The 125167-nt window shown below is 48.8% G+C and overlaps 4 protein-coding genes across 7 annotated transcripts in view; 2 read left to right on the top strand and 2 right to left on the bottom strand.

The window, feature by feature from the left end:
- Nucleotides 1-6342: 6342 nt before the first annotated feature.
- On the bottom strand, nucleotides 6343-66488 carry LOC149340507 (uncharacterized). Of its 2 annotated transcripts, none has more exons than XM_089551275.1 (8): nucleotides 66243-66488; nucleotides 31110-31318; nucleotides 13504-13639; nucleotides 12197-12330; nucleotides 11161-11362; nucleotides 10861-10994; nucleotides 9703-9973; nucleotides 6343-8420 (listed from the first exon to the last, which is right to left on the bottom strand). In XM_089551275.1, the coding sequence occupies exons 2-8, from the start codon at nucleotides 31281-31283 to the stop codon at nucleotides 8329-8331; spliced, it is 1143 nt and encodes a 380-aa protein (XP_089407401.1). In that variant the 5' UTR covers nucleotides 31284-31318; nucleotides 66243-66488; the 3' UTR covers nucleotides 6343-8328. The 2 variants fall into 2 exon arrangements, with proteins under 2 accessions (XP_089407401.1, XP_089407400.1); XM_089551274.1 differs by lacking the exon at nucleotides 66243-66488 and adding an exon at nucleotides 52514-52736.
- A 4048-nt stretch (nucleotides 66489-70536) lies between these two features.
- On the top strand, nucleotides 70537-75846 carry LOC149340506 (uncharacterized). The gene is made up of 2 exons (XM_089551273.1): nucleotides 70537-71866; nucleotides 75658-75846. Exons 1-2 carry the CDS (start codon nucleotides 70772-70774, stop codon nucleotides 75787-75789), a joined length of 1227 nt encoding a protein of 408 aa, XP_089407399.1. The 5' UTR covers nucleotides 70537-70771; the 3' UTR covers nucleotides 75790-75846.
- Nucleotides 75847-78029: 2183 nt separating this feature from the next.
- Nucleotides 78030-81971, bottom strand: LOC149340505 (uncharacterized). Its single transcript, XM_089551272.1, has 3 exons — nucleotides 81153-81971; nucleotides 80301-80497; nucleotides 78030-79254 (listed from the first exon to the last, which is right to left on the bottom strand). Exons 1-3 carry the CDS (start codon nucleotides 81310-81312, stop codon nucleotides 78787-78789), a joined length of 825 nt encoding a protein of 274 aa, XP_089407398.1. The 5' UTR covers nucleotides 81313-81971; the 3' UTR covers nucleotides 78030-78786.
- Nucleotides 81972-119415: 37444 nt separating this feature from the next.
- The window catches only part of LOC149340504 (uncharacterized), a 20096-nt gene continuing 14344 nt past the window's right edge, over nucleotides 119416-125167 (top strand). For 2 of the 3 annotated variants that reach the window (XM_089551271.1, XM_089551269.1), the window contains exons 1-3: nucleotides 119416-120325; nucleotides 122957-123321; nucleotides 125076-125167. The exon at nucleotides 125076-125167 is cut by the window's right edge and continues 173 nt beyond it. In XM_089551271.1, coding sequence (XP_089407397.1) covers nucleotides 120218-120325; nucleotides 122957-123321; nucleotides 125076-125167 — 565 coding nt within the window. In that variant the 5' untranslated portion in view covers nucleotides 119416-120217. The remainder of the gene's footprint in view (nucleotides 120326-122956; nucleotides 123322-125075) is intronic. The other variant, XM_089551270.1, reaches the window with a different exon arrangement.

Here is a 125167-nt window from a genome sequence, read left to right as displayed (position 1 = left end):
AGCGCAGAAAGCCTCGAACACGCACGAATTATGGAAAACAACATTTAAATTACCAAATTCCGGTGCTTCTAAATAAACTTCCAGATGATGTCGACCTCAACAAATCGATTAAGAAAAAAACGTTCAAAACAATGGTTATCGAGAAAGAAATTCGCTACCAGTGACTTCTCTCTTTAAGCCATATGTAGCGTTTGTTTGTAAAACAGTGCTCTTTTACTGTGTGTTGGATGTCGCCTTTTTCTGTTTTTTTCCTCCTTTTCACATGTACATATGTTCGCCACAATGATTGACCTTTGCATTTGTGTTGATATGTTTTTTTTCCCTCGTTCTGTCACATCTACGACAAGAAATCTGTTTTATATATTTGTGTGCAGTGATATGTACTAGATCCTCTATGACATAGAACTGTGTAGAGTGTAACTACAAATTTGTGTGCTGTTTTCTTAAATTTCTTTTGTAATGTTGTCGAAACTGTATGCAGAGGGAGGGCCTCGTCAGGCTAGTAGCCTTTAGCTCTCCCTTCGCTTTTTCCTTGTATTGGAAAGAAACCAATAAACAAACAAACAAACAAACAAACAAACAAACAAACAAACCTCCTTGTCACGGTCATCACGATGCAGTTGATCGCGCACATTTGCAGTGTGTCACTTTTTTTTTGAAGCTTTGGCTCTGGTTACGTGAAACACTCTCTATATTACGCGCAGCGTGCCTATCACGGAGCCTAATGTTGTGGGCATGGTTGTGTACCCTGTCACAAAGCCCGTACAGTGTTGTGGTTGCTAGAGTTGGCGTCACGGTTTGTTCATGCCTTTGAAGAGTTCTTTGAGTGCCGACCGTAAATAGCGATCAACTCCAGCTTCCGAAAGATTTTAATGAACATCGACTGTAATTGGTATTGCTGACACTAATTTGAAGTACAAAAGCCTTGAGCTCAAGTAAAACATTCTCCCGTGGATCCCGATTCGGATCAAGAGCCATTATTGCAGAGTGAGAAAGGGACGGGGGGCGGGGGACGTTCTCGAAAGGATGCCAAACCAGTTCTGAGGGATTTGTTGTTTATCTGTGCAGCGTGGGTAGACATTCCAGCGAGAAGTCACGGAGCTGATGAAGAAAATAAAGTTGGATAGGCTGACGACATATTGTCCGGTTCGCTATTCTATATAGATTAAGCGAGCATCAGTGAAGTGAAGGCGTATAGCCCACGTCCGTAATGTCAGTGTTAAGAAAAATCGGGTAATATAGTCAGTGTAATGGTTTACAACGAAACTTGTTTTTAAAAAATTGGACTGGATTCAATTACCTGTACCACATGGAAATTTGCTGCGAACAAGAGCTGTACTAACGCACTATGAGAGGAGGAACCTCGCTGCTGTGCGAGATTGCCGTCGTAATTGCTTAGACCTTTTCTTTGCACTGTTCGCCTCAAAAACACATCTTGAGTACCCGGTACACTGGCAGTAACATCGGAATTTTTCATTGATAGAGCGAAATTCGGTGCTCAAGGTAAGCCTCTGCATTTCCTCATGTTCGTGCCCTTCAAAAATTACTGATCCTTGCTCGAGTCGTCTGCTCGATGTTTCAACGACGCAGCCATCACTGTTCTGCGGGCGGCTAAAATAACCCCTAGGGAAGGGAAATAAATTTTTTTTGCGTGAAGACTCGCTTTGAAACGCCCGGTCCAAATGGCTCCCCTCTGCTCGCATCTCGTCAAGCGTAAGTGCATAATGCCGCAGCTTCGTCTGCCGCAGTCAGATTTCAAGTGCAATGGAACCATCATTCGAGCGAGTCTCGACCTTGAAGAAGCCGGAAAGTGTCCCTACTACACATGCAAGTCGGACGCACAATAGTAAAGAAAGACAAAAAAGCTTTCTTGAACTTTAGGCGTAGGACTTCCGGAGTGCGTAGAGACTGGCTCGAAGCCAAATAAAAGGCTGCTATGTTTTTTCTCGTCTTTCTCGCAATTTATTCTCTTCGTTGTATTCGTTTCCTTTTATTTTTGGCAAGGCTCGGTCGCATCAAACTAAAGTGAGTGTCCCAGAAGACGAGAGCTTTACAAGACAGCTAGTGGTGCACCACTTTTCTTCGTTTTGCCGGCCTCTGCACCTCCATTGCGTTACACGGGGCTTGTCGCGCGAGAAATCTACTCTCTTGTATTGTCTACGCACCAACTCTAACTACACGCCAGTAGGATGCACGAGATTTACCGTGCCAGCACCTCATCTCTGTGCGTCAGTTGGGCTCTCGTGGCCGATGTGTATCATTTACTTTTTGTGTATCGTTTACTTTTTGTGTGCCCACTTTTTGGTAACGGGCTTGATGCACTAGCCCTTTGCAACCCGAGGAAAACGTACGTTCCGTTAGACGACATCGGCCGAGTCGCTTACGCTGAAGGTTCGCGAACTGAGCGGCAAGCAGTGGCAGACACATTCAGAGTTTCTAGAGGACACTGGCCTTATGGGACAGCGGTAGAGACACCTTCATTCAATTAACTGGCTCATGCAGAGCAGTTGACGGCAGACCACTGTGAGGCTGATCCCGCCTGTACATAAACACCATCGCTACCGTGAAATACACTCTGAACGGCACAGTCAGCGGGCATAGGTAGCCGCCGCGCTTGCTTGGAAGTTGCATTCTGAAGAAAAGGTGCTGCGCACATAATAGAGCGTGGAACGTAGCAGGCACGAGAACGCCTAGTACTGTTCTCCGTTGGTGTGTGGTCTCGACATTCGGGATGATATCTACCACCGAATGAACGCTAACGCATACTGTTACATATTGCGTACTCTACAGGGTGTCCTTACCACTCTATAACTTTATTTATGAAGGAAGCTTACAGTGGCCGAAACCAAGGAGCATACGGAATGTTTCTCTTTTTTAAAATAATTTGTAGTCTTAATCAATGAAAAATAATAGAGTAATTATTTTATCGGTAAAATGTAATTGATTAGAAAGCAGGAGGGAAAACCAATTAGCAATCTGTTATTTCAAGATCATGGTTGGTAGGTACATAACTTTCTCACGCACGCACGCGCACATATGCACACAAAAATACTGGACATTTGCCCTTGTGGTAATGCGATTTTCAGTGGCAGCAGAGTTGGAGCGAAATACCGATGTCGGCAAAGTGCACATATGGCTATGACACCCGCTTTGATGATGATGTGAAGCGCAAACGGTGCAGACTTCTTGTGACTGATACTGCGTGCCTCCCACGCAGTGAGAGTAATAACGTAGGCGCTGACGATAACATGATAGAGCGTAAAAATTTATTGCCAGGCTTTTGCATAATTGCCCTTAAGCGGTAGTGGCTCGCGCCTGGAATTTCGGCAGCGATCAGCCCTATAGCGAGAAGCAACACCACCCGGAACATTCATGTGCGCAACAATTTTGAAATGCTCGAACCAAGTTTCACTCTGTTTGAAGGGAGTCATTTCATAGCGAAACCTTGTCTTAAAACCGGGTATACCTTTTCCAATATTATTCTTAACTCCCTCTTCATCGCTGAAATTTGCGCGCTCCAGACGGCCATATTCCATAGTAGGCAAACATTGCTTTGGAAGGACGAAAAATTAAGGTGCAAATGGAAAAGATGTAATTGAGTACATAGGAGAGATATATATAGCGAAAAGCTCTGAGGGCAACAACCAACGCTTCGCGCGAAGTATCACGCCCTTTAAGCGGAAAAATGTTTGCAGGAGATACACGGCAGCGTTCTAATCACGCGGCCTTAGCATCCGAAACAGCAATATGACGGGTTCGAAAAAATAATTTAAAAATGAATAAGAAATGAAATGAACTCGGCGCTGGTGCTTCTAGTTTCTTTGATGGCCACCACGTCGCCCGTGGCTTTGAACATTCAGGATAGCGCGCTAACATCATCCGTGACGTAATAAAGAAATTAAGAAAACGACCAAGTAGCCTCGCATTGGAGAGTTGTAGGCCGCTAGGCGCAGCAGCATTGACTGGGCGCTGTCCCGAGTCCGTGATAATGGTGTGAATGGTGTAATCACGTGATTCTCTTGAGTGGCAAAGCTAGCACCATTTTTCATAGCAGCCGCCGTGGCAGTAATCTGGTCATTCACGTTTGTTTGCAGCGAACTTTGGGTAATCCTAAAGAAGTGCGTCGCTTATTATATATATATACTTCGAGCTAAAAGAGAAGCTTGGGTGAGTTGGCAATGCATTGGGTAGAAACAGCGAATTGAGACTGGGACGAAGGAAGACACATAATAACGAGTGCTTGTTCTTGAGAGAAAAGTACACAACAGCTGTACCTTACCGGTACTCACCTATGGGGCAGAAACGTGGAGGCTAACAAAGAGGGTTCAGCTTAAGTTAAGGACAACGCAGCGAGCTCTGGAAAGAAAAATCATAGGTATAATGTTAAGAGACCGGAAGCGGGCAGATTGGGTGAGGCAACAGACGCGGGCTAAAGACAAACTAGTCGAAATCGAGAGGAATAAATGTGCTTAGGCAGGGCCTGTAATAACTGCTGGTCTCCAAGTGTGGATTCCAAGAGAAGGCAAGCGTAGCAAGGGCGGCAGAAAGTTAGGTGGGCGGATGAGATTAAGAAGTTTGCGGGGATGCGGTGGCCGCAACTGGCACAGGACAGGGTTAACTGGAGAGACATGGGAGAGGCCTTTGCCCTGCAGTGGGTGTAGTCAGGCTGATAATGATGATGACCATGGCGGTGCTTGTCCTTGTGTGCCTCCCTTCATCTCAGTCTCAATTCGCGCTGTTTCTACTCAGTTTTCATTTTTCGCTTCTCTGTCACAGGACGACTAACGTCGAGAGCAATAGTACAGTGCTCGAAGAGTGAAGAAACCGCAGCCTAGTGTTAGCAGCACAAAATGGCTATTCCTTTCACGTTGGTAAATACCTCCCAATCAAGTCTGTGCAAGAAAACTGCGCAGTGCGTTGCAAAACTCTTGCGGTCGCTCTCGTTATCCTGAATCTTTTGCCTTCGCCTCTAAACTCAGACTGGCGCAGAATGCAGGGTGCACCAATACCGGCGGCAACAATATTAGTAAGGTAACATTTCTGCCAGCATCGGTCACAGGCGAAAAAGCAGCCAAGCGAGCTGCGCACCAACCATCGTCAACCGCCGTAAACATACCGAGAACATTATCTTGCACCCGATGATATCACTTCGCGGCGCTGGCGGCAGTCCAAGCCACATTTCCGTCGTTCGTGTTAAATCTTTGGGCGCCTGTACACTACCCCATGTAGCGAACTTCTGATGGCACTTCGTTCCACCCAACAAAAAGCGTCGCACATCGGCAAAGGCACGTCGACCAATAGAGCCAGCTGCCTGCTCATGTGGTGCTCTCTTTGCTCACCAAGATCGCTGCTGCTAATGCTGCCACGAAGTTCATTCGTGAGCAGGGAGGGCCGTGAATCGTGAATATCCTGGGACTCTAAACAGGCCCTCGATACCTAAATGTTGCACTGCGCCACGGATGGCAGTGTCTGAAATACGAAGCTCGCCTCTCAATGCCATTAGAAACAGCCACCGAACGCGGTTCGCTGACAACGTCGCTGTTTTACGTGTTCATTCCGAACTGGAGAGTGAGCGCAGCGGGTGGGCTTCGCATGCTTGCGTGTGAGTTCATCTTAGCTCCGAAAGCCTCGCGATTTTGTCATTTCACATCTGCATTGCCTGGACTCTGCCGTACAGCTTCGTCTTACGCCTGAATTTCCGCGACTTCGGAAAACCTTTCAGTTCTAGTTGAAGTCACAGGTATCTTCCCACATTCTGGCCCCGAAAACATGTTGCCTGAGGGGACACTTCGCGCCTAGAAGCCCCGGAATCAATCCGCTGCATTAATATGTGCGTATAACGCTAAAATTTCACGCTAGGAACTGTGCTGATCATACCTAACTTCGTTGTGCGCTTCGCTTCAGCCGGTGGCATTCTGTGCACGCAAGGTACGACGTTTTGTCTTCGGTTACTGACTTTAATACGTGAAGTTCCATATTTCGGTGCATGAGCGCACGTTGTTGTTACGGTCGCTGTGTCTTGACAATACTATACTCAAGAGTACCGAAAGCTAGTTTATGTAGGTGGCGGTAGTGATTAGACACACATTGAATATATGGCACGCGGGCCACATGCAGTGGCAACCGGTGTCTTCCGCACGTCTTACCCAATGGGAAACGCAGTAGCCAATAAACGAGCTAAACTATACAAGGGAAGCATTCGCATTCTGAAAAGTATACGAATGATCTCAGCCAGGGGATGACACTTTTACAGTGCGGTATGTCGGCTGCACCTAAAAGCCGTAGAGAAACGAAGCGAACCGAAAGAAATGACAAGATTGTGGTACATCTTTATTGTTGCCTTCGCTTTTGCAAGCAGTTCATGCGTATGTGCCCTATTTCCACGCTAGTATTCACAGCGGCTATAACCATATCAGTAAGACTGGAATATGTGAGAGGTGCAATGCAGTTCTGAATAAGGGCAGACAGCTAGAGACTTCCATATTCCGTAGCAACCCAAACAAGCGTCTGGCGGTTTAGCACTGTTAAGACACGAAATATTGTGAGAAAGCATGGTCTTTTGCAGGTAGACACAACTGCTACGTACGTGAAATCGCGATTGTGGTGGCCACTGACCCAGGGAGCTAGTTATGCGCCCTGCCTTTCCTCAAAATCAACGAAGTCTAAACCTTCCGCTGGTTTTGAGAAACGGCAATGCGCATGAAGGCCTCAATCTGTAGGTGGACGCCAGCGACTGCTCACAAGGAAATCGAGGTCTACTGCAAAGTGAGCCAGTTGCACTGGTTACTCGGAGGCTTCACGCACATACACGGAGGCACACCGCTGAAATCCGGGGAGTGCGGCTAGAAATTCTTTCACACTAAAAATGGACAGCCACGTTGCCTTCAGTCTGGAACTTACAACTGTGGATAGTTCGCTATGCTTTGGAAGGACCGTACAACAAAAAACACCACTGATAGCCGCCTTCCATGCAGGCTCGTCGCTGTCTGCACATCTGCCAGCAGTTGTATGCTCGCTCACGGGGTGGTATGCTGTCAATTACACTGCTTTTGGACGGGAAATGTGAAGTGCACCGTGAGCGTGCGCTCGGTGTTTGTGACCTGGACATCGTGTTCGTGACACTCGCTGGAGGGCGCAGTCGTCTAAAATAACAGGAGCTGGCTGAAAAAGAACGCCCAGTATAGTCACAGGCTCGGCCGACACTTCAACCACGCCGTGGGGGAAGAGTGAAAGAGGCGCAGTAGCAGAGGGTTCGGGATCAATGCTGACTACCTGGGGTAGGTCAATGTGCAGTCTCATCGCACATTACACAGCTGTATTTCGCAGTTCGGCTCCATCGAAGAGGCGGATAGCGCAGTCTCCTGGAAGTGCTTTCGACGTATACTCCGCTGCGCCTGCCAGTGTAGACGCGCTAACGGTGTTGAAAAGTGATGCATGTATAATTCTTTTGTGTTTCCTTTTTTATTTTGCAATAAACATGTAAGGTTTTCATTTGAACGACCTACATTAGAGTACATCACCGTGACGTGAAGTGGTTGTAGCACATTGTGCAGACTGCACGGAAACGTATCCATGTGAAGCATAACGTACCCTTTTTAGCAATTTGGGGGCTTGCCGATCTCCATTTCTCTCGATACGAGAAGCGCTGTTCGAGTTTCGACATCAGCAGTGATTGTCGTTAGGCGTTCAAAGGACCGGCTTCAAAAAACACGAGTCGGCAATACCTGCTTCCATTCATTTGGTGCTGGCGCATGTTATATTGTGTTCAGAAACAGCGCATTCCACCTGTTCTCTACTCCTTAGTTCTGTAACTTTGACATATCCCATATTGTACGGCTGTTGCAAACACCGACAGCAGAACTGACGGATCGTAATAAAAATTTTATATTGAAAATCTGGGATTGAATGTGCTGCAGAAGACTTTCCGGATACCGCTACCATAATTCGAAATCAAAGCGAACCTTCTATTTGTGAAGGACATATTACTAGTGTCCGAGCAAGAAGTATATAGAGCATCTAGAATACAGCAATCAGAAGCTTCCGTGTGCAATTCTGTACCTTTGGGTGACTCTGTACACAATACAACAGAGATGGAGCACTGGTGATATTTTGTGCCGTGGGCAATCTTTCATAGGGCATGCAGCCAAGGCACTGAGCTATGTACACCGTATCTGTGCTGTGGCCCAAAGCGACGTTTTAAATTCGCCCATTTCGCGACACGGCCACCTTGTGGTCATCAGGTGGTCACGGACCATGCGCTTCATGGATGGAAGGACACATGATGTGTCGACAGCACTGTTCACTTCCCAATCACAGCTGCTTCAGTCATCATCGAACGCACGCCACGACGAACGCCATCGTCCAGCCCTGCACAAGCACTGCTGCGGAGGTCAGTCGATGTGAGCCACTGCTGTCCGGAACTGCAAGGAAAACGGAAAATAGTGATTCAGGCTGGAATTGCAGCCAGCAGGGGCTGAGAAATATATGGGTACGATATAAGATGGCGTGTGAGATGTGCCTGCTATTCCACCAGTGGGTGTGATACGTGTATGTAGATCACTGCATTTTTTGGAACGTTGGGCGCTGCACTGAATAACGACGTTACGTGACGCAATTTCTGCAGGTTGAATTCAGACTGGCGAGCGATTTTCACGGAACTGAGGTATGCATGCGTAGCTCTTACGCTGTCCTGTGCATTACGCTTCTGCTTCTGTGTTCCGAACGCTTTTGTCCGTTGTGTACAGCGTGGCGTAGTAGCGGAGACCTGGCCGCGATGTTTGCCGCTGCAGTCTCGCCAACGCGTCGTGTACGTATTGCTCCGCGTATGCACCGTCGTTCAAGAACTTCGCAGTAACGTTAATTCTTCAACAAGGCGTGTGTGGAGGCATCGAAGCACAGTGTAGTGCAGTACCGCTGGATGTACGGAGCAAGGAGATGTCGCGTGCATAGGTACGCGAAGAAACGGGAAGTCCTTAAAAACCGGTCACACTGGAGGGTTCACGTAACCTTTGCACGTGCAGTGTACTACAGTAAAAACAACAACAAAAAAAAATCGATTAGTAAAGGAATGCCGCAGTAACCGTCACACTCTTAGCGATCTCGCAAGCTTGAAGTCTTCTTCACGCATCTAAGTTTTCGTGTGCCGCAGCTGAATTTTTACACCTATAGGCCTTATCTCGCGATCTCCCCTTTGTGTCCCTATTGTGCTCAGCCAGAAACAATTTCTCACTTCCTTCTCTTTTTTCGCCGCTTCACTTCGTTAAGGAAGCGACTGCTAGAAGTACCATTCCAGAAACTGTGTTTACACCTGTCCTCTGCAGTTGTTCTATCGATTGGCGCTTCTATACTTGGAAGTAGCAATGGAAATGCTTGCACCGCCATTCAAAATTCTCTTCTGCAATCAGAGCGTCTTCCATCACAATTTTTCGTTATTCCCCTCGTATTTATCTATTTCGGCCTTCTTTTCTTTTGTTGTTTATCTCTCACAAATTCAATCTTTACCACCCTCATTCATCTCTGTCACTGAATCGGTCTTTCACTGCTCAGCTTCCACCCTAACATTGTCTCTGACCCAGCGGCGCTAATGTAAGTGGAAGACATGCGCTCGAGCGTTCGTGTTAAGCGTACTGCCGGCTGTACACTACGTTATGCCTGTAGATGCGTCCGCTGTTCGCACACGTAAGTTGCGCAGTACGGGAGTACCTGTTCCGTACTGTTCAGAGACATGGAGCCCCGACGAACGGTGGCTACTGCCGAGCATGAATTCTTTCCGGGAGTCCCCGTCCAGAGCTGCTGAGGATGATGTGGCAGGGGGACCCCTTGTGGCGTTCTGGAGTGTGGCCGTGCACTTGATGCGCATCTCGTCGTTGACGAAGTGGCTCGGCCGCACTGTGAACCGGAGGCCCAGCGACGTCACGTGGCGGCCAGACTCCGACCGTTGCGGCGGGTAGTGCACCAGGTACCGGTTGGACACCTGCGTCGTCGCGTTGGCACTGTGTCATCTTGCAGTCACGAGAATCTTCACTTCACCGAACTACGGTGGATCCCTGCGCTGGCGTCCTCGCGAACAATTATCATGAAGCACTTCTGAAAGGTTCGCGGGGCTGTTTTGTTCTTCGTGATGCGCTGCCTTCGTTCCCAACAAGCACTGGATGGGTAAAGGACATCGTATCGAAGCATCACTGCAGGTCGGGAGTGAGACCGAAGAACCGAAGAGCTATCTTATTGTGCTCACAAGGTGGTGGAAAGCAAGAGACAGCTGAGCGAAGCCGCAGGGCTGCGAATGTTAGACAAGATACGTCGATTGCTGTATATAGGGCGGCTTTCTTTTCGACGACACCGGTAACAAGACATACGTATGCGTCGCGACCTGCACGGTTCTGTTCGGAGTAGAAACGATGTAAATTCCACACTCCGAGACCGTGACCACCGATCCGATTTAAGACCATGTTCGGACCTCCCTGGTGTCTGTGAGGTGACGCGCTGTGCGCAACAGTTGCGCTTAGCGATAGAGAGCGTTAAACACAGCGTAACAGCTGCGTTTTTCGTGGAATACCACAGTTAAATGTGTTACGCTGCGCGTGCAGGTTTCGTGAAGACCAAGTCTGTCTCAAACACATTCAGCCCTGAAGCGGTCTGGAACAGTACTTTCGTGTGAGACGGACGCTCGTAAACTGACCATTTTTCTGAAATCCCCTCTTTCTAGGCGGCAGCACAGCCCCCACATCTAGGTCGTTGACGGCCATTACGTACGCATAGCATGCATGCCAGCGCAGTCTTCCTTCGGTATCCATTTGAACTTTCGTACCTGACAGTGCCAAAACAATAATAGTACGCCGAAAGTAATCGGACGCAGGTTACCTCCTTGTCGTTCAAATGCCAATGCAGGTCGACCCGACGTCTGTGGCGCGCATAGGTGCAGGTCACATTCACCAAGTCTCCCACGTGGTAGCTCGTCTGGCCACCCGTGATCGATGGTTTGTCGTCGTCTGCACCTGCAACCGCAGTTGCAGTAAGCGCATGCACGAGGTCATCCTACGAGGCTGCAATATTAACCGTCGACATAGCTTTTGTTATGCCTGTACGCATGGGGTCAGCAATTCCGAATCTCACATATAGCACGCAGCAGATACAGTGGGTCAGGGTTTTTCGGGCACCTACCAGTATTCTTCGCATCTTGCGCTGCTACGATCTCCTCGCTGGACAGTGAGTATGCTCCGGACACGGTGGCCGTGCACTTCAGCTTCATGATGCCGTAGGTGAAGTGGTGAGGCCGGGCCGTGAAGGTCAATCCCAAGGACGAGTGGTACAGCAGAACTTGATCACTGAAGACTGGGTACATCCTCTCGTAGTCCGGAGGGACCTGGAAACCAGAGTAACGACAGAGGAGATAATGAAGCGTGAATCGCGCGTGCTGTCGGAAGTGCACTTCCTTTTTTTTAATATCTGTTATAGGCAGTATATTGTCACGTAGTGGTGACTGCCGTACGGCGAACAGAAAAACAGCAAGAATGTCTTAGAAATGAAACTCTTTATTCGGGCTGACTTGCACCCGCAAAGAACTGAATCACTAGGCGGCGGCGTAGCAACAAGCGTGCTCGGCGGTCGTCGAACAGAATGCCCGCCGCTGTCGGCCGTGCTCTTTTTAAAGCCGACAGCGAATCTTCGACATAAAGCTTTAGAAGTTACTAGAACATTCCGGCACAAACTAGAGTCGGCTCCGTCCGGATGCGATCCATCGAGATAATTCTAGGCGCGTCTTGCGTCACAAACGAAGCGATAAAGCGGCGTGCCGGCAGCCTTGAAGCATGAACAAATAAACACAACAAACAAATGCTACACAGATTCGCGGCAATATTCGCGATATCCTTCGTATGAAGACATCTGCTAGTGCCAGTAATCATGCGTAGTACCAGCGAACTGCGCAATGGCACGAAATGTAAACAGAACGGAAATGTGATCATAATAAACCTCGTGATAGTGACAACTGCGTTGAACATGACCAGCTATAATACGGAACTTCAGAAACAACCAGTCTGCATTCCACACTGCTCAAAATTCGAACATAGCCGGAAGTAACGGCAGTTAGTGGGCAGCGGATTTCTGAAGAACTAATGACTGGCTGCGTAAGCGCCCCCCACACGCACACACACCTCCCTAGTTGAACCTGATACTAGTGTGAAAGACCAGTACCGACCTGGTCTCCGTTGATGGACCAGGTCAGCACTGCTGGTGGCTTCGTTGCCGCGGCGTAGCAGGTCACGTTCACTAAATCTCCGATTCTGTAGTGGGGCTTCGTTCCCCGGATCTCCGGCCCTTCTTTCGGCAGCACTGCGATGGATGACAGGAGAGGAATCAATGCACAGACGTCGCCTTTTTGGGAAGGCGATAGAAATAGTGGTTCTTGCACGACGTTTCCAACCTTACAGCGTGTATACGTTAGACGGTATAGACACCACAAATGCACAAAGAACTTTCCCAAAAAGGAAAAAGATTATCCATTTGATGTCTAACAGAGCAGTGTTAAAATGCGCGTTTCAATTGTATTATCTTAGGCAGCAACAGACGAACGATCATCGTTTTTTCTCCACAAAAATTCGGTCACTGGGCTCGTGCTTCGCGGCTGAATTTAAGAGCTGCTGCGCAATACGCAATGGGCTCATGACAGGACGGAGAACAGTGACAGCACTGACGTACTGTCCTCTTTTCCAAAACTAGGATGCAATGTACCGAATTTCGTACATTAAGCACACATGACTGGCACTTGTCGCTGCTCCTAAGACATACACAGTAGCACGCTCCATGAAACTACATAGAGAGTACTAGGCACCGATGCTTGGGATTCGTGACGACTTCGGAGTTTGGTTTCAGGTTGCTGTATACCCTCATGGTCACTCCTCTCGGTCAAACGCGAGCGTACATACAAGCGCGTTATCTCGCACATCATGCTCTCTGTTGTTACAGAGGTATGACCTGCCGGGAAACGCGGATGCTGTTGTACCCGTCTGCCACCACCTGCACCTATCGGAGCACCTTCATTCTCGAGAAAGTACTGGCCTTGCACCGGTTTATTATCTCACATAACACGAAGTGTTTGTTACGATGCTGGTTGGTGTCCGCAGTGCCAATGGAATTCTATTGCGTTGTTGAAGACTACGCAACTCCATGCGCACTCATTCGCTAGCGTGTGCAGTCTCCTTCAGAAATATACACCTCACGTGTAGCGCGCGGCACACAAAAGTGTGAGGACGGGAGTTCCCCGCACATAAATAAGTTTTGGTGCGCTGGCGCTGAAAGACTGTCGTCACAACATGGCAAAGACTATAGGCTCTATGATTTGAACAAAGGCTGCACATTGCATTCCACGCGGCTTTCCCCCGTTATTTACAAGCGTGCATTTAACCCTGTTATCGCCGTGCAAAAAGAATTGACGAAACGTTCCTCTGGTTTCTCACAGCAGGCGGCTCCTCATTCACCCCATCAGACGTTCGGTCGGTCACTCACCGTACACCTTAAGCTCTTTCTCCGACCGCACTGTTTGAAAGGAAGGAGCATCGGCGGACACCTCGCATGCGTACTGGCCCTCCGATCTCAGGTCCGTCTTCTTCAGGTACAGGTTGCCCACCGAGCTCCGGCTGGCCTGCATGCAAATGAGGAATCGTGCTGAGGCAGTTACTGGACATTGTACGCATGCAGACATGGTAGAACGACTGGTTAATAGTAAGGCTGGAGAGGAGTAGAAATTCAGTCAGGTTAATTCACTCTTACAGTTGTGTCACCCCTTTCAACACCGTAGGGTTGCACAAGTCTACTTTTGCAATGACTTTTACTGCTAACGCTAGAATGAAGCTTCGGCGCTGTTCAGTCAATATTTTCGGTCCGGTTTAGGAGCTTATGTGTATAACATACAGTGGGGGAAAAAAAAACACGGCACTTAAGTCTGCTTACGTGCTGTGAGGGCGAAAGCATCATGTGTCATCGTGAACGTTTGACCTCGACGTACGCCGCTACTAAGAAATGGAACGAAGACACGCCTCCGAACGCTGATTTCACAAAACGCTGAATCCGCAAAGACCCGAGTGAAACACTTGTATACTCAGTTGGAAAAATTTTAGCGAGCTAACCTCCAACCTAAGGAAAGAGAAATCGTATGGCACCACCCACAGCAGTGTACAATGAACGGTAAACACGAAAGTTAGATTTTGAGGAATGGAAATGGCGCAGTAACTGTCACACCTCGGTGGACATCTGAACCGCGCCTTAAGGGAAGGGGTAAAGCACCTGGGAAGACATACAGTTGAAGGTGCATACGTCGTCGGTTCGAATCCCTGTCGCCAGCTAGCCTTCAACTTGACTATAGCACATGTAAGCTATATGCAAAGAGAAATCATATGACTCACCCGGAACGCTGTACGACAAACGGTTGCTCGTAATTTTGGTACGAATCTAGTCGGCGTGCGGCCTTCGGTGACATCGTTGGTTTGTTGGTTGGTTGGCCTCAAATAAAATGGCACATACCCACTACGGGGGAGTGGCCAAGACACAGGCGGTGAACTGCCGGCGTCTTGGCCACTCCCGCTTAGTGACATCGTTCTTGCGCCTCCATCGTGACCCTCCTTTCTTCTCCTCTTCCCGTTCCCCAGTGCAGAGTAGCAGGCCAGATATTTATTTTTCTGGCCAACCTCTCTGCCTTTCCCGTCTATAAACCCTCTCTCTCTCTCTCTCTCTCTCTCTCTCTCTCTGTCCCTCTCACTTATTTCCCTTTGAAGGTTGCAGCCAATGTTTGACGCATCAAAGTCTTTGCAAGGGCCGTTGTATACTACTTCCGGGCAACGCGGACATTCAACACGGTCTTTCACTTCATGACAAAGCCGTTGTTCCAACTTGCTAGATGGCAATGCGCACCCCGTATTTGTAGAAAATTTGCGCCAGAGCCTCGCTTGTACCCTGTGAGTAACGCTCACTTGCGCGCTTATGCTGTTTGAAGCACCAGGGCAGTGCAGGGTGCAGAGAGCGGGGTTGTTCGTTTTGCAGGAGCATCGCTTGTGAGGCCAATGCGAACTTTCTCCAGCTTCGAAGAGCGCAGCGTGGGCTGGAACACGAACAGGCTCCTCGAATATCCCGACGGACCATTTATGACCAACGGGATCGGCAGAGCTGACATCCCAGTGCTTCCCCGCGAGTCTAGGCTTGCAGTGAATGAGTAACCCTTCCAGCGATTTCCTCGTCCATCGTAAACTGAACTGCGGGTTCAAATGAATTCAGATCGTCCAGAAACGGCCTGGTGCCCTTGCGGTGAAGTGCTCTGAAACAATCGTCCACACCACAGAAACAGCTTAGGATGAATATGAAACTATTCCAGAACGATGTTGGCTCAGATTACGGACACCAACGCAACCACAGTCGTGCTTTAGAGGGACTTAAGTTTTTCGCGGAAAATACAAGCGGGCCGGCTTCAGTCACAAGGATCGGACATTTCGCATGCAGGTCGGAGATACCCGCACAGACAGTACCATTCAGTGATAGGCTGCTGGCTTAGCTCTTGTAGAAGCTATGTTTGTTTGCGGAACGTCGTAACGTTCCGCTACAGAGGCACATATCAGGAAGTCACAGAATCGTAATGTTTCGTTAGTGGCTCTCACTATCCTAGCCTAGGCCACGGGGCGTGCAAAACAATGCAAGAATGAAGAGCGGAGTTCCCAAACACTCGGTATTTGCGGCCAACTATACTGACAGTGCGACGGGCGTACACAAAGGACCGTCTACAGAGGCGCACTGACGATCTGTGCGCTTTCACTTCCCGCGCGGCGGACAATGCTTGCGACTCCTGCTCTTTGCTGCCGTTGATCGTCTTCCGCAGACATAGAGAGCGGCGAGGTGTGAGCTTTGGACCCGTGCCACCGGGGACAAAAGGAAGGCTGCGCCAACGATCCGAGCGCCGGGACGCCGAGCGCGCCGAGCCGAAACCCGCATCTCGCTGGAGGAGCGAGCGCCTGATGAGCGCCGCAGTCGCCCGCCTCGGCCAGTCATCACGCGCCTGCCATGGTAAGCGGGAAGAGCATAACGTACTAATGATGCAGGTGTTTCACGCTCACAGCGTCAAAGCAATGGGATGCCGTTCGTTTCTTCCCTTCATGGCTGTCGCCGTTTTCATATTTTTGACGATTGCTCTATGGTGCTTCATAGCAGCAGACTATGCAGTGCACAGAATGTACGAAGCTTTATGCGGACTTCCGGACCGGTAGACATGAGTGCTGGGACTACATGAATTATTTATTCACGTTTTCGTCACTGGCATGGAGAGCTGCTCACTACTACTCTCTGCTATCGGATGCGCATGATCGTGCCATGGCAAATGCCTTCTGTCAACATAAGACAGTTTTCATCAGATGATAATGACGTTTTATTTTATTTTTCGGAAGTGTAGCTGTTCCAAACGTGCGCCAAGAACGCGGTGAATGAGAAAGTCTTCAATACGTGATATATTAATGAATCCGCCCTGCCTCCAGTGTACTCATAGGAGTACTGTGAAGCACGCGATAAAGGAACGCGTGTGATATACAGGGTGTTTCACCTAAGACTTTCTGCAATTTTTAAAAATAAGCTTTTTGAATTAGATCCGCGCTTTTTCTCGCATAGCATTGCCAGTGGTGTAGTACATCATAATTTAACTAAGACGTGCTAACTAGCAGGCTTGTTAACCAATATTTAATAGTTAACTTTTAAACTATTACCGTTGGGCTCCTTAATTATTGAGAGGCATGCAGCCCACCGTAAGTAATGTCCATATCCGTTTTTAGAATTTCGAGAACGCGATTATCCTCGGCGCTGTGGCCCAACAAATTTAGCCTACATCGCGCCAAAATACATGCGGTTTGAGAAGCTTGCAGGCAAAGCAACCTCTCCAGTGAACCTAACTCGTCGAAATAGCCAAAATTTGTTGGGCCACAGCGCCGAGGATAATCGCGTTCTCGAAATTCTAAAAACGGATATGGACATTACTTACGGTGGGCTACATGCCTCTCAATAATTAAGGAGCCCAACGGTAATAGTTTAAAAGTTAACTATTAAATATTTGTTAACAAGCCTGCTAGTTAGCACGTCTTAGCTGCATTATGATGTACTACACCACTGACAATGCTGTGCCAGAAAAAGCGCGCATCTAATTCAAATAGCTTATTTTTAAAAATTGCAGAAATTCTTAGGTGAAACACCCTGTATGAGCAAGGGGATGATACGACGAGCCGAGCTGTACATGTGTCGTGCTCCGGATCCAATGCAACAGGCTTCTCTGTCAGAGCTAACATGCTGAAGTATAGCATATCATATACAAAGTTCCTGATGCGCGCATTGGCTTCTCCGGTGTCTGCCGTTTGTTTGAGGCCTTACCGATTATGTTACCGTGAGGTTGTCAAGCGTTAAAGGGACAGTGAGGAGAGCTCTACTGATACATTTTTAAAGCAAAATCCGATAGTTCGGCATTTCATGGCATTGTTGCCACTTGGCCGGCAGCGAAAGATGCATTTATTTCTAAGAAATTTGGATTCGAAGTTGAAAAACTTTTTCCCGCCGCTCTGATTCAAACCTGGGATTCTCTTATGACGACACAGGACTAAGTGACGTGAAACATGACGTGCACATGACGCAACGCAGACTCCGTGATTTCTGGCGGCCAGCAGTGCGGCCTAGCATCAGCCGAAAAGAAAGCTACCGCCGGCCGCACGTTGAAGGCATCTATCGGCCGTCGCTACCGTCGCTTCGTTTACGTTTGCACCGGCGTTTTGCCAGCGTTACGATGGATCCCGTTCTCGAAGTCGCCAACGAAGTTCTCGCAAATAGACACCTTTAGCATACCGTGTACCTTGTTACCGTTAGCGGGATACCGGGAGCCCGGCTATCGCCGGTGAGCAGGCGCTGATTGGTCCCGATGCTGGAGGCCCTCGCGTAGCTGCTGGGTACGTGGCGCCATCTGGCGACTCAAGGAGATTTGCGCATGGATTGGCGCTTTGCGCCTCAGTGATTCGTAGCTTGTCGTATCCCAGTGTCGCTAGAACTATTGGTTCTAGCAACACTGTTTTGTCCTATGACGTCATCCCGCTTGTACTTGCGAGTTTCGTCTGTGGCGGCGATACCTGTATTTTGGTTCTAAGAGCTTTGTTGTCAGTTTGAGTGGTGTTTTTGTAATCAGGAGCTGGTATTCTGTCGATACAGGCCAACTTCAATTTCTCCTCAGTGTCCCTTTAACGCTGCATATGATACTATGCTTGTAGTGTGAGCAGAATGCAGTAAAGTAAAATGAGCTGTATTTCCGCGTTAGTCCGAGGTCTCTGAACAGAACAGGGACAGGCAGAGAGGATGCTGCCTGCACATGAGTACCCGCTGTCCTCCGCGTTCCAGTCTTTGCCAGCTTGCCTTATATGGTGCTCTTACGACGGAAATTAGGAAGGCTGTCGTGCCTCATTATTAGAAACTTTCTGCCACTCCTCGAATCGAAAATCCAGGAAAGCAGCACCGTACCACCCACTCTTCGACGCACGTCATTCAGAGCACGGCAGCCTTGCATCATATTCATTGTTCAGCGTTGACGTCATTGAGTTGCCGGTTATCATATATGCCATGGTCGCCCCTAAAATTTCTTTGATACAGGTAACTGTGCAAAAGTCCTTGAACTCTTCGTCGTAACACATCAGCTACGAAGCAGGATGCGTTACCGTGGCGTGGCCACATAAACTCCTTCGTGATTGCTTGTGAACATTAGTTTGCGTTGTCAAGAATACATGAATTCACCCCCCCCCCCCCCCCCTTTCACAGCGTATGCTACGCATTCTTGTATACCACCACGTGGATTCTCCGTTCGACTAGTCGTATTGGACTCGTCGTATTGCATGGCCATGGTGAAACGCTAACATATGTAAGCTGTAGTGTTACCGGCGAAGTGAAGCGCTGCGCTCTCATTCGTACAAAAAGGAGCTGTAGTATTCGCACCCACCGCAATCCTCCCGTTCATGCTCGGCATATCTGAATAGAGGCCGCACCCTGCGCAGACATATGAAGATTCTGGCATTTTTCTGCGACGCTATCCGAGCGCTGCTGAATTCTGTCCACGCGCCTTTTGCCCGGCAGTCTTTGTTGTGACGCGTTTTTCAAACAGCCATGCAGAACACGGAAATAGCCGCGTGTTTTGCTGTTTCACGGACAGGAAGAAAAACGCCGCCAGTACAGTAAGCAAGCCCATACAGGATAGCACGAATAGCGGAAGGAGCAGTCGAAAATGTCGGCAGTACAAAGAGAGAGCCTGGAGATTAAGCCGGAAGTCGCCCTGAAACCCGCGCCTCAATGGCCCCTCTTCCACGTGCGACGTTTTCGAAACATCGCTAGGTGATGCAGGACACAGGGGAGGCCGCCAAGCCATTGAAAACGTGACTTTGAAGTGTTTGCGGCCGACGGAAAGACAATGGGCACTCAAAACGCGACAACAAAGAAGCGCGGAACTATCTCCATAAAATCCGGCTTACGGATCCCTGTGCATGGCCGTGCTGTGTTCGGTTTCAGGGACAGATATCAGCGGCACTTCAAAATTCGTTGTTTTGGTGCCCTATGGACTGGGGGCCTCCAGTAAGACCGACAGAATGTGTTATGAGGCGAGAAGGATTGTTCCCTTGCCCCATCACTCTGTGTGCTTCGTCTCGTGGGAGCGTACACGATGTTAAGTGGAAGTTGCAAATGTAGAAATACGCTTCCTCGCCATACAAACGAACTGAAACAACATAGGAGGACAGCTTTGTATGGAAGGGCTGTGCTTTCTCCAGTATGCGAAGCGATGCACGTCCTTCTCCGCAAACGGTGCATGTTTTTGCAGAGAAAGGAACAATACGATTCGCTCGACACTCCACGCATGTCCCGATGCGCGTATCTGTAATAACGCTGGTCTGCGAATTCCCCTCGGAAATGAACATCATTCGACCGTGATGCATTTGGGAAAGCGGATGCCGTTCCTAAATCCGTTTCTGTGACACGGACGCGAAGGAAGCACATACTTTGTGTCAACCTTTATGCTACAGGCATATACTGGTTTTAGTGCACTACAGTACTGAAGCATGCGTATTCATCCCCTACATAGCTAACGGCAAAATAGTGCTTGAGAATCATTCAGGACTGCAGTCCTAACGTCAAGCACTGCTTTCGGTACCTCCCGGTAATGTCCCGGCAGTCATGACTCATGGGCACTGTGTTTATACAGCGGGTATTGTGGTCATGATGCCGAGCACTAACACGAGCAGATTATTCTTATTGCGTTTAAATGTGCGTTCAAGTATTCCGCCGGCTAATTAGAGAATGTATTAGCGTTGGAAGACGCAAAACCGCATGAACGTAAAAACTCTACTCGCGCCCAGCTGCATATATTACATATACCACAACAGAAGTATCCTTGCCTGGACGCGTGTGTGTGCATTTTCCGGTTTCGTATTGGCCAGGCGCTCCCTTTCGTCCGCGTAGCGTCTGGTCATAGAATCCCGAGACACCCAACTGCTGTTACCGCGTTAGCAGCTGCTTCTCTGCAGAACTTTTTCCAATGCATGCCAGTCGCATGATGGTACCTTTGATGACTTTGATGATGACTTTGATGGTACCGCATCTTCGGAGTGCATTAAAAAAATGCCGTTTTGTAGCGGCAAAAAAAAAAACTATATCGGAAACAAAAAATCAGGGGGCACTTTGACTGTCTAAAGTGGGTAGAGGCGGAAGCGTTTTCCGCACCACCTTCGCTGTTTCTGTGGCACTGGTGGCGTCACATATAATTGAGTACTAATTACTAAGTGATGACAAATCACTAATTAATGGTTCATTACTGATTAATGCGTGAATACTAATTAACTTTTAATTATTGACGCTTAAGCTTCGCCTTTAGGAGTGGAACGCGACAGCGCGTTGTAGTGCTGCCAGGGAGTCCACGGAACGCGATGCCGTTCGGCGCGATGCCTTGCCCTTTGAACGCAACGCTTTTTGAGGAAAGGAAATGGCGCAGTAATTCTCTGTCATCTCGGTGGACACCTGAACCGCACCGTAGAGGAAGGGAGGAAGTGGGAGTGAAAGAAGATAGATAAAGAGGAGCCGTAATGAAGAAAATGAAAATTGTATTTGAGGAAAGGAAATTACGCAGTAACTGTCTCACAAAATTCAGGGGGGGCACTTTTTTGACCTAAAGTGTGGTCACTGATGTGTGGTTAAGATGTTAAGCTTCGCCCCTAAGAGTGGAACGCGACAGCGTCTTGCAACGCTGCCAGGGAGTCTACAGAACGCCATCGCCCATTCGGTTCTACGCCTCGCTCGTCGGTAAATTGGTTTTTGAGGAAAGGAAATGTATCTGTCTCTCCTTTGTCGGTGGACACCTAAACCTCGCCGGAAGGGAATGGAGGAGGATGAGAGTGAGTGAAGACACCGTATTCACTAGACGCGCCTTTGTTCATTCCAAACCGTCGAGCTGGCATGGCGGAGTGGATAGCATGCTCGGCTCTCACGCCGAAGACCGGGGTTCGATTCCCGAGCTCGACCAATTTCTTAATCGGTTTTATTTATTTATATGGCCTGACTAGTAAAGCTAATTAGGCTAATTGGGTATTTAAGCAATTAACTAAGCTCAGTCCCACTTACTTGGAGCATCACTATACGATCCCCTCAATTGGTTGCATGGTTACTAGCCAAAGTATAATTGGCCCCGTTTGAAATTCGCGCACTGTGACGTCACGACCGTTTCCACCAATTGAAAAGCGTGACATTTTCTGTCGACAACTGCTGCTTACAACGATGAGACATTAAAGGCTTCCGCCTTAAAACTTCAGTTCTCCGGCTACAAGCCAGATGCGCATCGTGCCTGTAAGCAACGCGGAAGTAGCGGAAGGCTCCGAAGTCGAGCGGCGAAGGCGTCATCTGCGGGCAACATGGCGGGCAATGAGCGCAGGTCCGCGTCTTCATTTCTTCGCAGCGCGTTAGAAAGTTCTCCCTCGCGGGACAAAAGAAAACTACATCGGAAACAAAACTTTGGTTCCTGGCCTACAAACTACATCTGCAGCGTGCTCATTAGCAACGCAGAAGGTTCTGAAATCGGGCATGAAATTATCGTTAGCCGGCTAACGATGCTCAATGGGCGCGGTAGGGAAAGAGTTAAACAGATCAAGCAAATAACACCGCCCTGCGCTAGACTAGCCTACAGACAGCAGCCGTAAGAAGTAGCGGGAAGTACAACCACTGTCCGGGAATGCGGATTTTACAGAACGCTGACAAAGTGATGTGTGTTGTGGATGGAAATCGTGCTGATGGTAAGAGTGCACATATAAACCTGACACTGCAATCGCAGACCTGACTCTTCGAGATAATCGCAGTGCTTATGCAATGTTAATGACGAGGACGTAATAATTGCAGTTCGCTGCGATATGGTATGACGTAGGTTGTTTTCCGTGATGTGCCAGGGTATTCGCGGAGTTGAGGTGAATATAAGGAGGGCACGAAGGAACTGCACAGAGAGACAGCTGAATAGCTGAACGCCGCAACAGGACGAGTGTACAGATCCCTCCAGTATGGAAGGGAATAACCGGTTTGCAGAAATAAAAAAAAGAAAAGAAATTCTTCGTTAATTCTCTGATGAAGTTCAAAATGAATTTGTATATTTTGCGCGAAGACGAAAACTACTTCGAAAACAGTGAGAACGAACTGCTCTTGCAGCACATAATTATTGAGTTATCATTCATTAAATACTCAAACTTTCTCCCCTGTCATATGGAAGGGACCTGTACAAGCGCATGTTACACACGTATGACGAGAAAAAGTTGCTGTGGCTGCCTTTTCATGTTTCGCCATACGTCCTATGAAAGGAACAATATACTGCCGAGTACTGCACTTGTGACAACCTGCGCAGAATTTCTTGTGTAAACGATATACAGGGTGTTTCACCTAAGACTTTGCGCCATTTTTAAAAATAGGCGTTTTGAGTTAGAAGATCCCTTTTTTCCGCTTTTGCCGAAGGTATTCCTGTTCCATGGGTCGTTACAGTAGTAGTAATGACATGTGACCTTGTGCAGCTACAGCTGATCATTCCGACAATTGTACTGTATCCGGTATGTCACTTCCGGGGAACATCTATACAGTTGCGTGTCGGTTATATCCATCTCTGAGGTGAATGTGGAAAGGGCAACCGCAAATCGAATACGCGTAGAATTCGGTTGGAACCATGCGGGAGGGTAACGGAGCGATCGAAGTTCGTGATATACGCCACATGGAAATGAACTTCTGTGGACAACCAAAACTACAAGGGTGCCTAGTTCGGGCTACGTCTGTAAAGCATCGGCTCGCTGTATTTACGCCATATTTGAATACAGAACCCAGGGCATCCGCAACCACTTTGTTCATTTCAAAATACCCTTCGCAGGGCGAAGAACTTACCAAGCGAAGACACCGACCGTTAAGACGGACGATAGCTTCTTCACGAGGCTGCAGTGTCGGAGCCTGAAAACCGCGGCTGCTACAACTGGACGACGTGAGGAAGCACGGTAAGCGCTGCTAGGAAAAGAAGAGCCGCAAGCGAGTGCGACGTGCCACGGCAGCTTCCTTTGCACCCGACGAGAGTGCCGGCCTCGCAAGCAACGAATAAATAGGGAGGCAGTCGTTCTAGGTTTCGTACTTCTTTCCACATGCCTGGTTCGTGAAATGTTATACAGTGTGACGTTGACACCGTCGTTGTTCGAGAGTAGCGGCCCTGCTTATTATAGCGCCGTTCACATTGACGTTCGGCGTCATAGCTCCACCTCCTTCAATACATAGTTGTCTGAGGTCGTCATGCGTGATTAGAATTACACATATTATCATGGCGGGAGCCTTATATGGCCCATCACCAACGAAACCCGGTGTCATTGTTGGTGTCATGAACAGTGCTGCACAAAACCCCGAATGACGTCATCAGGGAAGAAAAAAAATTATTTCCGAAGGTGCGGGGAATTTATCGAAGAACCTTCAGATTACAAGGCAAGCACTCAATCTACTGGTCACGGAACCGTGTTACTTCTAGGCAAATAAGAGTGGATGTAGTGTATGCGTTGCCTTACGACTATATGCTAATGAGTAGGTGTGTCACTACGAAAGAAGGGAAAAAAAAGAACGCCAGTGAAACTGTTCATGGTTTCGCCTTCAAGGTATAAATAGTCTGAAGTGCCGTCCGTAATTTTTCCCAGTTATTGAAGAAGTGTTCCCGCAAATGCAGCAGCTGTACTTCGAGGTGTCTACAGACACCGCAGGAATGAAACAGCAGCCGTGAACTGAACTTGCGAGAGCAACGGAGGAACAGAGTTATGCGCTTCGTGAAACATGCAACGGCAGTGGTGGCGCACCTTCCTCCTATCAGGGACATCTTCCTAGTGACATATGTTCGCCTTCGATCCGAACAGCACTGTATGTACATAGGCGAAGTTGCATGACTGCAGCACAGAATTCCCACTATAGTCGAACCCGCATATATGTAGAACTCGAAGCGGATCGCGAAACATTTCGGTATAACGGTAATTCGATGTATATAAAATCACAACAGATGAACTGAGTTGGAACAAGCAAAGAACATATCGTACCCACGCTAGTGGCGTGCCGTCCGCCGGTATGTTGACATCGCACGTCGCGCTAGGCGTTGCCAGCCTAACCTGCTTCGCATATGATCTGCAGCGGATGGTGTTTGGTAACTAAGCCCCGCCTGTGCAGGATGTATAATCACTACGAATAGAAAGCTCTAATTAAAATGAAGTTGCAGCTGGTTTCCGTATCGCTTTCGGCAGCGAAGCGCGCGAAGCACACCAGGCTATTACCGCCGAGATGATTTGGATACTTACGTACACTTTGCCGCAAGATAATGATGAGGTGTGAAAAATGAGTGAAGGGACAGGGACTTGCAGGTACGCGGCGCGTCCTTCGATATATCGAATGACAGGTGCATTCGGAGTTCGATATACAACGTAACTTTCCTATGCTTTCGGCACCGGTTTTGATGAACGTAATGTGTGCGCTTGATATAGGCCGTAATTCGAAATGTTCGGGCTTGAATGCTGTACCATACATCTGCGTGCGGCAGCGTCATACGTACTGCGTTGCACTAGCATATCCAGCAACCTGCGACGATCAGGATCAGTGGAAGTCCGGAATATGTTGCAACAGGTGTTCTTCACAGTGTCTCTCCTGTCGTCGGCATGCTCCACTGTTCACAATTTTCGTTCCATACATCTATTCCTTAACTGCCTGCAGATGCAGTACGTCGGCATGCGCCAAGCTTTTCCGTTCCCTTCGGTGATCTGGTTCAGAAGCGAACATATTACGAGCTGTAACGGCGAAGCAGGAGGACCCCCGGCGCCTGCCACCGGCTTCAAGAGGGACGGTTACTGACACGTAGTGTCAAGACGTGAGCAAAAATTTTCCTCGATTTTTTGACATTCTTCTACACTTCTATACTCACAGTTGCAAGCTGCTTTACTGCCTACGCAACTCTTTGCCATCGCTTCAATAGACGAGCCCGCCGATTCGGCGTTCGGGTGCCGCTGCCGATGGTGCGCTTCTATATCATTTCGATGGAAGCGGCGTCCTGCTGCTTGCCCGCGAAACAGTCTCTTCCACCGCAGTGTTCGCGGCCTGGCATGATTAGTGTCGATCCTGCTAGCCGTAACAGGAAGCATTACACTAACCCACGAAGGCTCCCGTTCCGTGTCGCATTACGCTAACGCCATGGCTCTTAAAGAAGACGAATTTGCTTAGCTTGTCACTCCAACAGCGTTGAGAGCTTATCATCAAGATTATCAATAAGCTACAGTCGTTCAGAAGGAGGAGCGCGCCGTTTTTCCGGTCACAAAGAGCGCGTGTTACCACCCAGCCTAATCCAAACGGGCGAGGTCTTGTTCAAAAGGCACCATTGTATAACAGCGCTGTTATCCTCCAATGCCCTCTCAGGTTTTCTCGAGGAAGCACACATACATGCGATCATCGGAACATCTGTGCACACTGTTCCGCAGGCAGGAATATACACTCGTTATGGGCCACAGCACGCCGTGGCCTAAAAAGATACGAGAGTTAATCGAATACTGCACGGCTTTACGGAGTTTTCCGTGTGCGCTCATGCGCTACGCCGGAACCGTCTTGGCTGCCTTGTTGCGTTTTCTTACAGTGGCTGCGATATGCTCAGCGAACGCCGATTTCTCTGTTCTCCCACTCTCAGGCAGGTAAAGAACTGTGGCAAGACGGTTCTGCGACTGCATCTTGTTGACAGTAGCGTTGGACGCAATAGCGGTGACCTCGCTTCAACGGCGAAGCACAGCGTGCTAGGGAAATGAGGCTGACACTAATGACCACAAGTTCCTTCCACCGTGGTGTGCGATCTTGTGGCAGCGTCCATTATGGCTAATGGGCTAAAACGAATGCTCAACGGAAGGCACGCGTATCATCTGTTCCAATTTCTGCGAGGTAGTTTGTATCTGCTAGCCGATGGAATGAAAATCGACTATGTAAACGGGAGTCACTGAAGTCATTCACTTCATTTACTTCATCCGGTTCATTTACTTTTGCTATCAGTGCCTCATTTTTGAGACAGACAACAAAAACACTATAGTACTTCCAGGCTTTGGGTTTGGCTGTGAGCACAATACTTCACGTGTGCATTTTCTTGTCTTCTTGTGTTTCCATTCGCATTTTTTTTTCCTTTCAAGCCATTATAAAAGCTTGCATGATGGTTGTTTTCCTCAAGATGATAAAGACAGCTGTCGGAACAAATGCACTGCATTTCTGGAACAAATAAAAAGCACGCCGGCCAATCCCTGCTGCGCCTGCGTTACTCCCATAAGGGAATACCTTGCTGGATTTCATGCAGTAAGATGTTCTTTTTTGTTCCTCTGCTACCAGAACTCCAATAAAGACATATGTATTCGTCTCCTATTACTTTCTATTCTTCTTCTTATCCTTCCGAGCTCCCTCCGAACACACAGCTTCGCCTCCCTCCCGTGGGGCAATGCAAGAATATTACATATCCCCACTTTTGCGCATCATTACCGTAAAAACTGCCAAAGAAAGTATGCAGTTATCTATGCTGCATCCGTTGTCCAATACAAGTTTTTAAATGGGCTCATTTCATATCGTACTGCAAATATTTTTCAACGCCCTTTTCATCTCCTGGTACTCCCGGCGGGTCAAAACTCCAACTTCATCTCGTTCTTGTACCACCCTTCAAAACAGTGTTAACGTTCAGAGAAGCAGCTCAATAGTGAAGAAGGATGCAAACAATGCAACTGATTGATTCAATTCCTGATTTTGAATCTCATGGTGAGGGTAATCGGAGGACTACTGAGAAAACCTGTATTAAGACGACTGAGCAGATTAAAGAGCGTAGAATCACATTCCTTGAGTGAGTGAAGAGCGGCTCAAGTACCGATGTCTTCCGGAGAAATCTCGCGAGTACCGTCACGGCAAGTCGAACGGAAACTAATCGAACATGTACGTCTTGGATCTACCGCACCTCCCAATGGCCGTTGGCAAGTTGCGCTCCCCGAGACGAACTAAGCCTAATCTAGCGAGCGAGCCGCGTTGAAGAGGAAAAAGTAGTTGCGACATACCTCCTCTTGGGTAAGTAATGTTCGTTTCGCAGCCATGTTCATTGGCTGGTCATTGGGAATGCTTATGGAAGTTCAACATGACCTTTCGAGCCGATGACTACAGTCGGATACAAGTAAAAAAGGAAGATGAAGCCGATGTAATACAGACAGTAGCGATCCAGATAATGCGATAACTACTTTTAAGTGAACGCATTTGGAAGTACGAGCTAGTATGGCGGTTGTCTTTTCGTATCTGCTAAATCAGTGCAATGCTCAATGCGTTTCCTTATTATCTCTGTACCAACATCGGAATGGTGCTATTTGCTTTAACGTATTGTTTTCAGTAATACCCTTTGTGAAAACCACGCCGGCCACTCCTTGGCCTCAGCATTTGCGGGCCATGCTTCGGGAATTCACTGATGCCTATTGTAAAAAAACTGTCCTTACAGCCTACGACTTCAAAAGTAAATTCACGTCACACCAGCCTGACAGCAAGTCCTGGATATTAGTTGGACCCCTCGCAAAATAGCCTGCGTTATCCTTACGAAGGGAATCCATATCCGCGGGCATATGCCTCTCGATCCTCGCTCTATGGACTAACAAAATAAAATGAAAGGCAAATCACGGTAACAGGCCACTTACGGCCCATTTTTGCATATTCCAAACGTATTATGTGTCATTAGTACCTTTAACCAGCATTGTTTCTCCGAGTGTCATAAGATGATGTGACGATTACATGACGCACAATCTCCCATCCTAGAGGAGGCGGACACCATTCGACTATTCGCGCATAGACCAACGTTACCGACTCACCACCGCACAAAAAGCCCCATCGAGAGGAGGCGGCATACTGGCGCCAAATCCAAACTAAAACTTTCTCCCATCTTGCGCCTTAATCACCCAATTTATCCCACACGCTACACCCAAATTGCCGTTTTTATGAAGCACATCCAACCCTCTACCGTTCCACATAAGAATGCCCCAATCCTCTCCCAGTGCACCCAATACCCAACCCCTCCCTGTGGGAAGCCGTGCTGTCTAGCGCAGCCCTGGACGACTAGCGTTACCTGATCGCCCGGGTCACCCACGTATACCTACGGCATAAGGGTCCCTAGACTAAGGGCTCCGCTCTCTGGGGGCCTCCCCTACAACCTCTGCTCATAATAAAAGTTTTTTTTCTCTCTCTCCTTTTCTAAACACGCGCTCGCTACCACACACGCTGACTAGAAAACCAACGCTGTATCCTTTTAACGAACAAGGCTCACCCGTGAAGCGTAAGGCCAATCAAAAACCATGCGTAGAGGCTGAAGACAGAACAGTCTTACGACGGCGCAATGCGAAGCGAAGTAATTTAGGTGTCACAGCCGCGCCGTATATTAGTAGCATAATGGGATGCCTTTGAAGAGCGCAATGTTTCGGAAGTGTCCTTTTGACACTGCAAGCTTTAAACGACGACGCGGAAACAGGCTCAGTGGACGCTCTTGACTGGGGTGGTCGGACGTCCTGGAATAGAAAAGATTTTCTCCTGTATACGTTGAGCTTCGCGCGTTTCACATTGTCTTCACGGTCATCACCGCAAGAACGAAACTGCGCAACGATGACTGTTAGGCCTCGTCTCGCCGAAAACGACGCCTCGGAGGCCGCCCTCTTGGCATCGTGCCAGAATGCACGAACATTGCACTTGCGAGAAAAGTTTCCAGCCGTTACTTTCTTCCCGTTTACCCATTTCCTCTCGCGTGATCTACAACGCTCGGTGCAGTTGTCCCAAGGACAACAGTCGTATACGAAGTGGCCTTACTGTCTCGCTGTATTGCGGTAGTGCTGGGTCTGGTTGTGTTCGGGGCAGCGCCCTTACTTTTAATGAAGTTGGGAGGCAGCGTAGGGGCGACAATGCACGTCTAGAAGCATATTTGCTTCCGCCGTATTTTTATGTTAACTTTCTTTCCCTTTGTTTTGTAGGGAATAAACAGATGGCGACACAGATGGAACTCGGAAGACTGGAGTTTTCCTCTCGAAGTGCGAACTGCCGTGTTTGGGGCGGAATTTCCAAGAGAGAATCATGGACACGCAGTTATGACTTAATGCGGTGGTGCTGCTGGCAGGCGCTCGTTTCTAGACGTTTATGCGCAGATGTGATTCGGAAATGCGGTGGTATATTGTGATCCAACGCTATATTGGTCGACTCGTTGCCACATCCGGCCACTGAATTCCACTCATCCGGGCACTGAAACGAGAGCATCTGGGCACCGTACGAGATTTAACGAGACTCTGTAAGACAGAGGGCCGCTCTTCCGCGCCGTCCCCAAGGATGGCGCTGCGGTCCCACTCACGCATGTACAAGACCGGCCGCTGGGCTTTCAGCTCATGAAGGATCCCCCTTTGGCAGGCAGATGTATACACGCTCCGGATGAGTGGAATTCAGTGCCCGGATGTTGGCTCTCGGGCTCGGCATGACGTCACCACACTGCTGACAACGGGAGCTAAAAGCATTGCATGCTTAAAACATCCGCATACTACCGGTGGAATTCGAGCCCACGACCTCCGAGGTTCTGCGGAGGTTGTGGGTTCGGATCCCACCGGCGGCATTTGGTTGTCTTTTCTTCTAATTTTTAATCAATTGCCCTTGAGGTAAAAAATTATTACATGCTAATTTCTCATTGATCAACGCCACAAATGATAAAAATTGGAGGGGACACTGAAGCTCCGCCTTGAGGGTATGACTGAATAGCGTAGTGGGTTAATTCCCATATATGCTGAAGGTCATCCTCTACTTTACAATGATAGACCCCTGGCAGTCCTCATACCACGCCTGGTGCAGCCGTGCAGCGGTTAAGCGATCCGCCACTGCCCTGCGATGGCAGGTGCTCCCATCGGTGGGCCTTGTGCGGCCTCAGGCTGCTCTACCCGAGCGACCAATCATTAATTTAACTGCCACCTGCCACGGTGGGCAGGTTGGGATGGCGCTGCAAAAGGGTTGTTCCGGAATATGTTCTTACAGGTATTCGTGGCTCTCGACTTTCGCTTGCCTCCAACGCCTCCAGCTCGCATGGACTGCAGAGTCTTGATTTCGAACTCGATGTCAAAGCTTTGTTGAGAATGGCGGGATTTTGCGTGAAACCCTCATTTACGTCTTTGTTTCGCAACTCTGTCGACATTGGCAGTTTCATTCGGCTGCCTGCCATGCAAAAGCACTCAGAGAGGTCGTATATTTATATTATTTTGCCGGTTGTGCTATTTACGCAATGGGGACAAGGAACTGGATATCGTACTACTAAACGAATAGTATAGTGCTTATCAAAGCTTAGAGGAAACAGACAAAAAAGATGGCGAACGCAGACGCCACCACTTTCAGATCACTGCGTCCTCTCCTACTGTTCTGACTGAATCTACTCGAATTATCGTTGTCCTGTCATATTTGTTCTAATATGCGCGCCGCGATTTTCACTTGCATATACCTAAAGAACACAGAGACGTGAAAAAAAAAAAGTAACTAGGCGGGCAACTCACGTCTACGTAGACGCCCGACAGCTTGTACGCCTGTCCTGGCGGCTCCTCGTTGGGCAGGTAGCGGAAGAACTCCCGGTTGTTCTTGTACCACTTGACGGAGTACAGCTCGTCCGACTCGAGGTCGAAGGAACAGTTGAGCCAGACCGGGTCGCCCCTGATCACCACGCCGGGCATGTCGAGCCGGACCAGCCGCAGGCCCTCGCTCACGGCTGCGAATACGTGAGATTATACATTGAAGAAACATCATCAGCAAGGTAACAGAACAAGAAATCAAAAACATTCGCGGTAGAGAACAGTGCGTCAGCGGGAAATACAAGTCAGGTCATGAAATAGTGCGTCATAACAAGGAAACAAACATATTGCAAAACAATAAAATATTTAGGGCAATCCCCCAGGGTGGAGTAGATTTTATAATAAGGGAGTAATTACTCATTGGCATCCACCCGAGCGCAGCCATACGGCTACAAGGGAAAGCTATACAGCTTCCTCAGAAACTTCGTAATTAAAGAAAAATTCGTCCTGGTTCGGGGTTCGAACCCACGACAACCGCTTCACCGGAGCAGTCACTCTGCCAGCTGAGCTAACCGGGACGGCAAGCTTATGGTATGCTTTGTAACCGTATGGCTGCGCTTGGGTGGATGCCAATGAGTAACTCCCTTGTTTCCATTTAAGTGTCATCGCATTTTTTAGCAATAAAGTTTGCCTTCAAGTGAGAAAGCCAGACGTTATAACTTTGTGGGAATAATTTGCCTTGAATTCATCATCAACTATGCAAACTAGCGGTATACCTGCACTACGTCGTTTATTTGACACATGGAAGAACGAAAACAACATATATTTGCACTCAACGAAAAACCCGTGACGGATTCTGAAGCCTTCGGAGCAGAAGCATTTCGCGGTGTAGTAATACTAGTGTTGGCGAACGTCAAAAAAACCGGCGACTCATGTTACTACTAAAGTGATTAACTAAATTTTGATAGTTAACTTTGTAACTCTTGCCGATAGCGGCCGCCCGCTTCCAATTAGAAATTTGTAGACCGGCCGTTAGTAATAGCCATATCAGTTTTTAGAATTCGGAAAGCGGACACCGCTTGTAGTATATGTGCCGTCTTTGGCAAACGTAACCGGGCAATGAAGATTTGTTTCTTAGCCGCGTAGCGAAGCACTTATGGCAGCCCTGAAGCTATGAATCTGTGTAAAGTAAGGCGAACCTTGACCTCACGTTCGTCACCCTTCGGTCCATAGGGGTTCCGTAATGTCACCGCTATACGGTTGAGAAGCAAAAACCTGTTGCTCGGTTACTTTTGGCAGAAGGGGTACATGAGTCATTTGTACAATCTGGTTGTCAAAGACTCGGCAGCCCTTCGTCCCACATTATCTTGCAGTCGATGGGTCTTGCCAGCAATTCAGGACCGGAGCTAAAACACAAGCAGGGACAGCCGCTTAAGCTGCAGTGTTAGGCCCCTGCTCTGGTCTCATCGTGGCGTTCCAGGTTATATTAACGCGAGCTTTCACTACATTTACTTTCGTATGGACGCGACAACGACGCTACTCGGAAGAAATTGTTATACAGAGACCGCACGACGTTCATAAATTATTCATGTACTATCGATGGCTCTTGTTCCTATTGCTTAACTCAAAAGCACACTCTTAAGTGGGAAAGAAAATAGAAGCTAGTTTTTTTTTTATTATTTTGCTTTACATTGCCCTCGGTCAACTCTAGGCTACATGCTTCTAAGCAAAGCCTCGAATAGATGTTTCCGCGCTCCAATTCTCTTTGCCTTCCTGTGTTCCTTTTTCGTCCCGACGAATCTGTCTTTTCTCCTGTATTCCAGTTTCCCTTGGGCCGAGCAGCGGCAGTGACAGCAACATCACTCACACCACGGACAGTACTGGCGGTCAATAAATAACAACGACCGCTTGAGGGGATTTTTATTCGCGGTCGCATTAGTTCCGAGGGAATGCACACCTGAAAAGGCAGCCATTGAGCCAGCTCCTCAGCGAACGACTCTGGTAGCGAAGAAGCAATCGAAAAAACAACGATCGTAGGAGGCACCAAAATAAAGCAGCGCGCCATTGAGTAAATTAACGGATCAGTCATTGCTTATTCAGCACGGCGGTGGTGAATATCTATCGACAGCGTCCATTAGAGGCAAGACCACCCGCCGTTCTGAAAGGTCCCGAGAAGCAGGAGCCTGTGACTGTGCGAGTAACGGTAACTGCAACTCACGGACGAGTTGTGTTGCGCAATATGAGGGTCGATACAGGAGCAATCATCGCAGCTTTTCGTTTTCTCGTTACCCTGTGAATTTTTCGTTTTCTCGTTAGCGTGTAAAAAAACGAAAAATTCACAGGGACACCTAATTCCATTGTGTGTTTAGAACCTATAGATGCCTTTTTGCCGGAAGTGACGACCCTTTTTTCTGGTGACGTCACTTCATCCCACCCAATGGGAATGCTCCCATGTGGTAGCGTCATTTCCCTCTATCCAATCAGCCAATGGGCATGATCCGGTGTGGTGACGTCTATTCCCTGCAGCCAATCAACAAATCTGAGGCTTTTAATGCTATCGCATTAATAAAACAATGTATTTCAAATGTGAGGGATTGTGCTGTCTTTTTTGCTCACTTTGGATTGTGCAAACGCTATATGCCGGGCTGCTAAAGGTTCGGGTATGTCTAGCCTTACCATGGCACTGAGACACACCGACTGATTGTCGATCGCGCTCGAGATGTGTCTCGACACAGATTTATCTGATCAGTGTCCTATGACAACGAGGAAAAATGATGCAGTATATAGGAGCAGGAAATTGGATCCCTGAGAATACTGTAAGCCGTCCAAATCGCCTATAGTGATATAGCGATCACCAAGTACTGAGACTATCGTGCGTACCACTGTGCATGCACTATGCTGGTTTCGAAAAGCTAGTGCATATACTCCGGCTGGTTCAGAATAAGAGTAAAAAGAGGATATGTTGCAGGCAGTCCCGAAAAGTCGCTCACGAACTTGCGTGCACGATGGCTTTCAAGGTTCATGTAAAGTAGGTACTCGCTGAGATCACTGACGACGTTTCTCAATTTGTTCATTCCAGCAGACATAGTACAGTGTCTACTGTATGGGCAGCGCCTAAACGCTAAAACGCCTGACGCGGCCTGTGCTCCTCCGTAATTTAGCGTTGCGTATGTGCAAGATATAAGGTAACAAACCATCAATAATGACATTAGATATGCATAGGAAGATGTGAAGAAAATTAATTTGAGTGCACCAAAACTCATGTTCGAACTAAATATAATAAAAATATATTGCGAAATATCGCAGAAAGAGAAACGAGTGTTGTCTATTGTAAAAAATGTATTCAGTTTATATAACTTTCAATTGTCATAACTTCCACCCCAGCGAGGGAACCGGTGTTTCCCCCTTACACGCAATATTTACACTTCAGGTGTTACAATGTCTCAGTTTTGAAGAATCTTCACTCCTTAGTGCGTTCTAACCCAATTCCTTCTTAATCTTCTGTAGTGGCGCGTAAGGGCCGTGAACGATAGGATGCCACGATAAAGTTACTTTGGCAAGCAACGCAGCATCGAGGCACTCTAGTTCAAAATGAAGCGATTAAGTCGACGAAGGCGCACGCAGCATCTGGAATAAAGCAGTTTGCGTGCAGCTGTCATGAAAGCCACACCTTCTTCCACACAAGAAATGCTTTTAGCTCCCATTCTCGGTAAACTAAGACGAATACCATCCACAAACCGAACGTCTCAACACGCTCCGTCCTCTCCTACCTGGGATACACATCCTCACCTCCACCACCTGATACTACTGTGCTCTCGCTGTGAGGGCGTGAGCACTCTTTAAAGTACCTCCTGTCACGTGAAATATGGACCTGACTGGCCATTCGAAGTGTCTTGAACTAAGCAAATTCTTAGTTACTCAATGCAAGCCTGAGGTGGACCACGAGGCCGAATAGAAAGGCGCACGGGAGGGACAACATGAAACCAAGCATAACCCAAACACTGCGAAAGCTTCCATGCGAATGGTGTCCAGGAGATAAAAAAAAGAAAAACTTGGCACTGATATAGCACCGAGAGGGATTCAAACGAGCGAGGGCGCAAAAACAGCACCCGCTTGCGCTGCGTGTTCTAACTGCTAGCATCTCGTGCCATGTGTTTGAAATCGTTGTGTTCGCAATCGTTCTTACGTGCATTATAAACGCCTCAAATGTTTTCAAAGGCCGCTTAACGTATGAGGTTTCCAGAAAAAAAAAATTAATTCATTTCCTCCAAAGTAAAATTCCTCTTGCTGTTACACACATGAAGACAAGAGCTATGCAATGAGCCAAAATATTTGTAATCTCATCAGTTGTCATTGTGTAATAGTGGAATGAGCAAGCACGACGGTTTTTGTATGAGCACTTTCTGAGATAAAATAAAGCAGTAAGGAAACAAATAGTACGGTTTTACTCACTGTGGTTCATTGCACAGTTAGATATACAAGAGAAAAGTTTAACAACTTTCAATGAAAAATTTTGCAGAGGGATAAAGTTACGACTGCTCGGGTAAGAAGGAATGTCAAAACAGGGAATTTCGAGAAAAACGAGATAGAAGATTAGGAATCGCCACGAATGCCATAAATTAATGTCCAGCACAGGTAAAATCACTGTAATCGTAGTTCAGCTCCACCTCAGTCTTGATTTTTGCTTGATTTTGGTCGTGTGGCAACTCATCTTTCGTTGTTTCTGTGGAAACAGTAGACCCAAAGGAATATTTCCAGATACGCTCTTGGTCACTTGTGTGGCAAGCTTTGTGTGTGCGGGCCAGGATTGATTCCAGTGTGCTTCAAAGGTCTAGCGTACCTCTGTTACCTATGTTTAAATGACATACGCCATACAAACCAAACTTCAGTGTTGGCATCCTGACGTAACGATAGATTGCGTTTCAAACGCCTCGCTTCGCTTGTGCAAACATTTTATTTATTAAAGACGAACAAAACTAGAGATCGAAGGTAAGCAAAAGATATCATAAGTCCAAACTGAGAGATGAACCAGAACAAATAACTAATAATACAAAAACAGGCTTTATTTGGCTGAAAAACTTCTAGTTTCGGTTTAGCGAAATGATCAGGGGGTTGCAACTTTGGCTCTGCCTTTTTTACGGTGTTAGTTAGAAACATAATTTTTGTCGTAGTTCATTCAGAAATGAATCGGCATTTTGATTAAACCAAGTTTGAAAAATTGGGTTTTATCAAAAATATTGCTTTGTTTTTATGTGGTTTAACGTCCGGAAGCGATTCAGGCTATGAGGGACGGCGTAGTGGAGGGCTCCGGACTGACATCGCTCAGTGCACGGCCCTCTGGCCTTTAGCCTCCGTCGAAATGCGACCGCCGCGGCCGAGACCGAACCCGCGTCCTTCAGATCAGCAGCCGAGCACCATAACCACTGAGCCACCGCGGCGGCTTCCGTTTTAAGAGAGGCACATCCAACAGCGAAAGGAGCGAGAGACACTGAGCTCACTCCCCAGCAGTAATAATAATAACAAAAAAAAAAACCGGCCGAACACGGCAGCCCGTAAACAGTCAACAGCGGAGAAGGAAGCCGATCGTGCTGTCCATTTAATAAAAGCGGCAGATAACAGAGGCTCCTTAAGCCGCAAAAGTAGCCAGGGAGACCACGCATGATGCTGCCGCCCGCCGTGGTGGCTCAGTAGTTATGGTGCTCGGCTACTAACCCGAAAGACGCGGGTTCGATCCCGGCCGCGGCGGTCGAATTTCTCATAGAGGCGAAATTCTGGAGGCCCGTGTACTGTGCGATGTCAGTGCACGTTAAAGAACTCCAGGTGGTCGAAATTTCCGGAGCCCTTCACTACGGCGTCTTTCATAGCCAGAGTCGCTTTGGGACGTTAAACCCCATAAACCAAACCAAACCAACCATGATGCTGCCCAGATCAAAGAACACAGGCAGGCGAAGGCGGGGCACGTTCGCGCGGATGCCACCATCTACGAGCCATCGAACAAAACACTACGCATTTTCCGCACTGCACTTCATGCATAGAAAAACAACCAACTTTTTAACTTTTCTTTTCCCTTTGCCTTGTTTTGTGTTTCTGAACACACCTGCGTATTCGAAAATAGAGGCTCGAACTGTGAACTATATGCAGCTGGCAGCCAGACCACTTCGGCGGGTGGTATTCGCACGGGTGTTGAAACTAGCGCAGTGCACACACAGGTGAAGATGGCAACGCTATAGAATCTCGGTTTATCTATTTATAGAGTTTGCCCCGGGATCAAGAAAACATCGCCACAACACCCAGCTTCTCCGTGTTTGATAGCATCCGATCCTCTCGCACTTCGCTCTTACAACGCCTGTGCCGAAGCGCTGTTCGCTTTTGCGGCGCAAATAGACGAACAGGCAGGTTGCTACAATATGACAGGCGAATGCACGTATCAATTCGAAACACGGGATTAAGCAACTACAACTGTACACCAGGCGTGGCTCTCAGCAATAATTCATAGCAGTTGCGCACGTAAATTAATCTCCTAAACCTAGTTGGATTGGGGTTATCGATCCGCCTTCACAATCCTTTCTCTCCGCGTCATCTCGTGCACCCTTGCCCGCCGTCTTAACTTTTTCTACTCTGCTTCCTTTCTTTCTGGCACTCATCCGCAAGAACGAAATGCAAGTCACGTCTGCCTGTCACGTGCGCCCGCTCTCCTGCATATTCTAGTTCCTCCCGTTGATTGGAGCGGCGTACCAAGACGAAGTTTTTGCCGCTCTCGAGTGAACGCGTAATCCGAACACCACATTGATCTCTGTCTGCGCGCCCGTGGTCTGTGAGAGCGGTTGTGTTTACCTTTCCCAAATCTAATCCGCCGCGCAGAAGACTGACATGCGTTAGACTACATGCGTTAGGAACGTACCGGGCTGGAACTTTTTACTGAAATTTCCTGAAGTTGTTATCGCTAGCTCTGTACTCCAGCTCGGTTTGAAAGCGATGAGTATAGTTATATAGGTGCTTCGAAACCACTTGTCAGCTTAATGGGGATACTGTCTAGCCACTCAAGTTGCGACTTTCAATAGAATGATGAAAATAAGTGCTGCGCTGCTTACAGAGGACTGACTTCGCTTCCATGCATGGACGTGAGCTACACTGTTATCCAATTAGAGGTAGGCACTTTGTTGAAAACCTGTTTAGTCAGAGTGCTTCAGACACGCATGCCCGATTTGTTAGGTGTGCTAGTCAAGAAACTATCCATTGTACGCCGTCCGTAACCAGTCGTCACTAAATAGTGAACTACATATTGATATATTCCAAGTTACGCTGATCTGAGTATCTTTCATCCTCTAAAATACTCGTTATAGGCAGAAGCGAAGCGAGTGGTATGTCCCCGCCCACCCCCATTCTCCCATCGCATTATATGCCTTTCCTAATGTATCATATCCCCATCGAGTCTTAATTTTGGAGTCGTTTTCACTTTCACCGCTTGATGAGGTGGGGTTATCCTTTTACTTGCACCTGAACAATCTGTCTGTGCATGCATCGCTTATTCATCGATTAATTCATGATCAGAATTTTCCCTCTAAAAAAATCCCAGGACGGCTACCAGCCTGTAACGCGAATGTTTGAGCGTTAGCTGTGGTGTCAAAGCGAATAAACATTTTAGAGACATTTTTTTTTTCGCTCGCGAATCAGACAGTCGGGGGCGAATCTGGACTTACCCACAACTGCAATGATACTCTGAGGTGAGCTTCTTCCGAAAGATTGCTTACAGCAGTGGCAGTTGGCCTGTACGTTCGTTTAGGCAGGCTAGTTAGAGCGTACGAATTTGAACCTTCGTATGAACACGGCAACACGATATTTGCAGGCTGAGGTGTCTGAAACTGGGCTTGCCCCCGGAAGGGCGCATGGAGGTTAGCGAAGCCTCTGCCGAACGCACGAGAACACCGGGTACCGGGCTGGGGGATGCTTGTAACCCATCCTTGTCCGGCAGGGGATTTCGAACCAACTATTTCCCGCAGCTGAACCTGAAGCCCTAGCCATTAGGCCACCCGTCGCCTCCCACCCTCTCTCTCTTTTACTTCTACCACTACCCAGAAGTATGAACCCCGAGCTACACAGGGGCAGACACCAGGCCCGAGCGAGCTGAATATTACACCAAACACTACACAGGCAGATCTGACATGGACGCGGCTAAACATACCCTACTAGGCTATTATACCGCTGTCACCGCCTACGAGGATGGCACTATCGGGGCCGCAGCCACCCTCCACGCCATCAACCTGAAGGAGGCTGAGGGCGCTACCATCGCCTTGGCGCTCATACGCGCTACACAAGATCCGAACGTCACTGAAATCTGCACTGATTCCCAAGCTCCGCCTAAGCTCCGCCTCAAGTGCACGACGCGAGAGCGCATTCATTTCACTCCCATGTATGCAGAAGGTCATTACGTGGGTCAGTAGTGAAAAAGCCGTTATGTGTCCTGGTGAGGCCTGGTGGCGTCCTGGTGAAGGAAGAAAACCGGTTTCGCGGCAGCTGCAGCCACATGGGGACGAGGAAACCAGTGCAAGTGAGATACAGCCGAGAGGAACGCAGGGTATCGCGCCAGCTCCAGCCTTGTGGAGAGGAGGCAAACCGGTTTCGCAGCGGCTGCAGGCAAGTGGAAAGGAAGAAACCGCGTCGGGCCAGCTGCCGCCTACATTGTCTCCAAAACCGTCACAAGTAACCTATGTGAATTAACCTAACGCACCTACGGCGCGTTTATAGTTTAACGTAGTGAATGGGGGGTTAATTTATTTTTTTTTCCCGAGGAGAGTTGTGATGCTGTCGCGTTAAAAAAAAAGACACCAATACGACCGTATTGTGGCATATTACTAATAGAGAAGCGGCTCATTTATTTAAAAAAAAAAAAGAAAGAGGATGCAAGTAAGAGGCAGTGCCTCCCGCATACAGGGTCTGGTTGACGCATCCTCCGTCTTGTAAACGGACGGCTCTACAGCACAATCGTTACCGCTTGCTAAAAAGGTAGGGTGGACGGGAACCGGCCAAGCGTAAAGGTCACTGAGCACAGTAGTGGAAAATATCAGTATGCGTTCCGCGCAACGCTTTGGGTCGAATGTCAAAAAAGGACCGAGCTCCGCCATACCGGCAAATGTTACAAAACCCCCAAAACTACAAAGCGCATTTCAGGCTTTCTAACGACGTTGCGGGAACGCGAGGGAACAAAAAGTTTGCCAGGAAAAAACAAAAAGGGAACAAAGGTAGGCAGAATAGCTGTGTCGCGAGGGTCAGCGGGAATGGAGCTGACCGCCACCAGATGTCGCAGTGACTCGCAGAAGTCTCGGTGTCATTCCTAGCACGTCGTTACTACGCAGCCGGGAGTGAGGATTGCGAGTGCGAGGAAGGGAGGTATTTGTAAAAGCGAGCTTCCCTTTCTTTTCCCATCCCTTCCTTCTCGCGGGAACAGGGATCGGGAGTCGCGGATCTTTCATCCTGTAATGTGCGTGCGCTCCACTTTTACAAATTGCGATGCGCGACACGACGTCGCTGTCGTTGTCCGCACTACCGGTTTGCCCTGAGAAACGGAGGTGGTCGCGTTGGTAAGAAAAAAAAAATAGCAGAGAAAAAAACGAATGAGTTTTTTTGTTATCAGGGTGAGGTGTACGTCTGCAGACGCTTAAGCAAAAATGTGCGGCCAAGAAGACAGCAGACACAAGAGAGATAGAGAGAGAATATGGGGAAAGTGGACACAGGAAAGCGGAAACGTGGACGTATAATACATTTCATGCGTTAATTCTTTCTTTACCGCGGGAAAACATCCGATTTCAGGGTGGTGTGCATAAAAATTTTTCTCACCCAATAATTAAAATATTTTTCCTTATTGCGGCAGAACATAGTAGAATTCTCTTTTCAATGATAAAAAGAAAAAAAAACAAACAATATCCGTTATTTACGAAAGAAAACAAATATTTGATTGGAAATATTTCACAGACTGGCACAAACGAACACAGAAATATTCAACATATTCGGCCGCCATGGTGGCTCAGTGGTTAAAGTGCGCGGCTGCTGACCAGAAAGACGCGGGTTCGATCCCGGCCGCGGCGGTCGCATTTCGATGGAAGAGAAATGATAGAGGCCCGCGCGCTGTGCGATGTCAGCGCACGTTAAAGAACTTCCGAAGGTTAAAGAATGTTCCGCCTTAACAGAATGACGCATTAACGTTAATAGGTTAATGACCATATATGCGGAATTGGTCATTCCCTACTTAACATTCATATACCCCTGAATTCATAGACATTTTAACATTCATGGACATTCATTCCTCATACCACTTCTGGCTCAGTGGTGCAGCGTTTTAAGCTATGCGTCACTGCACTGCGATGGCAGGTGCTGCCACCGGTGGGGCTTGTGAGGCCCAGGTTGATCTTCCCGAGCAACTCCCCCCTTGTGTTCCGAAGCCTGCCGCTCTGCAAGGGGACGCCACTTGACGACGTCCTCCTGCTGTCGAGACTGGCGAACTGGGCCGCACTCGACAGCAGAAAGGCGTCGTCAGGTGGGGCCTCTTTGTGCAGCGGCAAGCTTCGCGATACGAGGGTGAGGGAGAAAGGAGTCTCTTACTTTGTCCCACGACTGCACTTGAATTTTGCCTGGGCTCTCAACAAAAACAGAAGTGCACCGATTTCGTCACCGGCGTAGCTTATTTTACTGCATTGCTCTTGCCTCCGAGAAGACTGGAGACGCAAGAGCAATTTTCGACCACGCACCCGCGCACAGGCAAAGATTTATAGAGGCTGGGTTGCAACTTCCACTCATATGATGAAAGGTCAAGTGGTACGCATAAAATGGAGACAACACTCTCAGGCCGGACATCATTGACTCTTCAGAAACTCCGCTTACTCAACTGCGAAGTAGTACATCTTTTCTAAGCTATCCGAAATGTCATTTACCTGTCGCCTGCCGATTTCGCTCTTGACAAGAGTCGAAGCCAGACATATCGAACTCGAAGGGTGTAGCGGAATAGTTCGGTATACCGATAAACCGAAGCATAAAAAAAGGTAACATGTAAGCTTACCTGTAACATAAAAGCAAGACTACATTGCGCCCAGATTTCCACACTAGTGACGTGCTTCTTGCAGAGAAGTGCCGCACGCTACGCTTTACTATGTGTTTTGCCACAGCATTCAGTAGTGCAGCAATACAGGTAAAGTAGTGTGTCCGATGTTCAGTTTTGCGCAGAATGAAGGAGCCGTTTAATATTTGCTCTTTTTTTTACGTAAAGACTATAAAAGAAAGACTTTCTTAGGACCCGCTTTATAGTACTAGCGGTTCACAAATCGACGATAAAGCACATTAATGCTATAACTAGACGACACTTCCTTTAGACAACAAAGGTCATGAAGCTTCACGTGAACATCGGTTTTGTGTGATGTTGATAAATGAGAAACATGGATTTGTCAGGAACCTTCAGTTTAGGTAAGCACTCCTACCATCAACACACTAACGCATCCACGTCTCTTCAGGTAACGAGCCACTCCGAGCTAGGAAGGCGACCCTGAACCAAGGTCGCCCACAGAGATGACGCTTTTTCGGACTTGTATAGGACAATCGACCGTTGGGTCCACGGCCAATTTGCCTCGACGCGCGTGGGAGTGCCTGACTACAAAAACGAGGGGTGGAGAGGAGAAAGGCGTGGCTTCCGATGAGGAAGCAAATTCCATTAAGCTCGACGGATTACACGCACGACTTGCCCGGAACAATGGACACTCGCGGTCTCCGTATTCGATGGCCCGATGCACGCATCGAACGACAACCACGACAGCCGAGCGGAACGCTAACCAAGTGGCGAACATCCGTGCAAAGCCCCATCGACCGAGATTTCCGGTCTGACGGGACGACAGAACCAGAGGATGCACAAAAGCGTTTCGCTGTCACGATTGATTCTTCTCGACATGGTCTCAAATGGGTTCCACTGACAGTGCATTACAGATGGCGATGCGCACAGGCACATAGAGCCACATGGTAACAAGACACTAGGTTTACACCTGAATGTTTATTCTGTCGATGCATTTAATCAGCGGACAAAGAAAAAAAAAAGTGAGCTTCAAAAGGCACGGAACTAATTCAAGTTGGTCTGTACCGATTGAATACTATACCGCGCCCTACTGACAGAGAGGCTACTTTCACTAAAACGGAGCTTTCACGAGCTACAAAAACCAAAGAAAAACGACATCAATAAAGGGTGCCAAAAGCTGTCCTCGCGAAAGCGTTCCCCTTCCTGTTTGACTTCGCGAGCACTCTGTTCATCTGTTAGCGCACGTTCAGCAGGAGGCCGCTCCGTCGACTGTCCGTGTAAATCCAAGGGGGCAACAAGGCCGGATGCTTCCCCTTTACGCTTGCGATACTCCCGAACATAAGCTGCGTTGATATGGCGACGATGTTCGATTTCACCACGTTGCCTAGCTGCACTGCGTTCCGCATCATATACGGCTGGATCTTGAAGTCGTTGAAGTTTCTTATCACGCTTACGAGCACGCTTCATCTCGACCGTTGACTGTGGTTGATCTGACGGGCCCATGTCTGCCATAGCGAAGGAGCTGCACGCCCCACCCGACCTTCGCTGATGATAATGATGATGATGTCCTCGGGCTTAAGGCACATACTCATGGCGGGGGACTGGGCAGGTTGCATAGTGGATACAAACGCACTCATGTACAAGGAGTGGAGTATTTGGATAATTTTGGGACTTAAAGCTAGAATTGAAGCTGCAAAGACGACGAAGCGGCCATGGGCTCGTGAGGACCACTAATGCTTCGTTGTGTTGTGACGGATGACGCGATGGTCATCGCGGTCGCGTTCTCTAAAACAGCTTTTCGGCGAAAAAAGCTATGCAGGTATCACCGTCAGAGGTCTTTTTCACTAGAAAACTGCGACGACACCAAATCTAGATCACTGGTGTCTCCCGGCAAGGATCACGGAGTCCTTAAATAGCCTCGATATCATGATCAATGTCATGTGTTTGAATTGAGTAGCGGGGAAAGTAACGCTCGTCAACGGAGTAGCAGAAAGCAAGCAGTCGACTTTCACCAAGAACAAGATTTAGAATTGTTTTTTTATTTACATGCACAAAAAAAGGAGAGATTGGTGCCGCATAGGGGCTCCGGCTACTGCTTTTCACCAATTCACAGAAGCCACTTGGTCTGACGATACACAGTTCAAAGATTTAAAGTTGTCCTAGCTCAGACCACACGAAATTGAAACTGCATTTCAAGCGCTTTTTATCCTGTCCACCAGTATTACACCTAACAGAAGACGTTGGAAAAGTGACGTTTAGAGCTCGGAAATGTAATATCCAACCTCAAAAAAGGTTCCATGTTGGTCTGGTAAATAATTTACATCTAAGTTCACGTAAAGAAAAGGAAAGCAGAAAGACGACAACAACAGGAAAGCTCACGTATTCGTTGTCTTTCGGCTCTCCTTGTCGTTTTGTGCTAAATGCACTTAAATAAATAACAACACCTGCTTCCACGTCTTTCACAGCGTTTCGCAATGCTCAAAATTGTTGCGAAGTGTTCATTTTAAACCCAACTTATTATTGCTATATTACTGTGAAGCCGATGGTACACTTATACCGCGTTGAGTGAGCGTTAAGTCAACGCGTTAAGTCCGCGGTGAATGAGCTTTCGTGCAGCTTTAATGAGAGGACTAGAGGAACGAATCTTGCAATAAATTTCCAAAAACTTTCGCACACATATTCTACTCTTTCTAAGCCGCCGAGATCATCGCAACACGTTCGAACATCTCGCACAAGGCGGAATAAGCAAATAAAGTTGCGCGTGTATAAAGTCGTCTAAAATCGAGGAAAAGTCCTGTATCCCTTCGATTTACGTGGGGCCGAGACCATGGCGGTCGCTTGCGCAGCCGTGCTGTTTTGCTCAACCGCCTCCCTTGAATGGAACCCTCTCTCTTCAGCGACGCCCGGGGGTGAGAATGCACTCGCTCTGCTGAATGTTCGCCGTGCTGAATGTTTGCTCGGTTCAGCGGCTTTGCGCCGCGTGCCGGGGGGCAAGGTACCCGAGAGGGTTCGCCGACGCAAAAGGCACCAAACGTCAAAATCAGTGCTCTCTAGCTCCAGGTCAGGCGCTCCGCTCACGCGAAGCATTATAACAAGATGGTGCGATGTTTTCTTCGTCGCGGGCAAGAAGATCGCCCCCGGGCGTGACACTCCGCAACGAAGATGCGCACTGCAAAACACGGCCTAGGTTGCCAGAGCTCTAAGCGCAATGAAACAAAATAAACAGCGGATGTGCAACCTTATTAGCGAAAGGCACGAGGCTCTCACGTGGAGGAGTGGTTGCGCAAGGCGCTGAGTGTCGGGGGAGCGCAGGGTGTTGCCCTCGTCACACTTAACCCTTATGTGCACCGTACGCATTTAGCGCCCTGCTGATAGCAGGCTCCGAAAAAGGAGAGTGATTTTCGCAGTCGCTTCGCGAAAGGAACGGACAGAGCAGCATGGCTGGAAAAGATTCTGCTACAGATTCCTCGAGCGCATTCAGATGATATGATTGATGAGAGAAACGAAAATTTAACTATACCGTGAAAAACCACTGCTAACAGGTTCTACGGCTGGTCATTCTTGTTCTGACTGTTTATGAAACGTGAGGTGCTTTTTAGTAATCACTGAGTAAGCTAGAACCATTAAAATGAAATTAATCATAATGCAGTGCTACAAAACTCAAAGGATGTCAGTAGAATCGAGCCGAGAGAGTTTTCGGAAGGCCAACACAACAGACAATAGATCTGGTTCCGAAGATTTGCTCGACTTTGATACTTAAGACTACAGCGCAGTAGTTCAATGGACAAGAAAGCAAATGCCGCAAACAGAGGCGCTTAAGTATACACAGCCAACTAGCCAGCCATTACATATTACGGGTTTGATTACACGAAGTCCGCTGCCCTGTCAAGACGGAAAGCGTCTGGTAAGTTCTGGTAAGTTTGCGAATTTGCCTATTTAGTGCTACCGTCGAGTGTAGACATGTTGAAATAAAGGTGATATCACTGGGTACACGGTGAATACAATAACAGCAAAAAAGTGGTACCCGAAGAGTAGAAAAAATACAACCAAGAGCCCTGGTTGACCTCAGAAGGCACTGCGCTAAGTAGCATTGGATCTGTGAGTTGCGGAACACGCGGTGCACTGGTCAAAGACAGCCGCTAAGGACGCACAAAAATGAATGGCACAGCTGTAAACACAGTGCTGTTTAGCCCTTCCAATTGAAGTTGGGCGTGCGCGTTTAAATACAAGAATGACGCATCATTAATGTTTCGTTCGGATTCACTGACGGCGAGCTGACCTCTATAAGCTGCAAGAACTTTGTGATGGAGCGAAACGTGTATTCTCGCAAACTCTTTAAGAGCTCAGTAATGAATGCTGAAGAGGTGTCAGAGCAGGCGACAAATAGGAAGGTATTTTTTAAAGGGTTCTTGATTGTCTGTCTTCAGTGGTCGTGTAACCAGCACAGCAATGAAAAGCGGCTTCCTCTTAACGTCTAGCATGTACTACGATTACTATCTGTCTGCTATAAACTGCAAACGTGTTCGAGGGTTTCTCGCTTCGGCTGCCGTTTGCTGTTCACGCTATAGCGAACGAAAAACGTCCATGAATAAGTGCAATTTGCCAAAAGCGATAGTGACAAAAATTTCAACTTTCGCTTCCTTCTTTTTAGAAATGTAATTGCTAATGGTGGAACGTAATATCCAAGGTGTATAGGTGGATACAACTCAAGAATGAAGCGGCATTTCCCCGACTGAAGACCCCTTCTAGGCAGTGCCTGCTATCGTGACAATGAACCTGCTATCGTGACAATGCAGTGAGGCCCCTATGCGCGACCACGGAGGGAGGGGGCTGTCCCCTTTCATCTACCAACTCCCTGCTCTGTCACACTAGCGGACTCATGAGAATCGGCCGACGCCGTTGGCTGGAAGGGGGTTCTTTGACGGGGGAAAAGTCGCTCGTTCTTGAGTTGTATCTAAGTATAGTAAGAGGTGGCGTACAGTCTCCGCAACGCACACTCAATTATTGTTTTAAATATTGCGATAAGCACACCTGCAAAACTTAGCGCTTCAACAGCAAAGACATCACGCCACTAGCTTGCCCCTAGTACACGAGCGCTTCTCACATGAACAATATACCATATAGTTGGCCCTTCGACGAAAGCTCACCGCATTTCAGCAGCGTGTTCCCCACATCACAGAAGCCGCTGTAAGCTGTGATAAACAAACACAGCAGTTCCTTTATAGTGTTTCTCCGGCACCTTCAAAAACGGCTCCCACTGCTCGTTCTAATCAAATTTATAGCATACACTGGCTGACTAGAAAGGCCACTGTTGTGTCCCCTCCCCGCCAGCCAAATGAGCAAACAAACGATAACTGTTCCCGCATGGGAGAAAATACGGAGGAATAGCTTCTTTTCTTTTTAAATTTCAGCCTTTAATTATTGTCGAGGTCTTCCTTCTTTGCTTCAGCTTAGACTACACGATCATGGTTCGGGCGTGCATACAACAAAACAAAGAAAAAAGCAGCAAGATTCTCTGAACGTCCTTCAGGGCTTCGCTATTCTGTTTCCACACAACCACGCTCTGCTTTTTTTCTGCAAACACATGCACGCAAACTTGCGCAGACAGCATTTGACGACGCTGGCGAAAACGGCCGTGTGGGGACAGTAATTACCGACCACCGTATATCGCGCTCCAGAGCGTCAGCGCGAAGCAGCTCACAGTTCCGGGGGTGAGAGTGAGTGGGAGCTTGCTGTAATGCCTTTCTCCTCGCAGTGCACGCATTCTTCACACGCTGAAATAGCCCTCTTCTCACGGGTCCCCTGCTCTTGTTCTTCTCATCTGGGAGAGAAGTGCGACTAATGACATCACTAGGAAAACGCACGCAAGCATGTGAGCTGCGCCTGGCAGTAACTGGAGCTTTCGGCATAGCGCATCATGGATGTAAGGACCAATGCGTCTCTGAAATGCTTGCCGCGGCGCAATGAACGCTTTTCTTTGGGACTTAATTTTTTTTTATCGGAACCCCATGCCGATTTCCTTCATGGCGTATTCCAAGTGACGATGCGGACTAAGTTCTCTTGCTCCACGAAACCAAAGAGCGTGTTTCAATGGGCGATTTCGATTCGGGTCTCCTGAGTCCTGGTTGTACCACGACGTTATGGTCCCTAGACTCTCTATATCTTGCTCCTTCGCTCATTTGGAGAGCTGCTCTGGATCGCCGGTTGGAATACGCCATTATTAGTGTCTCGAGGTGTACGCGTTCATCACCCTGCCACATTTTGAGTCGAGGGCCGCAATGGCTGTCGCAACACGGTTGCGGTCGGGGCATACTCTATAACCTTTTCAGGAACCATTTCTTGCTTTGATCGAAAACAGTTATTTTTGCGCCTAAACAGTATATTCAGGCTTGAATAAGGGGCATTGGTTAGGTTTCTAGCACTAGAGACCAGCAGGTAAGTTTTAGTAAGAAAGCACTACTTCACGGATTCTAAGAATCTTATGGCTTCCTTGACTTTGAGGGTGCATAAATAAAATAAATATTGCCGCGAATAAGATTTGTAACCCGCTGCAGCGCGAACAGATCAGCTTAGTTGGCCACTGCACTTCCACAGCAATTAGTTAGTTTTAATTAGTTATTTGCAATTAAAACTATTAGTTAATTAGTTAAATCTGATATTACATAAATTAAAATGCAACTTAGGTTAAATAAATTACAATTAAATTAAATTCCTGGGCTTTTAGCCCATGCAGCCGACTGGAACCTGCCAAAATTAAACTGAATTGAATTGAATTTCATATCTACAGTGCGAAAAACGGGACAACGTGAGAAGAAACATGTAAAGACAAACACAGTGCTGCATTACATGTTTCTTCTCACGTTGCCCCGTTTATCGCGCTGTAGGTATGAAACATCGTCACCAACTCGCCCAACAACTTACCTAGTTGAATTGAATTGAAAACCAAAACGTTGTTTTCAAGCAAACCCATAGCCATTAGAACGGTGCCAGGTGGGAAAGGGGGGGGTGAAGGGGAGCTACGCAACTGCAGCCATAACAAAATAGCTAAAGAAAGCACTGAGCTAACGGCGTCCGGGTGTAGGCTGCTTTGTGACCACCGAATTGACTGCTGGGGCCTCCCGGTTTGCAGAGGCGCGTGAAGTAGCGGAGTGATATCTCAAAACGCACAAATGCGCTACTTAACCTGTCAAATTTCTCCTTTGTCTGAGTAACTCCCATAGATAGCCGGCTAGTTGTGGCGTGTATATTAAAGAACGGTGACCTCTGTCGATGAGAAGCGAAATTCGAAAATTGATAAAAAAGAATTGAACAGCAATGCCACTAACGTTTGATCAAAACAAAAACATAACGCTGCTGTGACGGTTCCCGTATTAGCTGGGGAGGCTCAGGTGCCAACCGAAACAGTGAGGCAGATATTGCCCCTTTTCCAATAATAAATTGTTATTGATCATGCACGCATGAAAGTAAGCAGCGGCGTCCTATCATGACAACCTTTGTTCTGTTTTTGTTGTCTTTAATCAAGTTATTAATGCTTTTGGCGGTAACACAATGCCGAAGGTGTCACCCGCTGTGTCGTGTTAAGCTTTGGTGCCGAATAGAATGTTCAAGTTTTCTTGCCTGCAACCTCTACGGGTGAATAATGATGATTCCTCTGTTACTGAACTGAAGTGCGGTCTCCCGCTCTATGTTTTCTAAAAATGCAAATAGCTCCATTTTTCCACGTACTAAGTCTCCGTAAAGTTACGGACTTTTTTTTACAATGTACGACGTACCTTTTATCAGCTTTTTCGGGTTAAACCGCAAAGTCTAACCCCTAGTTATAGCATATATAGCTATCCGCTACTGTTATCCGCTTCGCATGCACCACCACTGCACACGCCCTGCTTGGTCCCGACGAGGGAGGCGTGCGCGCAGCTTCTCGGCACCTGGCGCCACCTGACGCCCTCGAGGCGATGTGCGCATGTGCGGTGGCGGAAGCGTATCACGGCAGCGGATTACATTATATTATTAAATTATATTAAATTATATAACTCTCTACTCTCCAACATAGAGTATCCGCACACAACAGTAAACACGCAAGTCGAGGCGAAAGAGATGAATTTGACGAGCGTACCATCCTACGTATCGCATCTTTCAGCTCGAAGGCCTGTGGAGAAGCCATTACAAGGTACCAAAGAAAAAGCAAAATAAGGTCATTGCTGTAATTTTCAAGGGGAAAGGAGCATGATTAGAGAGGAGTGCGCATGCGTATAGGGCTGGCCGCTTCTCCACTACGCACATGCACATGAGCACATTCACAAATGCCAGTTTAGGTGCACAAGTTGGTCCTGTCAGCTCCACAGCCATGCACAAAAGGGTCGAAGGATCCCTCGAGCGGTAAAGCAGTGCGCCCTGCATGCGGCTGTAGAATCCGTCCCCAAAGATGGCGAAGGGTGTTTTGTTGTATTCTCTTCAAGCGGATCTGTCATCGGCGTAACGCACTCCTGAATTTCAAACATGTCCAACATTCTTCGACAAAAACAAACCTTGTACAAAAAAAAAAAAAACTAAGGTACTGGTATAGAAATGTTGAAGGTAACGGTCCATTCTTCCGATATGTAGCTTTTTTTTTTAGTGTTTCCATCGTCAGTTATAGAGAACCGTGGGGAACGCTTTTGACGATAGCAAAAACGTTAATAGCAAAAAAAAAAAATTATAGACTGCCGACGGGTGAATTGTGGATATATTGAGATCTTACACTGTATGAAAAAATTGCGCTCATATACTCTTTTCCGCTGCATGTTTTTGTCCAGAATTGTTGCGTATGTTTTACTCAAAGGAGCTAACGTGTCTTCTGCTTTCCTTGATGTCATAAGTGGGATCCTTCGTTCTCTTACTTACCTTGCTCTTCCCTTTCGCTATTTTTGAGCACCAATTAACCCTCGCCATAACGAAGCAGTTTATAACAAAACAATTGCTATTTCCCTTGGAAGCTCCCATAGAGGACCATGTTATCTGATGTTTTGTCTTTAAGAAGTTGAACTTTCCGACGACTGGATATAATGAACGCCAAAAGAACTTCACTGGACATTTCGCGCTGAGTGCATCGACTTGTAAGTGTACGCAAACAGTTCGAGTTCGATGCGGTAAGTTGAAATTACCGCGCATAACCGGCCCTGTCGGTTCTGTTTTGATAATTTTAGATACGGTTGTTTGTAGCAACTTTTATTTTTCTTTGCTATGAAATATATTTCTGAACTTTTCTTTCGTATTTAATTCTTATTTCATGCGTGCAGCAAACTTTCCTTTGTATGGCTGCACCAATCCAGTGTGTGCCTTTTCCGGAAGCAGACGAGCTAAATAATCTACAGATTAGTTAGTTCAGATAACTAGCAGCCGGTAGTGGTTCTGCTTGTACGGATTCTTGTCTAGTGCCTGGAGTGTGCTGTGAGTCGCTCTTTCTGTTCAAACAGCGATAGCTCTCAAATTTAATCACTATTTCCAAAGCCATAAGACAGTACTCACGTATCACATGCGCCTAGCACACGAAACATGCGTTCATAAATACATTTGCTAACACCATCTTCACCTAGGTCATAACAGCATAGATGATTGCAGCTTGCAGTACTTCCTGGGCAAGACACCAAACGTCTTTTTTTTTTTTGCATAGTTGTTGACGCTTATACACTGACACGTCATTAAGCATTTCTTTTTAGTTTTTAGAGATGTTACAGGAAGCGATCAGTGAGTTAACAACATTTCCGCAGAAATCGACCACTGTTTAACAGTTACTCTAATGGTATACATTCAGTACTGGGCTGCAGCGCATTATAACTGAACCCGCCGAATGCAACTTAACATACCTCTCGGTACCTAGAGATAAGGTTTGCCATTCGCGGAACAATCGCGTTGGGTTCTGAAGTCCAGAGCACTGTTGCTCCTATACGCTCTTGATGAGCGTGTGCCCGTCTCCGCTCAACGACCTTATCCTAAGCACGTACCAAGTCTCTAACAAGCAAGAACCCAAGCAATGCATACACCATATCCACCAGTTGGAAGGTCTCCATATACTTTACGCCTGTTGTAAATGGGCAGACCCACGGTGGATAGGGAGCAGGGACAATGGCATTCCTTAAAGAATATACTTGAGCAAAAGATGGGAAGAAAGCCCAATCCACTGACCAACATTTAGAAGTCTTGAAACAAGAGAAAAAATAATGACGTCTATTTGAAACGTTGATCAATGAACTGAGACTTTCTTTCACGCTTTTTTCAAGTTGCACTATTGCCTGCTCCAAGACGGACGAGCAGCACGTGTCAGTGAGCGCGCCACCGCACGCGAGTGGCTTTGGCGTGCACTCACCGGCCAAACAGATGACACGACAGAGCACGATCGCCGTCCAGCGCAAGCGTACCGCGATGCGGCCGTTACTGGCACGAGGACAGCACATCGCAGAGCACGACTACGGAATCCGGGCGAGCGCGCGTCGCAGCGTTCCGGTATCCTCCGGCGTTCGAAGACAGCCCAGTGCCTCGTAGGATGAGCGAGCGGAGAGCGCCCAGGCAGGCAGCCGCACTATGCGCGGATGCTCTCTCGGCTATTGCTGTCAGCCCCGTCGACCGCGGTTTCGGCTCCGTCCCCGCGGCGCGCCCCTGCGGTGGCCGCGGGAACTTCGCGCGGCGATGAATTCGCCAAGAGCTGCCTCTGTGACGCGAGGCCAAGGACCGCCTCGTCGACGGAATTGGAAGTAGGGCGTAACTTTCAAGCAAAGTAACGCGCAGGAAAAAATGACTTTATTCCCTTTTTCACCTCTCGTGCCGGTATTTCTGCGCATCTCTTCCTCGCACATCTGCGCTATCTTCGTAAATAAAATTTCTGAGAGATATTGTTATGACCTTTTTAAAATCCACCTATTATATCCTTTTAAAATTATTTTCGCCAAAGGTTTTCTTTAAACTATTCAGGTTCACATTTTTTTTTAACGAGATTTATTGCCTTGGGGCATCAACGGGTGAAATTGTGATGAAGGGTGCAGTAATGATTGAAGTAATGAGAATAGGTCAGCTGATTTTATGAAGTCCAGTAGAGAGCCATGGTATGGTCCCTGCGTCTCGGCAATATATGAAGCAGCCGCTGCCTTCAGGCGCCGGATCCTTGTACACTTGACAGCAGGGCAGTCCCACAGTTAGTGCTGAATGTCGGCTTCAATGTCCTCGCGTTACATATCGGACACCCAGGCCGAGGAAAGAAATCTAGATACTAAGACCACTTCCTAGTTACGGCAGGTGTGAGGGCAACCCCAACCCGGATCCTCCGAAGCGCAACCTCCTCTGCATAGGCAAAACCGCGGGGGAGGGTTACCGCACACGGAGGGATGAGAGCACGTGTGTGCGGCGCCGGTGGTGTTCCCTATCTATGGAGTAAGAACACACGGACCGGACGCAGTTCGTTCCTGGCTTAGAGGGCAACTGCAGCACTTTCTTGAGAATTTCGCGATATTCAAGGATTGAAATCTAAATAGGCTGTAGGTGAAGCATGCCAAATGTTTTTGCACTTGCATTTAAAATAGTGACGTAATCGAGGATTCAACTTTATGCTTCTCCTCAATGCACCCGAGGAGTTCAGGAAAATTCAGCGTGACGCCATGGAAGGTAGGATTTCAAATTACGGCTGTCGTCAGCCACACGCTGCCCTGACTTGTTAGACGCTGCCAAACAACTCTCGGCAGGGTTTGCCCTCGGTGGCGTTGGTTTTTTCCCTTCAAAGCAGGCGTTTGTGCGTTAAAAATGTACCAATACCTTTGATGACGTCATCATGCGCCCCCTATACTTGGCGTTGTGCACTGCGGAGAAGCTTGAAGGCCTTCGCGATTTTAATCGGCGAATACGTCACCATTTCAAATGCTAGCCCAAAAGGACTTCGCATGCTTTACCTGCATGTTTCACACATTCGACAATTTTAAGCTCGTCGATTTCTGAAACCTATGTAGTTTCCCTTTAAGAGCCGGAGCCAATGCACGTCGTTGTTATCGCGGATAAATGTGATGGATGTGGCTGATAAGACTGGATTGGAATAGAAAGGGAAGATCGTTGTAGTATGTTGGCCGTGCTGTCAGGTAGGGCGAAACGCTTGCCGTTCTATTCCTGACCTCATGTATGAACAAGCGTGAGCTAAAGAAACGCGAGGGAAATAAATTAAATAGTTTTAGTAAAGAACTGATCGTCGTTCCTATAGCCAGCATATGGGAAGCAGCGATAGTTCTAACCTTAGTGCTGGATTCTTAATAGAGTTATAGAAGTGCAATATCGCACGTAAAACTAGTGCGCGATTGCCTTAGCATGCGCGCAATGTATTTGCACGAATAGTGAGGCAATTATAGCCGCACAACAAACTTGCAATTTAAGAGCTGAAGAGTTCATCCATGTAAATATTTTCGTTTTCGTCGAAGAGAAACAAGCAATGGGTGCCCAGAGGCGACCGGCTGCTATACTACCAACTTGGAACAAAGTAGCATCACTGTTCTATAGACAGGTCCATTTGCTACACGACCTCATCTAAGGGACGACGTGATTCGAATGACATCGCCTCGGCGCCGAATCGTTCACGTAACGTAAAGCTATCCACAGGGGCTCTTTCTTATTGACCGCCCTCAGAACAGTAAGTAAGGTATACAGAGAAGCACAGCGCACCGTTTTCTAAACGACATGGTAGGAAACGTTTCGCAGACGTGCTGGTTTTGTAAACTGGGTTCCACTTTCTAAACGACGAGCCATTGCACATTGTTTCGAAGCTTCGCATTCACTTGTAACCCGAATCGGCGTTTAAGGGACAAATGACTACACTGCAAACTCATCGGTGCGGGTATCTCGTGATTGACCTACCGATGGGCGAATCGGCAAAGCTTCGGGTGTTTGTTTCCCTACTTGCCGTTCCGTACACTAAAAAATGGCAGTGGTTTAGGTCTGGTTAAACCTGGAGGATTGCGAAAGCAACGAGGAGAGAGAGGCGATGGAGTGCGCGAGGCAGCGGAGGCGGCCCCGGCACGCTAGCTATGCGCGCCTCTACTGCACATGCGCAACTGGCGAGAGTGGTGGCGGCACCTCTGAGTCACTCGCGCAGCGACGGCGGCGGCTCGCCAGCTGTGCGCCGTGACGTCACTGCTCCTCGCGCATGCGCAGTATGGAGTTGCCTCAGCTCCTCGAAATGGCTCGGCGACTCGCGTAGTGTTGCTTTCGCAACAAAAATAGAACAAGCCTGACACTCGGTATGCGCTATGTTCCAATACCATTCAATACCGTACTCGTGCCAAGTAGCCCTGTAATCTCGAGGTGCACGGTATAAGGAATGAAAAGTAAGTTGTCAGCTTTCATTTGTCCATGATTTGAAACTTGCATCGCTTTACTCACAACCATACAATATTGTCACATCGTGGTGACGGTAGACGGGCAAGAGAGAAGACAACGAACAAGTTTCCAAACGAAGCTCTTTATTTAGGGCTGACTTGCGCCCACAAAGACCTGAACAACTCGGCGGTCGTCGTCGAAGAACAGGATCATCGCCGCTCCAGGTCATGCTGAGTTTAAAACTTTCAAATAGCTTTTAACAAAAGGTGCAGAAACCACAAACTACAATCTCGAATAACGTAGAATTAGCTACGATGGGCTGCAAACATTCCAGATAAACCTAGGTGCACATTACGTCACAATCAAAGCGATAAAGCCGCGTACAAACATTAGCAAGCTTCGCGCCATTACCCCCACTTAACGAAGCCTTGACCCGATGCTTAAAAGCGAAAAGAAAGGCAGGCAAAACAAGACTGAGAATGTAAACACATAGCGTCCACTAGCCCACATAGTAAGGCGTTAGGAGAACATGTACTTACAACTTTCTGAGTGTGCGCGCCGCCGCCGGGATGCTGTGACTCCGCCGGGAACGACCTCGTGGTCAAGTTCTCCGATTCGACGGAGGGTCTTGTACGGGCGAAAGTAACGGCGCAAAAGCGTTCTGCTCATTTCATCGCGGCGGCTCGGTGTCCACACCAATACACGGTCACCCGGCTTGTATTCCTTGTGGCGTCAGCGTAGACTGTCGCGTCTGGCGTCAGCGTGTTGTTGGTCCTTAATCCGTAGTTGAGCAAGCCATCGGGCTTCCTCTGCGCGCTGAAGGTAGGCAGCGGCGTCGAGGTTGTCTTCGCCAGCGACCTTTAGCAGCGTGGCATCGAGCGTGGTCGTAGCCGCCTCTTTCGTGGACGAGCCTAAACGGCGCAATCTGTGGAGCCTCGTGCACAGAAGTCTTGTTCCAAAACACGACGGAGCGGAGGATGACATCCCAGGTCTTGCGTACTGCTTCTAGACACAGGGTGAGCATATCGGAGATCCTTTTGTTCATGCGCTCCGTTAGCTCTTTAGTTTGTGGGTGAAACGCAGTCGTCTTTCTGTAGTCCTTTCCGCTGTCAGGATTGCTTGGGTAAGATCTGTAATAAGCGCCGTTTCACTGTTTGTGATGAGAACGTCATGAGCGTCGTGATGAAGGGGGATGTCTTTAACGAAGAATATTGCAACTTCTGAGGCACTACCGATGGGCAGGGCTTTCGCTTCGGCGTAGCTGGTCAAGAAGTCAGTTGCTACTATTATTCACTTGTGACCGGATATCGACGTTGGGAAGGGGCCCAGCAGGTCCATGCCTTTGATCCATGCTGATCTGCTGGAAATGTATTGTTGTTGCTGTTGTCGTTGTGTTGGGTTTGTGGCGCACAGACATTTAAAGCTATCGTACACCACGCTCACGATCCGCTGAAATCTCTCGATGATTGCTGTAGTATTGGCTCTAGAAATCCAGCCGACCTCGTTGGCGTTGTTTTCCGGGGTTGACGTTCACGACAACTTTTGATTTATAGTGCTGACGGAGCAAGTACTACTTTGTTTGAATTCGGCGGAGGGTACGAGTAAAGCCGCAGTGGCCAGCTGTTGGTTCATCGAGCGGAGCTTCTCGAATTTCCGCACGTAAGTTTGCAGGATTGATAAGAAGGTTGGCGCCTTGTTAGATGCGAAGTTCTTGAAGAGAATGCCGTTCTGCGGAGAAAATGAGGACGGTCTCTGCTCGAACTCTCCGGAGGATATGAAAAAGTTTTTTCTTCCGGATACTCGATAAGATGCTTTAGCTCAGGGTCCGAGCGTTGGTGTTGTGTGAAATCGCTGGTGATGATCGTACCCAAAATGGCCTGCTCTTCGTCTTTTTCCGGCGGCGTGCTGATAGGCAGTCTGCATCGGTACGATTGTGTCCAGAATTGTAGATCATGGTCATGTAAGACTCCTGGAGGGTTAAGCTCCAGCGAGCGAGACGGACCGAGGGGTCTTTTAAGTCGATAGCCAACACAAAACATGGTGGTCGCTTACCACTTTAAATGTCCTGCCGTATAAGTAAGGGCGGAATTTCGATATGTCATCCTTCTTGGTTGTCGAACAGTTGGCCTCGGCCTTCGACAAAGAGTGACTGGCGTAGGCGATAACCCTTTCAATACTACCCCTCTTCTGGATGAGTGCGGCGCCCAGACCCACGTCTTTTTGCATCAGTGTGGATTTCGGTGTCTGCTTCATCATCAAAATACCCGAGGTCCGGAGGGGTCTAAGCGGCGATGAAGTTCTTTGGAAGCCTCACGTTACAGAGCATCCCATTTTAATGCCGCATCTACCTTCGCTAGCTGTGTTAGGGCTCGGCGATGCGCGAGAAGTTCTTGACAAATAATGGGTAATATGCGCACAGTCCAAGGAATCTGCCCATAGCTTTCCTGTCGGATGGCTGCGGAAACTATGCGATGAAGACGTTCTTTTGTGGGTCCGGGTACTCCATCCTTGCTTACTATATGGCCCAGAAACAGAAGCTTCCGTTAGGTGAAGAAGCACATCTCGGTTTCAAATGTTAGACCTGATGACGTGAATGCTTCCAGCAATGTTCGATGCTTTTTTAAACTGTCGACAAAATTCGAGGCTAATAGAGCGACGTCATAAGTAAACGCGACGAATTTTCCGCTTCAGACCTGTCAGCACTGTATTCATAACCCGCGTCCAAATGACGTCACTGCAAACTCGAAGAGGCCATTGGGTGTGATGAATACAGTCTTCTCTCAATTTCTCTCACCGACTCCAGTTTGCCAGTAGCCGTTCTCGAGGTTCATCGAAGAAAAGTACTTTGCGTTGCATAGCCGGTCCAGTGTGTCGTCCGTACATGGAAGGGGGTAAACGTCTTTCTTCTTTATGTTGTTCAAGCCACGGTAATTGGCTTAGAACCGAGGTGTTGCGTCTTACTTTCCCTCCCGAGCAACCGGTGCAGCCCAGGAGTTCTTCGATGGTTGGATGATATCATCGCGAATCATCTTGTAGATGTAGCGGGCATCACGACCACGTGATAATTTAAGAACACGAGCAAAACGCAGATCCATAACATTAAATTATATTGCTCAGAAGAGTTCGAGGCGAACACAGGGTGTGCACGGCGAAAGCAGGCAGCGACTGACTGCGGTGCTGCCAGAAGAGAGAACCGATTCGTTCAGTCAAGCTCACTTCGCGCGCTCGGCGCGAGCACGGACGGCGCCGAACAGCGGCTCGGTCTCGTCTTCCATTGCGCTGCCGCTGGCTATGGTGCCGCTGCATAGGCCGCTCCGGCTAGTGAAGGAGACCGGTGAAAAGCAGGACCCTGAACGGTACAGAGGGCCATTCGTTGGTTGTATCAGTGGGAGGGCTAACGAGCACGACGAAGGGGCGACAACGTAGAAGGGAGGTATGGTGCGGTGGAGCAGAGGCTCTGTATCGTGATTGTGCCACTACGTTTCCGCCGGCGATGGTGCTGCTACAGTCTTTTTTCTTAGTCCCTGATGACCACACGCTCTCGTGGCGACACACTGTGGGTTGTTTGGTGGAGTGGCCAGGCGTGTTCGTCAGTTACAATGTTATGCTTGGAAATTGGCGTTCGAAGAAGTAAAGGAGCAGCGCAACTGAGACAGGACGAGGACACGGCGCTGACTCAGAACTGGGCATGTTTATCGCTGTCACGCAATAAATTGGCAAATAAAGCGTAACCAACTAGCGGTACTGCAACAAAGATTGTCAGACAACGTAGGATAAAATCACAGTGCATTAAAAACAAACGTCTTGAATAATCCAATCAGCATAGAAAAAGAGCAAAACTTCTGAGTGGAAGGATCACCCAAAACTGCTGCGCTGTGATAACGCATTGCCAAGTACCGTAATCATCCTGTGTGCGTGTTTTTTTTAAGACATAAAACGAAATCGCATGGGCCTGTAAAAATATTTCGCTTGAAAGGATGGCGTCAATTTAAGCCAAATTTCATTCGACACTGAAACAGCCGGGATACACATTTACAACGAATGCCATTGAAATTTGTCTTTCACTCTACACGCATGACCATTCGACCTCTTCCTTTCCGACGTCTTCCAGAATGGAAACCAAGCGGAAGCGGTTCCGATCACATTTATAATGCAAAAAAAAAAGCACAGAAAAGAACAAAAGGAAAAGAAAGCGTTCTGGAAATGGAACGAGCAGCTGAAAAGTACGCGTCTAAGCCCAGCTCAAAAACTAGTGAGCAATTCTGTTGGAAACAGGCCGGAAAACATTGTTCTGAGAAAGTATCATCTTCAGCCGATGATCCTTTCCGGGCACCAGAAGGCAATTTGCTTCGAATGGGCCATTGACCATCTGCCGCCAGCCATCACACGGGAAGGATAGCCGTAAAGGAAAGGTTAGCTATTTTTCTTGTGTGTTTTTTTTAATATTTCATTCCTCTCGGAAGCCGGCTTCAAACGGATCCCCATCTGACAGCCCAGAAGCTCTCTCTATCACTTATTTTTAAACATCACAGAAGAAAAGAATGAGTAGCTTCAACACAAAAACACGTGCCCTTCACCGACGTTTCGTTTTGTGAGTTACCGGACAGACAACGAGGAACAAATTTTTATGAAGAGACTCACGGCATGAGTGATGAACCAGCGCACTGAAACTTCTGGCAGTAAGCCGAAATATTAATGTGAAGCTGTGCAAACAAGGCTGTAGCATCAATGCAGCCTGTCAGTCACCACTTCCAGATTGCTACAAATGCGATGTGCCTCCATCAAAATACGCTACAGGAACGAAAAAAGAAAATTTTCCTCGAAAAGTATCGATACTTGCACAGTGCGTATATCACATGATGCGCTGGAAGTTTCAGGCTTGAGAATAAAATCCATATCGTGCGGAGCACAAAACTGGCGCCATTTGACGAACACTTATGATACACAAAGGCGTGCTGTTAGGGGATACCGCGATATATTAATATCCTCACAGGTTCAACAGCAACTCCAATATGGCGCTTTAAATAAATACTGCCATCTTCGCCGTTATGCCGACTGAGCAGGCCCCTAGTGACGTGGTGTATTTTTTGCTGGTGTGCGTATCTTCATGTGGACGAGGTTGTTTGCACTGCATTTATGTCTAAAGCATCAAACCAAATTGCCCCAAAGCTCTCTTCGGTATATACGTGGTTGTTTGATGACATTTGTAACAAACGGGGTGATTTGTACGAGCGTTATCTAAAGGACAGGCTATCATCTATGAAATGCGCCACTCAGCTTTTAGAAAGTTATTTTAAGGTGATGCAAAAGCACATTGCCGCACATTCCTGAGCTTTTTTTTTTTTTTGCGCAATGCGGCCTTCGACATTAAAATGGAGCATCATTTTGGTTTCATTTTCCTATCCATATAAGACAACCACTGGTAAAGAAGCGCGTCTAAGGTGTAAAAACCAGAAGGCATAGCGTCACAGTGGCTGCCACCGGTTGTTTTAGCTCCCAACACAAACACAGACGTCCGGGCAGACTCCATCAACAAGTTTCTATGTGCGCCATTGGGGAACTATGCGCTTTGCACGATGTCGCATCCACCACATGCAGCACTTATGGACAAGCTGCTGCCTCATATTTCTTCGCCCGGCCCTCATATGGTATCAGTCGGAGAATCATTAAATTCCGCCAAATATCACCTGTAAAGACAGCTGCATTCTTCATACAGAGCTAACTACCTGGTAAAGCAAGAAACTGACTGTGTAACTAAAAAAAAACAGCGAACTGTTCTTGGGTGCTGTTCAGCTGTATAAAAACCGTTTTTGAACAAGGCAAGTTGGAACTGTTAAGAAGAAATTTTAATACCTTAGCCGTTACAAAATGTGACGCGGAACACGCATGGCAGGACGGACTCTGTACGTCGTGTGCATTCGCGTTCGTCTATCGCAACACAATGTCTATGGTTGATCAAAATACGGATGCAGGTATATAACTGGGGTCCTATTTAATAGTGAAAGAGCCATTGCCTGTAATGGGCACCGCATGGCGAGAGAAAGCAAATTCCCGCTTTTGGTGGAGACGCTGGGGCAAGAATTTTGTAAACATAGTTATCATCATGCAGTTCGCAACTGTTCACGAACTGTTAACGTTCGCAACTGTATACTCTATTCTCGCTCCAATTTCACCAGTAAGTCACAAAGTTACGAAATGAACTAGGTGAACTCTAGATTTTTTGAACATCGGAAGGCAAATGATACCTGTTAATTTTTTTTATAAACGTTTCATTTTTCAGAGAACACATGGAATCTAGTTAATAAAGACCGCACAAGTCTTAAAAGTGACCGAATTTCCGCATCGTGTGAGACACCGAAAAACAAAAGACGAGCAAAACAAGAACAAGGCGCTGATCCTGCGCCTAAAAATTTCAAGGTGCCTTTTTTGAAGCCTAAAAAAAAATTCGACTAGGTTCAGACGTTCTGCGATGCTATGTTGATTCCCTGTCTGGCAGTTGGCAATCAGCTTGCTGCATGAAACCTAACCGCACACACAAAAAAAGGCCAGCGCTGAAGCGAGTGAAACGCATAGCCCTATTTCAACCCGTCTGCCAACATGGTGGCCTGGTCCAGAGACGACTGCAATGCAGCGTTTCTACTTAGAGGCTGGCTACGCACATCGTCTGCTGCCAGCGTAGATCAGCCGGGTAGGGCGGCGAACTCGTCGGCAGTTTGTTTCTCTTGCAGCGCTCAACGCTTCCGACGGCTGGGCCCTTTCTGAGGGAAGCAGAGCCCCGCGGTCGTTCTGGTAACACGATGCAGCCTACCCGACTGCTTCCATATATTCAAATTGCTGCCGTCGCGCAAGAATAGTCTCGATTAGACTACATTACCGCCCATTAGATGATATCAGCTAAATTAGATCAGATTACCCTGAACCAGACGTCCACTACGACGTAGAGAACAACTTCCCACAATTTCTAATTCTACAGGCCCGCCGCACCCTGTAGCACGCCGCCAGTTTACTTCGTTTGCTCTCAAGTTAGACGCACGTTACCCTTTTGGAAAGCCAGGGCATAGAAGCTGAATATTTTCCGTAGGAATTTGTGGTGTAGTCTGTCAAGCAGTGACAAGCCTTATCTCGTGACAAAAAGAACTACAAGGAAATCCTAATTGGGGATGTGGAAGTATTCAACAGTTTCAACGAACACTTTTTTTACATGACCGGATTATACATTTACCTCTCATCGATTCGCTCAGCTAAGTGTCATCAATGTAACGGATAAGTACTGTTTTGTGCGAAGCCATGTTAACTTTTGCTTGAATCTGATATTCCGCACAGCTCAGGGTTGTTTCATCTTCGAGGGCAGCGATTTCGCAACGCACCCGCATCACGCACAAAAAAAAATAAATAAATAAAAAGGCATATATGCCTTTGAACGGTCCAGCCAAATTTTTCTAAGCTGATACCTCTTCGGTTGTCGTCTTGGAGGCGATGGAACTCATTGCCAGGAATTCGGGACACGCGCTTCTAGTTCCTTTGGCTACCACCACATGACGCATGGCTTTGAAGAATCAAAAATAGCGTGTTGGCATCATCGGTGACGTGGGAAAAAAGGGGGTCTGACCGAATGCATGGCCGCCACTGAAATTCTATAGGCCACTAGGCTTAGCAGAAATGGCTGGTCGCTGTCCATAATTCCTGGCAATGATGCAAGACACCCGATGGACACGTTCAGTTTGAGACATCCCAAGACGGCATCCAAATGGGACGTCAAAGGTAGACATCCATTGTGACATTCAGTGGAGAAATCGAACGACTACATAGGATGGTCCGATGTACACATTTAATTAAGACGTGCAATATAAGTTGAAATGTTTCGTAATTCACAGTGCAATTAGACATTTTAATTTGAGTTCCAAAAGTAGTTCTGACATTTTCGTGCCCGAAGCCGTTTAATCCAGTGTTTGCTACGAATTCAGGTAAAGTGAAAATTTTCGCACCGGGAACCAAAAACCCCAGGAGAAAACAGCCGTGAGCCGAGTGCCACACTTCCGGGAACAATGACTGAAGCTACTTGCCCCGCACTTTCAAGTGACTTATTTGGTCATATCAGACACGTATAAAAATACGAAGAAATAACTCTCTGTTTACTCTCTGGCTTCCTCGAGATAAAAGAACGAATGCAACTGAATCAATTTGTTATATGTGAATAGGTTTTGACTTAAGCAAAAAATTATTCTAACAATTTTGGGACCACGATGAGACAAAACTGACAGGGACCAGTAAAAAACCAGACCAGCAAGTTATTTCCATGCCCTCTATTATTTATTTATGTATTTATTCACTTATTTTACAGGTACTGCCATCCTTAATATCAGGCCTAAAGCAGGAGTGGACAATACAGATCAACAGATTCAAAAACAGCAAAATCAGCAAACAAGATACAGGACGCTGAATGATAAATCAGAACAAAAACAAAAACACAAGATACTATTTACAACATGAATGTCATTTTGATGGGGGGAGGCACATCTCACTTAGGATTTATGCGCAAGTGCGCAGAGGAATGACGAAACCGTTGTGCAGTCGACCGTATCGGCGGGTAATGCATTCCAATTGCAAATAGTGCGCAGAAAAAAAGGAATTTTTTAAGTGCGTTAGTCCTGCACGAAAAATCTAGGACGTTGTTGGTGTGATACGAGCGCGTAGAGCGGAGGTTAGCTGGCAGAATGTATAAACTTTTGTCTATTCCCAACTGGTTATTACAGAGTAAATAGAAAAATTTCATCCTATACCGGACATGTCTGAATGCGAGACTTTCGAGTTCTGCAGCTTCTAGAACTAATTATGGGGACGTGCGCCAGCTGTATGAGTTAAAGATGAACCGAGCTGATTTTCTTTGAACTTTCTCAAGTTTGGTAATATTAGATTGTGTATGTGGATCCCAGACAATCGCAGCGTACTTAGGACGGTTCGGATAAATGTTTTGTAGGCCAGAATTTTAATTTCAGGTGAAGTGTTCTCTAACTTACGCATTAAAAAGCCGAGTTTCTTCATTGCTTTATTGTAGGTGTGTGTTACATGTTCATTCCGCCTAAAATCTGATGAAATTAGTACTCCCAAGATTTGTAGCTGGAAACGACAGATAAGCACTGGTTGTTAATGTTATAAGTAAATGTTAAGGGGTTCTTTTTGCGTGTAACGGCCATTGCAACGGCCTTTTTAAAATTTATAGTCATCTGCCATTTCGAGCACCAAGTTTGTACTTTAGATAGGGAGGTGTTTAAAACTGCCTGGTCGTTCCCATTACGCATTTCATGATACAGGATGCAGTCGTCTGCGAAAAGCCTTGTCTGACTGAGAAAGTGGTAGAAGTATCCCAAATGAACGAAGAGGAAGTAAAATCGACCTGCCATTAGCAGACATTTATTTACGAATAGCCGCCGCGGTGGCTCAGTGGTTATGGTTCTCAGCTGCTGACCCGAAAGACGCGGGTTCGATCCCGCCCGCGGCGACCTAATTTCGATGGTGGCGAAATTCTAGAGGCCCGGGTACTGTGCGATGTCTGTGCACGTTAAAGAACCCCAGGTGGTGGAAATTTCTACAGCCCTTCACTACAGCGTCCCTCATAGCTTGAGTAGCTTTAGGACGTTAAACCCCCATAACCCATAAACCATTTATTTACTAATCATTCCAGTCTGTGAGAAACTTTCTCCTCGGAGCAGTGATTCTTTCCCCACAAACGAGGCTTGTTATTTCTTCTAGCCTGATATAGGACAAAATCTGATGACCATGACATTTTATTGAGCAGTGTTTGAATACTGATTTAACATATTATTGTGCATTCCTATGGCCTTGTTATTCTCTGTCGTTTTCGGTTCGAATCCATAAAGGTCGGTGGTCATCAATAAGGCGTTAGTAAAAGTTCCTGCGGGGCTCTTACGAGAAACACACTTTGCTACCTTTCATTGGTGATGCAGAGTGAGAATAAAGTTATTGGTTAAAAACCACTGCTGAGAGTACACACTAAAAGTTTCAGCATACACGACCGTTTCCTTTTGGCTTCGTCATCTCCCTTTCTTAATAAGCATGCTAATGATTACAGTGGATGATAGCGAGTAATGCACATACATTTATTAAACTGCTGGAAAAAATAATTCAGTCGAAAGCCAACCAATTGTTTATATTGTATCTCTGAAATGTTATTCACTTGAGTGTTTTTCGTATTTTACTTTTCTGCTCTCTGTTGTGTTACCCCGTTTTATACGGAACCCTGTCACCTCTATCCGGAGCAGGGATCAGTCTAATCATAGTTTATGACTTCAATCTCTCGTGAAGGTCTCTCTTAGCACAACACTAAAAAACTGGCCTTTCTTTACCATGATAATAATAATAACAATAACAATAAAAATATGCATCCGAGTTCAGTGCAGTTCGCAGCCTTCTTCTATATTCACCAACTCCTCCTGGCATGCCGCTGCACATGTTAATGAGAGAACGAGAATAAAAGTAATATTTGCATTACATTGCGACTTCATCAGCGTTTGCCGCAGAATGTTCTGGATGGTGTCATACCATGCAGCGTTTCGTGCAGCATAAACCGACTAGTTAAGGTAGAGCCTAGCTTTCGGCGAGGATACAAACCGGCGACCTATGATGGGGACTGCGTATCATGCGCGGTTCTGGTGCCCACCAAGACAAATGAGACTGTTACTGCGTCATTTCCCTTCCTGAAAAAAAAAACAATTTTCGATTTGTCTTACGGGCAAGGCGTCGCGCCGAAGGGGGCGAATCTCAAGCGTCCTCCACGTTCTCTCTCCCCCGTCTTCATCGCGGCTTTCCCGCTGCGATCAACACAGCACAGGCAACGGACGCAGCTCGACGCCTTCCCGGTCATCGTTTAGAACCAGACAGAATGGCAGCAACAACTCCTCGCGTCTCACCTGGGCAGATCGCGTTTCTGGCAACGCTACCCGTTATCCCCCACCATTCCAGTCCTCCCAGGCAGATCCGAGAGACCAGGAACTCAAGGCCTTGCGTGACGAGGTAAGCCGCCTTTCCCCCCTCCTAAGCACCCCCGCCTCCTCCACGCCCCCTCAACCCGCACCCCCTGTCATTAACTCGACCTCATCATCCACAGACACTTCGAGCACCCCTCCTGCAAAGAAACAGCGCACCACAGACGCCACACCCCCTCCCGTGCCCCCAGAAATAGACGCTAAATTAGCAGCGCTCGAAGCCAAATTTGACCACAAACTAAAAGAGCTAGACGCCCGCCTCGAGGCCAGATTCAATCACCTTGCCACCACCCTTACCGAAAAACTTGAGCACCGCATGGACGCTATACTTACCAAGATGATGGAGCTCTTGGAACATAATCTTACCCATCGCTTCACCCAACTTCAAACCTCCTCCACTCCCCCCATCCTACCTCCGCAAGCACAAACCACCTTTCCTGAGCCACACATACCAATTGACGTCCGTCTTACTACCCTCCTCAATCCCCCCAGCATCCAATATGGCGGGGGGGGACACTAATTATCTCCCCATTTTAACTTGGAACTGCCGCGGCTTCCGGGCAAAGCGCGCACCTCTGCAACTTCTTCCCACCATCACACCCACGCCCCACATATTTCTTCTCCAGGAGACTGCACACCGGGCAACCCTCACCAGCTACACATCTACACACTCGGATACCACTAACACACCTAGGGCGTCCACACTCATCTACCGCAGCCTCACCTACAAAACACATCACATCACGAGTTCAGGGATCAGTTATTCACGTACAACGAGCTCACTAAACACTATTATCTAGGCAGACGAGCGTTTCCCCTTCCGGATAAGAAATTAACCCGCAGCCAGTCGGTCACGTTACGCTTGCTCCAAACGAACGCATACCCTAACCCCTGGCGCATGAAGCACATCGACCCAGACTACGACGGACAACATGTGTGTGACCAGTGCAGTGAACGTGTAGACTTGACCCATATGCTGTGTGGATGTGCATCAAGTGACGCCTACGCCCAAAACAAGGAACATTGGGACAAAGTACTAAAGAGTGCTTCACTTCACGACCAGCTTCGGGCTGTCCAGGAGGCCCGCGCGGCGGCGGAGAGCTTCGGGCTCTGTGCCTACGTGGGAGCTGCCCTCTACATCTGGCGCCTAGCCGAGTGTCCTTCAGGACCCCTACTGTGGGAAATAAAGTTTTACCACTACCATCACGTCTGAGACGCCCTGCGTGATCACAGAACTTATACATCACACACATTCACTTCCTTCTATATTTATAGCAAACATATACCACCCCCCGTCCCTGCCGATGGCCCCGCTAGAATCACTTCTGCGAAAGTTACACCATCTAGCAGGGTGTCACAAAATTCGGCGCATTCTATAAACAAAGTAAAACCGCCGCGCGCAGGGCGTCTCGCCGGCGCGAGCCCAACGGGAGAGAGGGAAAGCCCCTGCCGAGCACGTGCCTCTCTCTCCCCTCCACCACCGCTCACCGCCACGGCGTGCGCCGAAGGAATGAGCCATCCACGCCGATCTCTCTAGAACGTGCGAGTCGTTTCTTCTGTTAACGGGGGGAAGAGGGGGAAGCCTTGAGTGCGCTAAGACATGTCCCCCTCCTCTGCACTCGGACGTCGGCTTCGCCGCCACGACGGCGCCACGCTAGAACACGCTGGAACCTTCGCGAAACGACTCCTGACTTTAACCAATGAGGACGCGCGGCCGGCGAGAGAAAGGAAGGGAAACTACACGGGAGATGCTGCGTGTATGTGCGCGCCTACTCTGGCGCGTAGAACAAACAGACGTGCAAGCGCGCTTATAAAAAGGGCGTTGACTGCTGTCAAGTCAGTCCAAAGGGATCTGGAGTATCTGTTCTCGCTTCGGCGAGCGCGGCTTCGGCCGCTTCTTTTTGAGCAGCGTCCGCTCCGGCGGACGCAGTTGTTGCTGCGACGCGCGTCTTTTCTTTCCTTTTTCTCTTTCCTCTGATCTTTTAACTCTCCTCTATCTGCACGTGGCAGCGGTGGTGGCTTGGCTAGAGCCAGTAGCAGGCCCGTGCAATTTCCTCTTCATCCTTCTCTCAGTCACAACAACACAACAACAAGTCAGTCCGGACCGCCGTTTAAGCTTCATCGAAGCGCGCCCGTTCGACTCCCGGGAAAACACCACTCGGCCAGCATCGGACCAACGAGGCAACGTTCGCCAGTCTGCGGGACGGCATCGTCATGAAACTCTGGTCGTCGGACTGCCGCAGTGCCCGGTGAACAAATTGTGTTTTGCTTGTTTACCTCTCTCTCCTGTTTTAGTGCACTTTAGGCGTAATATTTCCTTTGAATTGTATTCTCTCTGGTGTTTAACTTTGCACGAGTTGCATTGTGTTGCTAATCACTTTGTCTTTGTACAAGTGTTTGTGAAACCCTCTGTATCGTCTCAATTGCTGTATAAACTTTGTTTTGTTTTGTGAACATTTGGCTCCGACCCATTCTCTGGCTTGCGACCAGCGAAAGCTGGGCACCGAACGCCCAAAAACCTCTTGTCTCTTGGTAGCTGGTCTCCGCTGAGTTTTCCACGCTGAGTCGAGGGCATCTCCTTTGAGTCCGAGACCGCTACCCCCACGGCCGAGTCACACTGAGGAAACAGTCCGCCAACCCGCCCGACAAAACAGTGTTTTCGTCGGGTTGGCGATCCTGTCACACCGCGTCAACACGAACAGTGGGGAAACGTGTCGCCGTCTCCCGCCGACATGTGTCGGCCACATGTGCGCCACTTGTTCAGCAACTCCCTGTCACATCAGAAAAACCAGTTCCGGCGCACTCCCCGCCACCTCTCTGCCTTTGCTCGCGCGCTCTCTTCCGTGCGCGATCGCTGCGTGTGTACAGCCGCGGAAATTTTCGATACCTTGCGCTGCCGTAGCTGCTTGTGGTTTTGCAGAATGTCGGAGGAAGTATCGCCGTGCGCGGCTGCTGCAGCAGCATCCTTGCTGCTATACTGCGCCGTCGATTCTGACTCGGACGACGAGCCGCCACCCCAGAAGAAACCGCGCTCCAAATGGATGATGGGCTGGCTGCGAAGGGCGCCTGAGCAGGGCGCTTTCGAAAACTTGATGCGAGAGTTGGCCCTAGAAGATGCGGAGGGGTACCGCCGCTGGATACGTATGGACACCAGCTCGTTCGAAGAACTTTTAGCCCGAGTGAGACCAGCAATCGAAAAAAAGGACACGAATTTCCGCCTTGCCATTCCTGCTGCAGAACGACTGGCCATTGGACTGCGCTACATCGCCACAGGTGAGCTCCTAGCTTAAAATTTTTTGTCCGCCGCAGTTTCTTATGCTCGGGAGATCGCTACGAAAGCTTCTTCTCTGAGGTAGCCTCGTTCGCTGCCGTATGTACGTGAAGTGCACACTCCCAAAGCGATGTGCCCGCTTGTGGCATGAGTAGGCATGAGCGCAAAACTAATTTTGCGTGTGTTCTGTCCTTATCTATCTGTTCTATGAATACATCTCAGCTAATTTGTTGATCTTTGACCTCGTTTTCAGGAGACAGTCAAATGTCCATACAGTGGCAGTTCAGAAGGAAACACAACACAGTCTCTGGGATTGTGCAAGATGTGTGCAAGGCCATATATGCCGAACTCAAGGAGGATTTCTTGAAGGTATGTAAATGGTGCAATTTGTCGGCTCTGCGACTGAAGTGAGACTATACAGTGTGACTTCTAAACAATTTTTTGTTTTAAGAACTGAGTGACACGTCGGTGCGTTCTTTGGAGATTAATTCTGTAGCTAAAATGAACTCATCAACTTTCTAGTTTTGATTTTTGGGGGGCAAGAGTCAAGGCCGTCAACGTCGAAGATGTGCAGTTTTTGCAGTTTTATCGGAAATGTGCTTCAAAGTTTCAGAATTAATATTATTAGTGGTTTTATTAGTGCTAGCGGGAATAAAAGGACAGGGAGAAGACAAGAGAGCTTAGAAAGTCAAAATTGTGCATTTCAAAGCTGTGTCAGTTGCCTAGGAGAGAAGAAGAAGAGGAGGTTCCGCTCCGGCCGCCTTTCGGTACTGTCACCGCTTCTCGGCTTCTTTTCATGCGCAACAAGCGCCCAAGAGCTCACCTCTTATGTACAACGTTTCCTAAAGGTGAGCGCTTTCCAACCGCTACAACCATTACTAGATCCAGTCCTCACTTCTGACCGCACCGACGTCGTAAAGTTCGCTCCTCGCCAGCCGCCGCGCTGGGCCTCGCCTCGCTGGAGGCTAGGCCTATCACCGGCAGCGCACCTACCCCAACAGCCATGGAGGTGCAAGCGCAGGGCGACAACCTCGACCCTGAAACGTCCAGACCCAGTGAGTGGACCGCAGTACTCCGCGCATACCAGGTTCGAGAACCAAGCCCGAATACCCTGGTTGGACCCACACAAACAGCCGTGTCCGCCGTCGGTGCTCAGGCCGAGGCTGCCCCTGCGCCCTTTAAGCCGACGTACCGTGCTCAACAGCAACAGCTGCGCGTGTCGCACGCAGTCTCGCAGCGAAGTAAACACCTTGCTTCACTCCCGCCCGGCACTATACGGGTAGTTTTTCGACCGAGAGGCGGGCTCGCTTTGAACGGAGCCATGGCGCAGCCCCTTATGCAAGCCCTGCAAGTCACCGCCGATGGCCGGGACCTAGGGGACATTCACCTCCGGATCCATCCTACGAATAACACATTCACCGTCGCTACCCACCAGGAGACAACCGCCCTGCACCTCGTCCAACTCAAGGAAGTGGTGCTCCAAGGAACCAGTTACCCTATCGCCGCCTACATCGCACCGCCGCCAGCAGCGGTACGTGGAGTCATCTCGCAGGCCTACTGGGCGGAAACCCCGGAGCAGATGCTACGAGACCTCCAGACCCGCAACCCGGACGCTGATATTATCGCAGCACGCAGAATGGGGAGGACGCTCTCCATATTAATCACTTTTGCGCATGGACCAGTCCCTCATACCATACGCTACATGAGTGTGGTTTATAGATGCACGGCGTACAAGGGCAGTCCAGATGCCTGCACCAACTGTCGCCGACCGGGCCACAGATATGATGTCTGCCCCCACCCCAAGACTGGTCTCTGCACGCGGTGCGGGGACAAGCATGACCCGCAAGCTGTTCCTTCCTGCATCCCGATCTGCATTCTGTGTGGGGGCGAGCACCTCACGGGTACCGGCTCATGCAAGGCAAGACATACAACTCCGAAACAACGCAGCCCGCCGCCACAGAAAACAAAGCCCTTTAGCAAGAAGGACTTTCCCCCGCTGCAAACGACCCTTCCCACTACCTCTACGTGGGCCTCCAAGGCCGCCAGGACTCATTCGCCGACCTCCCAGGACCACGAAGTGACTGCTCTGCGGGAAGAGGTAAGGCAGCTCAAGGCAGCCATCTCTACCTCCACCCGCGCTGTACCCCCAACTCCTCCACCCTCATCCTCTCCACCCACCTCGCCACCTGTCGAACCTCCTTCGAAAAAGAGGAGGCCTGATGAGACGCCAGCCCAACCCATAGACTTGGAAGCAAAATTTCAGGACTTCGCCAAAAACTTAGAATCTAGGCTCGCAGAGCGCATTACTGCACAGGTCACTGCACAGTGCCAAATTCTGATTGAAACTACCATTACCCGTTTAATGGATACTGTCATAACTAGCATCATGGCCAAGGTAGAGGAGCGTTTACCTCTCCTTGTTCATAGCCTCTCACCGGCCTCTCCTCCCACAGTGCCACCCTCCACACCCCTCCTTCGCCCCTCCACCCTACAGCATGGCCCCTCCGACGGACCATAATTCTTTACATATTATTCAATGGAACTGCAGGGGCTTTCGGCGTAAGCGCGATCCTCTGCTGCAGATTATCGCTACCTCCTCATCCCCACCAGACATCATCGCAATTCAGGACGCAAACGTTTGCAAACAACTTCCAGGATACGCTCTTATCCCCTCGGACTCTACTGATCTTCCTCGGGTGGTTACATACGTCTGTAACTCTTTGCATTACATGGAACACACAATTACCACACCTATCGCTCACACCTTCATCGAAATTTTACCTCCAACTCCTGCTCAATCTCCCTTGTTCGTTCTTAACTGCTATCTTCTACCACGGCAGCCAGTTAATCTACTCCCTCCACTCCTCAAATCCGTGACGCAATTGGCTGGATCAAATCCCCTACTCATTGCCGGTGACTTCAACTGCGCACACGTGGACTGGGGCTATCGGCGCACAAACCACAGAGGCACAGTTCTCTGCAATGAAATGATGGTGCTCCACTTGTCCATCTTTAATGATTTCAGCCTGCCTACGCGGGTTGGTAACAGTGTTACTACAGATACCAGCCCAGATCTCACGCTTGGAAGAAATGTGGCCCACCTGCAGTGGGAAAGAACCCAAACCACACTAGGCAGCGACCACCACCTAATCCGCATAACACTAAGCTATCGCCGCCCTCAGCGCAAATTTACCGTTAGACAAACTAATTGGGACCAGCTACGAAAATTTCGCCAGGAACATGTACAGTCAACACAGGTACCCTTCGACCTAGACACCTGGACTACCCAGTTACAGGAGGACATTCGCCAACATACCCAAACGCTAGACACTACCCCAGACACCCCCGTAATTGACAGTAAGCTCGCGCACCTCCTTCAAGCTCAAGAACGCATAACACACAGATGGAAAACTCAAAAACACAATAGGAAACTAAAACTCAAACTGGCACAGCTTCAGACCCAAATAGAACACCACAGTACCACTCTGCAAAGCCAACTGGAATCAGATTTGTGACAATCTCCGCGGCAATCTCTCCACAACCCGTGCCTGGCACCTCTTACGCCACATGCTAGACCCCACGAAATCTAAAACCCAGGCACGCCTTAGCATTCGCCGCCTTACTCATAACCACAGGCAGGACACGAACGCCTTCCTCGCTCAGGTGAAATCAACATATACCACCCCAGGTGACCCTTGCAAGCACCCCGAGTACACGGGTCCACCTCAACCCCAGCTTGACGCCCCTATTACAGAGGCGGAATTTCGGGCAGCCCTTTTGAAATTACGCAATACTGCACCCGGGGAAGATCAAATTACCAATGCTGCCATCCGAAACCTTGACGATGCCTCCATATCTCATCTAGTCACCCACTTTAACGAGTGCTGGAAGTCAGGTACACTCCCTGCCACCTGGAAGCATGGAAAAATCATATTTATTCCTAAACCCCACAAACCCATCAACATAGAGAATATCCGACCAATTTCTCTGACATCTTGTCTCGGCAAGGCATTCGAACACATAATTCTTGCCCGACTAACCACGTACATGGAAGACAACCACCTTTTTCCGCACAGCATGGTGGGCTTTCGTGCGCATCTATCAGCACAGGATGCCCTACTACAAATTACACATGACGTGCTTGATGACACGATCCCCCACCTCACTAAAGCTATTCTGGCGGTTGACCTCACAAAAGCATTTGACAGGATTCGACACGATGCCATTTTGCGAGAACTACAGGCACTACAGGTAGGCTCAAATACCTACAACTACGTTCGCGCCTTTCTCTCGGGCCGCACTGCCTCCCTGCACATAGCTGAGCTGAGCACACCACCTTATACACTCGGCGAGCTTGGAACACCCCAAGGCGCGGTCCTCTCCCCCCTTCTATTTAATATTGCTCTCATCCCCCTAGCTCATAAACTCGCTTTCATCCCACACCTAAGGCATACCTTGTACGCTGATGATATTACGGCATGGACCACTCACGGATCTGATGGAGAAATTGAGGAAACTCTTCAATTAGCAGCTGACACCATCTCCGCTCATGCGTCATCTATTGGGCTCGAATGCTCCCCCTCTAAATCCGCGCTTCTCCTCATAAGACCGAAATCTGCAGCTAATTCGCCCATTCAAATCACTTTACAAGGAACCCCTATCCCCGTCACCCCCACCCTCCGTATCCTTGGCCTTTACTTGCAGGATTCCGGACGCAATGATCATACCCTTAAAACACTCAAGGCCTCCACGCAATCCGTGTTGCAACTTCTACGCCGCGTATCCTCCCTGCACAAAGGTTTAGACGAAGCGGATAGCATGAAAGTAGTGCATGCTTTTACACTTAGCCGCATTTTATACGCCACCCCATATCTTAAGCTGAACCGCATAGAAACAGAGCGAGTGAACGCCATGATTCGTCTAGCAACCAAGGCAGCCTTAAACCTACCCCGCAGCACTAGCACAGCCAAGCTCCTTGAATTAGGCATGCATAACACCATTCAGGAACTAGTAGACGCGCACCTTCAGACACAGTATCTAAGACTTGCCGCGAGCGCAACTGGCAGGCATATCCTCGCTTCCCTTCGCATCAACATTCCCGCTAATCAGACATCCCTTGTAGCCATTCCTCGACACATTCATACCCCCCTCGTTGTGAAACCCCTTCCCCGGAACATTCATCCCCAGTACCACATCCCTCGCCGCATGGCTCGCGCTACGGCCCTACACAAGTATTACGGACAAGCCCAGGACGCCATTTGGGTAGACGCCGCGTGCACAACTCATGAAGCTGTAGCAGTTGGTTACAATCCAGCCCTAGCACAGCCCCTCACACACCGCCTTCCCTCGGGCTGTACGTCTGAGGAGGCAGAGGAAACCGCCATCGCCCTAGCCCTTGTACATTCCAATGCAAACTACATCTTTAGCGACTCCAAAACGGCTCTGTTCAACTTCGCGAGAGGCAGGATTCACGCCCCTGCTTGGAAGTTGTTGAACACCCCCTCCAAAAACTTACCACGCAGGGTAGAGCTCCAGTGGGTGCCGGCTCACTCTGGGAATCCAGGAAACGAGGCTGCCGATAAATTGGCCCGAGGTTTGATTTGCCGGGCTCAGGACGGCCTCGGTCCAGGTTTCTCGAGAGAGCGGGCGCACACCTTTGCAGAGCTCACGCAAATGCCCCGCTTGGACCGTCGGACTTACCCTCCTCCACACCCCTCCCTTACCCATTCCCAACAGATCCTCTGGAGACGCCTCCAAACCCGCTCTCTCTCATCCCCTCAGCTGCTATCCCACTACTGTGGCACCTCCCCTGCATGCACCCTGTGCTGCGACCCTCACGCCACACTCTCCCACATCCTTTTCGGCTGCCCTGCTGATCCTCCCCCGCAGGGACAGCCCGCGTTATCAAGTTGGGAGGACTGGGAGGTCGTGCTCTCGTCTCCGGACCCGCCATCGCAGCTTGCTGCGGTGCTTCGGGGTGCCGACGTCATGGACAAACACCGCATGAACGTTACGACGTAGAGTGGGACCGTGCGGTGGTCCAGGGACCCAAGGGGGGTCTAAACACACTTGCCATGATAAAGTTTTTCTCTCTCTCTCAGTTGCCTATACTAAGTCACTGTGCGTAGTACTGCCACCGAAATCCTGTTAACTGGTTCTACGCTGTAAGATACACAAAGTGCGTCTCTATTTGCAGCATTCAAAATGCTATCGCCCCCATTTTATAAATGTGCAACGTGGGAAAGCCAATTCAATAGCTTTGAGGTGCGTATTTTTTGGCGTTTCATATTTTTAACCACATTGCCGATAAAGAAAATATACTGGGCTCACTATACATGTTGACGGCCTTCAATTCTGCAACATAATCTCTTCTCATAAAGTAAAAATTAAGAATTTTATTGTTTTTTTAGGCAAATAATTATTGGGGTCTATCACGTACATGCCTGCCTTGCTGTACAGTCCACTTAAACAAACAGCACTGACGTAGCTGTCACAGTTTCTGAAAATAAAAATCTGTAAACGTTAAAAAGATCATCTGGTATTGTTTTGAAATTAATCTACATGAGATGTTTTGGTTATACAGAATAATTTGATCAAAATTTTATATGGAGCAATTTGTTAGTGTATTGATATATTTTTGTGATAATTTAATGCAAAGTTAAAATTCTGCCATTCCAAATAATTATCTAACCTTACACTTCAATACACTTATTAGTAGAGGTAATAAGAAATCATAAAAGTGTAGCGGCATCCTCTGTGGTTTGTCAGCTCAAAAAGGTTCAACTTGATCACTTGTAGGCGTGGCGCTTATGGGACCTCACTTGGCTTTAATAAAGCAACCAATCTCCACCGACCTTCCAGGTGGCAGGCAGAAAAATTGAACCGCTAGACTTATTCACTGTGTCCCACAGCTGAGAATTCTGCTGTGGAATATGAACGACCAGCAAAATGTCTCTTACAGGTTCCTAGCCGCCCCGAGGAGTGGAAAGCCATAGCACAGGGCTTTCAAGACTTATGGCAATTTCCACACTGCATCGGAGCTCTGGATGGGAAGCACATAGCTATAAATCCACCAGCCAACTCCGGTGCGCAATACCGAAACTACAAGGGATTCTTTAGCATTGTGCTTATGGCACTGGTGGATGCGGAGCTAAATTTTGTGTTTGCTGATGTTGGCCGTAATGGCCGACTAAATGACAGCGGAGTCTGGAGCGAATGCGAGATGAAAAAGGCCTTGGAGGTGCAGCCATCACCGCTGCCCTGTGCTGAAGTCCTGCCGCTCTCCAAAAGGACAGCACCATATGTCATCGTTGGTGATGAGGGTTTTGGCCTAAAACACTACTTAATGAGGCCATATCCTGCTGGTGAGCTGACCAAGGAGAAAAGAATTTTTAATTACAGGTAAGCACAGTACTGAAGTTTAGCTTGCCATTTAACCAATGCTACTAATATCACAACTAATGCACATGCTCAGCGCAAAAAAAGTCACGTAGCGATTCATTCACCCAGCACTAAGTTTTATGCAGTTGTGTGACTTGTCATGAATGTCTGCTTGCCTTGCTTCAAATACTATTTTGGATGACATAAAAATAACAAAAGGAGTAGATTAATAACAAAACTTTTATTTAACATGAATAAGTACCCATGAATGCTTGCAAACAACTTCAGAACTTGGTAGCAGACCACCAGTCAGCGTTGCCTTATTTCTATTTTTGCGATCCCTTTCAGACTTTCCCGCGCTCGACGGACAGCGGAAAATGCTTTTGGAGTGCTTGCAAACCGCTGGCAAATTTTCCGCGCCCCACTTCGACACTCTCCTGAGCGAGCGGAAGACATGCTACACTAGCACTGCACAATTACTTACGCTCGAAGAAAACCACTCGGCAACTTTACACCCCTCAAGACAGTGTGGATGTAGAGGACGTTTTGACAGGTATGTGTGTTTTGAAACTGCTGTACATGATGTGAAAGCCTGAAACACAGAGCTATCTAATGCAGTGCATGTGGCACACACTAAAATGATTACAAGAGCACTTATGGCTTGACGATCACAGGCTCAGAGAAAATTTCTGCAAGGCTTTTCATGAAACGTTCAAGCCTATGGGCCTCTCTCTTGACTGATACAAATCTATTATTATAACCAAGAGTTAATTTTTCGCATGTATGGTGCTGCTATCTGATACATAGGGCACGTACGCAATGGCTCTTGGAGGGATGGTGTGAGCCCATCTGGAGCCATGAGCCAGCTCCGAAGAGTTGGAAGCAACCACTCCGTCAATGCCAAGGCTGTCCGGGATACGTACACGGAGTACTTTGTGAACGAAGGACAGGTCAGCTGGCAGTGGCGCCTCGTTGCCTAATCAGGAGCTTCTGCCACAATGAAGGCGTAAGTTGCACGTTCTTGTTGTGCCTTGACAGCCTGACTATGATGCGTTTGCTCCACTTTTTTGCTCTTCATTCACCATGCAGTGTAGTGGAAATGTAGCTTTATGCAATGCTCAAAGTATGTTTTTTTTAACTATTGGTTTATTCAGAAAACAGAGCGCAGCTTAGGGAGGCATGCTTATGGCAGGAAAGTTGGTTGAGTAAGCTGCGTTGCCCTGGCTGCAACAGTAGCACAACAAAATGGGCAAAAATTAATCATCTCCAAGAATAATCTTTTGGTACAAGGCTATGTAAACTAAGTATCTGCTTTGCATTTCATGAAAAGAGACTTACAAAATCACTATCTCTATACTAACATCACAAAAGGAAATCAAAGATGGGTAAAATAATACACATTGTCCCAAAGCACTGCATGCTTCTTCCACACCTCTGTTGAATTTACATAAATTACACACATACGACATGCACTGACATAAAAATGACTCACTTCACACAACAAAATGACATACCATAACATCTGATGACATTACTTCAATTTTAATTTTGGTTGCAGAACAATTATAACACACAACACCGTATTAAATTAGGCACATGTGAATTTTGTTTGAGTCTGCACTCAGCCTACGTCCCTGATCATTCATCTGCTTCCTGTATAACTTCTACTTGTGTGTTATGAAGTGCCATGCTATACTTTACAATGGCATTATATCCTGCTAAGTAGGCCATTTGTCTGTGCGGCCCTTCAGGCACCTGCCGCAGTGCATTGGCCATAGTTGCGGCAAAATCGTCGCACTCATCTTTTTGCCGAGCGGCACTCGCAGACTTATTTAAAGCATGCACTGCTGCTTCTAGAAGTAGCTTCTTTTCGCTGCCACAACTTTCCTCCTGCTTTCTTTTGGCAGGCTCTCTCCGATGAACAATGGGTGGAGTGGCTGAAGCGCCCCTCGAAGTGCAGCCGTTGTCTGCAGGCCCATCGTTCACCATGACCGCAGTGACTACTGTCTCATCTTCTATGTTGTCAACAGGCTGCTGCGTCTCATCGAAGCACAACTGAGCACTCTCTGTTGATCCGGCCTCTTCATTCTCTTTTTCAACCTGCGACTGTGAAATAAAGCAGAAATAGCGCAGAGTTTCACTTTCATTCTATTCCTTCCAGCTTGCTGAATTGTTTATTTTTGTTTGGGCTAGTAGTGGAAGTATTTATTTTATATCACCATATTATACAATACGGCCAAGAGGATGGGCTAAAGAACGGAGACGAAGTATGCCTCTTGATGAGACCTACAACCCGGATTACATATTGTGACACCAGAGGCAGAGCGGGAAAAACACATGACAAAACACTTTTAGAATGTTTGCACAGTGCAGTGAAAAAAAAATTTAAGGTGTTACCATATTATTCAGTAGCAAGCAAAACAATTTTCAAAATAAATACAGCAGAATAGGAAAATGAAAGAGGCTCTGAAAATACAGCATTATTAAAATAAACAGTATAACAGAATAACGCAAATTAATCCGCACAATGTCAACAATTTCTGGCATTGATTAAGATTATAGAGAGGATAAAAAAATCTTCAGTTTTACTAAAGACAAACAAACTGGTACTTTGTTGTGCAGTTGCTACAAGAGATTGGTAGCCTTACCTTACACAGGGTTACCTTACACAGGGTTACCTTACCTTACACCTTACACAGGGTTGCAATATGTGGCTGCCTGACCTTTATTAAATAGCTCTAGATCTTGTAGTGGATAGGGAAACCACATGTAAATAATATGCTATATTCCTAGAAAGGTAAGTAATGCAGAAATAAATGAAATCATGCTTGATTTTGTAGGAAATACGGGCCATCAAACTTAAGTTGTTGCAATGAAAAAGATTGCCAACATAAAAAGTTTCGAAATATTTCTACAGCTGGGCCTGTACACAATGAATGTAGGGCTCTTTTATTAAGCGAAAATAAGCTACAATATAGTAGGTACGCTATTCACAGAATGTCGCTGAAGAGGAATAACATTACCAAATAAAGGGACTGAGTGGAAGAGGCACGCCTAGACATCCATGCACAAATATGGAAAGTGTTTATTTCCCAGGCAGAGTGCAGTGCCCAAGAAAACTGGCTTCACTGAAGCGCAAAGTTGTGACTTACATTTGCCGATGCCATATTTGACCGACTGTCACGCTTCGGGCATCCACTCAGCAGAAATAGGAGTTCCGCGTAGTGGACCCATCGTGGCACATAGATATCCTCCTGTCCGGCTCCTGATTTTTCGCTCGCTTTAACTTTGCGGTTTTCGCGCTGGAACTGCGAGCGCAGGTTTGAAAACCTCGCCTTGACTGCTGCGGCTGCAAAAAATAAGGCATCACCTCTTTAGAAATCTTGACGAACAATAGACACAATGATGGCCAGCCGACACCACACCTAATTTTGTTTATCTACAGTACTGCTAACTACAGGTTCCAGTTGTAGCAGAGTGGGGTCTGCACATTTACATTAGAAAAAAAATAAGAGGGCTAAAAAAAATCGTATCATGCCAAAAATACGAATCAGAAATGGTACGATACAAGGCAAAACCGAACAATTACAATTGTAACCAGCTTGATAAATGTGCAAGACCAGCGCAAAAAACGCAACACACAGAATTAAACAGGGGCTACATGCGTTTGCTTTTTGCGTCCTGTGTCTACTTCAATGCATTCATTCCGTATTTTGCGCTGCTGTTCCACGATGCATTGCCACCCCGGCCGGCTTTTTGCCCAATTGAAGAATAATTGGAGACGTGTCACCTTAAGTACACATCAGTACAAATCACGCCACAATCTTGACAGATTCATTAACTTTGTTCCACCCTGTCATTATACATATCATTCTTGCAATGAAACTGGAACTCAGTTAAATTATTCTGATTGCTATTTCATAGGGGGGGGGGGGGGGGGTTACAGCGCTGCTTTCTTGTTCATCTCACGTTCAAAAGTAGCAGGACAGGTAACTCGCGCTCACCTGTGAAGTCCGGTCCCAATTTGGTAGCGATCTCTTGATAAGCGGACTCTTTCCAATCACGCCGATGGTATTTTGGGTCCGTGATATCCCATAAATATCTCCTCTCTTCAACCATCCCGATCAAGTCAGTTTCCTGGCGGCTGGAGAACGACGGCAGCATGTTTGCGGGAGCAAGTGGCACACTCGTCTGCTGTCGCGGCTGCTAGCTGCTCGAGTGGTGCTATCTCGCGCACAACCCCGTCAAGAAACTGCTAGTGCTCGCGGCCGAGGTAGGCTCTACACACGGCACAAGACATTCCTTTTGGCTCCCTACAAAGCCGCATTCGTCACTGCTCACAAGAATGCGACGGGGAAATGTGCTTCTCCACGGCGGTGGCATCCGCCAGCCGGTGGTTGCCACGGCAGCCTCCCCGTCCGCATGCGCCCGCCTGCAAGACGCCGTACGCGGCAGATACCATTGCGACGAAAAAAAACCACGACCTTCTGAAAAAAATGCCCATGTTTGCACTTCGAAAACGACGTTTCCAAGCACGAAAGGCACAAAAGCGGTGAAGCACCGCAAAGTGCTTGGTTTGTTCGTGCGGTGTCGCCAGGAAATTCGCCCGGCCGGCGAACAGCGCCAACAGGGTCCACGAACGCTGTTTGTTTGTTGTTCCGGTTCCCGGAAGCTGTCATACCGAGGGAACATCCCAGCAACCTGTCTCGTTTCCCTGCCGTTCGTGCAGTGTGACAAGAAGTTGTGGGACGAGTTGGTTGGGCGACTTGTTGACGGCTCGTTTGCGAACATGTTTGGTTCATGTCGTTGTTGTGTTCCCGCAGTGTGACTCGGGCTTAAGGGTGTCTGGGAGCTTCCCACGTAAAAGTGCGCGAAGTCTGGGTGACAATATATTCTGGCGTCCGCGACAGGACGTTTGGTGTTTGCAAGCACAGGGAACGGAGAAAGAGTCGGAAGGAGTTTACGAAGAGGGCGTAAACGAATGTTAGCAGCAGAGCGATAATCTGAGGTGCCGCGCCGAAGCGGTTAGTGATGTTCACCGTTTAGAGGTATCCATTGCCTGGAATGTAGAGTTCGGTCTCCAGATATGAGCTTCAAGGAGCTAAAGGAGCTAATCGAGGTCGGTCTCCAGATGGGGATGACCGGAGCCGAACTTCGAAAATGGGTGGACCAGGAAAGAGAGAGGGCTCGAGAACAGAGAGAAAGAGAATGGCAGAAGAGACAAGAAGAGGCGGAGAAGCTCTCTTTGGAGCGAGAGAGAGAATGGCAGAGAAAAGCAGAAGAAAGGGAGAAAGAAAGACAGCGTGCTAGAGAAGCCGCTGAGAAAGAAAGGCAAAAGAAACGCGAAAAAGAAGAGAGAGAAAGGAAAAGGCGAGAAGAAGCAGCCGAAAGAGCTTTTGAAATAGAGATGGCAATCATTCAGAAGAAGATTGCTGAAATTCGGCGTTTGAGGAACGTCAGGGAGTCAGCGGAGCGTACCCCCGGAGAGGCCGGGTCGAAGAGAGAGGAAATTAATTCCTTAACAACCACGGAAGAGGTTGTAACTAGGTCAGCTAGTGAGAGTGAGGTTGTGGAACAGCCTGTTCCTGCAACTGAAACCACAGAGAGTGAAGAACTGACCGGAGTGTTGCTTCCTCAGGAAGTCGAAAGTGTAGCTACTGCTGAGGTAGTAGGCACTGAAGTAAAGGCCGACCTGACGCTTCAGTCAGAGGGAACTCTAGGGCAGCCGCCTGAGGACGAAGAAGCAGTTCGGATCTTTATGGAGGAGTCCGAGTGCAACACGTGCGAGTCTTGCAGTGCAGACCACGAGAAAGAGTGGTTAAGGGGCACTGAGGAGAGCGCACTCAGAGAAAACACGGAAACCGTTCCGAGTGAACCCTCGAGCAGCGAGGAGGGCTTTCCCGATGAGGAAGGCGAGGAAATTTCTGCCTATGAGGAAGACGAGGAAATTCTTCCCGCTGAGGAAGGAGACAGTGCAGTACAAGGAATGGAGCACCACTGCACTGAAACTGACGAGCTCAGGAAAGTATCGGAGAAAGCTGAGGAAGCAATACTGAGCGAAAGTGAGGAGAAAGAGCCATCAATGGCTATTGAGCCATGCTCAGAATGCCCCTCACAAAGAAGGCTCCGAAAGAACAAAAAGGACTTGGTAAGAGAGGATAGTTCAGTCCTCGAAGAAGAAGAGAGAGCTGAACCAATGGCTTCATCGCGAGACAAGAACTCGGATGACGCAATTGACAGTGAACCGGGCTTCACCCGAAGGAGAATTCGGAAGAAAGTAAAAAGAAATGAATCGGACACCACCAAAGCAGGTGAAGCCGAAAAACAGAAGCCGTGGAGAAAATTCAGGAAGAAAATGAACAGAGACAGAACTAAGCTGAAGACAGCTGAGTCGAGTCCAAGTGAACTGCGGGAACATCACAGCAAAGTGAGAAAAAAGTTCACACGAACGAGCGCAGCATTCAACAAGGACTCAGTCTGGAGGCACAAACGCAAACAGAAAAGCGCGCGCCGAGAAGGAGAACACAAGAAGTGGAGCCGTCGTGAGCGGACTGGCGTAAAATTTGTTCGCAACAGACGCGCTAGCCACAGGAAAAGAGGGAGGGTTCGAATCATGAACCGATGCACAGAGAGCAGTACGAACAGGAAACTGGGCCAAAACAGCGTTCGGAAGAGAAGCCTCCGAATCAGGCGGAAGAAGAGTCGAACCCGCGACAGGAAGAAAAGCCGCAGCCGCTTCCGAAAAGGAAAAAGCGCGACTGCAAGCTTGAAGCAAGCAGTAATTCTCCGAGCCCGCTGGGTAGGCCAAACTTGGAAGTATAGGCGAAAGTGTGCCTTGTGTTTGCGTGCTCCATGTTTGTAGCCTTGTGTTAATGTACTGCCCAATCGCGGCGTGTATTTATGTGCATTGTGAACATTGCACTGTGTTGTGTATGTGAAAACATCATGGTAGTGGTGTATGTATTTTCACATGTAGTTTGTGAGCGCATGCATGTGCGTGCGAATTGTACCGCCGAAATGCGGCGTGTTTTGGAGTGCAATCTGTCTATTGTACTGTGTTATGTATCTTAAAGCATTAAGGTATTGATGTATGTATTTTGGCATTCGCCACTGACTTTGTGAGCGCATGCATGTGCGCGCGAATTTTGTTTTTTGTGAATATTGTTAGACAATATTCTTAAAGGAAGGGGGAGTGTCACAAAATTCGGCGCATTCTAGAAACAAAGTAAAACCGCCGCGCGCAGGGCGTCTCGCCGGCGCGAGCCCAACGGGAGAGAGGGAAAGCCCCCGTCGAGCACGTGCCTCTCTCTCCCCTCCACCACCGCTCACCGCCACGGCGTGCGCCGAAGGAATGAGTCATCCACGCCGATCTCTCTAGAACGTGCGAGTCGTTTCTTCTGTTAACGGGGGGAAGAGGGGGAAGCCTTGAGTGCGCTAAGACATGTCCCCCTCCTCTGCACTCGGACGTCGGCGAACTCGGACGTCGGCTTCGCCGCCACGACGGCGCCACGCTAGAACACGCTGGAACCTTCGCGAAACGACTCCTGACTTTAACCAATGAGGACGCGCGGCCGGCGAGAGAAAGGAAGGGAAACTACACGGGAGATGCTGCGTGTATGTGCGCGCCTACTCTGGCGCGTAGAACAAACAGACGCGCAAGCGCGGTTATAAAAGGGGCGTTGACTGCTGTCAAGTCAGTCCCTATCGCAGGAGTATCTGTCCTCGCTTCGGCGAGCGCGGCTTCGGCCGCTTATCTGATTTTTTCAGCAGCGTCCGCTCCGGCGGACGCAGTTATTGCTGCGACGCGCGTCTTTTCTTTCCTTTTTCTCTTTCCTCTGCTCTCTTAACTCTCCTCTATCTGCACGTGGCAGCGGTGGTGGCTTGGCTCGAGCCAGTAGCAGGCCCGTGCAATTTCCTTTTCATTCTTCTCTCAGTCACAACAACAACAACAACAAGTCAGTCCAGAGGAGCGCGGCTTCGGCCACGAGGAGTATCTGTTCTCGCTTCGACGAGCGCGGCTTCGGCCGCTTTTTTTTTTTTGAGCAGCGTCCGCTCCGGCGGACGCAGTTGTTGCTGCGACGCGCGTCTTTTCTTTCCTTTTTCTCTTTCCTCTGATCTTTTAACTCTCCTCTATCTGCACGTGGCAGCGGTGGTGGCTTGGCTAGAGCCAGTAGCAGGCCCGTGCAATTTCCTCTTCATCCTTCTCTCAGTCACAACAACACAACAACAAGTCAGTCCGGACCGCCGTTTAAGCTTCATCGAAGCGCGCCCGTTCGACTCCCGGGAAAACACCACTCGGCCAGCATCGGACCAACGAGGCAACGTTCGCCAGTCTGCGGGACGGCATCGTCATGGAACTCTGGTCGTCGGACTGCCGCAGTGCCCGGTGAACAAATTGTGTTTTTCTTGTTTACCTCTCTCTCCTGTTTTAGTGCACTTTAGGCGTAATATTTCCTTTGAATTGTATTCTCTCTGGAGTTTAACTTTGCACGAGTTGCATTGTGTTGCTAATCACTTTGTCTTTGTACTAGTGTTTGTGAAACCCTCTGTATCGTCTCAATTGCTGTATAAACTTTGTTTTGTTTTGTGAACCTTTGGCTCCGACCCATTCTCTGGCTTGCGACCAGCGAAAGCTGGGCACCGAACGCCCAAAAACCTCTTGTCACTTGGTAGCTGGTCTCCGCTGAGTTTTCCACGCTGAGTCGAGGGCATCTCCTTTGAGTCCGAGACCGCTACCCCCACACACTCTAAGGGAGCTTCCCACGTAAAAGTGCGCGAAGTCTAGGTGACACAGGGAAACATCCCCTACTCATCGGTGGGGACTTCAACAGTCAGCATACTGACTGCGGATACACAACCATGACACATCGAGGTCGCAGGCTCTGGCTGCTCCTGCAGAACCTCCAACTCAGTGTGCACAACGCGTTTCAAACGCCTACGCGGATCGGCAACAGTGTCACCATGGACACCAGTCCGGAGCTGAAGCTGAGCCGCTGTATCCGCGGCGTTACCTGGAACAGAACACAGCATACACTGGGCAGTGATCATTACATTATACAAATTACTGTCCCGTACAAACCACCCCGTCACGCAAATACAATACACAAACTCGTTAACTGGGATGCCTTTCGCACTGCACGCACCGCCCTCCCAGACACTCTTATCGCAGACATCGACGCATGGGTGCAGTCACTCAAGCATGACGTTCACCACAACACGCGACACATGAAACTACAACCCAAACACCTACCCTTGACACACGCCTAGCCCACCTTTGGGAAGCTTATAACAGCATCCTGCAACGCTGGAAAGGCAACAAACACAACAGAACGCTTAAAAAGCGGCTGGCTGCGCTGCAGACAAATTCAACAGCACTCTGAGGAGCTCTGCCGATCCAACTGGGGACAGATATGTGACGGCATCGCCGGAGACCTGTCCAGCAAACGCGCATGGCAACTCCTCCGACACCTCATTGACCCCGCACGCACCAAATCAGCAACACAGCACCACGTGACACGCCTCACACATTAACACATTGACTATCCCGACACCCTTCTAGACACACTTTAAACCATGTACACATCTCCAGGCGGCCCCGTACCTCTACCCCACTACACAGGACAAGCAAATCCCACACTCGACACCGACATCACGGAGACGGAAGTCAGAGCGGCCCTCCTGATTCTCCGCGCCAACTCCGCACCTGGTGCATATCAAATCACAAATTCCATGCTCCGTAATCTGGATGACCAATCGATCACCCACATTACGAAATACTTCAACCAGTGCTGGAGGGAGGGTAACCTCCCGCAGTCCTGGCGCCACGCGAAGGTAATATTCATACCTAAACCCAACAAACCACTTACACTTTAAAACCTTCGCCCGATTTCGCTAACCTCATGCCTCGGGAAGCTCCTGAGCATGTTGTGTTAGCGAGACTCACAATTCACATGACGGACAACAATCTTTACCCGCATAGCATGGTGGGATTCCGCCCCCATCTATCTGCACAGGACGCCATGCTGCAACTCACACACGACATTTTCGACCCGCTTCTTCCAGGTCACACCAAGGCAGTCTTAGCTTTGGATCTCTCCAAAGCTTTTGATCCCATTGAACATCAGGCGATCATGACTGCTATATCAATATTGAATGTGGGTGCGCGCACGCATGCCTACATTCAAGCATTCTTCACTGACCGCACGGCTGAGATACACTTCGGCCCTCTGTCTTCCCCCTCCTACACGCTTTAGTGCGTCGGCACCCCTCAAGGGTCCGTCCTTTCCCCCTTTCTCTTTAACATTACCCTCATCCCCCTCGCCCGAAAATTGGCAACTATTCCCCACCTGAAGAAAACTCTTTATGCCGACGATATCACTCTGTGGACCACCCACGGCAGTGACGGCGACATAGAGAACACCTTACAGGAAGCAGCCACCCCCACCCAAAATTACGCACGGGCCATCGGACTATCTTGCTCCCCAGAGAAGTCCGAACTGCTCCTCATCCGGCCTAAGAACCACCGCTGTCCCCGTTCCCCCATTGCCATTGAACTGAATGGTGACCCGGTACCTGAGGTTGGCACCCTCCGTGTATTGGGCCTGCACATCCATAACGATGGCAAAAACACCACTACCCTCAAGAAACTCAAGCAGGTGGTAGGCGCGATGTCGCACCTGATCGGCAGGGTTTCGGGACATCATAGAGGCATGAAGGAGCGCGACCTATGTCGCCTCATTCATGCCTTTGTCCTCAGCCGTGTGCTGTACACATACATACAACTATCCAAACATGACATAAACGCTTTGGATGCTTTGTTTCGCAATACATTCAAGGTAGCACTTCATCTTCCCCTCAACACACCCACAGACAGATTACTAGGCCTGGGCCTCCACAACACGATTGGGGAACTGGTGGGGGCCCACCGACAGGTCCAGTACATCAGGCTCACACAAACTTCCACAGGTCGGTATATCCTGGACTCCCTGGGAATCAGAATACCGGCCAACGACCCAACCCTCCTCGCTATCTCACGGCACCTCACCGGGAGCTTCTCATCAGGCCGCTCCCGAGGAATATGCACCCGTCCCACCATGAGCAGCGCCGCAGAGCCCGTGCGAAGGCACTCCATCGAGCGTACGGCTCCGAGCCGGACGCCGTATGGGTGGGCGCTGCCTGCACGGGTGATGAAGCGACAGCAGCTGCGGTGGACTCCTCTTCATCCACCCTCATCACACTACCTCTCCCTCCAGACACGTCCCCAGAGGCTGCAGAGGAAGCCGCCATTGCACTTGCTATCACTCGCACGGAAGCCCGGTATATTTTAAGTGACTCTAAAACTGCGATTCTAACTTTTGCTCGAGGCCGAGTTCATGTCCCTGCTTTTGACATACTGGACTCGCCTGATGCACCCCCGCCTCGCCAAGTGGAGCTGATATGGGTGCCTGCGCACTCCGGTAATCCCGGAAACGATGCCGCCAACATTTTAGCCCGAGGTTCTTTAAACCGGGCTCAGGTGGCCTCGGATCGGGGATTCACTTAGGAGCGCATGCACACATTCAGTGAGCTGACCCAGGCATACAGAGCCTCACGCCAGCTCTACCCCCCGCCCCACCCCTCCCTAGATAACAAGCAACACTCTGGCGCAGACTACAGACACACGCTCTCCCCTCACCCCTTAACCTAGCCCACTATCATCCCTCCTTCCCCACTGCGGCGTGCGCCCTATGGCCGGAACCCATCTCCTCTTCCCTCCACATCATTTCCCTCTGCCCGGCGGACCCTCCCCCGCGGGACCTAGAGAACCTCAAGACCTGGGGGGACTGGGAGACCCTGCTGCGCTCGGAGGACCCGGCCGTGCAGACCATCGCCACCGGCCGGGCTGCCAGTGTTATGGACCTTTGGAACATCAACACTTGAGTGCAGTGGGGTCGTGCGGGGACCCTGGGGCGTGCCCCAAATTCCTGTTGAAATAAAGTTTTTTTTTCTCTCTCTCTCTCTCTCTCTCTCCCCCTCGGTTGTACAAAGTTGCAGTGGGGCGACTGATGTCGCCCGATACAGAACGACACATAAGAGGTTTATTTGCACTCGATCAAAAAGAGACATCCGTCCCTCTACAAAAAAACAAAGATGCGCCACGTTCGATTCATGTACTGGTTCCAGCAGCTACCCCAGGAGTAGATGGGAACCCAGCGATGGCTTCACTGGTTGACTTGAATGTGGTGGCAGATTCCTGACTATGTTCACACCAAAATTTTGAGCAACCGCTCGTCTTACAGCGTTCCGGCTTATGTCATAGCATTTCTCTTTATATATAGCTTACATGTTTTAGTTAGTTTGGAGGTTAGCTTGCGATAGGGGTTCGGACCGCTGACATATGCACCTTCAATTGTATGCTTTTTGAGAATTTACCATTTCCCTTAAGGAGTGGTAGGTGTGTCCACCGAGATGTCGAGGTGCCAGTTCTATTGCGCTCTTTCCTTTCCTCAAAAAAAAAAAACAATTTTCGTACTAAAATTGGGACGCAATGGTTTTTCGTGTCGTGGTATGTCGTAACCAAAAACTGGATATAACGGACAACACCATGTATAACGAAGTGTCGTATAGTATGTCGCAACCGGAAATAGCCGAACTGGTGTAGTCAAACGCAGCAGCAGTAAAAAACGCAATGCTTTCGCGTTTCTTCTTTGGAGCAGACTTCAGTGCCCTCGCAATTCTTTTTTTTTTTTGAGGGGAAGGGGAGGGTACATGCTAACAATTTGTGCACTAGTTCGAAAATTTCATTTTACAAGGCGTGTATCTGTGCATATTTATTTTACCTGCAATCTAATAACCCTGCGTACACAGACGAAAACAGGACAAAAACATTATTATAATGAAGACGTGGGCAGAAGAAACGCAAAGGAAAACGGTGGGCTTGAGTATAACCTCAAGGTTAGTGTTCCGATAAGAGATATAACTAGTGCCTCTCTTCTCAACCTAAACTACGTAACCGTATTCACTGCGTGCTAAGCGGCTTTATTAGCGGCCTTGTAAAAACAATGGGCAATGATCCCATTGATGAGACTAATAGGTTTCGTCGCGACGCATGTTGTATGACTGTGAGAATAAAGCTTTAATTAAAGCTTAGTAAAACCCCAGGCTATAACCTGCAGTGAAATTTTTATCTGCTTAATTTATTTCCTTTCGAAACGAGGAAATTTTTCCGCCAGAAGAGCAATGTGAGACAGAAGTTATCAGAGTCAGGAAGTTTTGCCGGTCGTGAAGCCCTTTACAATTTGCATCGGTGCTCGGCAGTCTCCTTGACTCGCTTCAAGACAGGGTAATACGATGCCAGCTTAAAGGCCGATGTCGCTCATAGCCGGACTGCTTCGAGTCCGGATGAAACGAAGTACCCTGAAGCCCGCATAGTTTTTCCCGCCTCGCCGACCCTTCTGATGGAAAGCGAAGAGGCAGCGGCGGGCCGACGCAAGCATCCGAGATGAAAGCGCGGGTAAATAATGCTGGCGTCTCGTTATACCCGAGCGAAAGATTCTCTCCCAGCCTGCAGCGCTTTGGAAACGAGAGCTCGCTTCTTCGGTTCACTGGGCTACGAAGATGGAAATCTCGCCTCGGTCCATTTTTGCCGATGAACGCGCGGTTGTTTTCCGACTGGTGATTTATGATGCGCGCAGGCAAATTTGGCCTCGCGAAAAGAGAGAATCCAGCTCTGGGGCCAAAACAATCGGAGAATATGAGCAACTATATACGAGTATGCACCAGGAAGCCGTCGCGTAAACATGATACAGAATAAGCGGAGGAATATCTGATGTTGTTGTTGTTGTTGTGACTGAGAGAAGGATGAAAAGGAAATTGCACGGGCCTGCCTACTGGCTCGTAGCCAAGCCACCACCGCTGCCACGTGCAGATAGAGGCGAGTTAAAAGATCAGAGGAAAGAGAAAAAGGAAAGAAAAAGACGCGCGTCGCAGCAACAACTGCGTCCGCCGGAGCGGACGCTGCTCAAAAAACAGATAAGCGGTCGAAGCCGCGCTCGCCGAAGCGAGGACAGATACAGGCGGGAGTTGCACTTGAAAGAGCGCTTTTAAATCTTATGCGAGTGGCCTGGCTTTATTGTATGCTCGATTATTTGTGACAAACAACATTGATAACCCACTAACCACGGAATATATTTATCTTTATGTCCATCCGTTTTCCAGGGAAGCTCTGACCTGCTATAATAAAGCATTTTCTGAAGTATATTGCACAATTTTTTAAAGGGTAAATTGGTTTTTGAGGAAAGGAAATGGCGCAGTATCTGTCTCAGGGCGACCTCTGTTTTTTTTTCTTCTACAAACAAGGAAGCTAGTGAAGCCGCCATGCTTTGCTCACATTAAAGTCAAGCTTCTTCAGATAAACATGGATCCTTCTAAACAGCTCTAGATTTCTGCATAACTCAAGTAGATGAGTTACTGGCGTCAATAAAAGCTGCGCAAATCAATGAATAGGCTTTCAAAACAGTAGTGAAGATGTTTAATAATAATAGCGTTATTTTTTTCACCTCCATATCACTTCTGCAGTTTTAAGGATGCGTCCTACCGGCGAGACCGATACTGGTCGCTTAGAAAATATCAATAGTGGCTTTGAAGGAAGGAAAGATGCGGTTATCTCACTGAAAAAGGACACCAAGCCATGCTCTAATGGAAGGGATGGAGGAGGGTATGAAAGCAGGTGAGTTGGAGTTTGGGGGTGGGGGGAGGGAGGGGGGGGGCAGATCCACCAGACATCGTAGTGAAGGCATGCAGATTAATTTTTACAAGCACCGATATCGCACAGTGCACAGATACAAATGTTAGGCGTCTCTCACGAACTATTCAGAGGAGGCGGTGACGAGTCTGGGAGCAGAGTAGCCTAGGGTGGCATTCTCCCGGGTGGTATTCTCCCGGTGTCGCCTTTTGCGACATGTCGCATTCGCTCTTCGCTGATTGGCTCCAGCCGCGGTGACGGCGGCGTGACGACACGGACCCGCCTTCCTGCTACGTCATCGTGACGTCGCCCCAATTTACTACGCTTAGTCGAACAACGGAATGCGCTGAAGCGATTCGCGCGGGCGACAGGCTACGAAATTGATACTAGAAGCCATGGATCCCACTCTCCGTGCCTGTTTTTTGGGTTGCGAAGAAGAGTGGCGTGTCCGCGGACATCGCGACCAGTTTGCCTTGGCCGACGAATCTTGTCGGCGGCATTACCGGCTGTCGAAGAGCAGCACTGTGGCTACCGTCTGCTAAGCCGGACTGCCACTCGCCATGCGAATAGCGTTAGCGTACGAAGGCAATCGGCAGTTGCGGCTATTGCGCCCTTAGCGTGAAAACATGGCGGCGTCCTTCCAAGCGAGAGCCGCCCGCTTCAGCCAATTCAGCAGTCCTTGCGATTCCGGTCGGCATGTTTACTGGCAACTACTGGTGTTGTTGCTTTTCGCTATGACTTACCTTGCTTCGACGATAAAGTTTAAGCTGCAATTCAGCTTAGTTTTCGAGATACGCTCTCGATTCTGGAGCGCGCAAGCCTAATGGTACCTCCAGCTACACTGCTACCGTCTGTAACTGCCCGAAACGCAGCCGACACCTAGCGCAACCGTCCGGAACGAAACAAAAATAGATTTGGAGCTTTTTCGCGGTGTTTTATAGACTTAAATGAAGTAAAGCGAGTTTATATTAAATTTGCTAATGTTTTTTTTGAACATTAGACGTCATGTGATGGCAAATATTCTTTCTATAAAAGATACGAAACTACTGCTGCTAGTGAATCAGCAGTGGTAAATTGTCGCTTCTCGGAGTGAATGAATGCACCGCAGACGAAAGTGCCGGCGGCTTTTTCCGTTTCTTCGATCATCTGTAAGCACTTTTTTAGGCCCCGCCCATATGCGACATGTCGCAAAAGGTGACACCGGCAGAATACCACCCTAGGGGGCTGCGGATTGATGTATTTGTCCCTCAGCTGGGCGAGTAACTCATCTGGAGAGCCTGGAAACTTATGTAGGAGGCATTCCAGTTGTTGGGCGTTCTCTGAACGAGTGCTAGAGGGGTCTATGAGGTGACGCAGGAAGCGCCACGCATCTGCTCTTGAAATGTTGCTATCTAGTTCGTTACATAAAGCATTCCAATTTTGGCGATCCAGGGTGAGGGCGTAGCGTTCAATCTCTCTGTTCAGCGCAGCTAGCTGTTTACGTGCATAACGGTCAAGCTTATGCCTGCGCGTTTGGAAAGTGAGCTGCTGCTTGCGACGCCAGAGGGCGAGCAGGTGCGAGTCGTAGGGGGTCAGAGGATCTTCCGGGTAGACTGATTCCGTGGCGGCTTGTACGTCTTGAAATAGCTCAGAGGTCCAGAGACCAATATCGTCAATCTTGTGAGGCGGGGAGCGGCGGTAACGAAACGCGGCTACGGCCGCTTATCTGTTTTTTCAGCCAGCGTCCGCTTCGGCGGACGCGGTTGTTGCTGCGACGCGCGTCTTTTCTTTCCTTTTTCTCTTTCCTCTGATCTTTTAACTCTCCTCTATCTGCACGTGGCAGCAGTGGTGGCTCGGCTGGAGCCAGTCGGCAGGCCCGTGCACTTTTCTTTTCATTCTTCTGTCAGTCGCAACAACAACAACAACACGAACTATTAAGGCGAAAGCCTTTAATGCCTCATAGTGTCGTTAGCAGACGCGTCGGCAGCCGTGTCGACAGACGCGTCGGCAGGAGTGTCGACAGACGCGTCGGCAGCCGTGTCGACAGACGCGTCGGCAGAAGTGTCGACAGACGCGTCGGCAGCCGTGTCGACAGACGCATCGGCAGATTCGTCCGCCTTTCGGCGTCCCTGCTTAAAAGGCTCAAGGTTCCAGCATGAATAAAGGCGCATCTAGGGAATGCATGGGCTTCATAAATAAAATAAAAGGAGTAAAGTCAAGAAAAGGAAAATAAAAAATAAAAGTAAGAAAATAAACAAAAATAAAAACAAAATAAAAATAAGATGTGGAAATAAAAATCAACAACAATAAAGTTAAGAAAAGGAGCAAAAAAATAAAAACAGAATATGAAAAATGAAAAGTAAATAAAAACAAACAGTGGCCAGGAAACGCTTTCGCCTTGCAGCACTTTAGAGAGCCAAAGTGCCCCCTGAATTTTTCATTACTTGTTTCTACGACGTGTGCCTTCATATGAGCAGCGCTATATTAGGGACGCATTCTACACTTGCGTGAAGTTATCACGCACTCTAACATTAATACGCCTATGTGGAAGTAAAAAGGAAGTAGGCTGTCCTATATCACTCCCTGGGAGAGACGCTGAGGGCGCGCGAAGGGAGAAGACGGGCGCACATCGGCTCCTATTCTGATCGCTCCTTATTGCGGTCTGTCAACTCGGACCCCACGAATCTTGGCACCATCGTCTCCGCGAAGATCAGCGGCACAAGTGGGCCCCACTTCCATCAAGGTGGGCCCATTTTTGACGAAATTCTGAGATTTTGAAGCTTTCGCCCACCGCCGCGGCGCTAAGCCTAACGGCGGCGGGGCGTTCGCCGGCGTTCGCCAGCCCCGGCTGGGGATTCCCCGGCGATGGCGGCTCCAAATACGGTTACCGGATATGATCCGCTGTCCATGCAAGTCGTACGCATGGAAACCGTTCAACCCGAGGACCTTCCAACATCGGAAGATGACTATTTGGCAGATATGGTCAAAATCTGGAGACGCCGGCAGAAGACGAACGCTCCCAAGCCAACTGGAGCCGCCGCCCAGCACCAGGCGGCAGTTCGGTCCCCGCACGCTTCGCAAGGAAGTGTCGGTGGCGCGGCCTTGAAGGGTGCAACTTGCAAACCCCAGTGGCGGCCGCAGCAGACGCCGCGCATTGGACGCGACGACCTCATCGTGGTGCTCAAGCCACGCGAGACGCTGGATCTGAAGGCCACCTTCGCTCCAGGTGAAGCCGGAGTTGCCGTGCGCAACATCATACGGGACTGTGGAGAGGTGCAACTCTCTGTATGGCCCGTGTGGGACCAAAATGTGCTGGTGTGTGGCGTGAACTCTGTGCCAGCCGCTGAGAAGCTCCTCGGCGATGTCACGCTGACGGTCGGCGACCGCCAGCTTCTGTTTCGCGGGCACGCCAAGGCTTCTGGCGAGGTCTGCAAGGGAGTGATCAACGTTCACCCCGGCGAAACGTCGGCCTCCCTCAAGCAGAAGCTGGAGTGGAGACACGGAGAAATACTTTCTGTGCGCAAGCTGGGCGGCACCGCCATCGCAGTGGTCACCTTTCAAGGGAAGAAGGTACCCCGCCAAATCTTCTGCAGCGACCAGGGCATTCCTGTGAGACTGTACAAGAAGACGATCCCCGCCTGTCATCGATGCGGCACGGTGGGGCACCGGGCTGACATCTGCCCGCGGCCGCAGTCGGGACGCTGCGGCTCTCAGGTGGCCACCACACCCGAGGGCATACCACAACATGAGTGCACCCCCCGATGTCTGCTGTGCGCGGGTGCCCACTTCACCGGTGCTGCCGGCTGCGTCGGCAAGTACCGGAAACCGATCAAGCCGGGACCATCACGGAGTCAAAGCAAGCGGAAGTCGGCTCAGAAGCAAGCTCCGCCCACCAATGCCAAGGACAGCAAGTCCACTTCTGCGCCGGGCAAGTCCGGTCATGTCAAGACGGCTGTGAAGTCCGGGACCCAGGCGAGGTCGCCGAACTTCAGCGCTGGGGATTTCCCGCCTCTAGCGACCGCCCAAAACAAGGTGAGCGATTGGGCTAGGGCTGCCTCCGGGCCTCTTTCTCCCTCCCTCTCCCCTACGGAAGCCGCCCTACAGAGGCAAAATGTTGAACTTAGGCGTCAAACAGAATTCCTAGTGCGGAAAATTCAGGAGCTGGAGGCTAAGTTAGAGGGACGTAAAGAACCTCAAGCTGGTCCTTCCGAGCCTATAGAACTAGCCGAGCCGGAGGACCGAGATGAGAATGCCTCGGTCGCATCTGGGCTGACAAGCGTGTCGCAGCAGTCGGCCAGCACAGTGGTTGGTAGGCTGCCAATGGTGGAGAGCCGCCTGTACAGCCTGGAGAGCGAAATTGATGCTCTGCCAGGTAAAATCATGGAAGCGGTCCGGGGCTCCATTCAGCAACTTCTTCAGGCCGAATTGGCAAAAATCATGCCTGCTATAGTGGCACAGGTTACTGAGACAGCTCTCTCTGTCGTTCAGGACCAAATTGAAGCTCAACTCAGTCAAAGCCGCTCCCGCTCGCGGTCTCCGCGACCAGACCTCCGCAGGCGGAAGGTGGTCCTTCGCCAGGCCACAGGCTCACTAGAAAACATTCCGGCCGCTCTCTCTCCGGACGTGCTGGTGCCTCTGCCTGAGGCCCCATCACCTTCGGGGGTGGGACCTGGCCCCCAAAATTAAATAATCACGTTCACGATGGCTAGCCGACCCCAGCGGAAAGCCAACAACAATTCGGAGCAATTCGAGATCATACAGTGGAACTGCAGGGGTCTACGGAGCTGGAAAAAACGGTCACACCTCCAGCTCTACCTGCAGTCTCTCAGTACCGCACCGGCGCTCCTAGCTCTTCAGGAACCCGGCGCAGATGCTAAATTCACAGGGTATAGCTCGTTTCAAGGCGGTCCTACAACGTGCATCCTGGTGAACAAAGCGTACACCGCAGTCCCAGTAGACCTCGAACTGGAGACTGAACAGGAATACAGTATGGTCAAGGTCCTGCCGCTCAAGCGCCGCGACCCATCAATACATGTCCTTAACATTTACTGCCCCCCGCATAAGCCGCGCGTGACCTTCAACGAAATCTTCTACCGCGCGCTCAAAGCGGCTGACAAGGAACCTCTAGTGATCGTTGGGGACTTCAATGCTCCAAGCCTACATTGGGGCTACCACTTTGAGAAGGCCAGAGGACGCAAGCTGGCGGAGCTCATCTCCACACTTCGTCTTACACTCCTCACGGATCCGTGTTGTCCCACACGTGTGGGCAACTCGGTTACGCGAGACACATGCCCTGACCTGACTCTCGTTACGAACACCAGAGACGCTACCTGGGAGAACCTGGGAGAGACTCTTGGTAGCGATCACTGCCTTCTCCGGGTCACTCTTCTGGCGAAGGCGGCTCGCAAAAAGTGGGGCCACACTAAATTGACCGATTGGCATAAGTTTCGAACAAAAGAGATACCTCCCGTGCTCTTATCCGGCGGATATGCGGAGTGGGCAAAGCAATTAGACACAATACAAAGACAACACGTCACGACACTTCAGACCACTGAAGAGATCCCTGCAGTGGACAATCACCTCCTGCACTTGTGGGAGGCTCGCCGGAGTCTTACCAAACGGTGGAAGAAGCAAAAGCTGAATCGCAAACTTAAAGCTCGCATTGTCGACCTCACGGAGCAGGCTGCGGCGTATGCTGCCCAGCTCACCGATTCAAACTGGATAGAGAAGTGTAATTCGGCAGCGCGTCAGATGAGCTCGAGAGGAACATGGCGCTTCTTTCGCAGTCTCATCGACCCCACTCAAACGAGAGGGGAGACGCAAAGACAGCTCCGGCGGGCTTTGCACGGGTACCAAGGTACGACGGCTCAACTCGCGGACACCCTGTGCGACAGATATCTCTGCCGCATAGAGGACCCAGTTGGGCCCGAGTACGAGTACGCGGGAAAGCCGAATCCCGACATTGATGCCCCTTTTGAGTTACACGACCTTAAGGCGGCTTTAGCTAAAATGCGGCGAGGTACGGCTCCGGGTCGGGATCGCATAACAGTCAATCTGTTGGCCAACCTCCCAGATTCGGCCTACCTCCACCTGCTGGGGTACATTAACCAGATTTGGGACGGGCGTCCACTCCCTCCCGAATGGAAGACCTCCTTGGTCACTTTCATCCCTAAGCCAGGCAAGCCAGTGAATACCGACAACCTGAGGCCCATCTCACTAACCTCTTGTGTGGGCAAGCTTATGGATACGATGGTTAGGGATCGCCTCTCTCCACACATAGAGACCAAGGGCCTCTTTGCAGACACTATGTTCGGGTTCCGACCGCATATGTCTGCGCAGGACGTCCTCCTCCAGTTACACCGCTACATAATACGACCCACTGCCATGCGCCACAACGACAAGGCCATCCTTGCCCTTGATCTTAAGGGGGCCTTTGACAACGTTCGTCATAGCAGCATCTTGGCTAACTTGAGTACCACTGATTGTGGGCGCAAGGCATTCATATATGTAAGAGACTTTCTCTCCAAGCGTCAGGCCTTCCTCAAGATTGAGGATGACGAATACGGACCATACACGATGGGTACACGGGGTACACCCCAAGGGGCGGTCTTGTCGCCACTTCTTTTCAACATTGCCATGATGCAGCTTCCCCACCAATTGGCCCGGGTGGAAGGCATTCATCACGCACTATACGCGGACGACATAACAATTTGGACTACCGAAGGGAGCCTTGGGGAAATGGAGGACCGCCTTCAGCGGGCCGCCACCATAACCGATAGCTACGCTATCGGCTGTGGTCTCCAATGTGCTCCCGCAAAATCGGAACTTCTGCACATCAGATCCGATCCTAAGGACAACACGAGTTTGCAAATCTCTCTGACGGGAGGCCCCATCAAAGAGGTCGGGGAGCTCCGCATACTAGGTCTGTTCATCCATAACAGGCTCAGCCCGGAATCCACTATTGCCAAACTCAAGCGCGTAGGCGAACAGGTCGGACGCATGATCCATCGCGTTTCTAACAAGCGCGGCGGGTTGCGAGGCAGGGACGCGCTTCGGCTCGCCCATGCCTTCGTGACCAGCAGGATCCTCTACTCCGCTCCCTACCTTCGCACTACGAAACAACAAGAAATAAGAATCGACACCATCGTTAGAAAGGCTACAAAGCGAGCACTGGGCCTCCCAGTGGCCACCTCCAATGCTAAGTTGTCGGCGTTGGGGGTGATCAACTCCTACCAGGAGTTACGAGAGGCCCACCTCGTGAACCAATATACGCGACTCTCGCAGACGGCATCCGGGCGCCGCCTGCTAGACCGCTTGCACATCCAACACGAGTGCACTCCAGAGGAGACGTGTCGGATTCCGGAGCTATGGCGTCACAAGCTCTGGGTCCCTCCACTCCCGCGCAACATGGACACACATACACACGAAGGCAGACGAGAGGCGCGCGCTCGGGCCCTCGAACACCAACACGGATCCAAACAGGGTGTATACTACGTTGACGTGGCAGGGCCGTCGCCCAATGGATTCTACACGGCCGCAGTAGTTCACCAGGGTCAATGCGTTAACGGGCTCTCCTTTCGAGCTCGAAATTCAGCACAGGCTGAGGAAGTAGCCATTGCGCTTGCCGCCTCGGACTTGAATTCGAAGGTAATCGTGACAGATTCGCGTCGAGCCTGTCAACACTACCTGGCTGGCGAGATTTCACCTTTAGCCTGGAGTATATTAAAGCGCGCAGTGAGGGAATCGGACCCTTCGCCCAAACGCATAGTTTGGACTCCAGGCCATCAGGGCGTTAGAGGTAATGAGGCTGCGGACGCGGCTGCCCGAGCGCTTACCTACCGGGCACCTCACCCAGGCTCTTCCGGCTCGGAGATTGTGCAACCGCTTCTGCGGTTCAGAGAAATTCTGGACGACTATTGCGAACGCCATCGTCTTTTCCCGGTCCCTGCTAAGGGCCTGAGTAAAGCTGATGAGCGAACTCTGAGGCGCTTGCAGACCAACACTCTGTTGTGTCCTGCAATAGTAAAACATTTCGACCCCAAAATTGATGGGCGCTGCCCTCACTGTGGGGAAGTTTCCGATACCTTCCACATGGTTTGGGCCTGTCAAAAGAATCCTTCCCTTCCCCCCAATCCTTCCCCTTCCCGAGAGGCATGGGAGGCAGCCCTGCTCAACTGCTCGGGGCTGGAGTCTCAAAGGGCTCTAGTCCAACGGGCGCGAGTAGCGGCCTCGTCCAGCGGGGTCCCGGACTAAGGACTCCACCTATGTAAAGGGCCATTTTTGGTCTGCAAACTCTCCTGTTGTTTATTAAAAAGTTTTCACCACCACCATATCACTCCCTGTTATCTAAGGGTGTGCGCCAGAGGACAACTTAATCACTTTTTACTCCTTTCTGCTTAGAGTGCGGTTTTAGGTGCCGTCGTTACGGTTTGCGTTTCTTACCGTTTAAAGCACCGCCAATCGCAACCATGCGTTAGCTTGACTCTTCGTTAACAAGAGACATTATCTGAGGAGAAATGACTTAATTCTCCAACACATCAGCGATAGAGGATTAGCAGAAGATTAACATGTTAACATGAAGCTTTCGGATAATTTCGCCTTGGCTTCCAGGCAATAGAATAATGAAGACAGAGCAAGTATTTCTGCTTAGGATTGGCAAAACATCATCGCGATTGAAGAGTTTCAACAAAAAACGTGCCTACCAAGTACATGGATGTTATTTCATAATAATTACGTACCCACTGAAGGATTCAGAATAATATTCCAGGTGTTTTGTTTCGGTTAGCGCAGTATGCTCTGCCTTTTCATGATTGTTCTTCTGCAGGCCTGAATCAAATAAGACTCCTTTCTCTCAGAACCGACAAAAAGAATCGCCTTATTCGTCGCTGACCATTAAGGAATGGTTAAGCAGCTGCGCGCGCTCTGGCTCTGTGAAGACGCAAGATGCGGAGTTGGTTGCCAGGACTGTTTATATATATATATATATATATATATATATATATATATATATATATATATATATAAGCAGTCTTCAGAATCCGTTACAAATATGAATCACCTAGCCCGAACCCAAATGACACCTGCGCAAGCCTGCGCGTTAAGAACGTTAATGGCGTCTGCTCACTGTCGCGGCCGCCAGATCGATGGCGAAAACCTGACGTCTGATGCTTCGTCGTGAAAAAAAAAAAAAACATTTTCTGCGATGCAAAGTTTCTTCCTTTCGACGAGCACAGAATGCAGCGCACCGATCCCCATTTCCGTAACGATCCCGGCTCCCCGCATACCTCGAAAAATCAAAACAACTGAGGAATGTGCGCGTTTAGAATTCTACAGCACGTCTTACGGAGACCATGCGTCGATTGTTGTCGAGCAAAAAAATAGGCGCGAAATACCAGTGCAGTCACATGACAGGCGCAAGATGAAAATACAAAGCGACATCAGGAAAGACGTTGCAGAGCGAAGAAATGCAAAATAAATTATGCGGAGAGACATAAGGATCCCGTTTTCAGCGACGCTGACGACTTTGGCTGACGTCAGAGACGAAAGCGGGTGAGATGCGAAAGGAAAAGTGAAAAGTCTTGGCTTGAGCGCGTTTGAACGGCCCTAAACTTTTAGCGCGCGGAAAATTCCCAGACTCATTGCTTCGCGGGTGAGTCGTTTCACGACAGGAGAATGGCAGGCTGCGCCAAGTTGTGGACGATTCATTAGGTCGTCTAGGCTGCCCTGCCCAGGACAGGTTGGATATAATTATGGTGCAAACCGCAACGGGTTTTAACCTTTTTTTTTTTATCTACCGTTGCCTTTCCTTATTTATTCTGTTTTCTGCAGGTATGCGATGTCCTTCCTGTAGTTTTTGTAGTCTTAGTTGTGGCTGTAAAGTTGGTTTTTTCACAATTTCACTTCATCTTTATGCCCCATTTCCTTAAGACTGTAACCCAGCGCTGCTCAGACTACTGGTTGAGTTCCTGGTAGCTACGGTCGAAGTAAAATTCGCATATACAGGGTGTCCACGCTAACTTTAGCCAATAAGGGAGTAATTACTCATTGACGTCCACCCGAGCGCAGCCATACGGCTACAAAGGAAAGATATACAGCTTTCTCAGAAACTTCGTTGTTAAAGAAAAATTCGTCCTGGTCCGGGGATCGAACCCGGGACCACCGCTACACCGGAGCAGTCGCTCTACCAATTGAGCTAACCGGGACGGCACGCTTATGGTAGGGCGAGAGCGAATTGATCAATAACTCGAAGTGGGAACAGTGTTGACCAAATGTTTTTAGGGGAATCCCCCAAGGTGGAGTAGATTTGTAATAAGGGAGTAATTACTCATTGGCGTCCACGCGAGCGCAGCCATACGGCTACAAAGGAAAGTTATACAGCTTTCTCAGAAACTTCGTAGTTAAAGAAAAATTCGTCCTGGTCCGGGGATCGAACCCGGGACCACCGCTTCACCGGAGCAGTCGCTCTACCAATTGAGCTAACCGGGACTTTTTTTTCTTTACTTTATTGCCGGGACGGCACGCTTATGGCAGGGCGAGAGCGAATTGATCAATAACTCGAAGTGGGAACAGTGTTGACCAAATGTTTTTAGGGGAATCCCCCAAGGTGGAGTAGATTTGTAATAAGGGTGGACGTCAATGCTCTCGGGTGGACGTCAATGAGTAATTACTCCCTTATTACAAATCTACTCCACCTTGGGGGATTCCCCTAAAAACATTTGGTTAACTTTAGCCAAGGGTTAAAAAATAAAACATTTGAGGTAGGCCAGGAAAACTACTTACATACATCTACCAACTGGCTTGCGCATCATGGGCAATTTTTTGTTTTGCAATTAATTAATTAGCAATTAAGATAATTTTCCCAAATGCGTAAATGATTTTAGACAACAAATGTGAATAGCAAAGTTGGAGAGCGCCTTCAGAAACCCCCATTCCATTTATTTGCGATAAAGAAAACCGCACGTGTATCTTTTTTCCGAGTTACAAAGAAAGCCCGCGAAATAAAAAAAAAATCGCGTGACTAGCGCATTCGCGCACGATTGTGCTGCTCTCAACCGTGGCCTGAGCGAACGAAATTAGCTGCTGGCAAGGCGCGACGGCCTCAATGGCTGGCTCATTGAGGCCGTCGCGAGCCAGTCTGCAAGCGTGACGGTACAAGTTGCAGCGAACGCGCCGAGAATACTTGGGCATAAGTAAAATACTTGCCTATCTTCTTTTGCCTCTCAGTGGCGAATAAAACTCGTCGCATTTGTGTTTGTCACCTTTGGCCATTTTATAACTCACAGTGTCTGGCGCGTTCGCAGCAACTTGCACCGTCACGCTTGCAGACGCGGTGGTTGCCGCGCGGGCGCGGCAACCACCGTTGACATATCGGACTGCCTGCGCATTGAAATCGTCGCGCCTTGCCAGCAGCTGATTTCGATCACTCAAGCCACGGTTGAGAGCAGCACAATCGTGGCGCGCGAATGCGCTAGTCACGCGATTTTTTTTTTTTGTATTTCGCGGGCTTTCTTGGAGCTCGGAAAAAAAGATATACGTGAGGTTTTCTTTACCGCAAATAAATGGAATGGGGGTGTCTGAAGGTGCTCTCCTACTTTACTATTCAGATTTGCTGTCTAAAGTCAATATTTACGCGTTTAGCAAAGTTATCTTAATTGCTAATTAATTAATTGCAGAACAAAAAAATTCCTATTATGTGCAAGCAGATGGTAGATGTATGTAAGTGGTTTCGTGAACGGACGGGAAAACCAGTTGTGCAAGCCTCTCCATCCCGCGCCGTCGTCCTCTCGTTGCTTTCTACTGTCCTCCTCGCACTGCCCTCCCAAGAGCAAGGCAAGTGCTGCACCCCGCAACTGCGCGAGCACAAAGGAAATGGGCACGCAACGGAACCGCGCCAGCCACACCGATTTATTGATTTAATCGCTCAAAAGCGCCCTCATCCTAGTAAAAGAGAAAATAATCGACAGTGCCAATAACTGAGTTTATTCAGAGGGTTCGCTCAGGGATGAGGGCGCACTCGCAAGAGTTGTACTTCCGGAAGAGAAGCAGACTGCCGCCGCTCAGGCGGCAGTGCGCGACGAGCGCCTGTTTTTGGCTTGCGAAGCCTGCGCCGTCCGCGGGCTAGGAGGTGACGTCGGGTCTCGTGGCGCTGTGTCCGCGCCCTGAAGAAATCAATTTCTGCGGATGGGCCTTAACCGACCATGGCTAGTTAGACAGTATTAAACATACCTCACTGGAATGATCGGCGGACATGGAAGAAAGAAACGGTTATCAGAACATAACAGAGTGCTTGTTAATGTAGCGCTTACACTGGGAAGCTGAGCTATTACCTTGCCGTTTAAAAGTGTGTGCAATTCCGTTTAATTTGCGTGCGCAGCACCGCGACATAGGTTCTCTCTGGGCCTCTCGAAATATAAGTACTTTGTCACGTTCCTTTCTGAAGCAGTGCAGTTGAATAAGACTTTTTTTGTTACAGGCAATAACCATGAGTGAGCCACCAGCATTTCACAGCTGTTTGTATAAAGCCAGCACTACTATGTAGTAAAAACGCGTAGTATAGATGGGGAGCTGTTGGCAGAAGTATGACTCGAATGATTCGGGGTTCTTCGTCATGCCTTGAAAGCGAGGTAGGCGGGCTTATATTCTCTCCTTGTACGTTCGGTCCGCAAGCAAAAGTCGCAAAAGGTTAGCTTTTCCTTAGTGCACCGAACTTACTACGCATACAAGCCATGAACAAGCCTTGGCAATAACCTTTTTTGTCTTTATTGAACAGAACTTCCGGTCATTATCTTGTCCATGGAAAGTCTGTCCTGTCTGCCGCTCTTTCTTGCACACCAATTGAAATCACTCGGTGCTTAGGTGGACTCCACTCCTACGCACACGTCAGCCATAGAACGCCTCATCTAAACATCCCCACGTGGCTCCGAAGATGATCAGACATATTCGGTGACACACAAAAGAGCTTCGACCGCCCCATGCGCAGGCTGCATTTAGAGCGTAAGCTGCATGGGACGCGGCTGGATATGAACGGGTCATTCTGCCCATCGCAGTGTGAACGCTCTCTGGGAAATACAAATGCTTCCGCCAGTGGTCTCCAGCTTGTTCGTGGGCCACGATGAAGCTATTTCACGTTGGCCATGCGTGGCGGACATGGGTCGTCCCGCCAACATTAGCATCCTTCGCGCCTGGCCCTCGGATAGCGGTCACTGGTGGCCAGTCCAATAGCGCAGGAGAGACACTGGCAGCGTGGACGCCTGCTTCCTCCTCGCGACGTAATTTTGCGGCATGCAACAGCCATCATGCGGAACCAATGACAAGACAAATGGCAAGGTTCGCCCCTTTTGTATGCGGTTGAGATGCTCCTGGAGCGCACCCACTTAGCTCAGGGCGAGAACAATCAGTGGCTGCCCTAACTGGTAATGGTCCGGCTGCATAGCGATGAGTATTGATCTTAGCTGGCCTTTTCCCCCGCAAACTACAGCGGCGGCAGTTTCTGTTCACGCAGGCAGACGAACCGAGATTGGTTCTGCGCCAGAACAAAAGACAAACTTATCACGGAGACTGCACTTCTCTTTTTCGCGCTCATTGAAGTCTTCCTTTACTAATGACGTGATTTCATGTAGTATAATTCATTTAAGGATGCTCTGCTGAGCTTGCTGCTGCTGAGAATCGTTTCTCCCTTCGACTACGCCCACATGCAAAACGCCTCATCTAAGACGTTCCGTAAGGCTCCCTGCATTGTTACACCCTGGTATCAGGCGGCTTAAGCAGGCCTATAGGTCACGAACCAGCATGCATTTCAGCGCGGGCGTTATTGTGAATCTGTTCGAACTAGCAGCCGGACAGAAGGTGGAGCGCATCGGAGAATAAATTAAATATTTGAGTCATTCCCCGTTTTATTTCGCTGCCACTCGAAATGCACAAAAAAGTGCAGCCTTTGTAAGAACTAAGGACTCGGAAGGTTGTCTTCTAAGCCGTGAAGTGGGGCACTAAAATACCTGCAGAGGCCTTAAGTTTCGTAGGGGTGAAAATGAGGGTTCCTCTCACTTTCAAAAGATTTGAAACTCTGGCGACGCATAACGAGTAAACAACGTGACTCGAAAAACCACTCCCCTGGCTCTAAATCCAGAATAGTCATTTTCAGCTGTGATGTCTTACTCAGAATTTGCAAAGTTACATGCAGGCTGGCACACGACCGTTTTCAACCAATATGTGGCGACAAGTTCAACATGACACTGCACATGGCAACGTAACCCTTCGCATGTTGTTGATCATCCTGAGTGCACCCATGCACATCTAAAAGTTCTAATTCAGCCTGTGCCTGCACGTGCTTCGTACAAACGTGGTTACGTCCGATGTTGATGTGCTGTCGCCCAGCGCGTATACACGGTCGCTCTTCGACTATGCGCAGGCTCGCTCAGCAAATAAATTCAGTACGCCTACGATCATGTTCAGCCCCCACATAATCCCGTTGAGTACGCCCAGGCTCACGCACAATCTCAGGTAAAAAATTAACATAGTGTGATGTAATTTCGGGTGTTCGTACTGTTTTTAATTGCTGCGCAAAGTGTTCCCGTATAGCTCAGTCTTATAATGGCGGGGCAAAAAGATAGCAAACGAAATGGCGAAGCGAAAGCAAAGCTGGTGAAGAAGCAGTTGGCTGAATTACTGCTGCTGCTCTCGTTGTTATTTTCGTTGCCGTTATTTTCGTTACCGTTTCGCTGCTGTGGTCATCACCGTTGAAAAATGTTATCCCTGAAGAGAGCCTCATCGGAGTTACCTCATGCCACTGCTGTCTACTGCCGGATATTCTGTCACTGTGGAGGCTGACGGGAAATATTCCAGTGTATTACGTGGCCCATCGCCGAACATACGAAAATGGATCTTGGAGCTTAAATTGCAAGGTGTTGTTCTTTGTGCTCCAAAAGATTTATTTGATTTTTCAGTCTTGTTTATCATGCCGCTTTTGCTCGATCTTTTTCTTTTCACAATTTTTACTTAACCGCTCTACAATTACGCATTTTGATGACCACCACAGCTATCGCGCGACATTCCTTTCGGCACATGGGAACGTACGCAAGTATGCATATGGCACGTTTCTCGTGAGAAACGTCATCAATTCATGCTAGTATTTAGAGGTAGCAGTAAAACCATAATCACGACAGAATAACAACGATAACAAAAGCAGTCGAAAAGTTAAGCTTGCGAACGAACGCAGTGTACGGCGTTTATTAACCGAATTTAACGTGTAGTGAACTCGTTTCGGCATATGCGCATAAGCATACTACCACTTGACGGTGACCACAAGAACTGGCAGCAATATCATGTTCAACGCGACTCTAAATGCCAAAGCATATAGTCTCTTGTTATTTTTTTTCTTTTGAAAGATACTTACCAGTGCGCATATCACTTTGACATAACGTGCCACGCTTTGACATTATTTGTGGGTCATATGGGGATGGGAAGCTGCAAAACGAAGTAAAGTTGGTTAATTCTCTTCGCACATACCCGCACCATTTATTTACCGCATTATACACAATTTGATGGTTACCAGGATATCAGAGCATGGAAGAAAACGCAAGTGGAAACTCTGAGTCTCACGGTCTTAGCGAGCACCGCAAGCGACTGCACAAAGAAAGGACAGCTGTCCACCAAGAGCACCGAAAACACTTCAGAACTTCTCCACCTCCCCCATCGCTTCATATATGAAAAGGTATGCCGCACGCAAATCCAGACGTCCTGACCATCCAGTGGACCCTCTGACCCCCTGAAAGCGGTTGCCCGGTCGCTCTACTTACCCCTATTGTGAGAGCTGCAGACCAGATACAAACACAATGTCGGGCTGCGCCCTCGCAAGACCACCATAACGCGACACCTCACATTGCATTCCCCAAAATGTATTTCCTACCGCTTCGGAGAGCTGGCTGCGACAAAGAGCACATCTTACTGTTCATGACGTGGTGCGAAAGAAGTGGTGGAAGCATCGCTGTAGTGGTGGGCTAACTGCTGGGAATAAAATTATCCCTCTGTCTGAATGGCATCATATCGTTCTTGTAAAGGAAGCCGTGCTAGACATACAGTCACTGCTGGCCCCCTATGTACAGGGCACCTGAAAAGTTGCCAGGGCACAGGGTCTGCTTTTCCGCAGTGTGTTATAGCGCTTGAGACGCCTATAAAGCTATCAAAGTTTTAAGAGATTGTAATGATACCTCTCCTATCCCCTACAAATATTTTCAAGCTCGAGAGGGACAACCCACACTTCACGGCTCAAAACCAGACCCTGCGGCTTGCAAACTTTTGACATTGGTCGTACGTGCGTCACCCATGGGCTGTCACCCTAGCAACCTCCCAGCCTATTGCTGAAGATGCTCGTACCGATCCACAACGAAACATCGTGAGCATACTTTTTAAACTCAGGAAATGCGCCCGTGCTGGCGTGCTTTTGCTCACGTTTGGCTTTCAGAAGGAATTACTTCCAAAAACGAGGCTTCACCGTTTCGGCCCTTCCGAGAGAGCTTCATGCGGAATACGGTGCACGGCAGATGATGTGGGTTTTCACGTCCCGCTGCTGACGGATCCAATCTGCCGACGCTGCAACGTGTCGCTCAAATGCACCTGGGTAAACAAGTTTACATCACTGGCTAATGTGACAACGCTGCTTCTTCACGAGGGAAAGGCAAGGAGAAAGAGGAGCTAGCCGTCTTGCGTTCTGCCAGCCACGCATAGCATCCGCTAGCGCTCCGTTCTAAATATAGCTCGTTTGGTGGGAGCTTACTTTTTTGTTGCTTCACGCATTCTGACAGCGCTGACCGCAGGTGCATACGTTCACGAAGTGTGCAGCTGGTGTAACGTTACTGTAGAGAATTTGGCAGGGGGGTAGGGGGGGGGGGGGGGGAGGCATCAGTTGTTACAGAGAGAAAAAGACTCACAGAGAGAAAGAATATCGTTACCTAGTTGGGATAATGAGGGCAAAAAAGGATCTGGCGCAACGATACAATAGCCTTGCAAGAAAAAGAAACCGGAGAACAACGATGACGTCATGTCTACAAAGCAGAAAGGAAGGCATGATTGAGGCGAAATTTTAAGTAAGGCAAAGAGCAGCAATGCAAGGAACGTGCTAATACTAAACAGATCAAAAGCAATACCGCGAAAATGGCAGCAGCTAGCTTTTTTTCATCCAAAATTTGAATTATTCTTTCAACGTCTGACTGGTCAGAGGCCGTCGCATTTTGTGGAAGAGGTCTGTATTTAACATAACCGAGGATGAGCTTTGAATACACAGACAACATGGTATATACCTGCGCCTTTTGCAAATTTGGTTAAGGTGACAGACAAGCTTTACTAAATGTGTTTTTGTGACATTGTTACAAGGGCAAACAGCCTGAAGTGAATTCCGACTTGCCCAAAAGCGCAGTGCTGGTCTGAAGTGCTCTTCTTTCGAAGGATCGCTTACATCGACAACTGACGTCTGTTTAGACACGCTGGTTAGAGTGTACGATTTTCATCTCGCAGTGAGAACCCCATTCGAACGCTGTAAATCTGACTACCTTAGCACGCTGAGGTGCTGGAAACCAGGTCTTCCCCCGCAGGGGACCAGGGGGGTTTGCGAACCCTCTTGCCAGCGCACACAGCGCACAGTCCTGTGGAAGCCGGTGGCTGTCAAAAATGACGGCCACGTAGTTGGGAATATGTCTCGCTGGTTTTGCGCCAAGCGACGAAGCAGAGGAAAGCACATGACGTAGCATAATAAGGATTCAGTTCCTTTTGTCTTTGATGTGTGACCCGGGGTGAGGCCTCGTCAGGAAGAATGCCACCAGCTTCTTCCTTTTGTTTCATCTTGTGGGCATGTACTGCGCATACAAGTTCAAGTCTGATTTATTTATTCATCTATTGATTGATTGATTGATTGATTGATTGATTGATTGATTGATTGATTGATTGATTGATTGATTGATTGATTGATTTATAATGGGCGCTGGAGGATTTTCAACGCACCACCAGCGCTCGTTCAGCTTACACCAAGTTTCCTGCGTGTCTCATGCAATCAGCTTCGGTTTTGTGTGGAAAAAAAAACACCGCATTCTCTCGCACTGCGGGCCTTCAGAGAATCAATTCGTAGTTTAAAAAAAATGGCTGAGGCTTAACTTGGTTAAGCCTGGAGAATGCGAAGCATCATCGTGTCGCGTAATTTGGAGGCGTACAGCGACGGCGCGAGGTGGGCCCCCGTTTCTCCACTGTCGTGACGTCATCGTGTCACGTGGTGTGACGTCATGTATCACGTGATTTGGAGGCGCACAACCACAGCGACGGCGCGAGGTGGGCCCCCGTTTCTGCACTGTCGTGACGTCATCGTGTCACGTGGTGTGACGTCATGTATCACGTGATTTGGAGGCGCACAACCACAGCGACGGCGCGAGGTGGGCCCCCGTTTCTCCACTGCCGTGACGTCATCGTGTCACGTGGTGTGACGTCATGTATCACGTGATTTGGAGGCGCATAACCACGGTGAAGGGCTGGAGTGGTAGCTAAAGTAGTATGCTTCGCATAAAAGTGATACGGCATCGTCTTGTCCGCGGCTTTGAACTAACTTTTGACATTAATCGCCAGATTGCGCTAATTAACATGTTAATTAGTAAATTGTAGTTATATACCAACTAATCTGCATGACTTTCAAGAAACAAAGTCCTCCGCAGATCACAGTTTGTCTCTAAAAAATTGCTATTTTGACCACCGTGTTTCTGGGCATCTTTTAAAGTGTTCGCTGGAATTACATTTTGTACATTGTTTTCTGCAGTAGTCCGGTGCATAAATACTTGTGTCCCTAGGCAGTTTCTTTTTTTTTTCTGCGGCTTTCATTGCAGATTCGCCGAGGTACACGAGTTAGGCATGCTGTATAGGATATTATCAGTGACTCATCTCAATTGTGCAAGATGTCAAAACTGAGGACTGTACCCATATGGACAGAGCGCGCGCACACACGCACGCACGCACACACACGTACGCGCGCGCGCGCGCACACACGCACACGCATGAACACACACACACGCACACGCATGAACACACACACACACACACACACACACACACACACACACACACACACACACACACACACACACACACACACACACACACACACACACACACACACACACAAACACACACACACACACGGATGTAGCGCAAACTTGCAACTAAAGGAACGTGTGCGGCTGCGTGTCTTTACCCTTGTGGCGAAAAGAACACAAGAGCTTGCCGCTCTGCCATCGGGGGAATGACACGTAGAGCAGAGTCCATGCGTATTTTTATTTCCGTGGGCCTAATTTGGCGATGTTGTCTGCGACTGAAACTATTTATTTACGGAAACCTGAAAAAAGAAACAAAATAAAAGCAAAAGCGAAGCCGCCACGCGACTGGCTCAAAGGCACTCCGCGCGTTGGTTGACTCCTCCTACTTTCGGAGGTGCGTTCAAAAAAAAAAAAGGCCGGAGCCGGCACGTTTCATTCGATCTAATATGGAAATAGGCCGCACAGGACAATAACTCAAAATTCCTAAGAACGCTCGGAGCGTGTAGATTGAGTTCCCGTGACAAAAATACGAGCTTAGAATCCTCTTTAAGGCACCTTTAAGGTGACTTAAACGTGCTCATACGTTTTTGCTCATTCCTGATATAAATCTTGCATGTAGGGTTCTAGGTGATTTCTGCGTGAATTATTAATTAGTGGCAAACATTCGATGTCAGCGCAATAAATCGGCCATTGGCAGGATAAGGGCGAATCGGTGTAACGAGAGCGGCGCTGCACAATGCTCTACGGTCATACTAAAATATTGGCATGCTGATATTGCCGTCGAATACGCACCAGAACGAACATTTGTCACCGCGCTTATTGGCCTTGGAAGCGCCCCTATAGCCTACTTCCGTGAGCTCCCTCACTTGTGACTTTAAGCAACGGCAATATCCCACAGGACGTTGAGATAAATGCCGCTTGAACTATTTCCTCCGCGGAAAAAAAAAAAAAAAGGACTATCATTCTTACTCGCCCTCTATGTAGCCGACTTTTATTCTGTTTGGGTAAGACTTTCTGAGGGTAATGCGCGTATTTTATGCTTCCTAGTTTTCTTTAAAAGCTCCGCCTGATGGTGTTTCGATTCGTCCACGGCATCCACGACTCGGCGCTTCTAATCAAAGAGAGTAGTGCCGCGCGTTTCTCGAGTCCATAAATCACGACGGATGCGGCCACACCATAAATTCCCAGCGTATACACACACGGGCACTGACGCAAATGCGCCGCTTCCCGCTCGGAGAACGTCGCCTTGCTACGTCTCTCGAACGATCTTGTGCAAAGCGGCCCGTAAAGACGAGGCATCAAGACGTCGCTATAGTGTACGACCTTATTTTACTGAGCCTCCTCCTGGTCTTTCTTTTACTTCCGCGGACCGTTGAGACGTTCGTCGTCAAATCCTCGGCTTCCGTATCGGTTTATGCGCCAACATTTTGGAAACTACAGCGTGATTATGGTGCTTAGAGGCAACGAACACATCGTAGTTAACGTCCTTTGTATTGTTGGTGCAGATTCACCTCGATCGGGAGTAGCACCCGTTCGGAAAAAGATACGCACAGGGAGTGATACTGCACGAATGCCCCCCGCTGGAGCAACGTGGTCGAAACTATACTTACGCAGCAACACATTGGTCAGAACTCATAGCTATGGGGGTACGTGACCATTGCACAAGATTGCTCATATTATAAGCCGGAGGTAATGCATAACAGAGGTCGCTGCGCTCATTTCATTGGTCACTCGTAAGCGCACCGCTTACGTCCGCGTGTCAATGCAGAGAGAAGAGCAACGTTCAAGGGCTTCGTAGATAAAGCTACAGACGCAAAGCAGTTGAGTGGAAATATTTTCAAAGCCTTCGCGCTGTGATTAGTGCTGTAGACTACCTTTCATACAAATTTAAACTGAAACCGAACGATAATGGCATGAATTACTTGAGTATAATCTGTCTTACTCCCTAAAGGGACTGAACAACATCTTCCATCCACACCATTACATTTTCAAGCCTTGGCTGAAGATGTGTGGGAAATCACGTGTACATATCGCGGCGCACTGTATTATCCCAAAACTTTACTTTACAACGTACTTCAATAGATCCTGATGGTACATATATCGCCAGGTGGGAGAGCAAGTAAAGAGTGGACGTGCAGTCATGGAGAATACGATGGATGCGGTTCGTGAATATATATATATATATATATATATATATATATATATATATATATATATATATATATATATATATATATATATATATATATATATATATATATATATCAAGTTTCTTTGCTAGCCAGTCAGCCAGTATTCGTAACATGCCCGCAACTGGAAGCCCTGGTGCATAGATTCAGTGGGAGCGCTTCCTTGGGAAATAAAAGTTCATTTAATGCGCTTCTTCGCTTCTAATTATTAGGGCTTGCTCACAGAAGCATCATTTTTTACCCGTTCTCTCAAGCCTGAGTCATCGCGCTGTTTAGGTAAGTGGTGGAAGGTAAACACCGTAGATCATTATTCTAAAAACGTGGCTAACATCAGTGGGTAGATTGTTTCAGGACAATTAAAAATCAGTTTTTTTAAGGCGATATCATTGAGCTGAAAGAGTAGCCTCAGTATATATCACAGCCCGAAGCAGTTTGCTGAGAACACAACGTCCAGCCCCACGCGCTTCACTCTAAAGTGATGTGAGAAGCAATTTCGCATGGACCGAAACTCGAGCGGGCCGGGATCAAATTAGTGGCTGACCCAGTTTGCGAGCTCATCCAAAAGCGCAAGCCTGCATCGAATGTCCCGGCGTTTTACGCGGCTAGAAAGACGTTGCAACTCGCGCCAGTCCTGGCGAGTTAAGTGTGTTTGCCGAAGACCGCTTCACGGCACGACAGCGCGTTGCCCGGCGCGCCTCCCTTTGCAAGGAGTTGTTAGAAAGGAGGAAAGAATAGCAAAATAAGAGGAAGGCAGCCGTTTAGAGAACAAGAACAGGAACGCCACTTTTGATACGAAAGCAATACTGTCCTCCTAACTTGGAAAATGCTGATGTGTGGTGAAGCCTCTGAAGTTAGTCTCGTGTTGGTTTGGTTTGGTTGGTTTGGTTTGTGGGGTTTAACGTCCCAAAGCGACTCAGGCTATTAGAGACGCCGTAGTGGAGGGCTCCGGAAATTTCGACCACCAAGGGTTCTTTAACGTGCACTGACATCGCACAGTACACGGGCCTCTAGAATTTCTCCTCCAAAGAAATTCAGCCGCCGCGGCCGGGATCGAATCCGCGTCTTTCGGGTCAGCAGCCAAGCACCATAACCACTGAGCCACCGCGGCGGCGGTCTCGTGATGAGAGAAGTGGCAGGAAATAAACGAGGCTTTGAATGAGGGTGACCTTGGCCAACCTGGAAAAACAAAATAAATTTTGCCGTGACTGGGTTTCGAATAAGCGGCGGCGCAGATCAGCTTCACTGGCCGCTGCGCGAGAGCACTATGCCATCTTTTGTCTTTCATAGTATTTATTCTACATGGTTATGTACAGAAAGGATAGTTACATAACTATGCCATCGCCGCAGCACATCACGCCTCGTGTTAAACTGCAACACACTCTCGCCCTGAAAAGAAACGAGTTTTCAGTCGCGCTTTCAGGACCGTAACATTCGTGTCCACCTAAAAAAAAATTGTTCCCATAATATTTCGTGGTTAGAAATGCTAAACCGCCAGCAATGTTTTCAGGTTTCTTGGCCACGCCACGGGCACACCGTAAACTTCGCCTCCATGGATAAAAAATATTTCCCTTCGCTAATATTTCAGAGTCTTGCCACGGGATTGTAATTCAGATGGCAATTCCAGTGGTAGCGCAAGGTTGCGTGATGCAATCCCGCCCGCTGCGGCCGCATTTCACGATGGAGGCAAAATCCGAAACGGCTGCGTGCTGTGCGTTCTTAGCACGCGTTAAACTATCCCAAATGGCCCAAATTATTCCGGAGCCCTGCACGACGGCGTCTTTCAAAGCTCCCGTGCATTTTGAATCGCACACTCTATACTAGACGATGCGTCATTTGCTATCGGTTAGCTACAATGTTGCCTGGTTAGCCAGTTTGTTCTGTGTCCATTGGCTACAGTTATTTCATTGAAAATTCACATTGTTAAAACTAGCCCTCATATCTTATCCCGCCAATCTTTGCAAAACTTGTGTTCGTTTATTTTCTTGAAAAAGTAGTTCGTCACATCTTGAAAAAGTAGTTCGCCACAGGTAAATAGACAGAAGAGGTCTCGTACATAGAGTGCGGTATATATATTCTGCTTCACTGAGATGGCAGATTTTTTTTTTTTTTTTGAGGGAGAGGGGGGGGGGGGGGTGGCATAGTGAAACTACGGCAGATCGCCTGGTTTTACGATGAAAGCAGATTTGCCAGCAGTGGTAGTTTGAAGGACGTTTAGCTGTGTTTAGGATGTCGCCACCGTCATAGTAGCACCAATGGTAGGCCCGCCGTAACAAAATAACTCAAATGATGTCAGCCCGATGAGGATTGCGTCATCGCCTGAATGGTGCTCACCTGAGGCGTCTCGTATCACGTGATCCTGCGTCACGCACACTTTTCAATGAGCCTTTATCTGGTAGAAACTTAACTACTCAAGCTGATCGAATCGATATCGGGAGGATTCAGTAATAACGTAATTAAGCAGTAGTTTGGCGATATGAACAGAAAGATGGCTCCGGAACCTGAGGCTAGATTCGTTATTTGCCCTCCTGATCGAGTCATGGAGTAACAAGCTGCAACTGCCAATGGTGGATGCGCAAAAGAACGAAGGTAGAAAATAACTGCTACAAAGTACGGCTCCTGACCTTTCTCATCGTCTCATCGGCGGATGAGATTAAGAAGTTTGCGGGGATACGGTGGCCGCAACCGGCGAAGGACAGGGTTAATTGGAGATACATGGGAGAGGCCTTTGCCCTGCAGTGGCCGTAATCAGGCTGATGATGACGATTTCCTGTCTCTAGGGGGCAGTCTCATGGGTGTTTTATGTTCAATATGCTTAGGTGGCCGCAGGTAAGTTTCACCTTCAACTGACATGCGCCTAGTTCAACTGCACCTGTTTCAAGAGTGAACCGTGGAGAATCTAATCCTCCTGTCCGTCAAGCCTTTTTCTTGATATTTAAACTCCGAAAATACAATATAAAAACTAAGGCAGTAATTACTCCTTATCTCTAATCTACTTCACCTTGGTGATTTCCTTAGACACATTAGAATAGCCGGTTACATATCCGCTCATCTGAATATGAATCGCAGTCATTGGTTAGAGGTGAAATCTGTTACGCTCATGCACAAATGCGATATACACCCCGCGAAGTGTCCTTTTTTCCAAAACCGGAACTCTATTGCAAAATATAGCATACGCTCTTTGCAACACATGGTTAGCGTCTCTGCACAAGCGCTTGCTGGCTCATCAACTTCACGATGGTGGAGTAATTCCTTGGTTTTCACGCTACCGCACTCGCAAGCGGCACCAGCCTTCGCGTACTAATTACTCCAAAAAATAATAGCCGCAATGGAAACAGGTCACTTTCATTTTTCGACGCGAGCCATGTGCATTATCGACTTTGGTTTTTCTTTGTACTAACCACGTTGTTTCTTGTGCCAACCCTAACTTTCAACGACGTTTTTCAACTCGGTTCTCCATAGCCATTCTCTATTTGCGTTTTAGAATAAATTAATCGAGCGGGCGCATGCACAAAACAGTTTTCTTATTGTTACCTTCTACACATGCAGCTTGTCTGGCTTTTGCTCTAACCACACCATAGTGTTGTATCGTAGTAATGATAATTAACAGTAAAACAGTACACGTAGCATACGGTCGAGCCGATCTGTATTCTCCTACTTCGTCGTCTTCTCTACTCCCGTGCGCGCGAGTGCGTGCAGCGCACTTGCCACACTTCATCTTTATCACATTTCCGCCGCACTTAAAAAAACTAAATGTCTAGCGGATGTCGTAGTCTTTGAACCATGCGGGCCGCTTCTTTTTGCGAGTACTTCGGCGAGGCGGCGCAGGAAGTGAAGCCGCAGTTGCCGCTGTGGATGTACTACACGAGGGTTGAGGAGCGGGCGGAACCAGGTGCGATGAAGGGCCCGGGCTAACTTGAGCGGCTGGCATCATATGGATTGAAGGCGCGTCCGAAGAAGAACCCTGGACCACGGTTCCGGACTGTGGACCGGGCGGCGGCATTCTGTTGCCGTCGATAGGCGGCGAAATATCAGCGAAAATGGCCGCTGGAGCTGGGGAGGACAGTTGCTGCTGAACTACTTCTGGGCGAACCGCAGAAAACTTGGACGAGTGCCACACTCGCCCATCATCCAGCAGATAAGATGCAGGTCCACGCTGCTCCACAATCTTCCGAGGCTCCGAAAACCGAGCTGACAGTTTGCCTCGCACAGTTGGTTTGCGGACACGCACGTACTGGCCAATCTGAAAGTCACGACACTTGGCGCCACTCCGCTGGTCCGCATAAAGCTTGTACTGCGCTTGCTTCTCCTCAAGCCTCTGCCGCAAAAGCTTAAGCGCTTTTGTCGGATCCATTGAGAAGCACTGATCCGGCAGTCCTATGACGTTGAGCCTTGAGCGGGGCAACCGGCCATGAAGTAGGACAGCTGGTGCAATTCCTGTCGTGGCATGGGGCGTACAGCGGTAGACACCGAGGTAATCCACAATAGCTGTACGTAGGTCGCGTCGCTCGCACATAGCCAACTGAATATAGGACTTAAGCACTCGATTGAATCGTTCCACGAGTCCATTAGCTTGGGGATGGTACACTGAAGAGTAGCAATGGCGTATCCCCCGTTCGCGGAGGAAAGTTTGCATGGCCATCGATGAGAATTGAGGTCCGTGGTCAGAGACAATCTCTTGAGGGTAACCCTCACGAGCAAAGAGGCCAAGCAGGAATTCTTGGACGGTTTGAGTTGTGATGGCATCAGCGAAGAAAACCTCTGGCCACTTGCTATAATAATCCATTAGAGTAATCGCGAAGCGGCAGCCACTGGGAGCTTGGTCGAAAGGCCCCACGACATCAATGGCAACCTTATCCCAAGGTTTTTCTGGGAAGGCGACAGGTTGCAGAGGTGTATCAGGTGTCATGGAAAGACATTCCAACGATGCACCTTTGACCTTCATTTGTAGGGCTGCAATGGAATCCAGACCCAGCAGCGTTGTGCCTCCCGAGACAACGTACAACAGGATGCAGGCGGTACGGTCGTGAAACTTGGCTGTGGCAACAAAACAGCCTTGGACTATAATCCGAGGCTTAGAATAGTCCAATAGTTGAACTGCAGTTGGTTTAAGCGGGAAACTTTCAGCGAAGAATCGGTGGTATAGATCTTCAGAAATAATTGACACAGATGAGCCGGTGTCAATCAGGAAGCGGATGGACTTGCCTTCAATCAGGACCGAGGCGAAAATTCCGTTTTTTTTTTACTTTCAACATTGAGAATAGACGCACTGCTGGAGCCATCCGGCATCGACGATGTGTCAGCAGTATCTGCAACTTGCTGAACTTGAACAGGACGGTCGGACGACTTGCAGAGAGAATCGAAATGGCCCATCTTGCCGCACCGACGACATTTGCGGTTGCGGGCTCGGCATGCAGGGTTGTTCGCCAGGTGGGCCGTAGATCCGCAACGGTAGCACATGCGCTCTGGTATTGCAGCGGCAGGTTGCGATGGTTGACTTTGGCACTTGCAGCAATGGGCCGGAGGTGGTGTCTGTCTCGATCCGCGCTCGCATCCCACACGATGTACTGGAGCGTCCTCCTCAGCCAATTCCCTGGCTTCACGGGAAGCTTGCTCGCACTGTCGAGCAAGGAGCACAGCGCGCGACAGAGTCAAGAAGGAGCCTTCCTTGAGTAGGCGCTCACGCAGATGGCAACTCGAGGTCTTCGCCACCAGCTGGTCCCTGATCATATCGTCCGCCATGGTCCCAAAGCCACAGTCGCCGACAAGGCTGCGAAGGACAGCGACGTACTCATCGGTTGTCTCTCCTGGAGCCTGAACTCGACGGCGAAAGCGATGACGTGCGGCGATTACATTCACGGACGATTTGTAATGCTCCGACAGGATGGATATCGCCGCATCAAATTCGTCAAGGCGGGGCGCCTCGTCACCGGAGTGCGAAGCAGCAGCTGTAGGCGCTGAAGTGGACGACGGCGGCGCCAAGGTATAAAAAATGCGCTGACCTTCCAGTCCGATGCAGTTCAGCAGGATGGCCTTCCGCCTGTCCGCGCCCAGAGTAGAGGCACCAGAGGCCAGCATGTAATTACGGAACGCCAGCTCCCATTGCTCCCATGGAAGGGCAGGACGACCAGGAGTCGGCAGGAAAGGCGGTGGTGGCTGAAGCCCAGAAAAGCTCATGACGGAAGGTGAGCAGGCCACGTGAAGGTCCCGAATCAAAACAGCATTCTCGTCGCCAAAATATGTTGTATCGTAGTAATGATAATTAACAGTAAAACAGTACACGTAGCATACGGTCGAGCCGATCTGTATTCTCCTACTTCGTCGTCTTCTCTACTCCCGTGCGCGCGAGTGCGTGCAGCGCACTTGCCACACTTCATCTTTATCACACATAGGGCATCGTCTAACGTTTCAAGCAGTGCCAGGCTCGAGATGCGATTCGTGAACAAGCCATAGGTGTCTATTCGTGCCTTTACTCTCTCCGCATATTTACCCACCCTAAACCTTCCGCTTGGAACCGCCTTTCCTCTTTTAAGAGCACAGTAGGATGGAAAATGGATGTCACCAACGGCGGCCTCTGAAACCTTCTTTTTTTTTTTGTAAGTGAATCTTCTCTGCATAAGTTCATAATGTCTCTGCCGCGCACCATTGACATTCTTTTTTCAGAACGAAGTGACAGCCTTCCGACTGACTTCTGCGTCTTGTAATCACTAATTAATAACTATTTTTATCGTCGAAAGGGACGATCAATAGTTCTAATTCGACATGTTTTTTTGTCTTCCCTCCGTATTTTATTTTATTACTGGTATATCTAATTTGTTTATTTATTGAATTTTAACGATTCATACATATTTTCTCATTTCAATCATTCTGCTATTCTACTTAGTTTTTTTTTCCCCCGCACATATACCTCTTTGGCATTCACCACCGTACCTTGGTCAATCCCCCCGCGTGGGTATGTGCCATTTTCATATGGAGAAGAAGAAGAAGAAGCTCGTGTCTCCACGCGCAGGTAGCCTAACCCTCGCTATTCGAAGGCCTCAGGACGTTGCAGAATACAGAGAGCCGCTTCAGCAGCGACGAACTTCGACCGGTTCCGCTGGGTGCTACCGCCTGCCGTCATGCAGCAGTGGCACTCCACGTACAACAGTGTTTTGGGCCGGCAGACGGACGCTGGTGCAGCCACGGCCGCAGAGTACTACGATGAAAACGTGAGCGACCCCTACCAGGTGAGTAAACCAACGGCTCGAACACTGCTTGGAATATGTACGCTCTACACAGAAGGGAGTAAAAAGCCGTAAGCTGTCCTCTACCACCCTCTCTTCTATAAAAGGGAGTGCACTAGAGGAGAGATTACCCCCTTTAGAGGCCCGTGTGCAGTGCGATGTCAGTGCACGTTAAAGATGCCCAGGTGGTCGAAATTTCCGGAGCCCTTCACTACGGCGTCTCTCATAGCCTGAGTCGATTTGGGACGTTAAACCCCAATAAACCAAACCAAACCAAACCAAACCAAACCTTTTTACTCCCATATCGGCAAATTCGTGTTTAGAGTGATAGGTGCGCCGCGCGAAGCACCTGTGGCCATGACTTGAACACCCTCAATCCCCGCCACTGTCAACTGCCTTGCCAACTTTAGCTGCTGAATCTAGAAACTTCGATTCCTTTCTGCTATATCTATCTCCTACATTCGGGGACTTTCGACTTCCTGAATTATTCTTCGCTTTCGCTAACTTCCCCTTGATGCACCGATTAACTCTCTATCACCGACACCACTGTGTTCGCAGACATAACGCGGGTGGTCGGTCGAACTCAGTGTTGCCGAACATGAATGCTTGCTTCGCCTACCTCATAGATTTTGCGCCTCCTCGATGGGAAGAAGGTAGTGTACTAATACCTGTGCTGCACTACAATCTCCACAACTGGGTGTTTCACTTGCGAAATGGGCGCGTTACATGAATAAGTATGAATTCTACGACTGGCACCCGGCTGCTATATATCGTGTGGCGTGATGATATTTTTTGCGGTGGTACATATCGATACTCGTTAGGAGACAGGTATGCAGACAAAGCGGCTTTTGTGCAATGACAAGTTCTGGAGAGCACTCCGGGTAGTGGGTTGGGCCCTCGAGGTCGCAATGAAGCATGGACTTCAAGCCAACTAGCGCAGTCGAGAGGGCCCACAATCTGTCTAAACCTAATCCCTAACCCCTGCCCTCTTTGTCTATAACAAAAAAAAAGTTTCTTCCTCCTCCTCCACCTCGTTGTGGAGAGCTGCTGCGCTGCCCGAGTCCGTCACCGACACAACTAACAACATTTATTACTTTCATGCAAGCCAGTGCTGCCATAGCAAATGCACAGACTTACTACGCTCAGCAAACCGGGCTATCATCGGCTTCCACAGAGTGCCTAAGCTTTCCAACAACGTTCGTATCACAATGGTGCACAGTCCCAAGCCATGGCTGCCTGGATTCTGAAAAAAGTTATTGCATTTTCTTTCTTGTAGCGCCAGCATATCTCAGTTGCATAACGCTGTGAAGGCGTTAGCTGTCACCTTCGCGCATCAGGTTCTGATTCTCTCCCTCACCAGCCGATAGCGGCGGCTACAGGTTAGCGCGGCGACACGCAGAGACATGTGATTGGCGATCTCTATGAGTAGCGTGGTGTATGACGTCACTGCTTGCTATTACTGTTGGGCCCGAGATCCATGTGGGCTCTCTCATTATCGGCCTAGCGTGAGAAGCTGATCGTGTGTGCTACGCAAGAAGAAGATGCACGCGAGTAGACACGCTTCGAAACGTGAGGTGGTTCGTTTGCCAGCCATCTCGCAGACGTCTTCCCGCAACCTGCAACGCTAATTTAACACTTAGGGTCGGCATAAACACCATAACTATCTCAATTAGGCCGACTGCAGGAAAAAGGCCACTCTCATGGACTTCCAATTAACCTTGTCAATGCGTCAGCTGCGACCACTCTGTCCCCGAAAACTTCCTAATCTCATCTACGCATCTGATCTGGTGCCACAAAGTGCTAGATATGTCTTCTCTTGAAACATTTTCCTTTACACTAAGGGGCCATCATTTATCCTTCCTCCGCATTACATGCCCTGATGTCTCCCATACCTTCCTCTTGATTCTTTAGATCATTAACTTGCGTTTGTTCCCTGACACATTCTAATTCGTTCGTGTCTCTTTAACTTTACCCTAGGAATAGTCTTTTCCACTAAGGCAGTAATTACATATTCGCATCAACCCAAGCGCATCTACGCGTTCATAACGTAGCCATAAAAATTAGCACTCTCTAAGTGCACATACAAATTAGCAAACAATACAAAAAAATCCACCCTAGCACAGCCATACGGCTCCGATTAGGTCGATGCTAGTGACTAATTACTCTGTAAAACCGCCAGTTGAGCGAGTTGGCACATACCTGAAGAAAACAGCGCAGCAACAGGGACAAGACAGAACACAGAACTGGCACTGACTAGAAACTGAAGGTTTATTGAAAAGGAACACATAAAATATACTCTCTGAACAAACAGGAGCACGCATGAGCTACACCAACAACACTGATAAGATGTCAACTTAAGTCAAGGTGGTCAAGATACAATAGTTCACAGTCATGAACGAGGACGGATGGGGTGCTTACGCATGTGTCGCGGTTTTTGTGAATATGAAAATCTTCGCTGATTTTACTCCCTTATTACACCCTTATTACAAATCTGCAACACCTTAGGAGAATCCGCTAAACACTGGACATATTTTCCCTTCCGCACTTGTCTGAAATTGAGAACGGTCGACACAGCAACCACCAACGCCGCAGAACATGCAGCCGTTTCCCCGTGTTTCCTCTCTCTCTCGGCAGCAGAACGCCGCCAGTCCGGCCGAGGTGGGTTCCGAGGAAAGCAAGAGCCGCACGGTGTGGTTCCTGGTGGCCGGCATGGTGGCCGTCTTCCTGCTGCTGCTGGCGCTCAACCTGTTCATCCTGAGCAGCGTGGCCGACGACTGGGAGCACGCGAACCGCGCGCCCGACACGCCGGACACCACTCATGCCTCGTACCTGTCGCGGCAGCAGCCCCCCCGCGAGCGCGGCGCCAGCGAGCGCACGTGCAGCACCCGGGCGTGCGCAGCGGCGGCAGCCAACGTCAGCCTCGACCCGGCGGCCAACCCGTGCAACGACCTGTTCGGCCACGTCTGCAACAACTGGATCAGGGCCGCCAGTGAGGCACGGTGAGCCCGCTTATACATATATACTTTTCGCTTGACTCACTCGAAGACCTATACCGTTAGCGGTAATTGTTCATCTGTAGTACCCATTCTCTGAACTACACCGCTGAAATGAAACGAAGGCACCCTAGCAGAGGACAACTGAATAGTGTGATGAAGTCCACCTAGCAAGCGTGCCGTTGTTACTGAGACGCGGCAAAAACCGCTTCACCAAGGGACACTACTATGTGGTGAAGTCCACCCAGCAGAGGATTGATTGTGCTGACAAGTTGGCGATGCCTTGCCTGCTCGCTTCTAAACACACAATCCTCGCTGCATTCTTCGACGCGATTGCTCGGTCTAAATGGTCGCGTTCATTTTTACTCTGCACTTCCTAACTCGTGCGCAAAAAGGGGTGAAAGACAAGAACCCTTTTTGCTCTGATATTTCGGTCATTTTGAAGCTGCTAAGAATGACTATACATGCACAACGTCTCTTCGGCACCCATTTCAGGGGAAGGGGGAGGATTGTATTCACGAGCAAATTCCATTACTGGCAGAGCTTCTCCTCCTCCAACGTCACCTGGCACACGGCGCGCAGGCTACAAGGTAATCTGGAAGCATGTCTGGAAGAGAGGAGAAGCTCTGCCGGCAGTGAAATTTCCGCGTGAACAAAAGGCCAGCCCCCTCCCCTTCCCCTGAAGTGGGTGCTGACGAAATGTTGTACACGTATAGTCATTCTTATAGCTTTAAAATGGCCAAATTATCAGAGCAACAAGGGTACTAGCCTCTTACCACTTCGCGTATCTTTCAGAAAGTCCAAAGAGCGAACGTGACCACTTAGAGCCAGCAATCGCGTCGAAGAATGCAGCGAGGACAATTTATTTGGTCCGAAGTGAGCGCGCAAAGCGTCGCCAAGATTTTAACGCAGAGACACGCCTGCTGAGTGGACGTAACCACAGGATGGTAATGTCTTCTAGTGAAGTTACTTCACGGCAGTGCAGAAAATCCTCTGGGACAACGGCATGCTTGCTAGGTGTACTGTTTTTTTTTAGGAGGGTAGAAGTGTAGGCCAGTTGGTGAGACATCAGGAGGCTATACACCACAGCAGACCGCCCTGTGTCGTCACCTCCCTCTGTCCTGTGTCTGCTGCGGTGTATAGCCTCCTGAGGTGTACTCTATACAGACAACTATACTGCGTTACCTTAGTCAAAACGTTTGAGCCGGCTTTACTATTTGGCACCATTTCTGCCTTAGATTGTAACCGATGTGCAGAAGTACCAGTATTTTAATTCATGGCAGGTACATTTACGGTTTATGGGCAATTACATCAAACGCAGCGGTGGCTTAGTCGTTTGAGCATCCGTCTCACATACGGGAGGTGCGGGGTTCGATCCTCTGTGCCGTCGGGTACCCACCGGGGACAAAAGCTTTCCCCTGCCTGGTGCTCGGCTTGTTTAGGGTGAACTGCTTGAGAATTGGGTCTTTGACCCCACCTTGAGCAAAGGAAAAACCTTGTGCCATGGCGCTCTTTGGCCACAGATTCCCTTGCGCCATAAAAATTGATTATCATGAACATCCACATCGAATGTGTGCGCCCGAAACATGGGTCTTCTCAACATTGGCAGGTCTTTTAAAATTCGCCGAAAATATAGCCTAAGATTCTTACTACCGCGGCATTTTACCCGAAGGCAGAGGCACGCATGAGCTGGGAGTTTGGTTTTCAGGAAACGTGATGCCAGGGATGTGGTAGTTGATTCCCTCGGTCGATGACCGCAGGTCAGATTCATGGGACGCGCGAAACTACCGCTACACGATGGACCACGCGCACCAGGCGGCGCTGTCTGGCGCCCTCCACAAGCTTCTGGCGG

This window comes from Amblyomma mixtum, chromosome 6 (genome assembly GCF_055824585.1).
Source record: "Amblyomma mixtum isolate Tamu chromosome 6, ASM5582458v1, whole genome shotgun sequence".
NCBI lineage: Eukaryota > Metazoa > Arthropoda > Arachnida > Ixodida > Ixodidae > Amblyomma > Amblyomma mixtum.
Note: the sequence above shows the minus strand (reverse complement) of the source record. Positions and strands in the feature narration are given on the sequence as shown.

What these genes read in the sequence shown, in the direction of transcription:
- LOC149340507 (XM_089551274.1), bottom strand. Translation starts at nt 52,601, where the DNA reads ATGTGCTGTCCTCGTGCCAGTAACGGCCGCATCGCGGTACGCTTGCGC. An exon ending in TCGTGTCATCTGTTTGGCCG is followed by an intron (nt 31,319 to 52,513) that starts GTGAGTGCACGC and finishes ACGTATTCGCAG; the next exon opens with CCGTGAGCGAGGGCCTGCGG. An exon ending in GGTCCATCAACGGAGACCAG is followed by an intron (nt 11,363 to 12,196) that starts GTCGGTACTGGT and finishes TCTGGTTTCCAG; the next exon opens with GTCCCTCCGGACTACGAGAG.
- LOC149340506 (XM_089551273.1), top strand. Translation starts at nt 70,772, where the DNA reads ATGGAGGTGCAAGCGCAGGGCGACAACCTCGACCCTGAAACGTCCAGA. An exon ending in TGACTGCTCTGCGGGAAGAG is followed by an intron (nt 71,867 to 75,657) that starts GTAAGGCAGCTC and finishes CCTCCCCCGCAG; the next exon opens with GGACAGCCCGCGTTATCAAG.
- LOC149340505 (XM_089551272.1), bottom strand. Translation starts at nt 81,312, where the DNA reads ATGCTGCCGTCGTTCTCCAGCCGCCAGGAAACTGACTTGATCGGGATG. An exon ending in ATTGGGACCGGACTTCACAG is followed by an intron (nt 80,498 to 81,152) that starts GTGAGCGCGAGT and finishes TATTTTTTGCAG; the next exon opens with CCGCAGCAGTCAAGGCGAGG. An exon ending in CAAATATGGCATCGGCAAAT is followed by an intron (nt 79,255 to 80,300) that starts GTAAGTCACAAC and finishes TTTATTTCACAG; the next exon opens with TCGCAGGTTGAAAAAGAGAA.